The following is a 141,912-nucleotide window of genomic DNA, read 5'->3' as shown; positions in this document are numbered from 1 at the left end:
CTAATTTCCACACTGCTCTATGCATTAATGATTGGAGATCACGAAAGTGCAAGCGCGGTTGTTTGAGGGTTGATGTGGACATATATCCAGCTGGCAGATTAAATATTTTGCTCTTCTAAAGAAAATTGGCAAATCTTCATAATGGCATCACTTTTTGGACAGTGTAGATGTTCAGGACCTGCTGTGGACTATGCTGTTCTCCAGGGTGCCAAGACAATTATTTGATCTGACTATGATTCTCAAGGGAAATAAGATAGATATGATAATAGAGGAAAAACATATTCTGTATGAGATATTAAAAATCTATCTGTTTGAAGGCAGAAGGTATGCCCTCAGCCCTCAGCTGATGGTCTGTATGACAGCTTCACATGGTGCTTCAGGCAGATATTTCATCTTCTTTTTTTTAAGTAAAAAACAACAATTGGTTTTTATCTATTTAGGTCTACGGTGCTGATATGAATATATATTGCCCTTTCCAAATAATTGACTCCAGTTATTAATGTCATAAGTGGGGATTATCATTTATAATCAAACACTGTTTATTTATTTGAGACAGATGTACATTAAATCTTCCTTGTTAGATTTTTGAGAAAATGAGATAATCCACATTATTCTGAATACTCCACCCTTATCAGAAAGGATGTTTGGGAATACTTTTCTCCAGCAGGGACATGGAAGCTGGTGAGAGTCGATAGAAACTTAGATGGAGTTAAATTCAGTGCAGTTTCTGAGAAAACCTGTTTTAAAACTGGAAAATACTTGAGGTTCAGCTTTGGGTAGAACAGCAACATACAAGAGAAGAGAAGAAACTCAGACTGATTAGACTAAATAATATCTGTTAGTATGGACTTGTGGGAGTTTGAATCAAACTGAGAGTATGCGGCTAGACTTCGGATTATTGCTCACACGCCAGCCAATGCATGCACAAAACTGGTAGAGACATATCCTTGAAACACTTGCAGTTACAATCAGGCTCTACGAAGCGTTGACTCACTTTTCAGATGATTTTTTTAGTCAAATAAAATTCAAAACCTATTATTAATTTCTTTTCTTTCCACTTAGATGAGTCTGTGTTGATCTCATGGGATTTCAGGGAAACACATTGAGGTTGTAAAGTGACAAAATAGTGTATGATGATGAGCTTGCAATGCACTGGATGTGTATTTATCTGATTCAGCTTAACCACTGTAGCACATTTCACCCCGCCCTGGAGAAGTACTTATATAAGCTTAACTTGGACCCTGAGATTTCTCCTCCTCTTCCTCTCACTTTGCCCTTTGTTTCTCATCTCTTCTGTTTCATCTGCTCTGATGAAGTCAGCCCACATGCCGTCCACCCACCCTCTGAAAATAACCGAATTAAATAATGATAATGATTTATGCAAAGACAGATCGTGCTTAGCAGCTGAACAGCTACAGCTTTGAACAAATAAAATTGTTAGCAAGGGTGTATTTAAGTTCCAGAGCTAGTGATGGTAAAATTGTTTTTTTATCATTGTTGCAATAAATCTGGTTTTCAGTCTAGTAAAGGGAAGGTTGAAAAAAAAAAAAAAAACATACACAGGCCAAAGAAACGCAAAAATAAATCAAGTGGAGCCCCACACAGGGGAAATCAAAGTGTTTTCTTTTCTCTGGCTATGTGCAAACTAAAATGTTTTGTCTCTCCGTCGTTCCTCTCCTTATGCCCCGAAGCAAGGTATGGGAAGTGGAGAGGGGGGGTAACAAGGGTAGGTGAAACAAGGCTCTAGGCGAATCGCACTAGGGAGGACGATGAGAGAGGGGAGGGCGGGAATACTGGGATTCAGCACTGAAAGTAGAATTTTGCTATGACGAGGTGAGAAGAGAAAGTGGTGCAAGACAAAATGGAGAGATAACTGGAGAAAAACTGGGGGGGTCCTATTGTTTTTGTGGTTTAAGTGGATAAGTAGACATGTGCTCTGTCTGCCTATCCTCAGGCTTAATTGAAGGAGCCGAGACAAAAGGGGAAAGATAATTATTCGCTCTCTTTCTCTCAGCCTCTCATTTCTCGCAGTATATTAACACGTGGAGGGAATGCATCAGCACAATAGCTTGCGCAACAGCAGCCACAGCATCATTATCATGCAGACGTGCTCACTTAGGGACGAGTATGCAAACTGACACATCGAGAGAAGACAAAGAAAAGTTGGGAGAACACTTTAAAAAAAACACACACACAACTACATGTTTTGTTTCATTTTAAAGTTTTCATTTGACTTTTCCTCGCAGATTTTATCACCAGTAGCCAGGTGTTAAAAAGAGACAGAATAATAAAGAAGAAGCAGAGCATCGCACAGAGCAGGCAGGAGGTGTCAGAAAGCACCGCTGTGCCGGAGCCGTCAGGCTCTTATTGCCACAACATGATGGTTTCATTAAAGAATCATCAACACCTATACGCTTTCACATCTATCACACACCTGAGCACAGACACCCGGGCAAGCAGACTGTTACGCGCACAACGATGCGATGCAATGCAGTACGCACGCACGCACCTGCACAATCCAGGAAGAAATGTGAGCAGGTTCTTCACCTCACACGCATACACTCACTCTTTGGAAAAATGCCAAAAGCTTGTCAGAACAGTCACAGAGCAGGCACACCCTAAACTTCCCCCCCGACGCTCTTTTCATCTCTCCACCTGTCTCTCCCAGCTCCACCCTGACATGACACACATCTCAGCTCTGCAGACTCAGACAGCGTATGCTCGGATGCTCTACTGTACAACTGTGCATCAATGAGGATAAACAAAACTTGTGTTGTTGCGTTTATTATGAGGCTGTCATGGCACAGACTGCACCATGACGCATCTAATGTAATCAAACACTTGTTGTTTTTTCTATTATTACACAACACAGCCACAAAATCTTGTGTGTACTTGTTAACAAAATATTGTGTTAATATAAAAAAAATTCTTTGGCTTTGGCATAAAATTATGGCAAATCTAACCTGAGTCGGTGGTAAAATTCAGCCACTTTTCATAACAATTAGCCAAGTAATTTTTTTATAGTCTTAACCAAAGACACAACAACTAAAACAATTATGTTCACTGTGGCTCTTCACATTGTGAGGAAATTTTTAGCTATCATAGTAAAGACAAGCTATCTAAATTAGTGTTTTTGTTGTTGTTTTTGTTTTTTGGCTTCTAGCTATTAATTCTCAACTATTTACTGTCTTGCTTGCACTTTCAAGACATTACAAAGGTTTAAAACCAAGGCATCCAAATCACTCCAATGTTCCTTCCTACTGCTCTGACTTGTTAAAATATGACTAATGTTTAACCAAAATTAATAGAAAGATAAATCTGGCTGTTTGGAAATATTTTTTGGTAGCAGCAAATATTTAAATAATCATAAATTCCCATTTTTACTGAGGTAGAGTATTCAAATTACATTTGGCAAGCTAACCAGCCAACTGTTGTCTGGCTACCTGCCTGACTAATTAACTATTCAACATTAGTATGTTTGACTCCCAGTGTTATTTTATGAAATGCAAAGAAGAAAAAATAATATTCCATGCAATGAGAACATTTGCTTGGAAACCACTCAAATGTTGAACTTATGTTCTGAGGTCCACAATTAGTTGCATTTTAATCAAAAACTACACATCGTCAAAAGAAGCGATGTTCTCAATTGAAAAATCCTTTTTGCTGCTAATTATAAGACAAAAAGACATATGAGCTCAAAGATATGTGTTGTTTTTAATCTGTTATTCAGGTTATTCAAACATCAGAATAGTGCAACGTGCTATAATACTCATTCAGCTTTCAAGTGTTTCAGGAATCCCAGATCATTCATCTGACTTCTTTGAAAAAGTTCTTCTTTAGAAATATGAACAGTGGCCCCTGACATTAGCGCTGGGTATGTCTCTGCTTGCTGTAACATGCTTTGCATTGACATATTTTAGGTTTGAATAGCTTCTGTGATGACTCCTTTTTGCACAACTTGCACTCATCATTCCCAGTGTCCTATCAGGCAGCTTTTAGAAGAAAAAATTAACACCTAGTGGGTTTACGGATGTCACTTATGTGTCAGATTTACGGGCATACCAGAAATATGCAAACACAAAAGTACCAGCTAGAAATTTTGTATGTTTAAAAAAAGAGTAATTTATTGCATTAACATTTTTAACATGTTAAAATCTATGTAATTAATTAAGGAACTTTTTTTTTTTAATCATTTTCTTGATACTTTTGCCCTAACATTTTAAATCCCTCACACTGTCTGTAGTCTTCTTTCTACATAACCTTTCTAGATGGAGAAAACTAGGTTAAGTTAGCATAGTGCGGAATCAGATATGTGACAAAAAGTTCTATTTATCAAAGAATATTATTTCTTTATTTTCCTGAAGTCACCTGTACACACTCACAAGCCTGGAATAATGCACATTTTCTTTTGAATATAATGAGCACACTGTGAAAGGTGTGTAAATATAGAGGCGCTGGTACTCCAAATAAATAAAGAATAAATAAAAAGAATCAGAGACCTAACCATGAGCACCTGCCTTTATGTGTATACCTATGTACAGTGTGTGGGTGCATTGTTCATGTTTGTGGAGGAAATGCATTTATCTTGTGCACAGGCAGGGCTCTGAAAACATCCCATTGTAGACATGGGAGACAACGCTCCACTGCACTCCCACAGATCCTCTGAGAGAAAACTGTCTGAGACACAGAATTCCCTGGAAGACAGAGATTAGCTTCTTATTCATCCTTTTGGGATCTGACAAGGCACGCGCCACTACCCCCCACTCTTAGCTTCAACACACACACAGACGGAGAGACACATACAATGTGCCTTCCAGCACAAGTTTGAGCAGCTTCTTAAATCCAACCATTTGTTTAAACTGGTGAAAGATAAAGGATTATTTACTTCCCTAAAGAGCACGTTCTCTCTGAACCAAAACAAGAAAGTTAAGTGGATTGAGATGAGAAGATTTATCATATTTTTCTGGGACCTTTTCTTTACCATCGCCAAACAGAGACATGGTGATGAAGAGTTTGTTGAACAAAACACAAGTATTGCCAAAAAAAAAAAGTGAAAATTGAAGATTTAACACAGAATTAGATGGCTGTTAATGCTGCACATAATCTGCAACCCAAAAAGTACAAAAATCATTTTAGATTTTGGGTCAGTGTGCCAACTCGGGACAAAGTAAGTGAAGAAGAGATGCATTTGAATTAAACTGCCAGTCATTTTATTCCAGTTGGCTCCTCAAGTGTCAGTAACCTCATTAAAGCCTCTCGTTCGCCTCTCCAGCAGCTTACGTCGTACGCTTCTTACCTCAGAATCTAGCTGCGTTTTCTCTGCAGCTTGCTGCAGTCTGGGATTACCATATTTTAAAGAAGACGGCTCCTTCCACAAGCCTTTTATTGAGTGAAACGCCAGAGAGAGTCAATGAATGTATGTAGCTTTTAATGTTTAACTCAGTCACAGCTGCAGCAGAGCACGAGACGTCCCTGTGAGCATTCCGAGATCCGAAAACCCCTGAAGATGCTGAAGATGCATATTTTAACACCAGGATCTTACACACGACAAGGTCAAGGTCAAGATCAGGGAATGTCAGTCTCAACTAAATCTTTGTAGATCTGCATTATTGTACTACACCACCGGAAATCCATCAGCAGGCTGAATTGTAGATGCTAAAATAACATTTGTTGTTGTTAAATATTAATAAATCTCCTGCTTCAATCAACGAATAATTCCTGATGAAGCACTGATTGCACAGACGTTACAATCACCTCATAAGGCATCAAAATCAATCAACTGAATATGCATGTTGTGATTTTCCATTGCAAACATAGTAGTGGGAGATATATTGTGTATCCCTTGTAATTATTTCTATTATTTGTATTTATTTATTTATAGATACTTTAAAGTCGTTTTTTTACTTAACTTTTGAAAGCTTATGTGAAATTTATGATTTACTACATAGAGAAGTCACACTTTTTATGCATTGAGACCAAAAGTCTTTTTTAAGTATGATTAAATTGTTTCTGCAGTTCATTTTTAGGTTTGGAGACATTGCAATAGTAACATAATCCTACTTAACAGGCCTCAAGGGAACCCGAAGGCTAATTTTAATATCCAGCACCCCAAGTTAATGATCCAACCACTAACCGTTCAAAAGTGCTATGGTGGTAAAAAGAAAAAGTAGCTAACTTCATAATAACAAGGCAGTTATGTTGTTTTGGCATATCCATGTGATTTAGGCAAAAGATAAATCAATTTTACTTCACCTTGAAGTCCAATGCTGACACACACAGATGGGAATAGATGCTGCTAAAATGGCAGGTAATACTTCAGGCCGGGCCTGTGTGAACTGATGGGGGGGAGTGAAATAACAGGGCAGCTGAGTGGGTGAGTACGAGGGATGAGCGTGTTTGAGCCAAAGGTAGACAGAGGTGGGAGGCTGGAACTGGGGGATGGGATGACAGAGACAAGAGAGTCAAATCAACAGCGGACGGTGCTAAAAGGGGAACGAGAGGCTGCTAATTCAGTGGGCTGACGGTGGAGTCGAGTGACGGGCCACAGGTAGATGGATGACAGATGAGTGTTGAGGTGGAAGGAAACATGAGAGGTAAAGATGTGGAGTGGGGCTGATAGGTCCTGAGGGGCTGATAGAGATAGATGCTGTGTCAGTTCAAAGTAGGGCAGATATGAACAGGCTTGATTTGTTGTCAGAGACAGAGCGGCTGTAAGACTATCAGGGGAGAGCAGCTCAGGTTTGTAATGCCTGTGGTGGTACGTTTACCCTAAGGAGCGGTATGTGATGACAAAAATATCGATCTTGTTAACCACTGACAACAGAAGAGTCACAAAAATATAGTAGTGAAATTGTTGTAGGTTCATATAGTGACCTTTATATGGCTGGAGAGTAAAAACATTATACAGATGATTACTCTGAAGAAACTTCTAAGACAAACCTGAAGCAGGACTGTTCTCGATTTTGTACATTTTACACATGTATGATATACAAATAGTTGTCACCCTTGTAAAGCGAATTCATAAACAAAAATAAATGCACATTGTCAGCTCTAATCAGCAAATGCTTGTTCAAAAACCAGCAAAAAAGTCATCGGATCACTGTCCAATCAGTGAGCATGTCATACATTAACTCTACTGAGTCAATATAGTCAACATGGAAGCTGCTATGAAAGAAGATAACTTGTTTTTAGCTATGGTCAGCATCGATTAAGTGTTTACAATGACTTTAAACAAAGCAGATATGTGAAACAAAACTGTGAAGATATGCTTGCTGTTAATACCTGGCACAAGGGCAGGAGAACCACGTTGACTTTTAGCAGAACAGAGGAAGGCTAGTGAAGTAGACCTACAGCTCTGTTTTATCTGAACCTTAAGTGGTACAACCTTCTGAAAATTTCATAGTTGGGTTAAATATCTAAATTTTTAAGGGATTATACACACAGAGGCTGTTGTTTAAGTTATGCTAAATTGACAAAGGAACAAAAAGAAGCAACAAATTATGAGAGCAAAAAGTATAACACTCAACATTTCTCCATGCAATTGCAGTATAAATATGTCCTTGAAGGAGACCAAGAGGTGCTGTGTAAATAAAAATTAAATAACAAAGAAATCCCAGGGTGGCGCAGGGGTTAAGCGCAACCCACATATGGAGGCCTTGGTCCTTGACACGGCCGTCGCAGGTTTGATTCCCGGCCTGGCGACCTTTGCTGCACGTCTTCCCCATCTCTCATTGCCCACTTTCCTGTCGGTTAACTATCAAATAAAGGCCACTAGAGCCAATAAGACCTTTCAAAAAAAGAAATCCCATTTTTGAGAATTGTGAGAAAGAGTCATGACAGGGATAGGGAACCTATAATTCAAGAATCATGTCTGGACTTGTTTATGACGTTATTGGAAGCAGTTCCATGAGTGAAACAGCTACTGCACCACTACTGGTACAGTCACTCTTATGAAATGCTACACCTTTCTACTGAAATAATTGTGATTTATCTTATTTTTGTGGAAAGACAATTAGAGCTGCAGCATGCACTGAAATAATTCACACCTCTTTTTATGTAAATCATGTTTTCTCCATTAATCCAAATTCAAATAACCTATTAATAGCAACTCAAAACAAAACTCTGACAAAATTAGCAAAAATATTTGTATAAATCATGGTTCTGAAAATGTCCTATTAAAGGAATATCACCTTTGTCTGGCTTTTGCAATCACAGTGGACCAAAGGTAGTTTGATGAATTATTATAATGAACACTGCAATACTGCGATACATGATTAGAGTATTATTTTGAATGCACTCTCAAAGTCAAGCAATGGGAAGTAAATAATACATAAACCAGCACTTTCTTAATTAAGCTTACCACTGAGGCATGAAAATCCTTAATCATCAAGGGGCAAGTGAGAGGCTTTGTGGAAGGAAGAGAAAATGAAAGATTAAAAGTTACAGAGATAAACTAAGTCATTAGTGACTAAACCTGACAAAAGGTGCTGGTGAGGTTGTGAAACATGTTAACAGCAGAGAAATGGGCACAGAGCAGGTCTGGAGGGGAAGTGAGGGAGGGGAAGAGCGGGATAAGGAAGGGGGAAGTTGCATCCATGCAGCTGAGTCAACAACAGCAAGTGCAAACAGAGTGGCCCCCCTATAAAGAGAGACAAGACTATACCCCCCAGGGAGCGAGGGGAGAAAGAACGTGACAAATAAGCATCAGCTGTTTCTCTGTGCTTTACGCTCACAAATACATGACTAGACAATACAAGATGTTCTGGGCTTTCTAACAAGAAAAAACATCACAGCTACAGAGAGAAGAAACAGATGCCTCAATGTTTCAAGTGTGAAATAAAACAGATTTCACTCAGGGACAATTTGCATCACTTTTCACATGATTGTTTCACAGAAGAGACCCACCCTTTTTTTCTCACTTCATTTTTACATCGTACAGAAAAACAAAAAATGTCCGCATGAAGGTGTGACCAATTCAGAGAATGACCTACGCCCAGACTGCGAAACGGGTGTTCTTCAAAGGTTTTAAAAACATTAATCCACCTCAGTGATTATGTCACACAGTGCACGTCCAGAGCTTCACTACAGAATTGAACAACATGTTGAAATCCTGGCTGAAGTTTTAGAGTATTTCAACTTATCATCAGTCAGTAAACTACTCACTCTGTCCGACAACATTTATTTGCTGTATTGCTCTTGCACAAAATGCTTTTTATTTGCTTTTTGAGCATCAAAGAAGGACTCATAAATGGTTAAGAACCCTGTTATTAGTTAAGCTGTTAAAACTTTATAAATACAAAGCAGCAATATAGCAGATATTGCGGAATCAAACACTGTCGCAAAATTATTATTCAGCAAGATCCTCAACTTTAAAGATGCATTATGTAACTTTTATAAACAATGTGTTTTTTTTTACATATTTGTTATAACTCCCACTGTTTGGTGCAGTTTACGGTAAGATGAGGCAGATGATCCGTAAAAAAATCTCAAAGTGTCATACTGCAACAACATAGTCACAGTTTTAACAAATATGAAAGAAAGCATTGTTTATAAAAGATACATACTTCAGCTTTATGTAAAGTACTACAAATGCCTCATACTGGTAGATAAGATGTGGAAAGCTTATTATTAACTAGCTGTTTAGACAGTTATAAGTGGCACTTTATTGCAAAGCAGTTAAGAAAATCATGATTTTCCCATTTGGTTATATACCCAGATTTTTATAAAAAAAATAATCTTCCTAACTCATCTTTTTTTTCTTTTAATCAAAAGTGGAACATCTTTATTGAAATAAAACAAGCAAAAAGAAGAACATGACTGTACACTCTGTGTGCATTTCAAACCATATTACATGAAATACATTTTAAGAAATCAGATGGTTTCGTAAGGGACATACACACCCATTGAAACCATCACTGGGTGAACATAAAAGGGTCCTCACATTGCTGCCTATGGAGACTCCAGACAAGGATGTCAATATATGCCATTTATGTTGAGTCTCTTTAGTAGAAGTGGTTGGATCTAGGTCAATGGGTCCATTTCCTGGGAGTTGATCTCTCGAGTGGACTCAACCTGGGGGTTATTATTTGGACCCCAAGTTGTTGCAGTGAATAGAGCCTACCCTCTCAGTACATTAGTGACCTGCATGTGAGATCCACACGACTCTTTGACATGTAAGAGGAGGCTGGGACGACAAAGATTGCATGACCGCAGACGTGTACACGTAAACACATTCACATTGATCGCTTCTGCACTGCAGGACAATAACAAAGCCACACAGTCTAATAGAAATCATAAAACAGCACTCAACATGGGGGTTCTTTTACCTCCAAAGAGACAAAATCCAGAGAACAAAAGAATGCATGTGGTTTTGCCCGTAAGCCTTCAGCCACACATGCCTATTCACATGCATTTTTTGCACACAGTTACTTATACACATACAGCCTTTTCTCTCTGCATTACTTCCAGGTCAATAAGAAGGAGTGTGAAGTGACACGATGTGATGAGCACTAGATTTTCAGCCAAGTCTGCATACTTTCTGTAAGAGTAAAGGAGAAAAGGACAGACAAGGTCTAAATTGCCTATTTCCCCTGTCTTAATTACACAGCGGTTGATCCAAAAGACTCCAAAAGTCAGTATTGTAAGGGTTTGAAGCCAGACTAAATCAAAGAGAGTTCCAAAGAGTGCAATTTCTCCCCAGTGCAAACAAATCATAAACACAATCTTCAGAAGACACTCTTTACGCCTCTGCTCTAACTCCTCTCTTAAAAGCCTTCTCAACACCTCACACACAGATATATTTCCACTTTCTTGCTCTGAGGTCCTTCAGACCAGCTTCCCCTTCTGTTCACACATTTCTTCTCAAGGCATGTTTCCTTTTTCTGTCAGATCCAACTTTCACCCAGTTCATGTCATCAAACGGTACATCCTTCAGATGATATGTTACATATACATTGCTGGATGTGCTGAGGATTCATATGACTTCAGAATCCAATATGATCGCTGCCAAGGTTTGAGTCATTAACTTTGCACTTGTCTGGCAACCAAGTCACAGACTTAGAAAGAATTTACTCCAGTTATTTGTCGGTTTTATAATATCCCTTGTCTCTCATGCAAACAGTTTGAGTTGATCAAAAATGAGTAAAAAATATTTGGCAGAAAACTAAAACACAAAAACTGTTCTAAATGTAAACCTCACCTACTATCCAATAGAATACTGTCGTTATACCACTACATAACATAGAGTATGTTTTGGAATATACATATTTTTCCTGCTAAAGAGAAATGATACAATGCACATCCCTTATCTCTAGTAAACACTGCAGGTTGCTCAGTCAGTAAAAATAAAAAATAAAAACAGTGTTGCACATCTTTAATACTAGTTTCTTCTTTTCTGCTTTAAATGTAAATATCTATCCTTCTGTATACAACATTTCAAAAACATGAACTGGCAACCAGTGCTGATGTGTGGGCTTAAACGCAACACTGATCAGAGATAATACGCAAACATGACAAGGATGGTAAAGCTGTCACGCCAAAGGGGGGAGATAGCAAATATGAAGGAGTGACAGAGACGGGCAGATGAAAAGAAAAAGAGAGCATAAAAGAGAGTCTGAGGGTGGGAGCAGTGGAAGGAAGGAAGTAGAAAACTCCCAATTCATCACAGCAGAGGCGAAAGAACAGACAAAAGGAAGGAAATGAACGAGGACAGATGCCAGCTCATGTCAGTATCGAGACACCCATCCCCCTCAAATGGACCCTTTCCTAAATTACAGGCCTCCAGTCTTGCTCCTCTAACTTGTGGCCCGACCTAAGCCCCTTTCTTCTTCCTCATCAGGCGGAGAAGTCAAAGTTTCCAGCTCCCAACCCAGAGCATTCTTGTCCAACCAGATGAGTGACATTACAAACAGAGTAAATGTAAACCGGGACGTCAGCGCGATATAATGTTCTCACCGACTAATTTAGCAAGTCTCATCCTGCACGGTTTTCCAATGAAAGCCCACACCTAAACAGACATAAACTCGAACTGCATAGGTTTCCTACTAAGTAAAACAATTTTGCCTTGTGACACATTATAAGACACAGGGTTCCCATGTGGTTCTCAAACTGGTTCGAAAGTTTTAAACAAACCACTACAGAGGCTATCTTTAAGAATTCTTTTGCTAACAAACGAAATACATCAAACTTCATAAACTGTGATTTAAGGGATCTGCTTTCAATGTAGGATATTTGACAACTTCAGGAGTTACAGAATTTCAATGAGAGTCGATAGCCTAGATTCCAAAAGAGACAAAATGGTTCTATGCCGCACAACAAAAAATTGTAAGCCATTAGGAAAGCTAGAAACAGTGAAACACAATTATCAGGCAGGTTTAGTGTTAATGTTTTGTACTCAAATGTCCATGATGTGACAAAAAACTGAATGAAAAAAAAGCAAAAATATGAAATTGCCTAGGACCCCTACATACAGTAAGATTGCGAACTACTTAAACCTCATGAGAGAAGAACCTTATGACAGTCACAAAAATAAATCTTAGTCTTCCACCTTTTATAGCCCTTCAGAGAGTCTACAGTGCAGACAGATTCCCTCAGTTTTTTCACTGTGTTATGACAGAACCAGCACCCCCAGACACACTTCATAAAACCAGAAAAGAGAAACATTTTCTGTTTCCCTCCACCCTCAGCTGTCAGGTCTGTCATGGTCTTCCCAAAACAGACTTCAGCAATATTTGTCTACTGGACTGCCAGTGACAACAGCAGAGGAGTGAAAGAAAGGAACACACACACACTCACACAGAGGCACACATCCGGCAGGCACATTGCCAAACACAAACATTTAAAGTGCCCTATCGCATTGGGGATTCCATAAGCCCCATATTTGCTCAACAGCAGAAATTGTGCACCACTGAGGAAGAGGGATGAGGCATTAGTGAGGCAACTTTAAGAAAATGAAAGGGGCAGAGGAAGTCTTAAGAGACGGAGGAAGAAGAGATCATCGCTTTCGTGATAATTGCATCAACCTCTTTTCATCAGGCCTGCCACATCTGCATAAAAACATGTCTTATGTGTTATGCTTGCAGTTATCTTAGGCAGTTTCCACGAGGTGTGATAAGTAGTTTAGGCATTAAAGTGAATAATGAGGGAGAAGATTTTAGGTTGTTGTCAGCTGTGATGAAGATTGTTTAATTCATGGTGATCACTGTATAAACAAGCTTTACTTTAGGGATCTGTAGCAAAGGACACACTACAAAGGATGAAGAAGCAAACTGTGTTCAGTTAGTGCCGGTGTGCGTCTGTTTACTTCTGTTTACTTTAATGATAACGTGCAGACGACACTATTTCAGGAAGAAAATACTCCCTTCATTGAGTGGAACTTCTTCCAACTTTATTTGGTTTTTGATCATGGTTAGGGAGTGGACTGAATTTGGAAAAGCTAAACATTTTGATAACTCAGTGTTTCTCATAAAAACAATCCTCATTTGATAGTTTAAAAATACACGTTATGCAGGGTGCCTTAAAAAAGCTACTTACAACACTACTGTAACTGTACACACAACAAAAAATATGTCCTATTTTGTATTTAGTTGTAGGTTTGTTCTTTATTTCTGATTTGTACTGAATTGTGAAATTGATTTTAAAAAATTGTTTCAAATTTGAGCCAGTCTGAGGTAGAGGAAGTTGTGTTTGTTTGGTGAAAAATCACTAAAGGACATCAATAGTTTGTCCCAGCACACTGCAAATTTGTCACCTTTGTACTTCCATAAGGTATAAACAAACCATTTTTTGCCTATGAATTTGACCCATTTGGTACCAATTTAGTATTCTGATTTTTAAAAATGTCAAATTACTACAGTTGTTTAATTATTTAATATAATCTAATTAAATGTGGGGGGTTTCTGAAAACTTTGTCTCAGTCTCTGTTTCTGCTTGTTATGAACCTGCTATGTACTCTTTGATTACAAATTGTGACCCATGACGCCAACAAATTTTCAGAGATTTTGTAAATTTTCATTTTAATTTTTGAGTTGAAAAGAAAACTTCTCAAAGCCACTGGCTCTTAAAGATTGAAAGAAGCATTCCTTTGGTGGTACCAATTGACACATAACCAATATAACCTAGGACTAGCCCTGGCAGACATTATATCTAAATGATTTTTCAGCTTGAAATGTAGCAACCAGAATAGCAAAGGATATATCACCAGTGATCTTCCTGCGTGAAAGTCGTATTGAGAATGTAACATTTTACAGTTTGGAGTTATTTTAAAAGAATAAAAGTCCCCTCAGGTCTCAGTACATCTTGGTTCTAGCAAATGTGACTTAGACTACATGAAAACGCAGACTTATACATAGCAGGTAAGATATTGACTATAACCTTTTAACATAAACTCATCGAAGAAAATGTATATTTTTACTTTGGGAACTATAACAATATTAGCCGAGAATAAGACTAAAGTTTGATGGAAGATATAAAACGAGATCAGTCAGCAACATACAAAGACCCACAAGGCTGACTTGACAATGTCCCATTCATGCTCACACACACACTATACTACCTTACTGTACACACAGCACATGGTTACTTGGCTTCTTGCACACACCCACACACATAGGTATTTGCCCCAACAGACACCAAGTATACGAACGCTCACACACGTACAAACAAAAACCTGGATACGTATCGGTGGGAGAGATAAGACAGGCCTCCCCCTCTTTTCGCTGCCTCTGGCTTTCACAAAGTCTTTGTCAGTGGTGTAAAAATATCCCCCCCCCACACACACACACACACACATGCACGCACACACACACACACCAACTGGTTTTTATCTGCCACTATAAATCCTTTCACGGATCACTTGCTCCAAACACCCTGCCAATATTCAAGTTTCTTGTTGAAGCAACTGAAGCAGTGAATACCAGGAAGGAATGATAATGCTATATATATATATATATATAAGGAACCTTGACTTTGGGTGCTCTTCTTTCTTAAGGATTATCATATATATATATATATATATATATATATATATTACCTGGATTGTTGTAGGAAATGTGATGTAAATATGTGCCTAGAATGACATGAAGGTATGCTTGAATCCTAAATATTTGCTGGATAAGCATGCCAATGCTATTTTAAACCAGGCACCACACAAAATACGACAGGGAGTAAATAGTTTACATTCCAGCTCTGATCACAAGGTCTCTAAATGAAAGGAAAGCTGAAAGGTTTCTCCTTGAATCTCAGTCATATTCCCAAAAGTGTTACCGTTCAGCAATGTTGGCTTTTTCTTAAAAGAGCAAAGAAAATATGACACATCAATAAGTTTCTTCTCTTGTGAAGGAATACATTCAGCAAAGCTGTGACTCTGTATCCCTGTGTGTTTTATCTTAATTTTGCTATATTTACACTCTGTTTGCTGTAGTTGAGAGCAAAGTTTTCAGGAGTTGCAACTTTCCCATCAAGAGACTGAACAGTTCATAAGTCTCATTCAGAGCAGTCCACTTTTCTGATCTTTTTTCTTCCCAGTGTTAAAATTTCATTCCCATACAAACCCAAAGTAGGCTGAAGCATTCCTTAGATCTAAATCTGCCATCAATTTATCCCTTTCATCAACTTGCGATAAAACCTGCGAATTTGTGAACCGAAGTTTGAAAAATGTGTTCTATTTTAGATCAAGTAAAGCAAACTCTTTAAGAGCCACTTAATGGGCCACAATCGCTTTAAGCGGCAAATAGTTCTTTCTGACCTGGAGTTGGGAGAAATTTCTCTTTATCAGATGTAATTTCACATCAGTAGCTCCCACGAAAAGAGGCAAACAATCAGGTAGAGACACCGTTAAGGAATTCAGCAGGGTTTGCCCTTTGAGCTTTGTATTGGGATTGCCAGGTGCTGCCAGTCCAAAGAGGCTGTTAAGATATTTTGTTATCATTGACTGGGCTTGTATAAGAAACCAGGCAAGGTCTCCAGTGAGAGCATTAATGATTGATAAAGTCCTTTCGTCAACACACAGAAAAACACACAATGCCCCATACAAGATGGTAATCTGAATCCATATGCAGGGCAGATTTTTACAGAACAGCATGTAGATGACTAAAACTAACAAACTCTCACCTACGTGTGATAATGTATTGCATGTCAGGACCCCTACCTACTCATATCCATATCCACATGTGGATTCTTTTAAATAGCTCCATCTTTTCTTGTTTTTCCCCTCAAATATCAACATCTAATATATATATATAAATATTTATATATGTTTATAGAAGCAGCCTGAAGCAAGTTACCTTAAACCCCATCACAACTGTCTCTGTATGTGTTTCAGTTCTCAAAGCTCTCAGCACATCTTCAAAATAAGCAAAGTATCTCCTTACCTTCACTGAAGCTACCCGTGTTTCCTGTGAGCGTCCCGCTTAATTCCCTGTGGTTACTAAAGCGTAGCCAGCATGCGTCCTGCTCAGGAGGAAAAGAGGGAAATCCCTGCATCAGACAGACATCTCCCAGGCTCCGGCGTAGTGTTTCACTCTACACACACTGGAGCGCATTCTCCCACATGCTGCCACTTGCATGCCTAGACCAGACTGTGGGCTGAGCAGGAGGGTGTGTGTGCTCTGCCTGAGTCTAGGCCCGCCCTCTTTTCTCTGGTTTCCCCTGTTCTCTCACTCATGCTCTCACACAGTTGTCATCTTCTTCCTCCTTTCCTGGCTGTTCTTGCTCTCTCTCTCTCTCTATCTCGCTCGGTCACCTCCCCTGGCTTGGCAATTTGACTGTCAGCATGGGTGCTGGGTTTGTGCCTCTAAGCTTTTAGATGTCCCAGTCCTCTGTTTAATTACTGCCTCTCTGGCCTCAAGCTCTGCACACAAACAAAGACAAAAATTATACAACGGACAAGCCATAGCATGCAAGGAAACCATCTGCCAGCAAGCAACACTGTCTAATGTTGTAAGTCTGATTATTGCTTCTTTTCAGGACACAGATGATCTAATCAGCACAGTGTGAATAGTAAGTGGGTGGAAACTGTTTTTACTTATGTAACTTCAAAAAATTACTAGAAATAGAGAGATGGTTTGGGTTAATAAATGATAAAAAATGATTAATGAATAACTAGAAAGATGTTTCATTTTGAAAAATGCTTATTAATGTGCCGCTATGTGTATGATGCAGCTGCTTTTACTCTTTGCTTTCCGTTTGTTTCTTTATTATTAATACTCTGGATCTGCTACATGATCAGAGCAAGTTTATCTGTACTACTGGTCTAGTCAAAGTACAGACCTAAATGTCACTAAGAATCTTTAGCAAAACTTGAAAATTGCTGTTTACCTAATTTGAATGAGCTTGCGGTATTTTATGCAGGGACAATTAAGAGAAATATTCTGTTGAAGTAAAAAAAAAAAGCTGTGGTTCTACAAAGTAACTTTATACAGATCACAAGTATCTAAAGTTTTTGTGTAAAAAAATTGATTTGATAAGCAATTTAGAAACTTTTTCCACATACTTTGTGGCACTCATCCTGTGAATGCAAATATATATTTACTATATATATATTTACTAAAGTACCTGGTTACACAAATACAAATATCCTTTAACTGATGCTTTGTTTGAGCACCTGCTGATCCAGCATGCAGTCTTTTTGGGTTAACACCCACCACCCATTATAGTGAACCTGAAAAACCTGAAATAAAGTTAAAATGATTTGCTTAGAGGGTTTTTCTGACATCTTGCTCATTTAGCCAAAGCCATTTTTATTACAGAGGTACAGGATCTCATTGCAAAACTGAAATGGAAAAAAAAAAAAGAAATCTACAGCCTACAAAGCCTGCAATCTACAAAGTACAAACTCTGACACAGTAATGGGGCTCACCAATAAATGAAGGACAACAGGGACATTGCAAAACCTGGACATTTCTCAAAAGCTGATGAAACAAGGGAGGCAGACATGAGGCTGACAGCAGCACTGGAAGAGATGCAGGAATTTCCGACAAGTGCTGGTTATGTTCTACATTTTCCAGCCATCTACTGGATTCCCCACATCAGGACTAAGCAGTAAGGCTGCGAGATTGAATTTGTTATGATGAAACCGAACTTAAAACTTTGGGCAACATTGTAGCTCGGCAATCTTGAATTGTAGGTAGAAGTGATAAAAACATATACAATTTCAATTTCAAGTTTTAAAATAATGCATGAATAACAGCAAAAAATATAAAATAGCAAAATATGTTTCTGTTCTAGTTATTTGCTTCCCTAAAATGTTTGTCTTTTAGAACTGTCATCATACAGAAGAGAGCCGACGATCTCCGATTTAAATGTCTGCTTTATTCTACCGAAGCTGAAAAACGTTTTGGTGTTCAACATTTATGGAGGCAAACGTGTCAGGAGAAAGGGCAGAGAGTGTAACAGATCCACCCAACAAAAGCAGCCTGACAGCCTCCACAGGGGACGGAAGCGGGAGACAGTCACGAGCACAATGTTGCTATTGTACAGCACATGCATTCTGGTGCACAGACACAAACATATTTACAGCTTTCCACCTTCTGGCACAAGATGACATTTCAGCACCTTGTTCAGGCACAAAAAAAAAAGGCAGCAGGTAACCCTTTCCCATCTCAGAACTGTGTGTCTGCTTGCACACATGCTGCATGTCGTCTTTCACCTGTCAGCTCATCAGATCCCATTCTCTGCAAATCACTCTTCTGCTCTCTGTCCTTGATTTTGTTTCCGTTATCTAAGAAAGTGGTTATCAAACTCTTTTTATAAAAAGCATCAACTCAGTAAATATCACATTACGAAGCAGCGAAGGTAGTACTGGGTTGCATGTGTTGATGAATGTTGTGTAACTATCCACCCATTCATTATCTTACACTCTTAACCCTAGTGGGGTTGTGAGGGGTGCTGGTGCCTAACGACTAAGTTTAAAGTTGGCAGATGTTGGGAGAAATGTCCTTCCATTGTGAAATTTAACCTTAACTGTTGATAATGATAAATGAAACATACATCTTCATAAAACAACAAACCCCCTTTTGCTTTATTAGAAGACAAATATATAGTACAATTCAAGATTTCTTTTTGTTTTGTTTTTGTTTTGTTTATCACCACCAAGTAAGATGAGTAACACATCCTTTAAAACTCTTTAAAACTGTATCTGGCAATGGTTGTTATCAATGTAAACTTTGATACATTTACAGAATCGTGTAGCTTCATCAAATGTGTGATGGAATAATTTCCTGCGACGGTTATGTAAAATGTAAAATGCTGCTCTGTTTAGCTAACGCTGACTCACTATTTAACACTGTTTAGCTGAAATAAACACATAAGCTGATAAATTATTATTATGAATATGTGAAACAGCCAAATCTGGCTGTCAACAGAGATTGTAAACATACTGAGCATTTTAATGAGATTTTTTTGTGTCAGAATAAAAACAATAAATGTATTTTATTTTTAGTTAATATGTTGCCTTTGGAGAGTGCTTTTCTTGAGTGAGAGGTGGGCTACACCCTGGAAAGGTCATGAGTTTATCACCTTGCCCTTTTAATAACAAATAGCTAAATTAAGTCAGAATACCACTTAGGTGCAAATATCACAGTTTAAGAAGCACAGATCTATCAACAGACCCTGTGTTGTAATCTGAGCTGTATGGGAAACAAAGTCAGCAAGACAACAACACCTTGTTCCTACTCTTCTATCTAAACAAGGCATCACAGGCCTGTAATGTAATCACAGAAGGAGTGGGGAGAAAGTAGTTTATGGCAGATGTAACACCATGATTGTACAAACAGAAACACAGAAGGTAATAACAGCTTCAGTAGGAGGAGGTTATGTAACATTTTGTTTGCCCGTTTCACTCTGCTTTTTGTAATACGAAATGCTGCTTCTGTGAAATGAACCAACCAAACTCAGTGTTTGTTCTCAGATGTAGTCACCAGTTAGAACTGCATGCAGCAAACAAAAATCAAAGCCTGCCCACTACTTGAATTTATTTTTTATTTTTTTGCTCAAGTCTATGATGTTTTTTCGTTCTCTTGCAGTTCCGTCACACCTGAGCCGACCTTTTGCTGCAATAGACTCCACCTTTCAAACCTGATCATTCTTTATCACAGAACGTCTGTGTATTGGTGGGAATGGCACTAGGCAGATAAGATAAATTTAATATTTTATGCCTTCTGTCATTTTGGATGCAGAACATATTATATCGAAAGTCATGAGCATACTATGGTTGACAGAAAGGATACAGACAGTCAGGATCCTATTTTCCTTTATGGAAACAACACACATCATGCTCTATTTGATAAAATCATTACCAGCAGCCATGCGAGTCAAGCTGATGAATAATGTATGGGCTGCCAAGGTACAATAATACGTTTCCTCTGGCCTGCTACCTTTCTCTTAGTCACATTAGCAAGTGGCTGCACTATCCGGTGCTCACAGCCATATCAGCTAATACCTGTCTTGCACGATTACATTTTCCATTAGCGTACAGTGTCTTTATGCATGCACACGTTGCATTAGCATGTGCACACAATCCTATTGTGAGTCCAGAAAAACACAGATAGAAAAAGACATTGAATAGATATAGTGAATAATACAACTACTCTTGTTCACAGCTGCAACGCATGTGTGTGATCTGCCAAGTGGGACGAAGCAGACATCAGGTGTTAGACCTCAGCCCTCCATTATGAAAAAACAAGAAACTGGGCCATTTATCCGATATAACAAATACAATACAAGGTCTGGTGTGATGTGTAATTAGGGTAATTGATAAAGTGTAGCTTTTATGTCTCTGTGCACACTCAAGTAGACACAAAAAGGATTAACCAGTATGGACAATACCCTTAGTGCTCTTTATATATATATATANTATATACATGCTGAAATTGAGCGGGTAAAGAAATTGATTAGTCGGATTACTACTAACTTTAGAATATTGTTGCTCACATTTTTTTTTTCAAAGTTTGAAATTGCCCAACCAACGCAGCTGGTTGTAAACACGTCATTTCCTTAGTAAAGTGATTAACTGACTAAAGACTAGACAGTTTACACAGTTACACTAATCATTATTGATTAATCAGTCACGTATTGACAACATGATTAGCCAGTTGGACAGCCCAGTGACATTACAATCCACCATTCATATGGCACAGCATAAAATTTAGAAATTGTTTCCTGAAGACCCATTAAAATAATGAGTATTATACAACTATTCCTACGAGGATGTATAAGCAACATGCATCCTGGTGCCATCCAGCTTAGTGGGGTAAATGCATGTTGTAAACGCTCTTCAGTCATGATCCCTCTGAGTGTAAAGAGGGAGCAGCAATAATTAGGGTGCTGTGTTCAGTGATGATAATCTGGGCTGCCTGCACATTAAGGGAGGGGTGGGAACACACACATGTGTCTCTTTTGTTTTCATGAGAGCCTACCTCAGCTCTCTTATTCTCCAAATCCCGTTTTTAAAGACAGAGAACAATGGAAGGCAGCCGAAGAAATAAAACGTGTTCGATTGTGTGAGAGGTGGAACGGCGTAGGAAGAGGAAGAGAGGGAGACGGACAAGGATGTAGCGGCAAGCAGACAGCTGCACACGCCATGTAACCTCCCGACCCTGTCACAAACTCATGAGCACCGACTAGATGACCTATTTCACTGCTCGCAGAGCTGCAAACACACACACACACACACACACACACACGTACGCACACACAATTCTACTCATAAAGACTCATTTCTATAAGGGCACAGTCATCGACGTAAGAAGATTTTATTGTTTATCACAAATGTAAATGGATTTTGACACGTGCTGTAAAAAAGCTGTTGCCCTTAAGGTCTGATCCCACATGTGATATTAACAAGAACAGAATTGATTGTTTAATTTGTTTCTTACTTTTGTATTTCCGTGAACCTATCAAACCACGACGAGGAACACGATGAAATCCAGTCAGGATAAAACTGCACAAGCTTTTCATCTTCAGAAAACATGCAGACTCAAAACCTCCGTGCAGAAAATTACAGCAGCCCTCTCCACGACCACATGGCAAAAATAAACTTGCATCTAATAGCTGGGGGCTTAGATGCAAGGATTTTATTCAACTGGCCAGTGAAAGATCCTGGATTCTTTTTCAACGTTCAGTTTTTTGCAATTATTCTATAAATTGACAAGTTTGGGCATCAGCACAGCTTAGAAAAGATTAGCATTTCTTATATATACCGTGTCTCTCTTAAATCAAAAGGGCTTACTTCTGTCAGAGAACGCTGCCGATGCGGGTATGCTTAACATCATTGGATTCAAAACACACCAGTGAATAAGTGTGGCTACTGGATGTTTATGGGTTCTGAACAGTAGAAATTTGAGGTCATTGATTTCACTTTCTTCCCTAGTCTTTTAATACAAAGCGTAGACAGACAAATTCCACTCCTAATTTAGAAAGTCTTCATGTATGTGTTGTTTCTAGGTCAAGCAGCAGTGACAGAACTGGATCCTTGATTTGTCTGCTGGATTTTCCTGCTTCATCTGTGACCCACAGCCATCTCAGATCTACATCATCCAGTCCCATTAGGACAGCGCTTCAGGCGGTTGGCTTTAGAGACAGTAAAACTAAGCGCTAAAGTTAGTATTAGTCAAAATCTAACAAAAAAATATATCTCAAAATTCTATTATTTTTGTGATACTGTGTGGGGTTGTCTTCTTTGAGCTTTTTGCCTTCCAAAAGTTTTCATTTCATCATGTATTTTCTGCCCAACATTTTTCAGGTCTTTGTACTAATATTTGGATTTACTGTAGGGCTGGACCCTGAATGGGTCAATCTGCAGTGCACAATAGTATGCATTGATATATCATATTTATTCTAACTCTGGTAGTTTGTTTCAGACTCGTTAACTTCTTCTGGAAGGTGAATATCTTCCATTATTGTCTCTCCATCCCTTTTCCTTTAAACTCTGAGTGACTTCCTGTGTCTGCTGAAGAAAAGCATCACAAAAGCATAATGCTGCCACCACCACGTTTCCTTGTGGGAGTGATATGTTCAAGGCGATATTTTTTTTCTGAGACTGCATTTTTCACTTAGGCCAAACAGCTCAAACCCAGTCTCAGATGAAGGAAATTGGTTGCACTGGATCTTATTTAGATGTACCAGAGCTCTGCACTAACCCAAATGCACACTTTTTAGATTTTTAACCTCTGTTTCACAAACAAAACACTCCTTCATGTTGATATATCACATATCAAATCCCCTAAAAAAATACACTGATGTTTGTGGATGTTATGTGACAAGATGTAAAAAAAAGTTCAAGGGGTATGAATATGTCCTGAAGGCACTGCATAAGGAGCTGTTAGTTTCTCCCAAAAACCCCAACAGCAGCAGAGTCTTGACATCGAACTGCAACATTTAAGCTTTTCACACATCCTCCTCTGCATGTGCTGATTTCAGCCACTTCAGCTGAAAGTTGACAGCCGCAGCGAGAAGGGAGGGAAGGAGGAGAGAAAGGGGAGACGAGGTTAAGAGGTTGAGTGCGGCAAAAGGAGGGGGAGAGAGGAGAGGAAAGGATTAAAGCATCAGAAGGCATGGCATTCTGCTTAAAGATGACGGCCTGACGGCGGCTCCCACAGGAATGAGTGGAGAAGTAATCCCACCAAATGGAGGAGTTTAACTGTTACCACCCAGTGAAAGAGATGCATAGAAACAAAATCTCCACACACACATACACACACAAAAATCTGAAATTAGGTTTTTGTTTGAAGTCGGTAACATCCTACTCATACACAGATTTTAACCAATGTTGGCTCAAAAAGAAATGTACTCTAAAATATATATATATTAAAAAAAACACTCCAAATCTGCATGATGTTTTGCGATGAAGCTTCCTGAGAAAGTCAATCACCACTATGACTTACACAGAAATAAAATGTTTCTATTTTGCTTTTTTGAGTTGGACTGGTGTGACTCTGCTAACACATCAGTACCTTCGCGGCTTTCTGCTGAGCTGCCTGGCAAAGATCTGACAAAGGCAGCCAGAAGGAGCCAGACAACAGGAGGCAGAGAAGGATGAGATTTAGTCAGAATGAAATTTGCTGCCAAGCTAATGAATGCAGCCCATAAATCATCCGGCTATTTGACGTCGAGGAAAGGAAGACAAGACCTTCTTCTATTCAATATTGATGATTTTATGTTGAAAAAAACTGTCTTGATTTGACAGAATAACCAAAGTACCCGAAGTGATTTAAAAAAAACAAACAATGTCACATTTAATTCATTATTGGTGATAGAGATTTATTAACAGTCTGATGCAAAAATTTAGAAAAATGTAGGTGAATATTTTTAACCTCTTCTGGTTTTCCTAACTTCTCTGTCTAAATAAACACATAAGGCTTTTGAGGTCAGTATCATAACCAAAAAGGTATTTCTTTTTCTCTATTTTGTATTTTTATACCAGAAATGTTAAATGCCATCAGCCTTTAGAAGCAGATTTAGAAGCATGTCAGGCTCTTTTTTGAGATTCCATTTTGGTGTCCTAGCCACACAGGTTTGTTTTATGATATCACAATTGATAGCTGCACAAAAATATAAAAATATTTTCTGTCTCTCCACATTAAAATGCAAGATTTTCTCAAATAATCTTTGCAGTAATCTTTTCTTAAAAGTTCTTTACAAGCATAGCGCCACATCGAGATAAGTTTTTATCCACGCAAAACAATCTTACCCAAAATGTGGTAGCAATTACGTATGCAGCGATAAAACAGACTCAGTATAATAAACCACATCTGGCTTTCTTTAGATTGGGTGTTAGGTTAGAGGCAGGGATAAGATCTCAGCTTTTTCAAATAGCTGCATTAATTGAAAATCCCACAAAGAGAGTCAGCCAACAACGACGCGTGTCGAGGGCCAAATGGGCCAAAGCAAAAATAAATAAAACCATTAAGAAATTATTAAAATTTGGATTTACAGTAAGTGAAGATTTTAATTTAATTATAACAAATACATAAAAATTATTTTAAATATTTACAATAATGTGCATTTTAAAAGTTTTGGAATCACTTCAGCTGAATTACTGTGTTTGGCAGTATATGAAACCATCTATAAATGCAAGCGGTTACTTATAAACTTAAAAGTTAATTCTGCAGTAATTTAGCTCATTCTCATAATTGTAATTTATGTAATAAGTTGAAGGCAAACAACAGATTTTCAGCCAGTTAAAGAAGCCTTCATGCTAGTTTTCAAAGTTCCAACAAAGAATAAGAAATTTGAGTTTCTGTGATTTCAAAGTGGAAGATTTGGAAGTTATCAAAAATAACTATTCAGACAAAGGTCAAACAAATAAAAAAAACACAAACAGTAACAAAGATACAAATCTACTTGTTTCCTTTGTGGACATGGAAGAACAATACAAATGAAAAAAAATGCAACTCTAGCATCTTCATGTTAGAGTGTTGGAACAGAAAAAAAAAAACTTCTGGATAAAATATACACAGTAGCCTGTTGTTAATGTGAAAATGGCACCAAAAGGAAGCATGAAATTAAAATCACTAAGATGGATTACTTACCACCACTCTCAAGAGCGAGTGTTGAAATAAGAGCCTCTAAAGTTGAAATTAGCAATGAGCTAAGTTTCAGACCTTTTTTCATTGGTCTGAAAAAAGGTTCCTTTTCTGTTTGTTTTTTACTGAATCTGCTCATAATGTAGAAATATGCAGAGTAACAGAACCAAGGAATCTTGCTAAGAATTTTTAGCAATGGTAAAATGTTTAGCAATTTTACCATTGCAAAAATGAATTTCTGGAAGTGGACCTGCTTTTGCATGGTCAAGCCAGAAAACTCAAGAAAAGTGGCTTATTCAACAAAGTCTATATGTTTTTGTCAATGCCATTTGAGGGAGAAAAAAAACTACTTGGGTTAATCTGGACTCTAAAGTTTCTCTTCTATTTCAAAGATTGTTTGAGGAGAGATTCTTTCCTCTTCTCTCATGGTTTCTTCTTTACTTTTATCTGTTAAATCGTTCAACTTGGCTTAACAAACAGCGTTGGATGCTTTTATTTGTCTGTGAACCTCAGAACACTTAACACCTGTGCAGGACATTTTACACACACATATGAAAGTTTTTAAATGGAAACACGCCAACGTAAATAGTCCAACGTTTTTAGAAGAAAACTAGTTAAAGCAACAGCTACTGTTTAGTGTGTCTGTATCTGAAGGATCTTCAATGCCAGTAAGCATTTCAACTGTAATCAGGCCAACGAATCTGGAGACGGTATGTATTAATGAATAGTTGTGTAACTATAAGTGATCATTGTGAAGCCCTATTCCATCTGTCTGTCTCTCATCCCATCCATAAACAAGACAGACACCTTGACAAAACTCTTCTGCTTAAAAAAAAAAAGAGATGGACTCTCTGCTCAGAGGAATAAGTCCACTTTTTTTCCAGTCAAGGACCAGGGACTCAGACTCAAAGGACCTGCTTCCTATCCCTCCCAGCTGCTTCAACACTTCACTGTGAATACCTCCGGTTTATACATGATTTTCTTTTTTTCTGAATTCCAAATATAATGTCCAACTTTCATTGCTGTTGTTTAAATGTTTGTTAAATTTGAGTTTTTTTTTTTTTGTTGATGTGCTTTTCTTTCCATATTCCTAAAAAAATGGATTACAATATGAAATCCATATTTCATATTGTACAAAGATACAATATGAAATATACTGTATATTCGTGGCCTCATGAAAATACGGTGCTATATTCGTGAGGCCAAATATTGTCTCAGAAATTTTTTGGCCTGATCATCAAACAGTAGCATAACATCTTATCAACACTTGGAATCATGATCTGACTTACGTACTACAAAAGATCAGTAGTACCCAAGTCTGGGCTTGTTGACTTTCCACAGCTACTGATCCATTCCTTACACAGATAACTAAAAATAACTCTCTTGTTCTCTCAATAAACAGCAACCACTCAGAATAAATAATGGCATTTTTCCACTGTACATTTTTGTTTTGGCTCATTTAGATTAGCTTAAGACACAGTAACTATAAATTCAGAAATCTACCTTTTCAAAGAGTTCAGAAACAAGATTACGTCATAACTTACACTCCCTGGAAGGAACTAGAACAAGGAAGTAGAACAAGTCAAGTTCTACTTCCTCCCTAGTCGGTACAACTCCATTTCCACAGTTCCTCATTTTCTAAAATTAATGGATGCATCTCTCTTCCTCATCACCTTATATGAATTGTCTGCAAAAAAAAGAATAAGAAAACCTTGTATCAGTTTCTTTTCATTTTACCGTTATATGCTGCGGTTAAGCTATTTAGTTTGCTCATAACTAAAAAGTTAGATACACTAAAGTCAACATGAGAAAAGACACTGTCAAAATTAAAAGCACTTTGTGTTCACAGACTCCTCTTTAAAGATCTCAGGTGACACAGCTGAGGAGGTCAAAGGTGAGGTCAAAGGGAGCCTTCTAATTAGTCAGTCTACCAACCAACCATGTCCCATAGCATGTGTACCATTTATGGCATCTCACCCCTGACCTACAGATCTTTTTCTCTGCAGTGTTCCCACAGAAAGTACAGGTGGACAGCATACAGGAAAGTGAACTTTCACCTCAACAAAAAAAAAACAGGGCAAGACTTTTCCACGCACATTTTAAATGCAAATTTGAATGTGCTTCATTAGGATGTTCTGTGAAATAAGGAGGAGAGTAAGCAAGAAAATATACAAGTCTGAAGAGCACATTGAACTTTATCGTAACCTGGATGCCAACTTTTAAGAAGCATGGAGGATGTCTTTATTTTCATTTCAGAACACAGCTTACCTTTCAAGAAAAGAATGTCCTTAAAGAGCTGAAGAGGTGAGTGTGAAGAATTAGAAGACGTCTTCAGAAATGTGACCCCACTGGTTCTTCCCAGCACTGGAAGCCCAAAGCTGCATGCTTATGAATATAAAAATAAACCTGACATTTCCCCGCCAAAATGCATAACAACAATACACACATGCTGGTAAGAGACTCCGTCATCTGCTGATGTAACATGTAGGAATGATGCTGACCTGAGTCATGTTTATGTAAGATCAACACCTTCACTTTGAACTGATAACGGCCAATGAAATGTGGACTTTTGTATGGAACAGTTTTTATTTCTGTGTAGTTGTAGAAAAACTGTTTCAGCTGGATTTAAATGAGATGGCCGATGTTTGCCAAGCGGCAAGTTAAAAACTAACAATGAACCAAACATTCCTACATCTGTTTCCTTGCCACATTTTGCTCAGACATTGGCAACCTCAAGACTTTCAGCTTTCTAAGGACCGCCTTTCATTTAAGCTATGAGGAAGACGGCTAAATATTTTTCTCATAAAATGCATGTATAAAATACCAAAGTTAAAATGTGCATTTTAAAATAAAGGGTTCAGCAAACTCTTCCACCAATGGAAAGCTGGAGTTCCCATCCATTACTCGTTATATTCTACACATTTCTGTTATAACTCACCTTTATACTAGGTTTTGTTTGACTGCTGTCGTGATCCCTTTACTTCACTGTCAGCTGCACTTATAGTCTCTATTATTCATCACCTTCACTTCCAGGCTATTTTTACCTGCTTTTGCAGTCAGCCCATCTTTTTTCTTCGCTGGCTGCATCTGTCAACACAAATACACCCATTTCCCCTTAGTTTTGACCTGGTTTCAAGTTCCTGACTAAGGGCTCCATCACTGCAGGTACTTCACACAAATATAACCTTTCAGTGACAAGCATTATGTTCCTCTAAAGCAACATTTTGTAACCATTATTGAACATTAAGTAGACAAAAGCAAGTTCATTTCCATTCTTTAAGATTGTAAGTGTTGTGGATATTTTGTTTATAACCTGATCTAGGCACTTCTTAAATGTAAAATAGGATATATTGTATGTTCATACAAGATGTTTTTGGTGCCCCCAGTTTTTCTTCTGAAAAACCTAAAGGGTTCCCTCATCTTTAAATTTCCTTGAAGATCAGAGCCATATCAATTTACAGGCAGCCTCCACTCATGTGTAAAGAAGCATTCAGAGAAGGTGATTTCAGATGTCATCCACCAGCTATCTGAAAGAAGTGATGGGTGTGAAGTTTGTATACACAGATGCAAGCCACCTTGCATGTTTTGGTCCCAATGGGGTTCAGCTGCTCAATTTACAGGATGAATTTTAAAAATAAATCTGAACTTTCCAACTATACAGTGCGTCACAAAATGGCAGCATGGTCCAAGATTGTCTTGAAATCAAATGTGCAACAGTGATATTTTTTTTTAGTATAACACAAGTTGATGTAACATGTAACAATAAAATGCTACAAAAAAAATGTTAGTAAATGCTTTGCTGGAATGTAATTTTTTAAATCACAAATAATTACTAATGAGGAAATCAAAATACTCTTTATATACTCGATGGATATTGAATATCAGATTAGTGATATAGTTTCAATTCGGTTTAGCAACGCCCTCTAGAGGACAATCAAGTTTAATGCAATGTAGTTGCTGCAGATAGTCAGAATCCCTCCGACTCTCGCTAGCAGATAACAATGAATGCAACTTCCTCATATCTATAAAGTGACAATTGTACTATAAGCACTGAAAAAGCAAAAATAAGGCTTCTTTAATTTCTGAAGCGATAAGTTTCTTTACATGCCAACATCCCTCAGAGCTTTCTTTTGAGTTATATTTGATATATAACTCATAACTAAAATGTTACCTGCATTTTTATAACAACTGCAGGTAACAGTTAAATGACTGCTATAAAAATGGCACTTTGCCCCTGGAAAACACACACATTAGGTAATGGCATTAACTAAATTATGGCATTAAGTGAACTCACCCAAATGAGTGCTATTCAGAATCCTTTAAGGCCATACTGAAATGGATTCAAGAAACATGGTTGATCTCAAAGTTTAGCACTGACCAATATGAAGTGAAACGGCTGAATTGCTGTTGCACCATTAACCTACCCATAAAGAAATACCCTGCAGTAGTAACTGTTAAGGTAGTCACTGATTTTGAACCCAGGACCACATGACAATATAAAATCCACTTGGGTCAGAACCCAAACCAACTGAAATATTCTGCAGTATAACAGCAGCAACAAAATACGTGTTGGGCAGTATTTTTGTTGGGCAGTCGTTTACAGGGTTTGCAAAACAAGTTGTACGTGACAGAAAAAAAACTCACGTACATCACTTCTTCAATCATGAAGTCTGAATACTGAAAAACATGACGATTGCAAACATGAATCTGAAGAAATATTTATTATGCAATAGAATACATTTATAAATGACTTGTGCGTTACCAATTCTTCTGGGCCAAAGCTATTTGGCAGACAGACCCCATTCAGACAACTTCCAATAGGAACAGATAGGACAGAGTGGCTAAACTATCAAACAAGTCAAAAGCCCACACAGTTCTGAAGAGAACAAGGTTACATCTAATAGCTATGTTGGTCTCATTAAGTGCCTTGGGGAAATTTTAAGTGCTTCATTTTGAGAACTCGATTTACTGGGCGATGCCAATAACTCCACAGGCCAGGCGCCCGCCAGCGTTACCCGTCTTAAGGCTTTCTTCATTTCCTCCTTTTCCAAGATCATCAGCCTTCTCATGGATCTAACAGAATAAGCAGATTTACAGAGTCTGTGACATGGGGGGGTGGGGGGGGGGATCTAGGCATTAATGTAAAAAGAGATGAAAGTGACTTACCACCATAGTTCTGCCAATAATGGAGTCGGGCCCTGAGAGCTTGATCAAACTGTCTTTGATGTCAATCTTGGCTATATTGTCGGCTCCAGCAGTCACATTCCCCAAGTCTCCAACATGTCTAATTGGAGAAACGTAAAACTCCAGTTCTTAGCCCGGTGTAATCTCTCTCAAATTCATTTAAGGTATTTTATAAACATAAAAATAAGTACAAGTGTTTTAGTACCACCTGATAGCCATTGTGAAAAAAATGTGGCACAAAGCATTAATTCTTTGTGTATTTTTCTACAATTGTTGAAAACCACATCATAGCATCAGTATTTAAAGCCTCAGTTTCATTTAGGCTGGAAAAGCAGCAGGCAGCAACTTTTTCCTCACTGCTCAATACATCAATAACCTGACCAACTTGAATTAGATAGATATCCAATTAACAAAAACAGGTGGTCTAGATTTTTTTTTCCCTCCCATTTTAGCATGTATAAAAATTATCAATATCTATTCCATTACCAGGCAGGCACATCTCACTAAACACGTCTCTGCTCATTTTCCCTGGATTAACTTACCGTTCTGCATCAGTTGGACCACCATGGTTCTTTGAAAAGGGATTGTAGTGTGGCCCTGCACTGATGCACCCTGGAAACGAGAAAATACAATATTAAATCCTGTAGATCTCCAGTGGAAAGCACCTCTTTATTTAAGCAGAACTTAAAAAAAAAAAACAAAAAAAAAAACAAACAAAAAAAACACACACTCACCATTTGTGTTATCTCCAAAAGCATGGACATGGAAACCATGCTCACCAGGTGTGAGGCCACCGATTTCTCCAGTAACCTTCACAGGAGCCGACTCATTCTGGGGATTAAACAGCAACAATGTGCACAAAAGAGCTGTCAGAGGCAGGCAGCACTGATTAATTACCCACAAAGCAAATTTAACTGACTGTCTTGAAAACACACGTTCAAACCACAGTGAGAGGTTTTCCATTATCCATATTACAACAAGATCCTGTCTGCAACGCCTCCAGTCAAATAATCACAATATTACAAGACAGTCAAGTTTATGGTCAACTAGAGGTTCAAATACTATACCCAAATGTAATATTAACAAAACTACAAGTAAAAATGTGGAGTCATGTCATGCACAGCATCGATGCACATGTGTAAAGTGCACCATGACATTGCGCATTCAAAACTTTAGTCATATTTATGCGAGAAACTAGTAGAGAGAAACGCTTGGGGGACAAAAAGCGGGTACGAAGTGGTGACTCGATCCATGACGGGGTGAGGGAATGACTCGGCAGAAAAATCACAACGGACACTTTCATATCACCCAGCTGTGAGGCCCAAGCAGCAGCTTTTGAGTGTGGTTACGTAAAAATCAACGCACAATAGTTAAACACCGTTACGAATGACTGGGGCGTGATTAAGAAACAACCACTAGCAGTGAGCGACTAGCAGTGAGCTAATGTCCAACTTACGCAACAGGCGTCTACGCGGTAAATAATTACCACTCCCAGCCCGAAAATGTTCAAAGGTAGCAGCCTTTGATTTCAGCAATATTAGCTGGGTAATTAAGCGCTGCTGTGAATAAAGAGTGAAAAATAGCATACAGACAGACATGTGCACTTTGCGTTTGTTTTGCAGAACACACTCGAAAGCTAATTTGCATCGAGTTAAGTGTTGGGAAACTACGCAAATCTACGACAAACTTGATTAGCTCCGATTAAAAACTTAGATAAAGCATGGGGACGTGGTGGGCGACAACAAACAAGACGTATCTCCTTGAAACCGTAAGCATTAGCTAACCTGTGAATGAAAGTTAGCCTCCGTAGCATTACAAAGCTAAAGCACCCGACAAAAAAAAAACGTTAAATTTCTTTTTTTTCCTTTAAAGCTGACAACTTTCTAATTATTACACCTGCAGCACGTTTACCTCCTGCTCAAAATGAACCGTCCCAGTGGTCTCCCCAGCTCCTTTTAGGACACACACGGCTTTGAGCACCATTTCTGCAGCAATCAGGCCTCACCAGACTTACTATCACAAGGAGCAGACGGCCAACTGAATAAACGCTGCGTCAATGAACGTAATGGGCGGGCTTATATCGCAGATAACCAATAGATTAAGAAGGGATATTTTGATTGGTCGCAATCTTGTATGAAAAAAGTCTCCAGAAGCCAGGTTGATGAATGTGGTTTAAGTCTATAAAACTTATTTCTAGAAAGAATACATGTATTTTTTGCCTATGTTGGTACCACATGTCACAAAAAATTAATTTTTCATACTTGTTGAAAACTACAAACTTGGTAGTATTGCAAAATCTACCTTATTTTTCATTTTTAGCTTTACCTCATGTTACGTTATTCCCTCAAAACATTCTTGGCGTGTTGCTTTGATTCTTTCATGCATGTTTGAGAAATGGTTTAATCTCCTGTGGCAGCCATCCAAGTGTGCAAACGACTCGGTCTCACCAAACGACGCCTTTTCTATGCAGCTCCTGCAGTCTCCAAACCGAATTTCAGCCTCATGGAGCACTCCTCCCTCCGCAACTCTCCCACTCAGTTCCTCCAGACTAGCGCCAGCAGCAATGACCAAAACCATGGTGGAACTGCACATCTGCCATTTCATATGAACCTTCTCAGTGAAACACTGGTAAAGGTTTAACGGAGAAACATTGTGATGAAGAGAGCTGAAGACAAAGTGTAGGAAAGAACAGGAGAGTTTTAAAGAAACAGAACCCCAATTATTTCAAGGCATTAATTGGTGCTCCACAAGCCTGGTCCTAAAAACCCACTTGCCTGCATAGTTTTAAAGCTCCCTGCACAAATGATTCAAATCATTTGACTGTCTAGTTCTCCTGAGCCATCCACTTGAAGTCAGGTGTGCTTCAGGGAGACATTTAAAACATGCAGAGTGCCACAGGACAGGGCTGGGAACCGCTGATCCACGGCAGATACAGCCAAAATGTAAAGAGTGTGCTCTGCTCAGATGACGGCAAATCAACATTTTTTTTGCTTGCACACAAAATGACGTGCGACAGAAAAATTAACATCACCGCTCTGAACAAACCAACCCCTCTGTGAAACATGGAAGAATAATTTTGTTGGGGTGTTTTTGTTTAGCACGAGACAAGAGAACCTGTAAGAGTCGATAGAGATGGCTGGGGCCAAATACAGGTCCGTCCTGAAAGGGAAAAAACGTGGAGGGTGCAAATATTCTAAGACAGAGGCAGGCAGAGGTTCACTTTTGAACAAAATGAACCTAAATGTATTGTAATGGTTTAGATTGAAGCATGTTTATGTATTACAATGAAGCAGTCAAAAGATAAAATACATGGAAGTTATGAATACTTTCACAAGGTATAGTGCATAAATAAGTTGTCAAAAAAAAAACTTAAAAGAAATCTCTAATAGTTTATGTCATCCTTGATAGAGCAATTTAAATAACTCTGGAAAAGTTTTAAGCATTCTCAAATAGTGAAATATATAAATTTGATCAAATTATTGCAAGAATCTGAGAAAAAAAAACAATCAGAGGAGCTGAACATCCAATTAGCCTTTTATGATAAGACCTCACTTTTAATGAAGGATCATGTTATTATTTTTAACCACGAAGCTTAGTCCAAAAACTTGCACAGGCAGGTTACATATTTCACACTTGAGCATTTATCTGACAAAGCTGAACAAAAACAAATATATAATCAAGAGTTAGGCACAGGTTAAAAGAAGGAAAAAAAACATTTGGTACAAAAATAGTTTATTAAAAACAAGTTCCTATGGCTGAAATGTTGACGATTTCATGTCCATGTCTTCCATATTGAAAAGAAACCATAGAAACATCTGTCATTTTCCAAACCACTAGGAGTTAAAAACGTTAAAGCAACCTGTATCTGTGGTTCTTTTTGTGTCAATGTGTTTCAGATACGCAAATCACAGAATATTAACAACTATTACCATTAAACCTTAAAGTCATCAGTGGCAAAAGCATATTTACAGCAGTGTCCTAGGCAGCGGCCTTCATTTTTCAGCATTTCTGCTTTACACAACTCAGTGTAAAATTATCAGATTGTTGATTCTGGGCTTCAAAATAAAAGAAATTTGTAATGTTATATGGTGTGTTTTCAATTGGGAAACTAGGTTGTTTTTGAAAAATAGTTTTGAGTTTGACAGACAACTGTGCTGAAAGGGGACAAATCTGACAATCACCACTTGCTCAACAGTAAAAATCATAAAGCTTATAAAAAAGAAAATAAAGAAAATAAAGCAGGCAACAGAAAGGTGAGGTAATTCAACAATTTTCTTTAGTCTTCTTTTAACATTGATAGCATACATCTTTGTTTTAAATTTCTTACAAATCAAACTTGTCTCTTTTTTACAGATTGAAACCAAACCTGTGTTTTTAGCCATTTGTTTTAACAATTATAAAAATTTAAAATAGCAGCAGAAAATTTATAAACTTGGAGGGGAAAAATTAGGCATCCTTATGTTTCCTATGACATTTAACTTGCAAACATTTAATATTTGACCACCAAAATATCCAAAATGTATCAACATTTTTGACAAAATTTTGTCTTTTTGACAAATCAAACCGTTTTCTTTTTTCTGACGTTTTTTTTAATAGCTGTTGTTCATAGTTCCAGTTCTGGAAACTATTTTTAATGGAAATATCCTAGCTGAATCATGGCCAATGTTCATTTATGTAGCATTAGATTATATTCTTGAATATGTAAAAGATGGTAAAACTTCTTAATTTTTTACATCACGTGTATTTCTCTAATTAGTCATATTTTCCTTGTTTTTGCCTTAAAAGTAAACAAAATAAAAGAAACACTTGTGGTAATGCCGTCAAATAGAAATAAAATCCTTTGAGCTAGTTAATTCATAAAATCATTAGATTCCGTCTTTTGGTGGTAAAAATGCCATATGCAGTGATAAGGAAAAAAGATTGAAGCCACCATTACAATACATTCAATTTAGATCGTTTTCAGTGTTGCAGATTTTAAAAGTGAATCCATAACAGAACTTATTTGTTGTTGAGAAGCTCCTTCCTCAAGGTGATGACATGAGAGTATGAATAAAAGTGGAACAACAATAATTTCCCTCATCTGTGTACAAACTATTTTAATTAAAAAAAACAAGTAAATATCCAACTATTGATCAAAATGAAACCAAAATGCCAGGCCAGATTATACTCGTAACGTGATGTTTCAACAGATCTGGTTTCATTTGTTTGACAACGTGGTGGGAGATGTGTTACCGCCCAGGAACTGTCAACGATCATCTGACCAACAGTCACTAGTTAGAACTCAGACTATTACAGTGAACAAAACATTTTTCGGAGTTTCCCTCATTCACAGCAGTCACAGGTTGAAGGTCTAAGATGCTGCAGCATCTTTTTCTTCTTTTGTTGCTGTGGACACATTTTGAGCCGGCTCTTTAGACTTGGAGGATTGGGGATTATCAGCAGCTGGAATCAGTCCGGCGAGTAAATGTTCTGACTCTTCCTTCTTTTTAGTGGCTTCCCCATTTGGCTCTTTCCTGGTTTCCACCGTAACCAGAGGAGTCCCACCTGGTTGCTCCGTGCTGTTAGAGCTCCGAAATTTGTCCATGTTTTCCAGTTCGGCCAGTCGATCATCTTTATCCCACCGCGACGTCCTCTCTCGTCGCTCCGACCGTCTCGGTTTGTCTGCTTTGACTTCAGGCGCTCTGGTTTTGTCCCGGCTGCCTCCTTCTCCTCTGCTTCTTTCTCCTCCCTCCGCTCTGCCTCGATCTCTCTCCCCATCGTCACTGCGGCCTCGATCTCTGTCTCTATCGAGGCTGCCTCGCCTCTCTCTCCAGTCCCGTCTATCTCTGTCCCGATCTCGGTCTCTGTCTCTCTCCCATCCGCCCCCACGGGAATTTCCTACATCTTCCTGCCAACCTCCGAGCCTGTCCCGCCCATCCATTTTGTCACTACCCCCTCCTCTGCCTCCATCACCAAAACGTCTTCCCCCTCCAAACCCTCTGTCCCTCTCTCTGTCTCTGTCTCGATCCCAGTCTCTGTCCCTCTCCTGTTCTCGATCCCTGAATCCTGGCCTGTCACCCCTGAGCGGTCGGTCTTCCATTTCCTCCTGCCCTTCGAAGCTTCTAGGACCACCTGGTCTTGTAAACGGGGCAGGACCTTGAGGGGGCGGGACATGTCCTCGAGGGAAGGGACCTCTCATATTATGTGGAGGGGGCATCCCAAATCCTCCTTTAGGTTGTGGCGGCTCGTGGCGCATCATTTGAGGATGTGGCCCCCTGGGTATCAACTGTGGCGGGCCAGGGGGCACGTTGGGGTGAGGTGGTCTTTGCCCTTGGGGTGGAGGGAAACGTTGCATGTGTGACGGTGGTGGACCCTGGGGGCGCTGGAGTGGCATCATACCAGGTCGGGCACCTAGTAGACCCCCAAGAGGGGACTGGATGTTTCCAGGGTGTCCACCTGGACCTGGAGGTCCGACTTGGGGTCCCCCGGGATGTCCGACTTGGGGTCCGCTAGAATGTCCGACTTGGGGCCCGCCGGGATGTCCGGCTGGAGGACCGCCGGGATGTCCGGCTGGAGGACCGCCGGGATGTCCGACTGGGGGCCCGCCGGGATGTCCGGCTGGGGGACCGCCGGGATGTCCGACTGGGGGACCGCCGAGATGTCCGCCTGAGGGACCGGCGAGATGTCCGACCGGAGGACCGCCGAGATGTCCGGCTGAGGGACCACCAAGATGTCCGACCGGAGGACCGCCGGGATGTCCGACCGGAGGACCGCCGGGATGTCCTACAAGAAGACCAACGGGGTGACCACCAGTAGAATTAGTTAGAGGTCCACCTGGAAAACCTCCTGGAGGTCCTGTTGGGAAAACCACAAGTAGTTAAGATCGCTGTGTTTAAGTTACTAAATAGCTCAAACCCCATTATTTTTTTCTTTAGTCAACCGAAGGGAAACAAAATTACTAACCCATGTGCCCCATTTGGTGGTTAAATAAGTTTGGACCCTCCAGGACCTCATCATTTTTCTTGGCGCCCTGACCTGCTGGGTCTTGAGGCGGGTCATCAACTCCACCTTTGGAAGGAGGTATTGGACCGAGGGGCATAGGTCCCGAGGCAGGAAAACCTGGGGATATAGCAGCGAAACCCATTAAGATTCACTTTGACCAGAGTGAAAGACACGCATCCTAGTTTTTAAAACTACTGCAAATAGTAAAAGATTATTGGCAGCTACCTGGAGGCATTTGCAACGGGTTAAAGCCAGGTCTGATGAAAGGAGGAAGGGGAATGCCTGGAGCAAAGCCAGGTGGAGGCATCCCAATTGGGCCAGGAAAGACCGGAGGTTGCAGGGAACCCATAGCAACCATTGGCTGCTGCAATGAAGGGACCTGAGAAAATGAATACAGATAATTCGACCAGTGCCATGTAAACATTAGGTAACACTAAGCAAAATAAAACCCATTTTGTGAAGGACTATAGTAACTGACTGAAATATGGGTCTCTTACTTCAGCTGAACCATAATTTATAAAAAAAAAACATTTCAAATATAAAAAACTAATAATTTCAACTATAACTGTAAGCAGTTATAATATAACCCAACAGGTTTCAACCCCCAATGTGTTTCCCATCTTCCTCAGCGTTGTTAGCGATCTGCGTGTGTCGACCAAGACGGCAATTCAGCAGGACGGTTTTCTGTCCCGAAATGTTTCAAATGCAGGACAGTCCTGAAAATAATGTGCCTTCTAGTTTTGGAGTTATAATCTGAAACACATATTTCCTACCACAGCACCACTTACAGGTGAATGTGGCTGAATATTTGTATCTGAGTAGCGGTGTGGATAATGAACACGGATACCAAATACAAGTTGTAAAACGATTTGGAGGGTAGGTTGCAGTACAAGTTTTAGCAGAGAAACATAAGAAGAAGAATGGAAAAGTGAAGTAAAAACAACAGGGTTCACGTGACACGAGATGATCGCTGTCAAATGAAAAACGTTGCGTGATGCGTTGTGGGAGAACTCAAATAAAAACATTGTCCAAATGAAGCATTTCTCAGATTTTTTTTTTTTAAAGGAACCATGATCATATATTTAAGACCAATGCAGTGGAGGCATGTGTAAAGCTTGGTGAAAATAAGCAGTTTTTGCATGACAAATTTTGCAATTTTCCAGCGCCACCCAGAGGTGGACATTGGAAAGAAAACTAGCTAGCCATTGTCAATATTGTGTTTGTAGTTGAAGAAAGAAATTGGTGGATTTTTTTACAGTTTCAAAATTATGAACAATTTAGTTTTGTAGCAACGTGTGTAGTGATGTTTAATCAGCTATTACATCGTAATTGGGGAAAAAAATAAATAAAATTTCCACGATAACCTTCTTTTTGTTTCTTCCTTAGCACATAATGTGACATGTTTCTTTTTTCTCAGAATTGATGGTACGGGGCGAGATTGGTTTTGGCTAATGCAATTTTCTTGCTTCCCTGGTGAAAAATATTCCAGATCCACAATTTTTGACACAGCACAGTGGAACATCTGTTGGAGAATCTTTCTAAGAAACTTTGCCCACATCAATTTTGTAAACGTGACTTCTGGTTTCGGAGTTATAAGCTGAAACATGTATTTTCTACCATAGCGCCACCTACAGGCGAATGTGGCTAAATATTTGTATCCGAGTCCCGTTGTGGATACTGAACCTGGATACCAAATAAAGTTGTAATTTTTAGGGTGTAGGGTCCAGTGTGACTTCCAGTGGAAAAACATAAGAAGAATGGATAAACAGAGTAAAACCAATAGGGTTTCCTGCTCTGCTGTGAGCAGGCAAACAGCCATGCCTTGCATTGGCCGTCTGTGTTCCTTACTTGTACAGGATGAGAAGCTGCAACAGCCATCGGTAAGACTTGTGCCTCCTCGGACTGCTGTTGCTCAGAACGGCCATTGTGTGTGGGTTCCTCAAGGTGGTCGAAGGTCTTTCTCATGCTGCTCCAGTCTGCAAAGTCAGTCATGATAGTAATTACTAAGTAATAAAGCTAACTAAATTTAGTAAATGGTAAACTGTAAATCCGGATTGTTAAATTAGGAATAAAGATATGTGTGTGAATTTAGTTTTTTTTTTTTTTTTTTTTTTTTTTTTTTGACTGTCCAGTCACATTAGCTAAAACAAAATTAGTCTCAAGTCTCAAAATATATACTGAGGAGAAAATGTGTTGTTCTGGTTCAGTCATTTTGAACATAAATATTTATCCTACATTAGTTGTTTTTTTACCTGGTGATAAGGTATCCATATCCAGCATTCCTCCCTCCTTCAGCTCCTCTAACTGGTCCTCTCTGACTTTAGACCAGGGTACGTAGGTGACACCCAGCTCCACATCCCAGTACTGTTTAAAATCAGGCTTTATACCCTTGTTCAAAGCCCAAGCAATCTGGTAGGAAATAATTTGATTTAAATTTGGATTTGTTTCCAGAATTTTTTCTCAGTAGCATATGCAGAGACAAAATAAATAAGACCCACCTTAATTGCTTTCTGGTTAACTTTTGACGATCCTCTACTGAGTTTCTGCAATGCTCTGTAAGCATCTTGCCTGTGTATCATGACAATGTAAGCACAGCCTCTTGGAGGAATCATCTGAGAAATGACAGAGAAAAACAAAAAATGGTTAATAACTAAAGAAAGGTGTGCCGATCGATCGGCCACCGATCATAATCGGCCGATTTCCATGAAAACGTGTATGATCGGTGATCGCCGATCACGGTCTCTTGTTGCCGATCACACAAACCGATCACCTGCATCTCATTTCGCAGCCTGCCTGTGCAGCTGGTCTCCTCTTTCCTTCACACTGCGCAAACGCACAGCAACAAATCCTAAGCGATGTGGAACTATAASGCACTGAGTGAATGGGGAAGTTTGCGTGTTGCAGCGGAAAATTGAAGCACGTCTAAATGCATCAACACGACGAATCTAATATGGCATAAAAACAATGGCATACTTAAACAATGCCACTGTTTAAGTACAATGTAGTTTGGCTACATTGAGGCTCACTGCAGTAAAAAAGTCATATGGAGGATCAGATAGCAGATAAAGCAGCACACAGCTACAAACACTCACCCGGATTAGCATAACGGTCAGAAAGCTAAACAAATAACCCGCAAAATTATTTAAGTCTTCGAGCTGCGATGTAAGACGCTGGTTCTGCTCTCRMTGTTGAACCGCTGCTACGCGCTACAGGTAGTAACATTTCACAGACGGAGCGCCGCTTCTGCTCCACCTGGTAGTGACTCTCACACCAAACYTCTGTTTAAAGCTGCAGCATCTAACTTAAAAAAATACATTTTACATATGTAAAACTTTCGCTGTCCTAACAAATAATCTCTGAAAAAATAATCAATCTCCTCCCTGTTCTGCATAATTACTCCGCTCAGTCAGATACAGCCACTCAGAACTAGCAGTAATCAGCTAGCCGCCATGCTATCAGGAAGTTTTCATTCAGTAACTCAGTCAGGATTGTTTATTGTAATGGAACTTGTATTTGCCTTTGAATGTTAAGTTTTATACTTGAATCTTTTGGCAATGTTGAGAGGTTTTACTTTGACTCTTTGATAGGTATTTTCCTAGAACCTACATAAAAGAACCACAGACAACGTATATGAATTTTATGACAAACTTTGCAAAGGAGAACAAACTCTATCAATTGCTCCTCCGAGCTGTTCATAGAGCGTTCTGAAAATCTTTGGGTAAAGCTTGTCTTTTATTTTCAAACTTCAAAGAGGGAGGATAGGCAAGMTAGACAGCAGAGAAAAAACAGCAAAGGTCGTAAAACATTTTACCTAAACACAGCAAAGGTCGTAAAACAATTTACCTAAACAACTAGCAACCCAGTTCCAGATGCGATATCTGATTTACGGCCTGAGCCCGGTTCAAATCTTGGTCAAACTGTTTCACCTGAAGATGAACAGGCAGCTGTGACCCCCCAGGTCAGTTAATACACACACTAAAGAAGAGAACATTTTAATCTGCTCTAACATCAGACTGAATATGAACTAAAGTAACAACAAAATGATAATACCAAAAAATCTCTAACACTCTTTACATTATTTAGCCTCTTCAGAGCCTTCATATGTTTTCAGTCTGTTAAAGATAGTATTACTGATAGCAGTACAATTTGCAGAATGCCTGTTTTGTTTTGTTTTGTTTTTTTTTCTTGGAAAAAGCTATTTAAAAGCTTTTATCTAAATTAAGGTTAATTCATGGTTCCTTTTTCCACATAATGTAACCGTAGTGCTTATGATTAAAAAAATAATTATGTGATTGTTATCAGTGATCGGCCCTCATGGGTGATTGGAATCGGCAGGAAAAAACCTGATCGGCACATCTCTATTAATAACCATATGAGAACCAGTTTTTTCTGTCTGACAAATCAATTAACTGAGCAAGGACTGTCTAATGACAACAAAGGAACAATATTTCTTAAAGATAACAGTATAAAGGTAAAGTACCTAACAATACAAACATCATCTTTAAGCGCTACTGTCACAGGCACGGCATAATCAACATTTAACAGAGATGTGGTTTATGGGGAAGCTTCTTCAGGATTAATTCAATTTTGTACTGTTTTGCCCTCAGGTGAGGGCATAAAAAATCTAATTGGCCAATATTGACAAATGGGGTTTGAACACATAACAGCTTAATTATAACCTACCAAATAACGCATCCAAGTAGACTTTTATAACTGTGATATTGCACACATTGAAATTGCATTGACGACAGTTACAAGATGTATTGGACATGAAGTGTTTTACAGTTTAAAAACAAAGAAAAAAAGCAAACAACAATTAAATGCACTAGAAGATACTAAATAAGTAAAAATTTACGGCCCGGGGGATTATGACCTTGTAGGCAATTTTGTGATATATAATTTTTTTTAAAAGAAGAGTTATATTTTAATGATTTCTCAGCTACACTCCATCCAAGTGAGATTGTGAATTTCAGGGATCCTTCCTGTTTAAATAAAGTTACAAAAAAAAACTTTTAAATGAAAAATAAATAAAAAAATTATAAATCTGACTGCCAAGAGGCTTATGGAAGCAAAGTTGTTGTTAGAAAATGTTTTTAAAAGAAATGCAGCTTTATTCTGCTGACTGTCATTGGTTTTTATGAACAATCAAAATGAACCTGAAATTATAAAACTTCTTCTTTGATAGTAGCTTTTATACCTGTGGGCCTAACAGAAACCTCGATGTAGATCATTGCTAGTGTTTCTAGGGAAAAAAATGTGATATGAGCCAATTATTTGCTCTTTCTGGGCAAATAATCAAGATTAAGTGGGGAACCTTCTGATTACAGCTGCTGGTTGAATAATAAATCTTCTATAAACTTAAAATAAATACAAAGCAGGACTTATCAGTGTCCATTAAGTAACTAAGTTAAAAACATTGAAATTCTAAAGCACACAAATTACTGTTTTAAGATTAAATATATCTGATCCAAACAAATCAACTTACATTTATAGATTCAATCTGTCCAAACTCTTCAAGCAACGAGGCGACGTCTTGCTGTTGAGTTCTCTTGTCCAGCTGACCCACCCACAGTGTAGTACTACAAACTAAAGAGGAAAAATACATCAAGCAAGAAATTTGGCAATATTTCAAGTTAAAAGATTTAAACAAATTCTTTCGTTCGCAGGAGGGAAAAAAGGACAAATAAGTGCAGATTTCAATCATTCCTGTGATAAATAATCTCCTCCGTAACCTAGGTGATGACTCACTGCTCAGAGTCTCGTTCTTGGGAGGCGGAAGGCCTTTCTGCCGCCGCTCTCTTTCTCTCTCTCTCTCCCGGCGCTCCTGTGAGCGAGAGCGAGGTGAGTGGTGGCGACGATCTCTGGAGCGGGAGCGAGATCGCCTGTGCCTGGACCGTCGGGAGCGGGAACTGGACCGAGACCTTCTCCTCTTTGGAGATCTGTGTAGACAAAGGAAGCTTTGTTACCAGGAAACTTCTTTTTGGCAGATTGTCATAAAAATACTTAGCATCCATTTCAGACTTTACCTTGAGCCTGAGTGGGACCGTCGACCATGCCGGCCATCTCTCATTGATGAATGGTCCATATCCACTGAGGAGTCCTGGTGAAAAGATGAAAAAAAAAAAAATCAATGAATCAGAAGATGACCAAACCAGTTCTTGATTAATATTTAACGTTTATTAATTTATCTTAAAAGTCAAGGAATTAGATTTATGTTACTGAACTGTTTCTCAGTTTGAAGAAAAACATGAATCTAAAACTAAAACTTGTTCAAATCTATTTAAAAGAAAACAATGATTTTGAAGAACATCACTTCAGGCTGCAAGAGAGATAAAAGACTTTCAGCAGGTACCAAGAAGGCTGTAGGTTTGATTTTCTGGCTTATAAAGCTCACACTTGAAAATTGGAAATTTTGTCAGCCATTTGTAAGCCTTTGAATCTAGTTAAGCATCTACACAGAGTACACACAAAGATGGCGATTAGCATCTTCTATGTTAATCGCTAAAATAAGATTTTGAAGACTGTTTCTAATCTCTGTAATGATATTTGTCTCTTATTTAAATCAAGGGAAAAAGTGTTTCACTGCACCTAGATGACTCTTCCTCTGCTCCTGCTAGAATTAATGACCTCTGATGGCTGGAAACCTACCTGTTGTTGCTGGGCAGCGTTTTGAGGAGGGTATATCCCTGGGAAGCCTGGAAGCCCAGTTGAACCGGGAATGTGGTGCCCTGGAAGAGCGTGCCCCATTGATGGCATGGCAACAGGGTAGCCTTGTCCTGGCAGAACAACACCACCCTGCAGCTGACCATTAGGAGGCACCGAAACCTAAAGAAGAGATCTGTAATTAATATCCAATACCAATCCTTGCATCTTACATCAGAATTAGATTTGTTCAGATTTTATTCACTTTTGTCTTCTTAAAGGTATCTGTTAAATTGATGAGTAGTAACACCACCTCATATTAAACAAAAATATAAAATATTCCTGAGTGGCAGATCCTGACTAAAGAAATTCTCAAGATATTTTTGAGTGTTTACCTTAAACAAAATTTTAAATCAGTCAGACCTACTGTACAGTTATTTCTTTCAGTACATCAAAACATTTAATCCACTTGTTTGATAAAGAATGCAATTCTTTTCCATCTCCATTAACTGATGTTCACACCTTAAAACATCTGGTGTAAAAAATAAAATAAAAATGAACAATGAAAGTCCAGCGTTACTACCTGCTGTGTGATGTCTTGTGAGAGATTCATCATCTGTGTATTAAAGTGCTCCATGTGCTGAGGAAAGACTGGAGGTTGTTGCATACTGCGATAAGAAAAATGCATCATTATTAATCCCCCTTGATGTTATTTGTAAAGGCTATGCTACTCAGAATGAGGGTGGGGACTCACAAAGAGGGCTGGGAGGAGGCTTCATCCTTTTTAGTTTCCTCTCCAACTTCTGGTTCATCATCGTAGTCAAAACGATCCAGCAACTTCTGAAGGAAAGACAGAAAATCAAGCTGTAAATTCTAAATTACAGTTTTTTTAGTTTGGTTTTTACAAAAAAAATTAAAACAAATTCCAAACACTGGACTCTGAAGTCTTTTTTTGTAAACATGGCTTATAAAAGATTTTTTTTAAATCTGAAAAGTGTGCATTCAGAGTGTTGTTGGTTTGTTTATTTGTCACAAATTTAAAAGCCATGCATCCTCCACTACTTTGTGTCTATCAATAACATAAAACCCCAGCAAATTCCATTTAAATTAGCGGAAAACTGAAAAAGTTCAAGGCGTATAAATACTCTGCAAGGCAGTACGGGCTAGAATGCAAATATCTGTCACCATGTCAAAAGCGGTCTTTTGCTGGACCGACTGGGTGGAGTGGACGGGTGGAGGAGGCTGAGGCGAGGAGAGGTGAGGCGCAGCAGCAGCCGCAGCCAGGCCAGTAGGCGCGCTTTGAACTGGCATTTGAGCGGTCGGCAGAAGAGGCTGAGTGTTGGTTTCAGGCTTCACCGCCTGCTGCTGAAAGTTCTGGAGCATCTGCTGGAGCTAAGAAATACAAAGTAGAGTCAGAAGTTTCCATGACGACAACAGAAAGCAAATGAATGAAGCTATGTCAGGTTTCCATGGGTGTAAACACACCTGCTGGCCCTGCGAAGACTGGAAGAGCTGTGCAACGGCAGCAAAGGCGTCAGAGTTGTGTAGTGGAGGAGCGGCTGTTGGGGTGGAGTTGGCTGTTACTACGGTAACAGGCTCTTTGGCTGGAGATGGTGGTGAACCTAAATGATGAGACAGTTGGGAGTGTTTATAGGTGGCACAAACATGTTTTTAAAGGTGCAAATGCTCATTCAGTAAAAATACTTTAGAGATAAAACTGTTTCTATAACGTGGGATTTAAAAAGGACTTAAATTACAACTCACCTGGCTCTTCTGTGTGTGTGATGGAAGCAGCACCACTGCCAGAACCTGCAGCCATATCCAAGAGCGGCTGAATAACCTCAATCTTAAACACTCCGTTCTTCTGCCACAGGTTCAAAACCCGCACAATCTTACTCTACAAACAAAGAAAAGAAAAGAAATGAAGCATCATTCCAGAAAATTTTCCAGCCTTTCAGAAGATTTTTTTTTTCCACTCTTACCCGGTCCTCTATGGGACAGAGACAAAGGTTCTCGAAGGTTCCTGTGATATTTTTGGTGAACCTCGGACCAAACACGTCTTTGTCTGGTCCGAACTGGTGCCTGGACTGCCTCACAATGGAATCAACCACATACAAGCCAGCAACTTTATACTCTGGCTTACACTGGAGGAATCAAGACCAAGGAGACAAATACCTTTAAATTACTTATGTTTGTTGAGAGGAAAAAAAAAGTGCTTTTCAAATAACAAAACCAGACTTACCTTTTTGATAAATTTTTCCACAATCTGGACCACGTGTTTGTAGAGCTGAAAAAAAAGGGATCAAATGAGTGTTTTCAGCTTAATGGAGGCTAAAAGAAATGCAAACCTATTTTTAAAAGCAGAAAACATGAACACAAAAATATACAGCACATAAAAAACTGTTACTTACTTTCATAGCTTTTATGGCTGATTTGGTGATGGAGATCATCTTTGCTCGAGATATAGGAGGCTTGGAGTCCATCAAGGAGAATAACTGCAGAGTGGAAAAGATAATGAAAGGATGAGATGGAAAATCATGAAACAGTAGAATGGACAACACCAAATGGAGCGAAAATAAATGAGTTTCAGGTCAAATTCTTATTTTATTGAAGTACGTCCGTTTTTCACATGATACACTAAAATAAGGCTGTATTACTTTACAGGCAAATGTGTTGGACCTAAATGTAATTAAACTTTCTAAAATATAAATTTGTTTCCTCAAAAATCTCTTATCTGTTGCCATTATTGATTACTACGCACATTTTTTTATATCTCGTGTGGTGGTTTTATCAGGTTTTGTCAATAAACGGAGACAAATATTTACTTTTTTTTATTATGTGCTGCTTGAAATGTTTTAAAATGAAACTGAAAAAATATTCTGAATTTAATGTACTGTTAAACATGGCTCTTAAATAATAATCTGAGCTACCTGGGACTGAAACTATCTGTTCAGTTTAGTGGTTAAGATTTGTACTGATATTGTAATAACACAGTTAGCCAAGAGCCTGAATGAGTTTCTCACCATATAATATCAATGAGATAAAATATCATGGATTCCCCCCTACCAGATATCCTCAAAAATAATAATAATAATAATAATAATAATAATAATAATAATAATAATAATAATAATAATAAAACAGCAACAGATTAATGGGAGACATCAGTGGTGCTACTTTAGATTTCACACCAAAACCGTCCATGTTTCTCACAACCAGAGTTTTCAAACACATTTCTCTGTTTTGTAAGTGAGGGGAAAATGTAGTAGTTTCGCTTAGGCCTTGCCATGTGCAATAGGTGGGGGAGGGGCAGTGCTGCATTATTCTGCACTCCATGCAGCCTGAGAAAACTTAGGTGACACAAACCTTTTCTCCACCAACTCATTAACAGGACTTTGAACCTCTAGAAAGTCACCACTGAATGTTAGAAACTAACATTTTAAAATCTCAACATACCTTTAAATTGTCCCTATTCACAGTCTGCAAAATAAATGACCAGTATATATTGTCTTGTCTCACCATCTTTATATTTTTCTACTAACTTGATTCACCTTTAAAGAGATAAAACCCAAAGCAGGAGAGCAACTCTAAAACTGGCTACTGTAAACTGGACTGGCTAACCAGGTTTGTGCGTATACGCTTCATTCTGTTTTTAAAAAAGTTTTGGTTACAGATTAGAGTTTAACTCAGATATATAGAGAGCCCAAAGCAACCTACTTGTTGCTGAGCCCTGCCAGTCAGCTGGCTGAAAGAAGGCACCAATACTTTTTCCTTGTGTTCTTTTTGGAAATATAGTCAGAGATAAAAATAAAAAAACACACACACACAGTCATGGTGTTGAAATTTAAGGAGAGCCAACCAGTCAAAGTGTCCATCAAAATAGAAAAGTAAATAAATGTTATTCTGTATAGAAAATTACTCCAACTGTGATTATGTCATTATTTTATTGTTGATTTTCCTGGCTTAAATAATCAGAATTAAATAGCGTAATACATTTTGGTTTAATTACTGTGGCATCACAAAACAGTAATACTTCTACACGTTTCTGTGATATCGTGTGAATCTCAAAGTAACTGTAGCAAAGCAAATCCTGATTTTAGAGTAAAAGAAAATCATTATAGATTCATTTTTCATAATGAACGCCCCTAAAAGAGGAGATAATCTCATACATCATCTGAAAGCAAAATAGCCACTTATCTAAGGTAGAAGGAGATGCATAAAATCTGACACACAAACCCACACTTTCAGCATCACACGACAGAAAATAAAGTCTATGATTTGCCCTTTTAACCATACCCTAGTATTCTTACAGCTGTAATTTTGCTTCAGGTGAGACAACAAATACTGCAAAGATTGCAAAGATCGCAGGAATGGCAACAACTTCGAAGATAAATATCTTGCAAGAGGTCAATTTGAGCCTCAATAATAGATTAAGTATATAGGCTCCAGCTTTGATAACCGTGTTAAGGTAAAGCTTACTGAGTAACAGACATTGCAGGTTCTGACTGGGCTTCCAACAGCATGAACAGGCCTCAAAGAAACTTACCGTGTCTGCTCTTTGAGAAACACCTCGCATGTTTATTATTTCAAATTAGCAACAATAAAACCCCTGTAGGCCTGCAGTCCGTTTGCATCACTGTGTTAACTGGAGAGTATGTTTGCTAATCGTACTGTTACCAGCAGCAGTGTTTGGGACCAATTCACTCCCATTAGCATCACGGAGGATCATGGTACCAATGTTTACTCTGTTTTCTGAGATAACCGAGTGGCTTCTTATTGCACTAGAGTAAGGCATCCTGCTATTCAATGTCATACCACCCCAGTTGACGAAGCGCAACACTAACATTAACCCAATTACAAAAACACCAAGAAAGTCCAACGGCTAGCAGGCCCCCTCGTCCGACCTGCTCGGTTAGCTACACAGCATCACAGCACTGCTGTGACCACATCCACCAGCCACGGTGACTTCAGATTCTGAGCGAGCCCAACGTGCAGCTTACCTCCTGGTTAAAGGCGTTCACGGCCTCCATGATTGCCAGATGCACCTGGCTTCTCCCTTTACTCCAGAAATCCTGGTCAAAGCGATGTTTATTCCAGGAAAGGACGGAACAACATGTCCGCTCCCCGGTAGCTAACGCCAGTTAGCCTCGCGTTGGGTCGGCGGGCACAGCAAAGCATGATGGGATTCGGTGGTGTTGTTCTTGGGTTTGTCCACTAGGTGGCAGGGTACTTCCACTTCACTTACTGTGCTGCCTGAAAAAAGAATATGAATCGTTTTAATAGTTTAATTGTAAGTTCACTTAGCAAGTTTTTATTTGTCAAAAATGGTAGGGGTAAAAGTATGCATTTGCTTAAAACATTTAAACAATATAGTGTCTCCAGCTGAGAATTGAAGTCCTTCTTTGTGAAAATAGGTACAAGAAAACTGCACATTTTAGGAATCAAAAAATTAATTGATAGAAATATACCAAGAATGATACAAGTAAAGGTTTTAGTATTAAAGTATAAGTGCAAACCTTAGTATTAATGTACTTAGTCTAAGCCTTATCTATATACTTTTCAAGAAAAGCCAAGAATACTTCACTATACTGCTCTGACGTATGTAAGGTTTAGCTTAGAAAAAGTAAACTTCAAGTACACTGCCTCATTTTTATCATAAAATAATTATACTCATAGTGCATTAGAATAGACAGTTTAGCTATTATCACATGGTTGATCATCTAAACTTGGTAGGTAAAGCAAGAAGAGGAATAATCTGAGAAACAGCCAGTAATAGTCAGAGAAACACTCTTTAGTAATATGGGATAGATTCACAACTTAAGTGGAAAAATCTGCTTCACAACTTTTAGTAGAGAGTTTAAGAGAGCCAACCTCTATTTGAGGGTGGGTGAAAGAAAAGTCACTGCTAATCTGAAATGGCAGATTATACTAGATTGTATTTTAGAGCTATCAGAGTAAAGGCATTGAACAATTTTTCTTGCCACCTTTATTTCTAAAACATTACTTGAAAATCATGTTTACTATTTGTTTCACTTCACAATTTTGCATCAATTTGTCGTGATTCATCACAAAAAATTTCAAATCAATACATCAAGGTATGCAGTTACAACATGCAAGTTGTAAAATGAATTTTACAAGGCACAGTATCTGCTGTGAAGCCAAACAGTAACAGAAGAAATTACTCCATAAGCACTAGTGCCACAGTTCCCCACAGATATGAATGCAAACGATTTTGCGATCTCTGTTCCTGCAACACAAGGTCTTTCTTCGAGGACGCTCCTCACAGCTGTGACTCAAAAACAGAATTATTTTTAAAATCCACAAGGATGTTTTACCCATACAGTCTGAAATCCAACAATAATGGCTTTTACAGCAAGAACTTTGATTTATTCAGCAAATATCAGTATCTAACTCTCAACTCAGGAAGCATCTATTTTTTTTACTGTTCCTTCCATAAAATTTGCCTTCATCTACTTTTGAAAGTAGGTCTGCCTGTGTAATAGTCATCTTAGAGCAAGGTGTTTAAAAAGCTACAGACACAAAAGACGTGCAGAAAATTGTAACACATTTTACCCCGTGGGAAGATCAAATGCTTTGTTTTAAGGGCTAATGCAGGTCTAATCGATGAGATGCTTGAGGCCCTTGTGTCAAGACAATTACAAAACGGATATAGATTGAATTTCACCCAAGACGACTGCGCTGCATTTTATTGTAGTGCAAAAAGTCTCCAAAAGATGTCGTACTTGTACGCTCCATATCTTTATTATGTCTAGAGTGAATTATCAAGAAAGCATGGTCCAGCAGTCTTGGAAAAAGCAGCATGTGGTTTAGAATTGCTAAAGCCATTCTGTTTAGAGATCGAAACTGAAGCATAGCTACGCACAAAAAAATTCTAATAATATACAACATTTGAAAATAAAGTGAATAGATTTATTTATTCAATAAAAATGTAATTAAAGCAACTGTTCAAGTATTTGATACTGATTAGATTTTCTATAAAAAAACAAAATAATTTTTTTTGGCCGAAGATTGCGATGAGTGGCCCCTCCCTGTTCTCCTTTGGATGATTAAAAATGTTAATTAGGCCACCTTGTTTACTCATAAGTGAAATTATTCTCTGTTTGTCTGCTGGACTCAAGTAAACATCTAAAATAGATAGGATAAATTTAATTCAAGCTTAATATTGATTATAGCTACCTTGAAAAACAAAAATCTGTATTTATTTATTTATTTTTATTATTATTAAGAAAAGGGCGGATTCTTAACGCACAGAGAGATGCTTACAATAACTACAATGCCAACCCAAATACACGTTAGTATATATATTTTTACAAATCCTATGAGCTCAAATGTTGATTCTGTAACAAGTCACTTATCAGGGTTACAAATACATTCTTTGTTCCTGCACATGTACAATGTGAGCCCACACAGCGGAGCGGCGGGGCGGTGGTACCGGTAGACTTGTTGTTCCCCGTTGTCCGTACACACACTCCACCCACCCTGCGCTGATTGGATACAAAAGTACCCCCGCTTCTATCACGGTGTTTCTTTTTTTCACCCTTACACTGGGCAGGGGAACGCCCATCTACAGGACCGGGAAAGTCACTTCAAACTGAAAAACACGCTGCATGGCACACAGACCATACAGGAGACGCTCGTGTGAGAGGAGATGCGCACAGAGCCTAGAAGCCTGGCTCTGATCCTCGACCTGAAAACACTCTCTCGTAGCTAATAAGACACGTTGAGTCAGTTTTCCACGACAGATATTGGCTTTTTTTTTTTTTTTTTTTTTTAATGCCCCTTATGTCATAACAATCTAAGCGGATTCAGTTGTCTCGGAAAGTGCTGAGCGCACTGGCTGGATGCGTTTGGGGTGAACAGGTGGCGCAAGATCCAGCACTCCTAATTTGCCGGACGTTAAGCGTTTAATAGGATACCTGCTTTTAAGGTGCGTGAGAGTCGAGTGCGAAGTGTTTTTCTCCCTCCTCCAGACAAGGCAACAAAGATGCCCGTTTTGGACCACGACATGGGAACGGACAACAGGACGCACGACGGCGAGACCTCAGACAGCGCCGACGATGAGAGTACCTTTTCGGGCTCCCTCGGCAGTCCTGCCCCGGACGTCCTCAAGAACTTTTACCACACCAAGCGCGTCGGGACCTACCTGATCGGGAGGAAGCTGGGAGAAGGGTCTTTCGCAAAAGTTAGAGAAGGTCTCCACACTCTTACGGGAGAAAAGGTAAGGCATGGTGGTGGATGAAAATGACATCTCCCACATTACATTAGTTTCTAAACTGTGTACCTCAAGGGTAACATGACATTGCATGCATCTGTTGTCAGATATGTTTTCAGTTTATTTTGGCTTGTCAGTGCCATATATATATATATGTGTGTGTGTGTGTGTGTGATATCATTTTTGTCAAATTGGAAGTCTTGTATTGTTGGTGGTATATGGGCATTTAAAAGGGTCAAATCATAAATAATATTACAGAAATAAATTTAGCAGATAATTAATTACAGAAGACGATGTCGTCAGAGGGGTTAACCCAGTGGTACCACTGCTCAGCTCAGTTAATCAGTTGCACCTCAGAGAAAGTGGCCAGCTCTCCCTTTGTTAATGAGCTCATGTTGCATCGCCAGCTGTCGAGGTGCAGTGCATGCACAGTACCGAAGCTCCACCGACAATATTTACCTTGCGTGTTTGTGTGTGAGAGAACGGCTCAAACAGGGGAATGGAAAGCATCTGCTTTCCTGAGGCGTTGGATGGCACCTTGTGCGCTGCTTTGTCTGCTGCAGCTGGTGATCTCACCTTCTGCAGGCGCGCGTGGCTGTGATAGGGACGGAGAACAAAATTGTCTGGCCTATGAGGAAGCAAAGCTGCTACTTGCATATGAAATGACCTCGTTGATAAATGGGCTGCAGGGCTCATTGGGATTCTGCAAGCGCAGGGGTTTGAGATGGGCAACCATTGGCCGGTTGTTGCCTTTGTCTCCATCTCTTCAGATTTTTTTTTTTTTTTTTGGAGAACTGCCAGGAAAAAAAATTGCATCTAAGAAAAACAAGCTCCTCCTCTCTTTCCTGCATGTTTCAACCTGTAAAACCTGTTTGTACCACTGAACCCTAACATGATATTAAATTGTTGAAAATTCATGTAATTATCTTGACCCCCTGTTTGCCCGTTGGTGCTCGCTCTGTTGCTCAGAGGAGAAAAGACGCCTCTCCTCTCCCCTATTCCCCCCACTCTCTTTGTTTAGGATGATGCAAACAGTGGTAATCTCACAACCAAGCACAGCTCTTCATTTGAATAAAGGCATCCAACAGGAGCTGTTAGGGAGGGTGGGAGGGCAGGGCAGCAAGTTTGTCCAACCAAGAGGGTATGCTGGGGCAAAGGAAATGCATCAGGTCCTCCAGATTCCCTTTTTTAGCATCACTTGAAAGATGATATAGATTTAGGCATGAGAATGTAAAAGTGAAGAGAGGAAAACGATGGGGTCACCATGGTCAGGGAGGTAGGAGAGGTCACATGGGTGTGTTTTTGATATATGTAACCCACTTTTCCCTCCACATTCCCCTGCAAGACCCCTCCTTTCTGTCTGAGGGGTGCCTGATAAACAACTGAAACCCCCAAAAGCCCCCCGGCAGCATGCTCCCTTCCCCCTTGATATCCCACCCCGCCCTTCTCAAATGCACCACTGTAAATACATAGCCCCGATCCTAACCCGCCACATACATTTCCCCCAAGTGTAAACATGGGCCATCTTTAACTGTCAAGGGATGGCACGTGGTATGCGCAAAAAGTTTCTTCTGCAAGCCATGTTTAATTAGCAACTGTAAAAAGGTTCTTCAGAGGGGAATCAATTATTGGAGCGTAAAAATGAGCTGAAGGATGGTTGTAAAAATAAGCCAAAGGGCAGGAGAAAAGAGAGGACACTGTTGCACTGTGTCGCTAATGGATATGGTGATTTGTTCCACTTGCCATTCTGGTCCACGTCTGTGGACTCACTCTCCTTGAGATGATTTGTAATGTATGGTAACCATGTTCTTGAACTCAGTCTAGACAGGACACAAGGAGACGCTCAGGCAGAGAATGAAATATTTTTATTGAATGCAATTACCTACAAGGATCTGCCGTTGAACAGAGGACGCATCGTTTTCCATTTATGAGGACAACTTCAAGGATTTCTTAACAGTAACTCAAGCAGTCTTCCATTAAGACATTCTAAGAGGAGAAATGAAAGGCAAAGAGCAACACCTTTTACTACTGGTGTTGCTTCCATCATAACCTATCAAATGAGATTAACTGTAACGCAACGGGAAAGCAAATGGGGGGTAACTTTAACTGCCCATTTGGCTTTGGCACCTTCTCAGCACATAGGATAACGTTTGCTTTCCCTTTACTTTATTACGATTCTGTTACCTCTCTCACACTCACATGCCTCCCCTCTTTAGGGGATTGCATTACTCCACACCCTAAGAGCAGCTGCTTGGGAGAGGTCAGCGGCGAGTTATGTACCCAGCAGTAAAGATCAAGTAGCGTCGTCACCTGTTACCGTCCTTGAAATCTAACCCTAAGAGGCACACTAATATAGGAGTGTGCTTTTTGCTAACTACAACATATGGCACAGGGTTTAAGAGTCAACCTGCAGCTGCCAAGGCTTCAAGAAGAATCTCTCCTCATCCTCTTACCCTTTCCCTTGTTTTTCAGGTGGCGGTTAAGGTAATTGACAAGCGGAAGGCCAAGAAGGACTCATACGTCACAAAAAACCTGCGGAGGGAAGGCCTCATCCAGGAAATGATTCGGCATCCAAACATTGCACAGCTGTTGGACATCCTGGAGACAGAGAACAGCTACTACCTGGTGATGGAGCTGTGTCCTGGAGGGAACCTCATGAACCACATTTACGAGAAGAAGCACCTCGATGAGAGGGAGACTCAGAAATACATCCGGCAGCTGGTGCTGGCCGTCGAGCACCTTCACAGGGCTGGCGTGGTGCACAGGTAGGACAATGGACACAGAAACTGCCTGCTCTCCCAAGTCTGAAAGAATTGTATTGTTTTTTTTGTGCTAAAGATTGCTTTCAACATGGGGCTTAGGTCCATCCTGTGCACATGAATACACAAGATCACCCAGATCTATTGTACTTGTCGAGTTGTCATTCAAGGGTAACTAAGAACTTCTTTAAATAAACTAAAAGCACCGGATATTCAAACATCATGCAGTAATCCAAACAGTGTTTATCATTATTAATAACTTACATTTAAAAGATGTACAAATTCATAAATTCTCAGTTGCGCAAGAGATTGCATCACGTTGATCTTTCTAGTGGCTTCTAAAATAACAATGACTTCTATCATCTTTCATAAAAACTGACTGTGTGGGGTGCGGCGGTGGCGCAGTGGGTAGAGTGTACAACCCAAATACAGAGGCCTTAGTCCTTGACGTGACTGTTAGGGGTTTGAGTCCCGGCCTGGTGGCCTTTGCCGCATGTCTTCTCTCCTCTCTCATTCCCTATTACCTGTCAATATACTGCAAAAAAAGCCCATAAGATCCTTAAAAAAAAGAAAAAAAAACTGCAGGCAGTGACATCTCTTCTCTCCCTTTTTGTCTTGCAGAGATTTGAAGATAGAAAATCTCCTGTTGGATGAGCAGGACAACATAAAACTCATAGGTAAGGCACTATCACATTTTCCTTTCTTCCAAAAGCACAGCTTGTACTCGATAATGGATGAATTACATAGTAATCATGTAACTATTTGTTACTGATGCCTGGAGGGTCACTGTAAATTTTCTCACCCTGAGTGCAATCAGAGCCTTAACGAGGTAAAGGGTTAAGAACAGCTAAACCTCCTGTTAAAAGGCTTACAAGCTTTCGCTGAGGCGTTAATCTGGCTCTGTCTGTTTGTGCAAAGCTGAGATATATAAACAACAAAAAAATCCTAAGAATGACGCTTACCACACTCTCCCTCCCACTCCTTATTAGATTTTGGCCTCAGTAACTGCGCTGGCATCTTGGGATACTCTGACCCTTTCAGCACCCAGTGCGGCAGTCCAGCCTACGCTGCTCCCGAGCTGCTGTCCAGAAAGAAATACGGCCCAAAGGTGGATGTTTGGTCCATGTAAGTTCACATTCATTCTTTAGAGTACGAATTCACCTATTGTTGTTTACTGCAACCTAAAGTTTTAAATATGTACGTTTTGTTTTACAGTGGAGTCAATATGTATGCAATGCTGACCGGGTCGCTCCCTTTCACTGTGGAGCCCTTTAGCCTACGAGCTCTGCACCAGAAGATGGTGGACAAAGAAATGAACCCTCTACCTCCTACCCTGTCTACTGGTAACTGACATTTTCTAAAGACTGAATGCATCATAAATGCCAGTTGTAGGCACCTGCCTATCAAACCTTTGTTTTTGTTATTTGTTTTTTCTTGAACTTGTTTTTATCGGCCCTCTGTGCTTTCTTTGGAAAAAGAAAAAGAAAACGATACTCATCATTATCATTGGCTAGATGGAATTGCACACTCCCACTGTTGCCAGCAGAAAAAATATTTCCGAAGAATTTCCTGGCACAGCAACAGGTTATGCGGTTGCATTTCAAAAGAATTTCTCTAAGGTAGAAGAGGGTGGGGGTAAAGATAATACTAGAGGAACGAGTATCGAAACAAAGCCACTGGAAGCAATGTCGCTTGTCACTCTTTACGTGTCACGGCAGTGCTAATATTCAAATGAAGGATTGGCTCCACCACCTACTACTTATCGTGATTATTCAATCTTAGAAATACAACACGGTGAAAAGAAGGAGGAGATAGAGTGCTGACATTGTATTTGAATATAAGGAGAGTGTAAAACAAGTAAGAAAGGTTTTGGTTTTGACTTCCATGTAAAGTCAAACTGATTGTTACATGTAATGACATGTTTAACTGTCAGGAATCTTCACGGATTAGGACAGGCAGCGGTTGACAACACAGTATGATTTATTCCTTTTTCTCCTCTCAGCTGCCATCTGTCTGCTGAAGAAGCTTCTTGAGCCAGATCCTCACAGGCGTCCAAATATACATCAAGTGATGACTGATTCCTGGTTGCAGCTAGCCAACAGGAACACAGGGGCACCTTATCGCAGCAGGTACACATGGACATATGCAGTGCCTTGCAAGCCTTTTCACATTCTGTCACATAACCACTGTAGTGTGCTTCTTAGGGGGAGAGATGTGTTGTGATAAGCCAACACACAAATCAGTACATATTGTGAATAAACACTTATGCATTAAATGGTTTGTAGATTTAATAGTTTGTAGGACTAACTTTCCACTGCAAGTAGAGACTGACAGTTTCGCCCTTTCCTTTGTGCGACATAGATCAAGCTCAGTCAGACTGAACGAAAAGCATCACACAAAATTTCAAGTCTTTCCAAGAATTCTCATTTAGATTTAAGTAGAGGTTATTCTCACACATGACGAATGTTAGAAATTCTTTTCAGATCTGGCTGTATGTGCTGGTCTTACTGAAAGGTTAACTGCCTTCCCCAGTCTTCTGCAATCTTTCACAGGTTCTTTTGTAGAACTGCAAAAAAAAGGGAATAACCAGCACTCCAAAATATACAAAGGTTTTAATGTGAGCAATATGTGTACACATTAAAACCTTCATATATTTTGGGAGTGCTGGCAATTTGCAGTTCTTCAGAACTGGGTATCCATTTTCATTTTCCAGTTTTTATTTACACTGTAATTGTGTGCACTACGTTCTTCTTCACTAGAAGTGCTCTGAATTTAGCACCACACACCTTCAAACCCCGACAAACTTTCCTGTGCTCATAAAGAAAAGCCTCCCTGCAGCACGATCCTGTCACTGTAATTTTTCAGTGAGCACGTTGTGTTCACTGTGTTTTTTGTACGAAGTGATTTGCATATAATCCAAAACGTTACCTTTTGCTTGCTCTATAAACAAAACATACTGCTCCACATTTTTGCTATGTCACCTTCCTGATGGTAAACTAAAGCAAGAAGTTCTTTCACTTCCCTAAAGGCTAGATTTATGGAATACACAATTAATAGATTTTCTGTTTACACATTCTCCCACATGAACTGTGGATCTGTGCAGTTCTACCAGAGTTAGGATGGGCGTTTTGGCTGTTTCTCGGATGAATGCGCTACTTGAACAGAGCTTATTTGAGAATCGTTTTTCAACAAATTTGCAGATATTCTACTTCTTTTTGGCCAATCACAAAAAATCCCAATAAAGCAGACTGTAGTCCATAAAACTAAATTCACAAACTGAGTGGGGTTTTCATGAACTTGCAATGCCTTACACATTTAAAATGTTTACATGCTCAGAAAGTAACTGTGCAGACAGTAAGCATAGTGTTACAGGATAACACTAATCTGGCCTCTCTTTTTTTTCCAAGAATCCACATTGAGGAAATAAATCAAGCAGTTTTGCTTCACATGACGGAGAAGATGGGGTACAAGCACAGCGAAGTGCTGAGCGCTGTCCTCACCAACCGTGCCTGCCACACTCTGGCTGTCTACTTTCTTCTCAACAAGAAAATGAAGAGGCTCTCCAAAGAGTATCGGGTGAGTGTATCGTAGCTAACGCCTGAAACACGGAGAAGCAATCTAAACTCTTCTGCACTGTGCAGGGTTTTGTTTTTTTTTTAATTCTGAGACAGTTGAAAAACTTGCATGGCCAGATCTGAAAATCTTTTGCACCATTTCTGTGTGTAGGAGAAGCAGATGCAGGAAAAAAAGAAGTTAGAGAAACAACAAACACCATACTATCAAACACAGTGGAGGAAGCACGTCGATAAACTAACCATCCCTCCAAAACAGACGCCCGTCTATCTCGCTGTTAGCAAAGGACAGAACAAGGAAAAGAAACACAAAACAGGTAAGGATTTGCACTATTTAATGCAAAACATGTGCATGAATAAACTGAATTCACATAAAAATGAAAAAAGATATTTATTGCATGATTTTATTTCTATTTTTTTACATAGGGTAGGTTGACTGAGCATGCATCTTCATGTACAACCGCCTGTCTCACACAACCACACTTACCTCTTCAACCCACCCTTCATCCCTTCCTCCATCCTCTCACCCGTCCATCCATCCATCCATCTACCTGAAAATAACATCTTGGACAAACTTACAGCCATTTGTGTTGCAAATGCACAAGCACTTTATTTTACTCTAAACACTGTTCTGATGTCTGACATAATATGAATGAGAGACAGTGTAGCACTGGGGAATATAAATTTGTATAAAGCTGCACTGAAATTATATTTGGAACAAAAGTGTGACAAGTGAAGAGGCATGTGAGCACCTGGGGCAAAGCTAAAATTTAAGCTCCTTTTTACAACTTGTTTAACTTTGGGAAGCGCTGAGAAAGCCCATAGGGTGTTTGTGATCCCGGAAATAAGGGATAGGCTAGTACTGACGAAGTTAAAACTGAGTCAGGTAGTTCTTTACGTTGGCTCAGTGCATGCTGTGAAATAAATGAGATGACATACTACCTAGACACGCAGGTCATAAATCTAACATTATGTGTTGCTCCAGGTGTGTTATTTTTATTGTTCACCTGTCTCTACGGTACCTACAAAAAAAAAAAAAAAAGATTGTACAAGAAAATTCCAGCCATGGGAACTAAAGGTACACCTTTTCTTTCTTCAGGCATTCTGAGAGCGTTAGCGGTAGGACATCGTAAGTCACCTCTGGCACCTCCTGGCACAGTAGCATCATCATCCATGGAGTACCTTGAGATTCATCCCCTCTTCCCCAACACTCCGCAGCAGCGGAGGCGCTTGGCCACCCTCCCGCCGGTCAACACAAGTCCAGAACATAACATCCCTGCTCCACCAGCGCCATCACCAATCGGCATGCACTCTTTTGGTTCCCTTTCGAAGGCCGAACAAATTGAGGACACACCTTCCACACCCTGGTACAAGCTGACCAATGGGACTCTGTCACCACCTCGCCATGTCTCTGCCTTCCAGCCCGACTCCTCTTACTTGAAAAAGGCCACCATCCCCAGTCCCCCAGTCCTAATTTCCAACCCACAGCCCAAGAAGAATTTGTCATCGGATGGGTGTGGTTCCTCCGACACAAGTGGAAGCCCCTCTAGCAGTGTTGGAAGTCCGCCAGGAGGCTCAGCATTTATGCCACTGAAGTCTGCCTTTAGTCTAATTAACCCCAACTCGGCATTCAGTCCTCCATCCAACAGTGCGAGCAGCGATCCTGAGAGCCCAACACATCGCAGCAAGCTTCCCTCTGTGGCCAAAGGACTCAAGAAGAAAGTCCCACTGCAGCCTTTTACATTCCGACCGGAACAGTTCATTGAGGAAGTTGTTTCTCCACCTCCTTATCCAATGAAAACTCTGATGTGTGCTTCAGGTGCACTGAAGACCCTCTGCTGAGGGATTGGGAAAAAAATGAAAGGAACATTTGGGCCCCTCTCAACAGTTTATAAAAGTTGGAGAGGTCTTCCAGAGCTGCCTTTTGAACTGTGAACTGCCCTTTTATTCCAACTGAGCCACTTTTCACTTCAGTATGAAAACTAGACATGGGCCGGTATGAGATTCTCACTGTACGATAACCTTCAGTAGAGACACTACATTCTAGTCAAGGTGTTCATTATACAGACTGAAAGTTGCTTGTCAACTGCAGTTGTCAAACAGCAGTTGTTGACCTAATTACAGGTAACATCCTTTTTATTTTTTTATGTAACTTGGTAAGAGTTTTTATTTTTGTAACAGCAAATTCTTCCAAACTACAGAATTTGTATCTTCTTGAAAGTAAGGACATCTGTAGAGGCCTTCTTGTACTCAGCTGATCATCATTGTTCAGCAACAGGTTGGGGAGGAGGGAAAGACCAGAAAATTTCAGTCACTTTGGCACTTTCTCCAGCATCTAATTAAAAGGACTTTGAGCAGTAGGAAAAAATATGATGAAAAAATTCAAACCTTGTTAGTCATTGAATCTAGTGACCGGCCCATGCCTAATTTAAAAAAATATGGAAGAAAAGGGTGAAAACTTACCATTTTACCTCTTGAGTATTGTGTTATTACATAGCACGATACTCCTGCGTTATTACACAAACCTCATCTTGAGAATGTCAAGATGAGATTTGAAATGGATCCTCTCCATGTCCTAGACACACAGTGAACTTGGGACGTCTTGTAATACGGGCCTTGACGACTAATGCGCACACTCACACACACACGTACACACACATAAAACAAAACCCTGTAATATAGACAGTTTGAAGTACTTTGTTTTGTAATATTGCTTCATCTGGTTTGAGAGCAAGCCGCAGACTGATTCACACCAGCTAACACGACCCGACTCTTAACCCTAACCCTGACTTTACATGTGTAAATGTTGTTGTCTCTGTAGAAACTGTGTAATATAGCCACTGACTTCCAGCCAGCTCGCACTGTAGCCGGACTGCTGGGAGGGGAAAATAAAAGCTCTCTGCACTATTACTGAATACCAAAACCTGTAGGAAATAAATGTGCTGACTATCTTTTACCTCACTGCATTAATCGTGCATTTTTGCATACTGTAGTGACAGTCAGGTCTGACACACCTGTCTGTGTAGGATGTGTCTAAGTGCTGACTTTAGATTTAACACAATAAAACTACATAGGGACCAACGGTAGAATCATAAGCTCACTTTTTTATAAACTAGTTACCCATTAGTGATGAATTACACTTCATATCTTTTTATACACAAGTATTAACTCATCAACAGAGAAAGTCATACTTATGGATCATTTCACAGCTGAACACGCCAGTTTGTAGTCAGTAAAATAAAATAGAGCATCAGAAGCCTTATTAAACTTAACCACCTCACTGAAACACTGAGGGATTTAAAGTGGGAACAAGTGCTACTCGTGTCACCTAACAACCACAAAAGAAGTAACTCACCTCCCTTTGTCTTAATGCTGTAGTTTGTGCAATAGTCTTAAGTGTTTAACTGCAATGATGAGTTTTTGCCAAGAGCTCTTTGAGCGTGATGTGAACGTTGTTTTTTTTGTAAATAGCTGTCTTAAATGGCCCTGTTCCCTTCACGTTAGTAGTTGAGTATAGGAAGAATTTTTAAAAAATGTTTATGGAAATGACCTTTTTACAAAAAAAAAAAAAAAAAGATAAGGCTTCCACAGGCACAAGGGAATTTTTTGCCTCGCTCTTATTAAATACGCAAAAGTTGCATGAATTGAACTGTAATGTCACCATTTGAATTTATGTCTTTGTAACTGCTTTTTCTTTTTGAAATTGAGATTGTTACACATATGCGGGGGGTCTTTTGTAAGATTTTTTTAATGGATTGGTTTGAGTGTCAAGAGATTTCTATGCTGTATAAAGTATTTTAAATATATATACTGAACGCTTTGTGTCTGTCTGGTCTTTTGAAATGCACCAGTGAACTGCGTGGCGTGTCTGAGGTAATAACGTCTGACCTGAAATTATGGAAATCATATTCATTCAATTCAAAACCAAAAGAAAAATATGTTTACGTAACGCAGTCCAAAAGCTTTGAGAATTAGATCACAAATAACCCACTGTACGCAAAAGTATTCAAACTCAGTGAACTTTTTCACATTCTGTCACGTCACATTGACCACTATTTTATTGGAGGTTTGTCTTTAAAAGCTAACAAGGCAACAGTGTGATGCTGCCACCACCAGGCATCACAGCATTTTGTAAATAGGCTAGGAAAATGGAGAATGTTGTATAAAAAAAAATCAAGCAAGACACTATAAGTTTGTGATGTCTTTTAATTCTTGTAGGAAAAGTTCATGAGGCCTTGCTTCTCTGCTATGGAGGGAGCCATATTTCTTTCCAAACATGTACCATTTTTCTAACATTTCATGCACATTTCCCACGAGACAACTCAATAATGGGCAAAAAAAAAAAAAAGGTGGGGGGGGGGAACACTGAAGCAACAGCTGAAGGACCCTTACAAATGATACCCTCACATACCATGACCCCCCCCGCCCCCCTTTTTCAACGACACCAATACACACACACTACAGACGCTAATCTACTCAGCTGCGGCCACCTCTCCCTCCCCCTTCCTAATAATAAACATCTCTGGGTGACACTGCCATGTCGAGACAAAGAGGAGGACTGGGAGGGGGTTGGGGGGGACTCCAGCACTCTGAGACAAACACATTCACAGGACGACACAAACAGGGATGTCTGATTAAATCTGCGTGGCTAAGCTGATAGAAGCGGAGGGACAAGAGTGGCCCTAAAATGCATTAAAGCCAGAGCCCTTTGTTTATCACAGACAGGCGGACTGTTGGTCAAAATCCCCCAGAGGTCTGGTGTCACAAGCAGCCTGTGGGCATGAATACGCCAGCTTAAGAGGGATAACACAGGACATGGACAGAGAACCTGAAGTTCAGTGATGGTTTCGTCACACCTGTGTGGAACCATATGTTAACAAAGACATTTTTTTTTTACTTTGTGGATTATTAAATGAAAATAAAAGCTTATAATAACAGCTTTATTTTCCACCAACGTGCTTTGAAGTAATAAGGGTCCACTGTAGACAACGACACACCTCCTTCAGTTTCAGACGACATCTTCGTGGGATACTTTGGTTTTTGTTCTGGAGTTCATACACACATTTTACACCAAAACACATTCCTCTCCGGGACAAAGAGTTCTGAATTTTTCTGAATGAAATGATGGCTGGACATTACTAAGCTGTGTATACTTGCATTAAATGTCTGAAAACTGGCAGAAATTTGGACATTGCACTCAAGGGTGAATCCGACATGTGGAGGTCCACAATTATTTTCTTGATATCAAGTGACGCAAGAGAGCAATACTTTTGAGGTGCACTAAATACCATACAAGGCTATGAAATTATCTTTATTTTTTTTAGAAAGAAAGAAAGAAAGAAAGAAAGAAAGAAAGAAAGAAAGAAAGAAAGAAAGAAAGAAAGAAAGAAAGAAAGAAAGAAAGAAAGAAAGAAAGANAGAAAGAAAGAAAGAAAGAAAGAAAGAAAGAAAGAAAGAAAGAAAGAAAGAAAGAAAGAAAGAAAGAAAGAAAGAAAGAAAGAAAGAAAGAAAGAGAAAGATAATTGTACTTATTTAAGCCTCTGAATAGGAGGAAAGTAAAATAAGGTTCTCCCACTCATTCCTCTGGCATTTAGGAAAAAGCAATGTTGGAGATCCCAAGTGACAAAAATATGAAACATTTAATGTTATTAAGACAGTTGGAAAAAGAAAGGATATTTATCTCTTTTCATCAGTCCACCGCCAGTAATACATTCCAACAAATTCAAATATAAAATCTTTACAGAGCACAAAGCTGGAAAAAAAAACCTGGTGTTATTAGTTAGGTCTGTCATGATAACAGATCTTGTTGGATAATAAATTGCCTCAGTAAATATTGTTGTTTTGAGACTATTTGCAAGTTATATGTTGATTATGGCATAATAATGCAAGTTTGTCATCTCAAAGACCATTAAACTTTAATTTTGTAAAGAACACTTTCCAATGAAAGTGGAAGACATTTTAAATATCAAAAGTTAAACATGGCAACCAAAAGCATTTAATAAAACAGAAATAAAAAATGCATACAACTGAAACTGTAAATAAAATGAATTATGATGTCTCTAAAAAAGTGTCCCCTTCAAAAAACATCAGAATGAAAATTATTGAGCTAATTTTCACTTTAACATGTGATTAATTGATTAATTGCATATTGGGGCAGATTTGGGTGCTATAGCCCCCAAGTGTAATTTATCCCCCTGAAATCACTGGGAATAAATTTAAAATGCCTCCTGGAGGATTGAGCTGCCATGGCTGTAATGATTACCAGTCAGCTCAGTTTACTTTAATATCCATAAATCAATCTCACTGGTAATCAAAATCCCATCTTCACTCAGATTTTCAACAAGTCCCTGGAGTTGTGTGAGGTTTTTGTTTCAAACACTCCACCATCATCCAGGTTTCCAAGAACTGCACCCTCACAGGTGTAAATGACTACAGGCCTGTCACCGTATGACTAGGGTTTTGAAATTATTTGAGCAACAGCAGATTTAGCTCAGATTCTTTACAATTTAAAGGATAAAATGCTTTTCACCCGACCATTTTACACTATTTCAAGAATAGTTGCCTTGCTGCAAAACTGCTAAACGTGTAGCAAGTAAAGGTGCTAAGGACTCTTATTAAGGATACAAATACAAGTTTGCTGTCAATTTTATGTACCAAGATGTTTGAACATATTTTCTACTTCAACCAGCTCTCAATTGATTGTTAGACTGAATTAATTATTTATGATCTTAGTGAGTTTGTTTTGTCCTACTGACTAAAAGGCACTTTCACCAGCTCTCCTGTAGTACTAAGTGATCTCTTTCTGTTGTCTGCTTTACAGCAGTAGAGGTAAAAAAAAATCCCAAAAAGCCTTATATCATTCACATACTTAGATAGTTTATAGTTATAATTACCCATTCATATAAACAGAGAACCGTGGTGATAAGACCACTCTGTGGTCCACATAATAAACTCAATATTACCATGATTAACTTTTTCAGTGATAAATGTTATTGTACTTATTTTAATGTCTCTAAAACATATATTTTAATACAGCTAAATATACATGTAAAAATCTATAAACAGTTAAATGTAGATGTGTGGACACTGAGTGTAGACGCTGTTGTGCAAAACGTGTTTGCGGTTGTATCATACATTCCTCTTTGGTGCTTTCATGCACATAAGAAAGGGGTGCTTATATGCAAATTAGAAAGTGGTGTTTATAATATGCAAATTAGAAATAATCTGAAAAGGTTGACGCACATGTCACATGTACATCTGAAAACAGCACTAACAGAGAACATGTTTGATTATTTCAATGATTACAAATTGGCGAACAATGTCTGGATGGAAGAAAAGGGGCTAAAATAACCTAGTTAGAACTGGTAAGAACATGTATGTAAAATCAAGTTGAATACCTTTTTTTTCTTGTTTTGATCATAAAATGAGATAATTCATCAACTTTTATTTTAAATAACCTAAAGTGGCATTGTTAGGTGAGTATTAAAATATACTGCTCAAAAAAATAAAGGGAACACTTAAACAACACAATATAACTCCAAGTAGATCAAACTTCTGTGAAATCAAACTGTCCACTTAGGAWGCAACACTGATTGACCCGWCGARGGTCCCYGTTGTCAATCAGTGTTGCTTCCTAAGTGGACAGTTTGATTTCACAGAAGTTTGATTTACTTGGAGTTATATTGTGTTGTTTAAGTGTTCCCTTTATTTTTTTGAGCAGTGTATATATATTTTTAGAATTTTTAAATATTTCCTTAAGTGAAAACACAAACATGAAGAAAAGATTAGAGATTATGTCTTCAACAGTGAGTTGCTAATCCAAGTACATTCTCAGAAATCAGTAATCCACACTGATAAGATAAAGAAAAAATAATTTTCCTCCATGCAAAGATTATTTTAGAAATAATCTGCCAAGAACAGGTCATGTTGTAAGAGTAATCCAGCAGCAAACTAAGGAGAGTGAGCAGTAAGTTTGTAATCTGTGAAATGACATTTTGACTTGTCAAAGATGTGAAAAAGACAGGAACACATAAAAAAAAAATCCTGAAAAAAAATTCCCCAGTTAGAAAAAAGAAATTCCATTTTATTTTACCTTTAGACAATGTGAGGCATCTTCTGCCAGAAAAGGACAGTAATGACAGCGCCATTCACAAAGCGATACAACACCGCCACATGACGGGATGTTGTTCCTTTTTAACGTGTGTGTAAACTGTCCACTGCTGTCCAGCAGGACTTTATTTCTCTCAATCTGTTCAGGCTTAGATCCCAATGACACTAATCCTGTTTTCTGCCTCCTCCCTCGTCACACATCCACGCGCGCACCGGGGTGTCACTGGCAATGGGACGAGCCTTTGTGTCTGAGAAAAACATTAGATTAACCTGCTCCACGGCGACAGCAGCAGAGGATGCTCTCAGGCGGAGGAAACATGACCACACCGGGTCTTTAGAAGAGGGGCTGCGCTGTGTTCTTGCATGCAAGTTTAGGTTGAACAGGCGAGAGTGAGTGCACGGCGGGTTACCTGGCAGACACGACTGCACACAAAGATGTGGGAGGAAATAAACAAGCAGATGTTTTCTAATGAAGCAGGGGGCTTTGGGCACTCAGAGGGGATTTGGGTTATTCTGTCAGACTGACTGATGAAGGTGATTAATGAAACAAGAAGGCTGATGCACAGGCTTTACGGACTCATTGTTCAATAGACACAGAACAAAACTGGGCTAAGTTTCTCAAAGGTTAAAGATATAGCTACCCCTCTGATTAATTTGAGAAATCCAAGCACCATGTGAAGAACTTGACTGAGCTGCAACTAGTCGACTAATGACACCAGATCGTCTTAATCACTTCAGCTGCAAACACATGTTGAACAAGCCGCCGTGTTAAGGAAACACAAAGGGGATGATTCAAGTCAAAGGTTTAGCCAGTTTCCCCAATGATTTAGCTTTTTACCTGCATTTTACTTTAAAATATGTTAAAGTTTCCTGTACATTGGTTTGATTTTAAAAAATCAATGCTTTTCTAGGGTCCTCTATCCTTTTAACACACAGATTTTTAAAGTGTGAAGAAATGGCTTAATAGTTTTAGGCTTGTATTTTAAATAAAAATATAAGAACAGCTAAGTCCAATATTAAGTTAATGTTCTTTTTGGAAGTAATAATAGCATGTTGGAGTTGCTAAGCTGACTTGGATCTGATTGAAAATCTGTGGAGCTAGAAGAACATTAGTGTGACGGCAAGGAAGCCTTCCAGATTGACAGATTTGAAGTTGATCTTAAAAGTTAAACCATCAAAATGCCAAAAAAAAAAAACACAAAAAGCTGTTCAACAACTACCTGGTCTTGTGCCTGCAATATGGATACGTTTATCTTGAATACAAAGGGTAAAAATCACTTTAGATATACAAACTTTCAGTAAAATGTAATTAAAATGGTTTCCCCCAAAACGTGATATGTCATATGGAAATATCTTTGTTTTATTTTCAAATGAAGTATTAGTTAAATTAAGACATTTTTTAAACTAGACCTAAAATTAGGGGAAGGGAAGGAATGAAAGAATAACAGATGGAAGTAAATATGGAGAGACAGATAGGAGGATGAATGAATAGATAAACAGATGGAGGGATTGACAAACAAATAGGTGGATGGATGAATGGTTATTGGTAAAATGAACAAAAATGGGCGAAAAAAAGAGGAACTGGAAATACAGGTTTTCCTAGATTTTACTCAACCCCTTATCATCACCCTAATCTTTTTTTCACTCCACAAAATCTATTTACAATTGTTTGCAACTTATCCATCAAAAAAATTAAAACCAGATTCTATACATTTCAAAACAGTATAGAAAATCTGAGTAGAAGAAACTGATAAGGGTTCACAATCTTCTTGTAAAACCAGTGTGTATCTGTCTTCATTGCCAGGATTGGGCTGTTAGAGGGTACAGGAGTGGTATGGTTTACATCGACTGTGGCAAACCAACAGTTAACTCAGGAACAGGTCATAAATCAACCTGAGCCTGGTGAGCCACAGCACTTTATCAGAGGTAAATTTAAATATAAATCTGCCAGCCTGGGAGATAAAAACAGGCATTTTTGATATTATAAACAATGCTGACAAACCCCAAACATATACCCCTCAATTACTCTCCACCAGAGCACAAAACACCATTAGATTTATTTTGCAGATAAAATTTTTAAAAAAATTCTCCACACCCTGCAATAATTTTAAATGTGTATGAAAATTCTGCATATCCTAACTTGGCAACACACAGGTGGCACTCCTTGATATGTTTTTCCCCTCAAAAACAAGATCTGAAATTCAATCAAAGAGCAGCAGAGAGCCAATAGGATCTCAGTGTCTGTGGCAGCAGCAGCACCAGCCTGGGTTGGCCATTGGTCGGCCGTTTCACACAGGAAGGGATGTAATTGGTTCCCAGCGCACCAAGGCTTCATTGCCTCCATGGCAACATTGCTTCCTTATTGCTTAGGGAAGGTGAAAAGGAGGGAAAGAGGGGAGGCGACTTTCACTCAGACGGTACCTCTGCATTATTCATCCTTTGTCCCCGTGTGCTGGTAGAGTGTGTGTGAATGCACTGACTGACTGATGTGTGTGTTTCTATCTTGGTTTGGGTGGCAGTGATTGGTTGAGACGTCAGGGGGTGAATAAGGTGAAGCCAGTGCAATAATTGCACCCAACTGTGCAATGCATCCAGCAACACCATGTCTATATATAAAACAACTAAATGAGCTCTGGGGCCATTTAGGGAGCCATTCACCAAGATGCTGACCAACTTTAAAAAGCAGCGTTTGACTTTTTTGAGACTTATTATTCTGAATTTAAAAAATGGGGCACATGTAAAATTTTTTTTATTTACTTATTTGCTTTTATTAAAGGGGGGGTGGGGGGAGGTTCAGCACACATCTGGACTGCCGACTGTATTCCGACCGGCAGGAGCGCAGTCAGCGGACGCACACCTGGGCTCATCTTTACACCATCACCAGAAACAACAAAAACAACCACCACGCGGTTTGTTTGTTGTTGTTTTGATTCCTCCAACATCCCCTGCCCACCCCACAACAGTTGAGGGTGGGGAGAACTGGAGGGAGGGGAAGAAGAAAGAGACACGGGTGGAGTCAGAGCAGGAGAAAAACATCACACAAGGATTAGTGTTAGGTGGGTGGGGGGTCATTCAGGACTCCTCCCTCTTCATATGTGTTTTGTGCATGAACGGGGAGAAAAAAAAGGGAGGGGGAGCAGCAACGCCTATTGACAGGCGTGTTGGCCGGCGAGCTGGCTGGCTGCTCCTCCGGCAGCGGATGCGGTGACGAGATGGCAACAGACACCCAGCGTAGCACGTGCTCTCAGTTGCCATCGCAACCTGCCCTTGGATACAGCATGCTGGTTGGCCGTTTCTAGCTGTTGTTGTTGTGCGAGGCTGATGAAACCTCGTGGATGAGGGAGGGCGAAGCAGAGCCGCGTGGAGCCGCTTTCCTGCTCCGGGAGAAAGTGTTGCCAGGCACATTAGAGGTCAGCCAGTGAACAAACAGAGAGGCATTAATAAATTAATCATCCTAGCCACCAGCGACCCCTGAAGAAACTTGCCATTTAGCCCTCAACTCCAAGAGAAACAAAGCAGGATGAGCCCCCTGATCCTTTACAAACACTTGGGCAAAACAAGAGGAAGCAGTTGAAAAGATTATTTTAAGAAATCAAACTGGTTTGGTTTGTCACTTGAAGTTAGCAAAACTTTTATTACACAAGAACAGCTGGACAACCAAACAAGCTCAAGAACAACAATGAGACAATGCAACAAATGAAACAGGTGCTATACAAATGCTTTCATTATGATCACTTTCTGCTTTAATGACAAACAAAACATCCTGGGTAAATCTGCAAGCCTAAAAACGCTACACACTCGAGGAACAGAACAAAGAGGAAACGAAGAGTGTGTGGCCTCAAGTGGTCAGATCAATACCGCAATTGTGCTGAGTGCGCAGCCCGGCTGATGACATCCTGCACAAATAAACATTCTGCTCATGGCACGCATTTATTCTGCATCGGACCCACAGAGCAGACGCTGCGAGCCGCAAGGAGCCGAGGTGGCAAGATGATTGATTACAAGAGCAGGCAGTCTTTGTTTCACCGCTGGTTTTTAGGACAAAGCCCAGTAGACGGTGTGAGTATGTGTGTGCAGCTTTACGTTCCTGTGAACAAGGTGTAACTGGGACAAAATGTTCTCCTGGAGACAAAAAAAAAAAAAGAAAAAAAAAAACCATTTACGCATAAACAGGTGCACAAGTTGAGACAATAAAATCTGTAATTTGCAACACCTGGGAATAAACAGCATCACAGATGACTTGACGCCCATCGTCGTCAAGCCTCATCGCATTCCTCCTTAAGGCCGGCTTCGATCACCTCCAGCCGCTGTGCCATGGACACAACGAGCATTTTCATCTGGAAACATCGGGACCGGGTAACGGAGAAACAGAGACATTTTATGGTGTTTGCAATCTCAGGACGAACAGCAAGAGAGGGTGGTGAAACAAATTAAGAAAGGGAGGATGGAAGTAGTCACAGCGGGGCAACAAACGAAGAGGGAAACTGGACAGGTGGGGAAATGAAGAGAGCAGAGACAGAAGGGAGGAGAAGAAATAATTAGACAAAGGTGCCAGAGAAGAAGAGGAGGGGATGGGTGAGCAGGAGAAGGGTGGGGAAACAGGTCAGCGAGAACAGCAGTCGAAAAACTCATTTAACTGTCGACAGAAAAGATGGAGTACGACTACAGCAGAAGAGGCAGCAAATATCAGATACAGAACAGATCAAATCTGTGCTGATATTTACACTAGCTTAACGATTCAAGAACTTATCTATATTTTACTTAGAAAATAAACTGGGAGTATAACTTTTTGGTAATTTAAGGGCAAGAAACAGTCCAAAGTATTTCTGGCTCATAGATTGCCTATGTTTAGCAGTGTCTCTTCTTTGGTATAGAGAACCACTGATGGGGCTGAGCTGAAGTTACCCTGGAAACTACAATACTTGCCGTTTTCCATCCATTAGAAAGTATTCATGGGTCAGTGCTTCTCTGATAGTGCTCATCTCCTTTATAACCTTTTGCTTATGCTACTCAGTCTGATTCATCTCTATTCTTGCCACATGTTTGATCAGCATGAGGAATTCTTGCAAAGTCCCGGACTGCATGCAATCAGCCTTAGATGGGAAACTTTTTCATCAACTGGAAAACATATGACTAACTGACTGTGACTGGATTTTCATCAGAACTACAACTGAATCAAACTCTGTTATCAAAACAATACATGACAATCTCATTGGATTTTGTTGGAGTGAATTAGATTAATTTTGATTTGGACCAAATTGGACCTCATGTACCTGGGTATGAATTTGGCCCATTTCTCACAGAGAAGACATGTATTATGAACTGGCACTATAAAATTAGAAAGAATTTTTCAAACACTTGTGTAGCTTAAAAAAAGGCTAACAAGTGTCCCTTTTAAGTTTTAATTGTATTCTAAAATTTTTTAAATTGTACTTGAGTGAAGGACTGACAGATCATTTGGCAGATTAAAAGGTGAAATAAACGCATTACTTGCAACATACCCAAGTATTTAATCAAAGTTACACTGAAAAATCTAAACTCATCATTTTCCTGCATTAATTTTTGATTGTCTCCCCATGATATGACACCTTGAATGGAAATCTTACTACATAAAGCTAAAGTACAAAACTTCTTAACGTTTTGATTAAATGTGTAGATTCCAAATAATGCTACACATTCTCCATGCAAGACTTATTCCAGCATATATTTGAATGCATCAACAATTAATAATAATAAAAACAACTAATAAATAAAACTCTTCAAATAATGCAACCGCTTTGCACCCACAGTCAGAATCAACAGCCTATACAGATAAACATGTCAACAACAGGCTCAACTGTAGATTTAATCTAAATTTTAACCTCTCACGTTTCATTACGGTGTACTAAATGCACCCTTTGTCTGAATGGCAAAGATTTCATTGTGTGACATTAACTTTGCAATGTTTAATGTTCTTGTTTTGGCAAAAAACAAAATCTAATTAAAAGTGAGAACTGCTCAAGTAAAAGACAGAAAGTTGGCATGGTGTTTAATTATAGTCTCTGTGTGCACATAAAGACACATCTGTTGATCCAACAAATGCATTCGTCTTCAGGGCAGTGTGACCTGTTTTCAGCTCACGTGCATAAAAGATAAAATCTCACTGTACAATGAGCCGACTGCCAGGTTTGGGATGTTCAAAGGGGTGAGATAAGCGCAATAATGTCCCAGACATTCATTGCGTTGAAGCAACAAAGACGATCCATCATAAAAAACTGTGTCCCTTCAACAAAGATTCCTCAGCACGCTCTCCAGCTATTGTGTGCAGAGAGTGTGGGAGGGCTAGCAGGTGCTCCTGCACACTACCACCACCTACTGGGCAATTGATGTTTCTGCTGTTTTTTAGGAGGACATTTCCTAAACAAAGGGTGATTTGGATGAATTCAGAAAACCAACACACAATCAAAGAACGTGTGGAAGAAAATAAATTGCAAGCATGACAATAAAACACATAAGGTCTTTAGAGCTACAATACACAGACAACTTTAAACAGCAGTTATTTTTGGATGTTAAAATGAAGAAAAGATGCAGAACTTTGCTCCGTTTGAGCGAAGAAAATAACTTGGGAGGTAAAAAATGAAAGTGTTTTTTGGAAGGTGACACGGGTCGGCAGATGAGGTAATGTCTGATATCGGAGTCTGCCCACTATGGGGGAATGGGTTTACCGGAACAAAGCTGATGTCATCCTTATGCTGTAGTACAACCTGTGCATTTAGAAAGCCTCATCAGGAGAAGAATACAACTCCACATTGACGACTCCAGCTAAAACTGCTTTAACCTGCTGCTCAGATTTCTATTTTTCACTTCAATATCAGATAGATATTTATTTTCCATTTATCAGACAGCACAATAATTTTAAGACAAATAACAATGCAATCTAATACAAACGTATAGATGTTAATCTTGACAACAAGCTTTAAGGGAAGCTGGAGTGCTAATTTCACAATTTTTACATCCTGATAGTACTACGTGAAGGAAAGCAGACAAAGAGCAGCAGACGCAATAAATTACCTCTGTCAACTGTTGTTCAACATTGTGCCTGTACTCCAGTGTTACCAGCTGCTCTTTGGGGCCCTCTGCTGCCAACACCTGGCCTCCGGAGCCGAGCACATAGCTGAAAAACACACAGGGTGTGAAGTTATCTGGATTCATAACATCACTCACATGGCTGCAGTACAATGTAAAACTGACATCTGATCAATAACAATGAAGTTATTTTACAAAACTGGTTTTATTGTTTAAAATTTAAACAGAGTGTTAATGTGAGGATTCTTAGTCTAACAAATGCTGCACAACCAATATTAACATATTAGAAGTGAATAACGCCACACATTTGAGGTCACTGAAAACAGGGCTTCAGGTAAAAAAAAAAAAAAAACCCATCTTACTGAAAATATTAAACACCACAGCGTAATTTATTAGCATAAACTAGCAAGAATATGGCTGAACATACTGGTAATTAAAAACTGGTAATGATTAGAAAAAGTGTTTGTGCTCATCAGTCAAAATTGAAAAGCAAGATTAAGTGGTTATTGTCTTTGGGCTCAATGTGGCCTCATTTTACAATCAATTTTTACAATTTGTGTCAACACTGGCAAAGATGCAAAAATAGTTGAAGTAGCATAATTTCCCACCGAAAAATAAAATGCGACCTTTAATTTAAGAGCATTAATTCACAGAAAATAAATCATTTAAAAAGATCTTTTTTTGATGTTTATTTTTTCTATTCAGAGACCTCAAAGTTGATTGTTTAGTAATGTTTAATTAGTAAACAATTTTCTGTTAGCTTTGAATATAAATGACTTAATGGCCCATAATTGTTATGCAATCTTTGAAAAACAAGCGAACATGAAAATCAATTAAAGCATGTGTATTTTAATCATATTGTAAACATTATTCACTTCCTGAGTCATAAAAGTTTCCCTCTTAACCAATAGTAGCTGGAGTGGAGCATTTGTGTTTTCCATCATTGTTAGTCGTTAGATTTGCTTATGTTTATTGTGTTTATTTGTGTTAGTAAGTAAATCGCAGTTTGATTATTAATGAATACAATTTCTGATTACAGCAATTACGAGTTCCCACTGATTTTTCTTTTACTCAATAATTCAAGTGTTCACTTTAGTGTTGATCCTTTATAAATTATTATCTTGAGAAATATACAGAAATCTTCTTGCTTCATTTATTTGTAAATAGAGAGCATTAAAGAGAGAGGAAAATAAATCCCTCAGAGGTTTGAGAGTACGAGACTGATTAGTCTACAGTTTACGATAACCTAATCATGCACCAGGATCAGACCTTCATGTGTGTTTGGCTCAGTTTGAATGCATCAGATTTTTCAGGCTCTCTGTGTAGAACGCCGCTATATTTCAGACAGTAACAGTGAACTAGAAATAAAAGCACCTGTCGATGCTGGCTACGCTCAGACAGAAAGTGGACCTCTTGTGGTCCAGGTTCCGGGGCGTAGATGTGTAGACCATGCCAAGCAACGAGTAGCAGCTGCGACAGATGAGATCCACAACCAGGCTGTTGAGTGAAATAAAAGTAAAAGAACAAAGAAAAAAATCATAATTTGAATAAATGCAATTATACAGAAATGCAAAATATGCGTTCAGTTCATGAAATAAAAAACAATAGTAAAGCGTTAACAAATTCTTGCTATCCAGTCATGACTCAACCGTAATACTATAAATAGCTTGTAATAGTAGACCGTTATATTTTATTAGTAGCTTTAAGTATTAAATGTTAGCGCTTGAAACATAGCAGTAATTTTTTAAATGAGCAGATAAGTCTAATAATAGTAATACTGATAAATCTGTTTTTTTACTTAAAATTTAGTTTTAAACCAGAAGCCTAGAAAATGGTTACATTAGTAACTGCTAAAGTACAGAGTGTAACCCTTCTTACCAAGCTGATTGTTTGTTCAGTTCAAGGAAGTGAGTGTCCTTTCCAATGATAACGTTGTTGGTGACCCCTGTAATGGTAACAATAAACAGGTCAGCATGGTGCATCACATTCTCACAAAATAGCAAACTATTAGAGTGGCACCTTATGCTTTTCAGCATATATATTATATAATGGGGTGGGGGTTTCAATCACACAGCAGTTCGCTGGTCTGAATTTGAGAATAAAGTAACATAGTACTTTTGCAAAGCCAAGACACAAGCCTGCCAGCGGCCAGACCAGTCAGTTCAGGGTTTAAAGTCTATTTTTAATTTTTAATTTACAGTTCATTATTTATATCTGCCTGTTCTGGGATTTAATCCTAGAACCTGCAAAGACTGTAAGGAAGAAGATGATGGATGGACGGAGTTGGTTGATGCACAAAACCACATACCAATGGGTAGACATAATGGGGGAAGGATGCACACAGGAACAGGCCATACTCACGCTTTAGTTTTATTTGGTTCTGGTCGTCTTCACTTCCATCCCACGACATTGAATCTCCAATAGGCAGCCTGCACTTCCCGCAGATGAAAACCACGGGCCCGTCATCGTCTTCCTCTACTTCTTTATGCGCTCGGCCGAAGAGTTTTTCTTCCACTGCACTAGAGTCGATACTAGATACCTCAAACGTCTTGTTTATGTTTTTTTGAAGACGTCTAATAGACTTTTCTTTCGTTGCCATTACTGCAAACGCTGTGCGGCCGAACTGTGTTTTGAACTTAGGCGGTTGGTTCAAATATCCGGAAGCACTCGAGATGTTCACTACTGCGTACTTCCGCTTTCGTCTTTCTGCCTGAAAAAGTGGATTCAGTGCAAATACCTTATCATATCATATGGGCTGATTAAACAGACAAAAATGTCTAAACAGTAAAAAAACAAAAAAAACAGAAGTGATAAAAGAATTGCTAAAAAGAACAAAATAAAATAAGACAAAATTATTTTTGTTTCTACTTTGCTTTTGGAGTTTTATACTAGAAATACTTGCTACACGCTAGACCTACAGTTGTTTCAAAATGGCAGACTTTATGTATGCTAATCTTCAAATACAAATAATATTTGCTGATGATTACTAAAAAAATTTCACAAGGTCAAAATACCATGATACATCAAACAAGAATAACACTAAAACTAAACATTTTAGTGATTTTATTCTTGTGCAAGTGTAGTCCTATTTTTACTGAGAAACACTATTTTAATTTGTCATTGGTGAGGAGAACTGAACTCAAAGAACAAGGAGTATGAGTGTAAAATGAGTTGTTCAATAAGAAGAACAAAACAGCACAGAGAGAAAATATTATTGAAATAACTCGGAAACAATCAGACAAAATAACCAACACCAAGCTAAAAACTGTTTAATGTCAACGGAACAAAAATCCATAGTCTGGCAAAATAAAAAAATAACAATCATTTGGTATTTGGAAAAAACAAGCACACTGAAAATATCCACATATATAAATAGTAATTTAGTAATTTTTAGTAATTTAGTAATTTATTTCAGACAAACCTTTCACCGGCAGTGTAGAACAAACACAAAGTACATAATAAATTTCTTGAAGACACATCACATCAGTGATTATGAGTCTGAAAAGGGTATGAAGAAGTATAACTTATATAATCATACCCCTTTTCCAGCTGTAATTTATCACATTATTTTCAGTTTCCAATATCCTTCCTGACAATCAACAATTATCATATAAAAATAAAATTTTATATGATAATTAAATAACAAAAAAAACATAATTTGAAAATTAAGACAGACAAATAAAAACGCTGTCAAGATGACTACAAATAAAAAAATAGAATAAAATAACCTTGGAATTGCATTTGTAGGCGCTTATTTCGCTTCCGTTATCGACATGAGGACATGAGGCCTGTTTCAGAAAGCTGGGTTAACAAGCTCTCTGTAAAAGACAAATACTAAACCTACTCGTCTCCGCGAAACTCAGGATTTTCACTTATCCCGTTTTCTGAAACGGGATAAGTAAAGGAGTGAACTATCTTTACTTCACAACCATCTTTGGAATTTGAGAGAGAAAAAAAAGTGAAACAGAATTTTTTTTTCTTTTTTTGCTTGTACACTTTAAAAAACACACACATTTGATTACACTTAGGCATCATTTTCGTGTAAAAAATATGTTTTATGTAAAACTTTGCAACAAAGTTTATCTGTCTTCTCACTGGCTAAAAACCAGGAAGTTAATTTGAGGGGCGCGAAAACACACGGCTTTTATACTGAGAATCGATAAAGCGTCAAAACATTTCACATTTCTGTAGTGACTGTCTTAGGTTTTTCATACCTTTTCTGTGATCATGTGTGAAAAGCTGAGGAAGGTAACTCTTTGACTCCAGTAAACACACATTAATGCGCCAGCCGCATTTCTGAAATTGTCTTATTTTTCTGTCTTTTCCACAGGTGAACAGCTGGTTGGGGACGGTGTTTGGGGATCAGCCAGTGCCACCGTTTGAGGTGAACACCAGGACAGTGGACATACTGTATCAGATGGCTCAGTCCAGTGAAGCCCGCTGCAGTGATACTGCTCTCCTCACAGAAGACTACAAGCAGAAAACATCAGAGTATCAGGCTGACGGTGAGGCACACGCAGCAGGGAGAATAGACGATGCATAAAACATTTGGACCGGAATGGCTGAATTGGTCTAAAGTGTTTAGATTTGTCGAATGGCATTTTTTGCACACGTAGAAATTAATAGAAACCGAAGTAAATTATTTTTTTTATGGCTTAAGATTCAGGTGTGTTTTTATTTTTTATAGCTCTCCAAATTGTCTCCATATCAGTCCACTAAGCAGCACTAAAGACTACTATTGAAGCATTTAAGGTGAATATTTTGTGCTCAGATGTTCAAATTGTTATTAAATTGGAGGGAAAATAGAAATCTGAGTTTAGAAAATGCACGGAGTTTCAAAATAAAGAACACATAAGAACTCTTTGGTCTGTTTTTCAATGTTTTCCAAAACCTGTATTTCACTAATCCCATCTCTTTCTTTTTTCCCCTCCACCTAGCTGCTCACCTTGAGGATGTTCTTCTGCAAGGTGTCGGCCTGTCTGGGGCAAGCTTGTCAAAGCCGACTGCAGACTACCTGTCTGCTTTAGTGGACAATGCGATGGTGCTGGGAGTGAAAGACACGTCACTCACCAGGTAATTTCCGGTGGTCTTTGTCTTTCATTGATCAGAATGTATGATTGCTTCATTTCTGTTTGTTTGTAGCTTCATGCCAGCAATCAACAACCTCACCGGTGATCTTCTGGAAGTCGAGAAGTCAAACAGAAAACTCGAAAGGGAACTTAGGGCGCTCCAAAAAAGACTCGGTTCAACTCTGGTGCTGCGGGGAAACCTACAAGAGTAAGAATAAGGCGTGAAGCGAGCTGTTAAAAGTGTGTCAGTTAAGTTTGATTAGAAGGTTGGGCTTACACATGTACATGTTGGCGGTCTTCATTGCCAGGGATATCGACAAAACTACCAAATCTCAAGCAGTGGAGAGTGCGAAAGCAGAGGAGAGGCTGCTCAACATGGACTTTGTGACGGCCAAGGCTCAAGAGCTCAGTATCAGACAGCAGAGGTCAGAGGTATGTTGCAGCGTATTCCTTTTTATAATTTGGGATTACTGCATAGATGCTGAGGTGCTAAGTGGGATCATTTCTAGACCATTTTGTGATTTTAAACGGCAACCTGCTTTATCCACAGATAGGAATCAACTTTATGCTTGACAAAATATGATTCGCATCTCCACATTTAGACTCGGAAGAAAATGTTCAGATGCGTATACGTCAAGATAAGAAGCTGCTGCTCAGCTTTAGAAAGAAGCTTCATAAAAAAATTAAAAAAACATTTTTTCCCTTCTAAATGACCAAACAGTTTAAATTCTGTTTACATAGTTGCAATGTCGTCTGTCTCTTGTTTAAAACTTTAAGAGATACAGTGTTTAGTTTGTTAGGAGGGCCATGGTCTTCTGTTAGTCACTTTATTCTGCTCTGCCAATCCTGCAGGCTCAGCTTGTATCCAGGAACATGGACAAGTCCATCACCCACCAGGCCATTGTGCAGCTTTCTGAGGTATTTCAGCATTTTCACCACATTCATCGCCATGGGGATGGAAGCTTTACTTTGTCTGCATTCAGGGTTTGAAACATGTCATCTTATTTTTCTCTCTGCAGGAAGTCGGCGCACTGCAAAACGAAATAATCCCCCTGAAAAAGAAGCTGGAGCCGTACATGGACCTGAGCCCGGTGCGTTCGTTTTCTAGTTTTTCAGACTTCATTACTTCTCCAACCAAAGGGGCGATCACGTTTCCTGTTTTCTTCCTTTGAAAAGAAAACAAAAATCAGCTCCGTCTAATTTATTTAAGCATTAAGTTTGTGAATTTAATCTTGAAATGTGCTTTTTTTTTCATTCTAAACCTTCAGAGCCCATCTCTTGCACAAGTGAAGATAGAAGAAGCAAAAAGAGAACTAGTGAGTGTTTAAATATTTTGGTTTTATAACGTATAGGATGTCATTCTTTGCTCGTTTGTCATTTGAATTCCTCTTTCTTTCATTAATTTTTCAGGCTTCTCTCGACTCCAAACTTGAGACAAAGGTGGATTTTAAATGAAGTTGCCTGTTGCACAGTCCTTTCTTTAAAAATAAAGTATTTGCACGCTTTTTTTTTTCTTCTTTTCTACCTTTACGTGTCTTTATCATTAATGTTAAAAAGAAAAGTGATTTGAGGCATTTTGGGTCACCTAAAATACCTCAAACCTCTTCTTTGCCTCTCTCCTCCTTTGCCTTGGAACCTTACTTAAGTAGAGGTTAAATATTTTGGAGATTTTGGACACTAATAAAAAGCTCACACAGAATCCATATTAGTTCATATACCTTGAACATTTTTATATTTTACAATCTGTATAACTAGTTTATTTTGTCTTGTATGTTTACCAACAAAACATTGTTTGCATGCTCGTGTCTAGAAACGGGTACGATTTTCTGATAAGATTTTAGCTTTCTTATTTTGATCAAATACGAAAGGTAAAAATAAAACTCTAGTGCTAATGTGTAGCTGGATGTCTAGTCTGTCTCCACCCCTTCCTGTTTGTTTCAAACATCTGCAACACTAATGAAATGTTTTGCTTTTCCTCTCTGATCACAGCAATCTAATTGAGGGGTTGGTCTTAGAGTTATAAAAATAGCCTTGACAGATTATACCCAAACAAGTTTTAATCTGTGTGAACAACCTGATCAAATGCGAGTTCTTTTGTTTTTGTAAACGTATTTTTGTCCAGCTGCATATCGCTTCTCAGCCCTTCTGGGATCCAAATAAGTCTTCAGTACATCTTGGATCTTGTTCTCAAAACCTCAGTATTTTACCTCTAAATCCATTTGCTTTAATGTAATTCCTTCAACGTCTGGCCGACAAGTCTAAAGGTAAAGGAAACCCTTTGAGATTTACAATAAAATGTCACTGGCTTTGGAGGGATAATGTCAGATGGAGCTAACGGTGTAGCACTTTGTGCCTGAAGCAAAAGCAGACAGAATGGAATCGGCCTGTTCTGTCTGCATGTAAAACATCCCCTCACCGTTTCTCTGCCCCGTCGGTCTCCGTCCTCTGGAGCGGAGCAGAGCCTGGACACCTCGACTGTTTCAGTCAGCTTGACTGCTGTAGGACCTGATCTGCAGTCTGACGTGGAGACTGAGCCGTTACCATGGAGTGGGCCACAGATGCTTACTGGAGAGCAGTTTTCCCACTGGGGGCCCCCTGGTTTGGGTGAAAGGAACCATGTGGTTAGAGTACCAACAGTTTGTATTGGAGAAAAAAAAGAAGAAAAAAAAGGAACATAATCTGGCAATTTTTTCAAAGGTTACATTTTCTAAATGTGTCTTACTCCTGTGTGACTGTTCATCAAATACTTTTTGCAGTTATGTCTTCTATTGCTGGAGTTAACTTGACAAAGCTAAACAAACAGAACCCGAGATATAATGTGTGAAAAAGAACGCAACATATCTCATTTGTTTACATCTGTTTTCTAAGCAACCAGAATGTCTTCTCTCATTTAAATAAATTGCCATTTTTGATTTGATGTAGCCTCTTGGTTTGTACTTATTTTCACAAGATTGAGACTGTCGTATCAAAGATATGGGGGGGAAAAAAAGACAAATTAGAAGGATGAATTGTTGAATTTTATATTTATGCATTTGTGGTCAAAAAGTGGGACAAATAGGGGTTCTGGGAAAAAAAAAATCCAGGGTTTTTTCTTTCAATCCAATCATGTAATTTGTTTTGTCACATTACAATCACACAGTGCAGGATATAAGATATTTTATGTATCAAACACAAGGTAGTGAATGGTTGGGGAAAGGAATAAAAATGTTTTAAAAAATATTTTACAAATGCATTCCATACTTTAGTCAGTTGCCCAGACCTGACTACTGGGTTAACTTTAACCCAGATAGTATACAGTGTTGTGGTCATATAGATGCACAGATAATGAGCTTAAAAGTCCAAAGAACAACTAAGAAACCCAGTAAATCGCTGAAAACCATTTTAAACTATTGCAAGAGGCAAAGCATAAAGACATTGGAAGTTGTTGAAACTTGTGTACAGTACAAATTAGAAGCAAACATAAATATCAAACTGTGACTGTGTGTGTTTAAGTATCGGATACAGAGTGGGGAAGCCTAGGAAGTTTAAATGTTTCTTCTGGAGGGAGAAAGAAAAAAAAAAAAAAACATGCGTCATACTAGCGCGAGCTGCCCGTGTTCCCTTTAAAATAGTTTTATGTGCCACTCCCACTCCACGATTCCCACTCAGCTGTTACTGTAAATCGCTCCCAGTCTCCACATGGCGCTATCCATTCCCAGATCCCGCGCAGGAGGACTCGATTGTTGCCATGAATCGGACTGATGACCACCTCGTCCGTCACCTGTGAGCAGCTTGTTGCGCAGCTGCTATTTCCCACCTCCTCTGTGGTCCATCGCCGCAGCCAGACAGTCGCTATTTCACTACGACGAAACGCTGTAGCTGCTGATCTGAGTCTCAGCGCCTGGAGGTATTTTCTGTCTCTCAGGGAGGACAGCTGGATGACTTTCTGTGAGCGACCAACTTTTTTTTTTTTTTTTTTAAAGAGATGCAGCCGAACGCCGCGGCCTTGTGGGATCATCTCCCTCACCTTCCTGTTTGGGTTTTACATGAAGTACGACAAGTCTGAATTCAACGAGCCTCATTAATATGAGAAGAGGGGCAGGGGATGCGAGTCATGAGCTGGACGCGTCCTTTCCACGGACTGGACTGGAGCCATAGCCTATTCTATCTGACTTTACTACTGTGGACCAGGCGCATGAACGGACTGGCTGATTTTTCAAGTAAGATGATGATGATGATGATGATGATGCAATAAAAGGAGGGGACAGCTCACAGACAACAGAAACAAGTTGCTCACAAAAAATGTCAATGGTAGCTCTGAAGTTTTCTATTGGCTATAACTTGCATAAAATGGTGTAAAAATGACATACCAAAGAACACAAGATGAGTATTGGACCTCAGGAGTCCAAAACTTTAATAAATAATTTTGCTTGTCAAGGAGTTTGAGTGTGTAGCTCACAATAGCAAATAATTTTGTCAGTAGAACCCATGTGATTCATGTATTGCAAGTTTATAAGGGGTGCATTCCACAAGGTATCATTTTTGGCCCACTATTGTTTGTTTTTTTTTTCCCCCAATTCCCAAATAATTTATATTATTGCTAATTCTTTTCATTCAATCGCAAGGTTTTTATGACAGGAAATAAACTTATGAAAAATGGCATGTTGAAAATTATTATATCCTCTCAAAAAATATTTTTAAGGTATTAGCAGCCAGATTCATCCTATGGTTGATCACCAACATCTTGCATTTTTCTATAGGCATCTTCTTCTGGTGTTTTACTGTTAAATCAGACTTCAATGTTTTGTCAAGAAAATAATTTGATGTTACTCCTAAGTAAATCTTGTGATGTAAAGGAAACGAATGAAGGAATTATATTAATGATAATTTCCATATTCTACATTCAAGAAAACATTGATTAATATTTGCAATCTTACTGGACACAACAAGAGACGCATCCCGGAAATAAAGAGTCCAAACAGTCAGATCTACAAATAGTAAAGCATTATGTCTGATGCGTGGCTGCTAAAAAATGTTCAACAGATTACCTTTCAAGGATCATCACCAGCCAGTCTGCTCACGCCTGTGACGGGACACCACTGAGACTCCACTGTCCTCGCCACTCCACCATCTCCATCCAGTCGGCCTTCTACGGGAGTGGTGAGGTCCGGCTGTGCACGGAGGACCCCGCATCTGGACCCGGCAACCACAGCTGCTCAGCTTTAACCGCTCTACAGGTGCACATTCACGCATGACACGAGCCATGCAGCACTTTAAAGCCCAGCTGTACTAGATTTTGATAGTTTGGTCTTCACCAAATTTCAGTATGTGGTTTTCAGGTTGTGCAGAATCTTTTTATGCGTCCCTGTGGACTATATTGTTAAATCAACAGTGCTGGACCTTAGTGACCTTAGTGTCCTGGGGGATTATTTTGCAGAAGCTCCTGTCTGAGTGTCAGAACCTCAGAGGCTGCCAACTACCAGTCAGTCACCTGCTGTTTGGGAAGGACCCATGTCCTGGCAAGAACAAGTACCTCCATGTGAATTATAAGTGCAAACCCTGTGAGTTCTTCCCCTCTGAATCCCCTCGCACACTTAGCTGAGGATGAGTTTTAACATTCTTACTTTGACCCTCACTCAGCTGAACACAAAACACAGGTGGTGTGCGAAGGAGAGACCATGATCTTGCGCTGCAAGACCCCCAATGTGCTGATCATCTACGCAGCTGTCTACGGCCGAGGTCTGGGTCAGACTGACACCTGCCCCTCGCTCTCGGCAAGACCACCCCCATTTGGTGAGTCACTGTGAGCTACTAATAGAGAAACGTCACTGTAGTAAAGTAAAGTGAAAACACGCAGGGAGTGTTTGTGATCAGCGGCATCGGCTGGCCTCATGTAACTGACACAAACAGAGAAACGGAACCCTGAAACCACCACAGCTAAATGGAATGCAGCCACCATTGATTTCTTTTCTTTTTTTTTTTTGGTATTTATTTTGAGCACTGTTCTTTTCCCATGACGCTTATCTAAACGGCCCACGGCAGACTAGAGGGRGGGGGGGGGGGGCGATTCTTTGTTCTCGATGGAAATATCAGCTCTGTCTGTTGACTAAAAGAGTTGCATATTTCCTTTTAGAATGCAGAGCCCAGAGGATTTATGAGGAATGCGGGGTTTATTAAAAATGCAAAGAGATCACAAGCAGAAACGGTGCAGGTAGAAACAGGTGTATCTCATGACATCAGTTGTGGCTGCATTCCTTCTCACTTACTGGAGTACACCTGTGCTTTTCCCGGTATGTCAAGTCAAACTGTAGGATGGAAGACGAGCTGTGTGCGCGCTGTAATGTAACACCTCACTTTCACAGATGCTTAATTTGCTTTTAAGTAATCCAAGTGTCGCATTAGAAGCCGTTTATAGATATTATCAAACTCTATATTTACACAAGGAATTAACTATTTGCTCGGCTGGGTTAAATACCATCAGCCACAAAAACACAGTTGTACTCTTGCTAAACTGCAGTCGAGCTCCTGCAGAAAGCAATCAATAATTCAGCTATTGCAGCCCAGGAGCAAAAATCAAATCCGCATGTTCAGGGTGCAATAATGTGTGATGTGATCAAGTCTGCAGGATGCGAATGCTTCTGCCAGGTTCTGTCCTTGCTGTGATATTCCTCAAGTTTCTCCTAATTTTTCTGCTCCTTTCAGAGTGTCTGAACCACAACGCTGTGCAGGTCGTGTCCAAATCCTGCTACAGCAAACAGAAGTGCGCCGTTACCGTTGGCAACCAGACCTTCAGGAACCCCTGCTTTCCAGGAACCAGGAAGTACCTCAGCGTGCTTTATTCATGTGGTAGGACCCTCTCCTGCTTCCTCATTCACATAATAGACATAGAAGCCTTGTGATGCAGTAAATACCAGCTCGCATGATGTCATGTTATCGCAGCCTTGTTCATTATGCATCAGTTCCTTCAGTGAGCATTTGTTTCCTGCTTTGAGTTCTTATCTTTAGATTCCAGCTTTCAGTGGCTCTGTCCTAACTCCACCCTAAAAAAAACATCAAAATATAAAGAAGTGGGAAACAAGACTCCCAAGTTGTTTTTTTTTTGTTTTTTTTTTACACTTCCTGTGATTGACAGAAATGCCGGTGAGGACATCAACTCACACCATTCATATACCATAATTTGAAACCTAATGAGTAGTTCCTAGTACAATTGTTGGCTCTATTTATAGCACAACAATGCAGCGCAGGCATTAATACAGCATGCTGAGTATTTTAAGATTCTGTTCTCCACCCAGACTGGAAGCAGAAGACTCGGGCAACTATTTCACTGCTTTTCCACCAACATATTTACCACAGAGTCTTAAAAATGTGTTCATACCCGTTTTGCGCTGTAAAAATACATTTTCAAGTTTTGCCACAGATCCATAGTGGGATTTAGGTCTGAACCATGTTTCAACATTGATATTCAGAGTTTTACACAGTCCTTTACATGCAGCCCGAAAACATTACTTTTTGTCTCATCTGCCCAGAGGACCTTCTTAGTTGTTTGTTTCATAGCTTGTGGTGACTTGCTAAAATGAAACCTTGTGTGTTTCTTTCAACAATGGTTTTCTTCTTTCCACTCATCTATGCTGTGCCCTGCGAATAGCTGCTTGGTTGCTTCTCTTATTAATGCTCTCCTTGCTCCATCTATTAGTTTGGGTGGATGTTAATGCTTCTGTTTGTGGTTGTGTCACATTGCTCATATTTTTGGATTTGTTGTGATGTGGTAATCAAATATGGTATGAATGCTGTCACAACCCATTGTATATCAACTGGTTAGCAGCAAAGAAGAACTCTTCTTTTTTTTTTATAGTGCCAAAGTTTTTACTTAAAGAGGCAGACCCAAACATACTGAGCTCCACCTCACTTCCTACTACAGAAAAAGGTACCAGCATCTATCTATTTGCTGTTGTTCTATGTTTGTAAAGTTAGTTACTCATAGTTGTTTTGTGAACTTTACAAAAGTTCCTGCTGCAGATCTGGAGTCAAATAGGCCAAATAGTTCTGGAGCAATGATGAGCAACTCTCTCCTGACCTACGCCTTCATCAAAGGTAACTTTTTTCTTTTCCAACTTTCATACACATTTTTATGTAAACATAGACTTTTTCAGACTGAAGTCTCCATAAATCTCACCCTTTTAGTCATTTTAAAATATGCATTATTAAACATTGCCTTTATGCCACGTTTTCTACATTTGGTAGCCTTTAAATGCTACCCAACGGGCAAGCTGAAAAACATGACAAAATGAACAAGTAAGAAAGAAATCCCACAAAACGAGAAAAGGAGAGAGAAGACAAATGACAAAGGAAGGTAAAACGAAAGGACAGATCTACACAAGGAGGGATAGAAGCAAACATGTGAGAGAGGGAAGGAGGAGAAAAGGGTTTAGAAGTGTACAAAGTACCAGGAAGAAAATAAGACCAGAGGTTTAAAAAAAAAAAAAAACATATTTAAACGTAATGGGTAAAAATTAAAACAATTTGCCTATCCAGTGCTTAAAGACGGGTCACATTTCAGCCTTTTCCAGACCGTGTAGTGAACCTGCTCCTTTTCCTCTTTTCCCACACAGATCACCCAGAAATGGCAGCGCTGCTTTTCACCTCCAGTGTGTGTGTGGGCCTGCTCTTCACACTGCTGGGTCTATCTGTCCGAGTGACCTGCAGGGGGCGGCGGCGCAGAGATCCCACATTTGGAGCCAAGTCAATCGGCCTGTCTCCCAACTGTTCTAAGCAGGATGATGAGGAGGATGAAGCAGAAGATGATGACGACGACGAAGAAGAAACCGAGAGCTCTTTGCTCTCGACTGCAGAGAGGAAGGGGATAAAAGGCTGGGAGGAAGTGACTTATGTAAGCGAGGCGGCTGAGCTGGCGGAAAGGATCGAGCGCAGAGACATGATCATCCAGGAGATTTGGATGAACTCCTATCTGAATGGCAGCTCCTGCTGAATAAATTGTGTGGATATTTGTTCAGATTCCTCACACTTCACATTTCCAAAAAAAAACATTTTTATACCACAAGATGAAAAAGAAAAAAATCTGACACGCCATCTTTGCTACATAGTATTCTAATAATCTGCAACAGAGGGATCAGCAAAGTGTATGCTGCAAGAAGCTTGAGTGCTGCATATATTATTTATCAGCAAAGTGTTTTTTTGATTTTTTTACTGTTTAATAAAAACGTTAAATCACAAAATTTTAAACTCCGTTATCCATTCCTCATCTTTCAGCAGCTGTGTTGTTATGAACTAAAGGTTAGTGAAGTCTGTCATCTAAAATATGGAGATCAAGCAGCTATTCAAAAAGCCTAAAAACAGCATGACTGACAGCATCATTGCATCTTCTGATGTAATATCTTTTTCAGATCTGAACAGAATAATAATGAAATGCAACAATATGCTAAATTTAAATCTTGAGTTGCCATTTAGTTTTAGTACAAGTATCCAAATTTCCAGAGTTTTCAGCCTGTATTTAAAGTACACATAGAAAAGCTGATGTATTTATGGCTGAAGGGAAGATAAACCAATGGATGGACAAACACATGGATGGGTAGGCAGTCTGAACACTCTGATTCCAGACCTGGAAAATTCAAATGTCATAATTTCTCTAGAACCCTACAATGCTGCCCGCCTCTTTTCTGTGTTTTGTTTCCATTTTGAATAAGTCGGCTCTGTAATCGACCTCGCACAGTTCGCCCTCCGAGTTCCCTGGTCAGCACTGCTGAAATGATGACTGTGTTGCAACTTCCTGCCTCTGGGCTACAATGACCTAATGAAGTATGTGTTCCACTACTGTGAGACAAAGAGAGGAAAGGTGTAGCATCCTAGACCCTGCACTCTAAGAAAAAACTGAACATTTTCTGTTGCAAAACATCTTCACTGGAAACATTGGAAACAATTCTTTTATTTTTATTTTCACCAACATAACAATATTTTATCACAGATATATTAAACCTAGGTTAATCATGTCTGTTTTATCTGACGCTGTAAAGACATCTGGCTGCATACCCTTTTCAAAAACAAGCAAAGTCAAGTCGGAGGGAAACATCACCTGTATAAAATATCTCTGATAGAGCACAGGTAAGAAAAACAGGAAAACCTGCCTCAGGTTGCTATTAGGCAGTCTTGGCCAGTTGTATTAAGACAGGCAGAAATCGAGCCACTGGAATATCTGGAGGGCAAGTTGTCAGTCACCTCGGCCCCCATTTTATGTTAGTAAGGCCCTGAAATTGTCTTTTGAGCGCCTGCCTGTTCGACCACTCCGAGTCCAGGTAGCTATCATCGTCTGCTTCGTCCAGTTTCTGGAAGTGTTATAAGAACAAAGTTAGGTTGTACATACAGAATGGTTCCATGGAGCATGAAGGTTCATTTTACCCAACCTCACCTTAAGTTCTTCCTGTCTTTTGTAGCAATGCAGCATCATCTGTTTATGCTGTTCATCAGTGACCAAGGGCTCTCTCGCTGGCGCCCCCTGTCCTTTCTAAAGCGAATAAATAACCGGTTAAGTAGAAAGGCACTTTGAGAAAAACTAATATAAATATTACCCATGACAAATTACAGATTCTCACCTTTTGTAGTTTGACCACAAGCTTTGTCTTCTCATTTCTTCCGATGTAATCCTGAAGTTTTTTCCCTCTCTGCATCTCTTTACCAGCCCACCAAAGCTGGCATGCTTCTTCTGTGATCACCTGCAGAGATGCCTAAGGAACGACAGATGGAGAGGTCAGATGGAAAAGGATGGAGGGTCCAAAAAAAAAAAAAAAAAAGCAGGTTGAAACTGGATGTGGTAGATGACTCCTAAAGCTAGCTCTCAAACTGCTACATTCGATTACAAGGAACACACTTCTAAAAAACGAAATGTGTCTCAAGTGCGTAACCTGGGATTCTACTAAATCTTCATGTCAAAATTTAAAAATGTCTAGTTTTCAGCATTTCTTTCACAATTTGAAAATATGAAATGCAAAAGTTTACTCTGAATATTCAGCAGATGATGAATACACGAACAAACGATGGTTACAACATGTATCCTAAGAATTTCCTAGAGAGTCTAAGAAGACTGATTGGAGGCTCCTTCTATCAAAGCACCAAACATTGATTAAAACACTATCAGCAGGCTAACCTGTGTCCCTGACAGATCTTCCTGATCATCAAACTCCATTCTTATCGGGTCATGAGGAGGCAGCCCCATAGGGTACACAATCATCACGGCACCCCTTAGTTGATCCAGCGCTTCCTTTACCATTTCCATTGTGACACAAACATTAGCTTGAGCCTGTTTCTGCAAAATCAGAGCAACAGAGGTGATTGCTTGGCCAACGATGACAAAAGCAAGGAGGTAAAAACGCAGTTTTTGCAGTAAAACTCACTTTAGAGATGAGTGCTTTTGCCTCCTCAACTGTCCTCATCAACACTTTCTTCATTTTATCATTTGGGGCTGGTATGCAGAATAAAAAAATAGATACATCAGCAAACAGAAAGAATTGCAAAACTACTTTTTACCTCAACTTACGAATATTTAAAACGTCAGTCCACTTTTAGTTGTAGGATATAGCAATTTCAAGTGGAGTAAATTACAAGTGGCTTAATATCAAGCCATTTGACGTGTCAGTACCAAGCAAAATGGTTTCCCATGTCTAAAAGGACAACTTTGTTTACTTGAGAACAGCAAACTTGTTTGTTTTCTTCTTTACAAAAGGTTCCACCAAAGAGATAAGTTCTCACCATGTCCATTCCTCCTCCCGATCTCATCCTTCCTAAATATCTCCCCTCCACTTGGAATGCATTGTTCTTCCCATTCATCCTTCAGTTTCAGCTCCACAATTTGCTCATCTGTCAGTCCCTGCATGTTGGGTGGGAGTGTGACGCCATGATCGGCAAGCTCTGGGATCTCTGACAAAACACAGCAAAGAATAAAAAAAAAAGTATGTTGATACCATATAGAAAGATCACAAATTTAATTGCATCCTGACAAATTCTACATAATATTTAGAGCAATGTCCCAAAGAGTGTGGTGCTTTCAGACAAAAGGAAACATAAAATATGATTTGGAAGCCTTTTCTAAAAATGGACATCTCAAGTGTGGTGAGAATATATTTTAAACACTTCTTCCACCTGAGGTGTACATCTCTGTACTTTCATGATGCTGTTTGATCACTAATGTCCTCAAACAAACCTTTGCAGAACAGCTGGATTTATACCGAAATAGATTATGCAACCAAATTGATCGTACTGGATTTTATTTACGAGTTAAGTAACAGTCCTGAATAAGAACGCATGCCACACTTTTCAGTTTTTCCATTTGTAAAACATGTCGGTGACCATCAAACAATTCAATTTGTGTTGATACGTTACGTAAAATCCAAAGCAACTGTAAGACTGCTTTAACAGTTCACAGTAGCAGGGATGAGTAGGATGTGGATCTTTAACTGAAAGCACAGGCAGCAATGGAGTCAGAGGTTTACCTGAACATATCCTATCCACCTTGAGCCTGCCGTTGTAAATAGCAGTAACCTGCTGGATCACCGATTCCAGAGGAGAGTCCGTTGTGGTGTTGAACAGAAACTGGCTCTCATCTCCGCGCTTCACATGCAGCTGCACCATCCTTTACCAGATCTCCTCCTAACAGAGACGGTTATAGACGAAAGAAGAAAAAGGTTACTGCTAGTGCCGATGCCAAAAACCAAGGCGTCTTCAGGTCAACAGAGTAACCATGGTAACAGAGAAGCGCGGATGCTTCCAGAACAGCACGAGTAACCTCAGCTAGCTAGTTGATGTAGCTGTTAGCCACGGGCGGCGCTTGGTGTTTAACAATGACAATTATACACAGCTTTGGATCCTAGTGAAGCTTACCTGGCAAGTAAAATGACAAGTAGGTCTTCTTTGCAGCTGAGTGTGAACTTATAATTTGTTTTTAACTGCTGTTACCATTTCCGATTGTGGAGTTACTTCTTCTAATGGAGTTCTGGACTGCGGCTTCTAGAATATTGTCACTTACTGCCCTCTAACGGTAAGGAACATTATTATTCTAAAGCAGTTCTTCCAGATGAATTTAGTATGACTTCGACTGACTTTGTCCTTTTTTTTGTAGGATTTTAACATCTCTTACGCTACCAATCTTTAAAAAAAAAAAAAAAAAATACCGTCAAGCCAATTTAAGGGAACATTGATAACCAGAAAGGTTGTAGAGAATTATTGAAGTGAAAGATAGAATACATTTTTTTACAGAAAAACTGAAGTGTGCCATTTACTTGTATTCAGTTCTATTTATGTCAATAACTTGAAATAAATTACATTACAAATATTCTCCCTCAAAAAAAACCTAATTGATAGAGTCCACGTAAGAATAAATTACTCTCAGTCTCAGTGTAAATACAGCTTTCTTCTGAAGGCTTCATACGATTGTCATTATTCCAAACTTTCAACATCTCATGGGATTCTGCTCCATCATCTAAAAACAAAAAGTATACACTATGCCACAAATGCAAAAAGACCAAACTGAATGACTTGGCACCTTGGGAACAGTTAAAAATTAAATATCGCCAAGGGCGGCACAAATTCCAGATGGGAGAACCTATGAGGTAGACTTTGAACTGTTGTTTACAAGCCATGCAGGGTACATTGTAAATATATAGAAGGTGCTACATGCAAACTTTTTGTGGGATGCAAAATTAATATTGCACATCACCCTCACACCATGTTTGTTTTTTTTATGGATCATGTGGTCAGCTACCAGTGGCAAAATTACAAAAGGATAACACACACAGGCAAAAACTAAAAATATGCAAGACTACCATTACTTTCATGCATGTGGTGGCAAGGGAGAGTTAATATTCCTGCTCTATGCTGAGAATAGGGACATCATTTTATGAGCTTTATGAGCCACAATGCACTTGAAGCCCTATGTTCTTCTTCCATAAATAGGCAGACTAAACAGCCAAAGGCACAACGGCAACAAAGGCATAGAGTATGAAAAAGAGATAAAAAAAAAAAAAAACATTTCCACAGCACATGGGTGGCTAAAACAAGCTTTGTTTATGTTTCTAAGTCTGTCTGTACAAATGTCTATGCCCAGAGGTGTATCCCATAATTAGTTTTTGTGATTGAGAAACATTGGCCACATTAGCTGTGTCAGCCAACATTAAAGCGGAGAAACATTAACTTGATATCTGTGACAGTCATTTTAATTAAAAGCATTGTGTGTCTTTCATTTTGAAACACTGCCAAAGACTTAGTTTTAGCTGGTTTTCTCATACACCATTTCCAGATCACAGAGTTTGCAGGAATGTCTGTCACCTCATTTCCTAGAAATGATGAAATGTTTTTTTTTCAAAATCTACAGTAATATGATAGCACATTAGTAAGTGATGGCTTGAAATTGATTTACAGGTAGAGCTGTGAATTAATAACGTTCAGCCCCCTCGCCCCCAAAAACAAAATAAAACAAAAACATGTCAATGTACATTTATTTTAGCACACATACAACACAAACTGTTTCATACATTAATGTGCCATCTGCTTTGCACGTAAACTATGGAACAATGGATATTAACATGAATTACAGCTTCATGTACTCACTTTAATACATACAGAATATGTTTGTTTCACAACACGGACTCTTATTTACTATGGATTATAGCCATAAAAAGGGAAATTGACCTCACAAAGGGAGTAATTTGTTACCTAAAAGAAATCTTGAATCTGAACCGTGACATGATGTAAAGTACTGGCTAGTGATCGACTGTTGATACAGTATCTACTGCACACATTGAGATAACAACAGATATATTTCAGAGATGGCGTGTAAGCAATTGGTGCCTGATACTCTTGCTTACACAGATTTTAAATACAGAGAATGAGATTTACTTTGCGTATTTACATGTGACAAAAGCATAGAAGCAAAACCCAACAGACATGATCTTCAGTTTAAATTTTTTCTCTCAAAAATTCTTCTTAGACATGTATCTATTTATTTAATTTCTATGTGAAAAGGGGGACATGTTATATGTCTAGACAATATTTGGTGTGTCATGTTAAGATGACACACATTACTGATTCTTCAGCACCCATTTCTTCTCGTCATTGCCTGGCAAACAAGTATTTAATGAGTGAATCAGGAAGTACAAGACAAAATACTGAAACACACCTAAAAATGAATTAAAATTCTGTAAAACTATAAAACAAACAACCTCTCAACAACTGGAAGCAGTCATATTCAGACATTAAATGTGGAATATATTAAATACTTTGTGCAACTTGTAACTAGAGATGCAACAAAAAATGGGCCGATGATCAGAACCCAAAATTTTTCAGCTGAATGGAAACAAAAAAAACACAGATGGGCAAAGAGTATTTTTTCCACTTCAGTAAATGCAAAATACACAGGAGACAGGAGGTGGCACTGACAACACTCTTAGGTGTGCATACTGTTGCTAAGTGAAGAAGACTCCCAGATAGCCAGTTTTAGAATAAGTGAGGTGTTTAAAATAAAGTCAAAGGAAACAGAGATACAAGAAGCTGTTAAAAAGGAAACCTTTTTTGCAATGTCAACAAAAGTCTATAGAGAACAAGACTTTTGAGAATTAACAGGAAGGCTTGGCAGAGTACAGTGATGTTTATCTCTCTTGAGCTTTTCACTTTTGTCTGTTATAAATTATGCTGAATTCAGAAATGCTTGCATCTGCTTAGAAATTTCAGAGTTAAGGTACGGACTCACATTCTCTAGGAAACATGGACCAATATAGGATGCTATGGATGACCTAAAATTTTTCCTCCGAAATCATTTTATAGCAACTGCTGTCTCACACAAACAATGTGAGAGTCCCATTGCTACTAATTATAATAATTAATGACTGCTTACAGCCGGATAACTAAAATATATTCCATTTGAGCCACGGTCATCTGGAAATGTTCTCATCTGACCAAGAGAAAGTCCTATGTGAGAGTTTTTATTTGATTAAAAAAAAGTCCCTTACTTTAATTTACATTATTGCCTTTAATCAGCAACTGACAGGTTAAAGGAAAGATACAGTCGCAGGCATAGGTGAGTGAATATTGGCTTTAAGCTTCGAGTCTGTAACAAAATATGATGGTTCCCACTCTTCAATCTTTATACAAGCTCACATCCAACACAAACAAACCAAAAAAAAAAAAAAACACAACAGACGATATGCACCTCAAACACAGCACATCACTTCTCACCACGGTAACAATAATTATTTAGAGTAGCTGGTACTAGAAATGATAATTAATGACTCAAAGTAAACAAAAAAGTGCTGTCTGGTTATAACCCTTGCAGATCCAGAGAATGTTGTCATTGTACTTTAAATACAAGTACACACACTACCACGCAACATTGTTATAGTTTCTAATAGTATAGATTGATACCTTGGATAAAAGAAAAAAAAAAAAAAAAGAAGGAATCAAACTGAAATGCTCTCTTGTGTTAGAACCTGCAGGACCGGGAGAGTGCATTCAGCATCTCAGTGCATATTCGTATCATCAAGCAAAACCTCTGGCTTGATCCTTGCAAACACACTCACACATCCAGCATGTTCTTTTTAAAATCATACGTACATTTATACAAGATTTTGCGATGTAGAAGTTTGGATGCTGAACTAAACAAGACTTTTTGCAATGTATATAGTCTTAAAGATAAGGAATGCCAACGGAAAACTAAATAAGAAATTTTCAAGAGAATGTTGTGATATTATAGAATATCAGTCCTGCAGCAGTCCGGTAAAACTGACACAATGGCTTGTGCTCTTGCTTTTCCCCCACACCGTAGAGTCAACAAATTCAGTGCAAATAAAATTACATTCACAAATTAAAGCGACTAAATGTGAAGCTGTCAGTTCCAGGAAACAAAAACAAGGACCCAGAACCCTGCAGTGCTCATCCTGCAACCAGATGACAAAGAGACAGAGAGCGACCAGCTGTTGCTCTGAGAGCTCAGATTAGTCAAAATGGTGGTTGGGAACCGCAGAGTCATCTGCAAAGCCACACATATTTATATGAAACATCAGCGCAGCCACACAGGTATGCTTTGATATTGCACAGGTGTGTAAACGTATGACGTAAACGTATATAGATATACTTTATAGGACAACATAACAGGCACGTGTTCGCTGCTGTTAGTTAAAACATACATAGCAAGTAAGAGTAAATCAAATGTTAAAGGGGCAGTATTATGTGTTTTTCAGGCACAAAGTGCCATTTTAGAGCACAATGAAGTAAGTATGCTACATTCAGTTATAAAAATGCTGTATTTATCAAACATAACTTGACTTAACAATTTAATGTCTTGGAATTGGGTCTCTGTCTCTTTAGGAAGAAACACTCCACCTTCATCACAACAACTCAATTAAGTCTTTAACAACCTTTTTTTTCTTTTTAACCAGTGTTTCACTGAGAAACATCTCATATAATAAGCCAGCACATGCACCGATCCGCCAGGTGTTTGCTAATTGCTGCTGCCGCTAGTCAGAAGGAGCTGAGTGGCAAAGGTGTGGGAGATGGGTGCATTGTGAAGTGGAGGCTGGGCTTGAAGACTGCGTGGAAAAGACAACGCTGAGTGAGAGCAAGCGTGATGGACAGTTGAATGGTTGCCATGGGAGATTAATGGATTTCTCAAACATGCTTGAAAGGATCAAAGCAACAAGCCAGATATGTCTTTGATGAGAAAATAGCATTATAACATGATATAAAGCTCAAAAAAGTCAATTTTACATAATACTGTCTCTTTAATATCAGAGAAGCTTAAAAGTTAAAACACGCAGCTGGGCTCAAACATTTCTCATGATACTGCTTTGAGATATAAACTCTTTCCTGTAATTGAAGGGTTTGGTCTATAATTCTTAAATATTGTCTCTTCTTTTTACATAAACACATTTACTCATTTATCATAGATCTATACATATATGGATAAACCCCTTACATCTGAGGGGTGACATTACGTTTTTTTTTTTTTTTTTTTTTTTTTTTTACTGCTGACTACCTAGGAAAAAAGCCATTGTTGGTGGGACCCTGTGGGGGGTTCAGGTTACCGGTTACAGTTCTGTTTGGGACGTGAGTGGATAACCACTCAGGCTCGGAGTCAAACACAGAGCGGGTTGACTGAGTTTGACTCTGGGGCACAAGGGAACTTGACGAGAACACGGGGTTCTGTTGTGTTTTGGTTGTTGTGGAAAACTTCGAATCATCATCAAAAGTGACCCACTGCTTCTGTTGGTTCCCTCTTGAGGGAAGTGGCGGCAGGCTCTGAGGCGCGAGAGCGGGAGGGAGGGAAGAGGGCGGCACCAGCGGAAAAGTGAGGGCAGGAGATGGATCAAGAGGAAGCAGAGAAGCTCGAGTAGGAGTGGGGCTGGATAACGGACCGAACAAAGACATGGTCCCACTGTGCTGGGAGGACGGTGCGGCTGCAAGGGTGGGGATGAGTGGCTGAGAAAGAGCAGACGGGGTCCTCTGAAAGTCAGCCATTTGGGTTGGATGCTGGAGGCTGAAGTCTGGGGTGAGGGAACGACGCGGCAGCGGCTGCTGGACCAGGGGGCCTGTGAAGGGATTGGTGCTGCTGGGTCGGGCAGGGAGCGGCTCAGACTGGAAAAGGTTCGGGGAAGCACGCAGGATCTCCTGGGAGCGGCTGCGAGACGGGGTTGGGGGAGGCGGGAGCAGCAGGGTGGCTGACGGTGACGGGGTGGAGAATGAGGATGAGGAGGATGAGCTCAGGGATTGAAGGTCTGACAAAGCGGACGGCTGGAAGGACATGGACGAGGGGAGAGTGGAGGAGGAATATACAGATGGAGGAACAGAGGGCGGAGGGTGCAGAGAGGAGCCTCTGTTTAGGGACTGGGTGGTGTGCCAGGATGATGATGAAGAGGAGAACATGTTGGATGTAAGAGAGTCAAAGGGATCAGGCTTCCATTGTGCTTCTCTTTGGAATCCATTTAGTCCGTTGGTCTAAACAAGGGCAGAGCAGAGAAAATCTTTTTTAGGTGCAAAAACAGATCATGTTAAAAATATATAAAAACATGTCAACATCACTGAGGTGTTTACATACAAACTTATAATTTAATGAACCATACAGTGGTCTGCAGAAGAACTTTTTCACATTTTGTGTCCGATTGAAACCACACTTCCATTTATTTTATTGGGATTTTATGTGACAGGTGCAATTGTGAAGTGGAATAAAAGGATGTTTTAACCAGTAAAAGTTGGGAAAGAGAGACCACCTGATGAAATCCAGTGCAACAAACTATATACAATTTAGTCCACCTTAGTGAAGAAACAGCATCGTCCCTTAAGTAAGTTATTAGAAAGCATTCACTGAACAGGTCAGGTATAAAACCTCTCAAAGCAAAGTTGGGTCAGAAAACCATATCCCAAGATTTTAAGGGCGCAAACAGCATTGTTCAATTTATCATCCAGAATATAAAGATGACAACACAATAGCGAGTTACAAAGAACTTAGACAAGCAGCTAAGAGGTCAGTGGTAACTCTAACGCAGAGATCCGCAGTCTGAGGCAGAGGTTTACCTTTCGGGAGGATGTTGACACTAAACATACAGGCAGAGCTGCCATGTAGACCAGAGCTATGCATGTCTACATTGTGTTGACCTACTGCTCAAAATATCAACTTGCCACTTGTAAGGTAACAAAATGAGAAGAAAGTTAAATGGTTGTGAATTCTTTTGCACATCACTGTATGTTGGTGACAAAAACTTAAAGATACCCCTTTGAATGTTATTAAACAATTTTTTTTTTATAAATTAGATTTTGTTTAACGGAACAAATTGATTTGTCAAGTTTTATAAATGTCTACATCTGTTTTTCTTATATGTTATAAAGCGTACCATTCCCTTACAGGGTACCTTTAATATGAACAGACTAAAAATTAATAAGCAATACATGTATCACCATTAACATTCAGTCTCTGAATTTAACACATATGAATGGATTCTGAACAAATCAACATGCTAAAACAATTTATGCAGTCATTACACATGTGCCCACTCTATCCTTCAACAGCAGAGTGAGACCATATGAAGGACCAAATGAGGGGAAACAACTACCTTTATTCTATATAAAAAAAAAAAAAGAGAGTAAAAGCAAATTTTATGAGCCTAACATAAACGTCAATAAGCCCTGGCAGTTGGCTGACGCATTTAGACTACAAAGAATAAATAAATCAATTGCAACGGAAGACAAAAGGAATTACTGCATGTAACGTATGAGGAGTGATAACAGAGCAGAGGACTATCGTGTTTTGGAGGATGAGACAAAAAGGTGGTTTGATATAAAGTACCTTTCACCCTGATGACTTCTCCAGCTTGTGAGAAAGAGACAAATGCATCAGAGACAAAAGCAGGAAGAAAGACACACAACTAAGCTCAACTGAAGCGAGTAAAAGAAGCAGATTTCAATACATCAATCAATAATCTTAGTTATAAATCTATAGAACAGATTAGTAACATAATTGTAACTGTTCAGGTTCTGAAGCTAACTCAATCTAGCACCAACCTGTGCAGCTGGGGAAGAGTCAGCCTTGGCAGCATCAGGTGGCAAAGCATGAGAAGATCGGGAGCGTGGTGGAGGTTTAGGAGAGGATAGGCCCTGCTGAAGGCCAGGAGACGCTGCGGGTGGGGCTGCAGCAGGTGGAGTAGATGCAGCAGGCGGCGCTGCTTGTTGTGGTTGCAGAGGAGCAGGAAGTGAGGGCTGCATCGGTGGTGGCAGCTGCGACTGAGCAGACTGGGGAGCTGGCTGAGGCTGCATGGGTGACTGAGTCTGGGCTTTTGTTGTGGGCGGGGGTCCAGATGGTGGGGGACCTGAGTGAAGAAGTAAAACAGAGACAAAGCTCAAAATATCCACATTGTAAAGGTCGAACAGACATACTGAATGGGGAATTGTGGATTTCCTCTTCCTGAAATAATCTGCTGCAGCTTTAAAGCTTCAGCTACTTTTATAAAATAAAGTTGTTTACATATTTGTTAAAACTGTAACTGCGTTGTGACAGTTTAAAATGAGAGATAATCTGTAAAAAAAATATATATATATATCTATTGTATTTTCCGGACTATAGAGTGCACCTCACTATAATCCGCACCCACAAAGTAAAAAAAAACAAAAAAAAAAACTGGAACGTACATATATAAAAAAGTAGCAGCTTATAGTCCGAAAAATACATATATTTAAGCTCCATCTGCTGCCATCTCATTGTGGTTCTACAGTCATCTGCAGAAATTCAAAGCTCAGTCAGAAACGACCAATCAGAGGCAGAAGGAGGGTCTTGGTGCTGTCAATCATCCTTAGCATCAATGCTAAAGTACAATACAATGTACTCATTAGCAAGTGGAGAGCCACAAGCATGTTGAATACATGGACTTACTAAATTCAGAATGTTAAAATTAGTGTATAAACTAAAATCAGCCAAAATGCTAATGTTAGCCTAAATGCTGCCAGTAGCATGTGGGGTATAACTAGCATGTTGTCTTACATTGACTTCCTCCATTCAGTGTGCAATAAATAAACAAAATAGCTAAAAAGCTTATTTTAGGGAAAAGGCTACTGCTAATTTGGCCCGTAGCTACATTAGCAATGTTTGTGTTAATACAAAAATGTAAAAATCACATGTTTACTTTATGGAACTTGGTTACCAGAAAACGGGCTCATCTCTTAGCAACAGATTAACAACAAATATTGTTATTGTTCAAAAAAGATTTCATCTGCTCTTTTCAAATACTACTAATCTTATACTACATAACAAGAGTTGTGCAGTTGGTGAATTTTTCCAGAAAAGTGAAAATAATTTTGTTTTTTCTGTCGTTGGTGGTGAATATATTAAAAAACAGAGATTCAACACAGATTCATGGCAGTTCATTACCAGAAAAAAAACACTAATTTTGAACACCAAATTAATAAGTAATATTATTGTTTATAAAACATAAGTTCTTTTGAAAGAAACGTAGTATTTCAAAAAGAGCAGAAGACATCTTATGTTTTTGAACAATAACAATATTTGTTGTTAATCTGTTGCTAAGAGATGAGCATGTTTTCTGGTAACCACGGAGTAAATGTGCAGTGTGCGAATTTTTCAGGACAGTGAATGTGTTTTTTTTGTCATTGGTGGTAAATTTATTACAAAAGGGACTTTAAACACTAAAGTAAAAATCCGATTTATACTTCGTGACAGTTCGTTATGAGAAAAATGTACAACTCTTAGCACCAAATTAATAATAAGTAATATTGCTTATGACCCATCCCATAAACTCCTTTTAAAATACTGCCCATCTGTTTAGACACAAGAAGTAATTTTGCAAAAGTAAAAGTCAGATGTTTACTTCGTGGCACTTGGTTACCAGAAAATGCACTCATCTCTTAGCAGCAGATTAACAACAGTTATTGTTATTGTTCAAAAAACTAAAGGTTTCTTCTGCTCTTTTGAAATACTACTTATTTTTCACTACTTACTACTTAACAAGAATTGTGCAGTTGGTGAATTTGGCAGAAAAGTGAATTTTTTTTTTTGTCATTTGTGGTAAATATATTATAAAACATTTATACTTGACATCTAATGCAAAAGTAAAAGTCTGATTTATACTTCGTGGCATCTCTTAACACCAAATTAATAAGTAATATTATTGTTCATAAAACATAAGCTCTTTTGAAATACTCCCCATCTGCTTAGACATGAAAAATTTACAGTTGGTACATTTTGCAAAAGTAAAAATCAGATGTTTACTCCGTGGCACTTGGTTACCAGAAAACAAACTCATCTCTTAGCAACAGATTAACAACAAATATTGTTATTGTTCAAAAAGCATTTATTCTGCTGTTTTGAAATACTACTTATATTATATTACTTAAAAAGAATTGTGCATTTAGTTAATTTTTCAGAAAAGTGAAAATGTTTTTTTTTGTCTTTGGTGGTAAATATATTTTAAAACATTTATTCTTGTCTGTAGTAAATGTTCTGCCAAGGTGGCGTCTCTGTAGTTGTAACTGGAGGCTCTGCTCTCCTCTGTAGGAACTGAGTGTTCCACCATCTCTGTAGTTCTACATCTCTGCCCTCCTCAGTGTTCTGTTGCTATGGTAATCAATCCTCTCTGGAAAGTGTCATGTGTGAATGAAACACGCAGAGGGGGAGACAAAATTAGCTGTGTCCGAATTCAGGGTCTGCATCCTTCGAAGGACGGATTTGTAGGCCGATTACGTTATAGCGTGGCGACAAGGCAAGACTCCTTCAAATGAGTCCTTCTTTTCCCCAGATACGAAGGATGGGTGCGGTGTATCCTTCACGGCCCACGATATCCCATAATTCATTGCAGGTTCCAACTGGGCGTTCAGGCAGAGCGTCAATGGCGGTGAATAGTGACAAATGATTTAGCTACATAACACTTTAAATGACACGACGTGATTTGGTACAACGTTTTTAGGCGAGAATGTAAGTGTGTAAATCTGAAATATCTGCTCGGTTCATCAATACATCACCTAATTGCAATATTGCTCTGACGTTTTCGGACCTGTCTGCTACCGCTGCGTTAACAGCCAGCTCCMCTCGCCAGCTGTCAGCTGGCCGGGCGCTCCAGGTTCGGTACACCGAGAGAAAACGCCTAACTCCTGGCACATCGTTATAAACACTCCCGCTAGTTTTCCCCAATGAGTGGGAGTTAAACACCGATATTATTCAGACAGGTCTGGTTGAAAAATGTTTGGTTTATAAAGTATTTCAAAGCAGAACACATCAGTTTGATTAATTAAGAGTTAAGCCTTCAAACATAATAGGTTTATTTAACTGTAATGTCCTATCTGCAATGCGGAGAGTATTATATTTGTAAATGAATAATTTGCTTATATGTATTCCTTGTAGAAAAGTGCAGTACACATTTGAACATTTTAGAATCAAACTAAGAGATTTCCTTTTTACTATGGAACATCCTTTACTACAAAAGGTGAAAAATAATATAGAAATCAGTAAAACACGACTGAAAAACAAACTTGGCTCCGTTGTTTTATTTTTTCTTCTCTGCTTTCTGCTTCGCGCTGTCACGGTTGCTTGGCAACATGAGTTATGCTGAGGTGGGGACGGGGACTGTTGGTGAAGGCTAGACCTGTCCGAATCCACAGATACTTTTCTTCCGGTCTTAGTTTATTCCAGGCCTTCGAAGGACCCGTCCTACGTAGACCAGTCCTTCGAAGGATGCAGACCCTGAATTTGGACACAGCTATCATCTCTGTTTTGAGTCTAACTGACACAAAACAGTGTCAGTTAGAATTTGTTTTAATTTGAATTTAGCTTGTTTTTCACTAATTACATCGCCATGGTTACTCAAAATTCCAACAGAAGTAATAGCCCGCATGCCGAGATCCAGCTGCATGGATATTGTAAACTTTTAGTTGGACACATAACCTTAAAATAAAGTTCTTCAGAAAGTTTAGCTCCATAAAAACATATTTCTTTACCCAGGGGAAGGTCTGGTGGTTTAACTTGTGCACTGGGCACCGGCCGTGGGGCTCCGGGGTGAGTGTCCGGGATAGGCCGAGGGGCCCCGGGATGCACATCAGGAGTGGGCCTCGGCGCACCCGGGTGAGATGGAGGCTGCGGGCGAGACTGAGGGGGTATGCTGATCACTCCAGCTCGAGCAGGAATATTCTGTAAGATGAAAATTGAGAAGATAATTGAGAAGATGCTACAAGCTAAGTGGATGAACTGAAAAAGTTATTTCATAGCTGAAGAAGAAGCAGAGCAATATAAGAGTCAATAGAGGGAACAAAAGTTGTAATTTAGGATAAATTTCTTAACATGATGCAGACAATAATAATAATAATAAAAAAAAGTATTTTAGATCTAAATACTGGTCGAAAACTCACTGGTCTGGATGCTCCTCCAGGTGCTGGAGCTCCTGCCTGTCCTCGACCTGAGAACATTAAGACAGACAAAACAATAATTGTTAAGCACACATTTCAAGCAATAATATTTAGTTTTGGTCCTATTTTAGAGATCTGTACAGAAAACACATGCAATAACATATTTTATTACTTTGATATGAAGACTAATCAAATTAAAACAACAACAAATCACCATTTAAAGCAGTTTATCCAGCACAGGCTATTCAACGGATGACTTCGTTATCAAAAATGGCTCAGTCCTTCCACAGCTCCAGGAGGTCTGGCAGACACACGGGCCTTTTTCTTGTAACCCAACTGCTCACCACACTGTAAGGATTCTCCTCTTCTTTCACTATTCTCTTACCGAGACCCTCCTAAAGCCTTCAAACATTTTCCCACACCACTTAAATGTCTTCTTCTGTCCTGTCGAGTCACCAATCGTAAGTCAACCCTGCCAACCACACAGCCTCTTACTATGCAAAAGGGAATCGGTTAACCACAAACACCATACAAATGTCTCAGGTGAAGACAGGCAAAGTCGGCGATTGGCTAGACATCCAAACTTTATCCTCCACCTCAGGACAAACACATTGTGTGTCAGAACACAAGCACACAAAACAGGATTATAGCAGGGAGAGGGAGGTATAATCTCACCACATTATCACAAGTACAAATAAACGTCACACAAAGAGACGGTCATGGAACACAGGCAACCTTACATAATCACCAAATAAACCTTTATCCTCGCTGAATGCATTCATGCTAATGCAGCTACATCGTGCATAGCGACACTCACCTGCAGGAGCATCTGGCCGAGGAAGAGCAGGGCTCTTTGGTCCTTTGCAGCACAAAGCAAACCAAATTACACTAAAGTTACACACAAAGCAACTACCTAGTCACCAAATGCAGGTGTTCCAAAGGGAAAAAAATGGCTAGAAGCACTTAAAAAAAAAAAGCATGTGACGGAAATATTGTAGCAAAGCAGTGACGCTTGAGAAGATAAAAGCTGCATGATCTGTCTGAGGAGAACTTTTCCATTCCCCATCATGAAAAACAACCCACTTTATTCCTTCAAATACACATACACTGGTCTCTATGAAAAATATGCATCTAATTATAGATTTGTACACAAATTTTAATGAATTAAAATAGTAAATGTGTTAATTTTTTCCATAGTAGTTCAACACAAAATGTGAAACGCATGAGTTTATGTTCATTTTGATTATGTATTGTATCATTTTATGATATATTACATAATATTATATTTCAATCAAAATGTTTTTCATAAAATGTTACTTTTTGGTCATATTATATGCTATCATGGGCAAGACTGATGACAAAAGGTCATTGTGAAAGAGACCTGCTGTTCACAGAGTGCTGTATCCATGCATATTAATGGAAAGTTGAGTTGATGGAATAAGAGTGGGAGAACAAAGCAATAAGGATGACCACTGTCTTCAGAAGATTGTGAAGTCAAGCCCATTTAAGAATTTTCGGGAGATTAACAAGGAGAGGAGTGAAAGTGGAGTTGATGCTTCAAGCGCCAGCACACACAGATGTTTGGCCACGGGACGTGGGATGGGATACGACTGTTGTTCAGTGGTCCACAGTGTTTTTGTCAAATGAAAAAAAACAATTTGCATTTAGTTTGGAAATCAAGGTTTCAGAGTCTGGAGGAAGAATGGAGAAGCAGAAAATCCAGGATCCTCGAGGTTCAGAGTGACGCTTCTAGTGTCAGTGATTATTTGGGAACACTTATGTGTTGGAGTTGCTCCACTGTGTTTTTGAAGTCCAAATTCAGAGCAGCTCTCTACAAAGACAGTTTACCGCACTTCCCTCTGATGGCAAACATTGTGGAGATGCTAATTTTGTTTTCCAACAGGAGTTGTCACCTGCTCAAACTGCTAAAAGTACCAACAATAACTTTAATGACTGGGGTGTCCACTGTGCTGGACCTGATCTAATAGAGAACCTATGTTGTTTTAGATGGCAGAGAACAGAGGCAACAATGCAGACAAACTGAAGGCTGCTAATAGTAACGCCTAATAACTAGAGCTTTCTGAACACCTCAGCAGTGTCACAGGCTGATTGCGTCCATGCAGGCCTGCACTGATGCAGTAATTCAAAGAAAACACTGATTTTTAATGTTTTCTCTCACTGAAAGTTTTTAACAAAAACAAAATGAGTTTCAGTTTTTCACTTGAATTACATTTTTGAAAATATTGTAATTTATTAAGCTGCATTTGTAATGTTCACTGTAATTGTGACTGCAGTTCCATTAAAATGGATCTGCACTGCACAATTGCTGAGTATTAAAAACAGATGAGAATGAATTGTGCTTGAAGGAAAGAAGACAGGCTTCTTTCATTGATTTTGTTTCTGTGGTGGTTTACATTTCTTGTATTTAGTAACAGATTAATCACGTCTCAATCACACCTACAAACAAGACTAAAATGAACCACAATAAAGTAGGGGTGTAAACAATACATCAATACACATTGATACATCAATTAAAAGATTAGACTAATGATCCAATTACATCAAAGCACACAGAAAGATCAATCTACATCGTCATCTTTAAGATGATATGGGGTGAATGATCTGCATTTGAGATTGATCTCAAATTTTTAATACACTAAAAATAAATAGAAGTTTAAAATCTGCTTTCATCCATCTCAAAAGTGACTTTTTAAAACATTGATATGTGTTATGTTTGTTTTCTTTAAGACTGAAATGTCATCAGGGGCATTTAGGTTAAATAAGAAAAAAATGCATTTAAACATGAGAACTGTGAGACTATTCTGAACAAGTGATCAATTTATTTTTATCAAGAACAATGCTTTTTTTTTAATTGAAATCCTTGATGCCTGGAATCACTTCGAAATAAAGCGATCAAATCATATTAAATTGTTTTTGTAGGTTGCTAATTACGAAATGGTTGTGTTAGATGGGCATATATTGCATCATATTGAAATAATACAGACTTTGTGATATTGAGTAACATAGTACTGTCATCCAAACAAATTGATACATTATTGTATTGTGATAAACTTTTGATTTACACCCCTACAATAAAGCAGTGCAAGTTAACACAAACCATCAATGTCAAAATAGCCTCAGTGACATTGATGACTGGGTCTAAGACCGAAGGAATTAGGCAACATTCAAAAACTCCTGGCTCGTTACCTTCACTGCCTCTCCTACCGAGCAGTGGGCTTGGACATTTGCCACTGTCTTAAAGAGGAAAACAAATGTTTTTTTTTCTTTAAAACAAAGTAGAACAAAAGATATTAACAGATAAAAGTAAAGATTAGTCACAGTGTTCAGGTAAAACCTATATCCTAATTCCCAAATTCACTTACTGTCATGTAAAACTAAAGTACAAGATCATCTTTCACCTATAGGAAGGTTTTTAGGACCTACAAAAAAACCACACAAGTATGTTACTAACAAACTACACCAATTACAAGGGGAAGTAGTCAAACATTTAAAATACTAAGCTAATGCGTCACATCAGCAGTTGGATTCTACCTCTATTCAGACAAAAGATGCAAAACCTTCTTTACTCCTCAAAAACAGTGGGACAATTTGATCATTTATGACCAGTTTTTTTCTTGTACATTACACTGAATCAACACTTACTGACCATTGTGCATAGATCTAATGGAAAACACCAAGCACCAGCATAAAGTAAATCAGCCACAGAAGTACGTCAAGACATCATCCAGTAACTTTAACTTTACCTCCTGAGTCCTTTCTAACAGGCTGAGGGCTCATGCCACCTTCATGGGTTTGGCAAAGCAGTGGGATAAAAGTGACAGGTTACTATTTCCTCTGTAGATAACCATAATTAAAAGTGATTAAAAGTGAGGCAGGATTTTATTTTGTTGCCCCCACTTACGTTGGGCTAACTTGACTAAAGTAATAATTCTTTATGTCATTCTATTACAGAGAAGGCTGATGGGGTGGTACCTGAAGGTGGTGGTGGGCGTTGAGGTGGAGCTGGTCTGGCTGGAGGAGCGTTGGGCCGAGGTGGAGGAGGCCGCTTGGGCTCCAGGCCTGGACCTGTGGGAGCACCAGGCTGGAAGTCTACAGGAGGCCCTTGAAGGAAAAGGTGCAGAGTGGCTTGTTGTATTAAATATATTGTTGCAGTTTAACTTCTAAATTAATACGGCATATAGTCATGTCCATAACTGCTCAGTTTATTTGACATATTTCTTACAATTTTATGAAACACATCTGTGAAAACACACGCAGCTAAAAGCTCTACAACAACAACCTGTGTTCTCTTAAGACCCTTTGGAATCAAACTCACCCCACACTCCATAAGAACAAAACACTAACAAACGTTATATGTTCACTTGAAAAGATCAGTATGCCCTGTGCTCCGTGTCAAACAGAGGTCCTAGCTGGGAGCGCACGCTTCTCCAAATTGCATATACAATCTGGCTGCTGAAACCAGAAGAAGTTGTGAAGTTTTCATGCAGCAGTTTAAATGCAAACCATGTTCATAACTTTGAAAGAGCCGCCCTGGCATTGCATTTACCTTTGAGGACACAAGAAGACAACAAGGAGTAGAAGAAGTGAGGTAAAAGGAAAACGCCAATTCTTTAGGTTAATAAATACAATAAACAACCTTTCACACTGCAGATGAGCTGATCAAAGTATTGAGGGTGTTTGGTTCTCCAAAGTAAAGATTATAGGCCAGTCCTAATTCAGGGTAAAGGGGTCTTAAGCAGATATCATATAAAACATGACACAATCCTGAAACACCTTATAGAAACACCTTATGGTTTGTGTCCATTTTTTGCCCTATTGTTTACCATTCTGATTTGATCAAAGCAAAATGTACACAGCGTACATCAACATCACACAGCAAACTGTGCCTCAGAGGGAAACACTATTCTAAAACAAACAAGTGGAAACCAACACAGATTGCATTATCACTCATTTAATTACCTGCCGTTTCTCTCCTCTCTGACGTTGGGCTTAAATCTGCTTCCACTTATTACAAACACAACGAAATCACAGTTTACATTCCAGCCGATGGAGACTACTAGCTGTGCAGATGATTTGAGGAACATGACTGTAGTTCACTAATTTATTTATGCTGTGTGATGTCATTACCTTGTGATGGTCGAGGGGGTTGTTGTCCACGACTTGGTCTATTTGGAGCAGCGGGTTCTCCATGAGTAGGAGAGGGACAGGGACTACCGCGTGGGGACGGCAGAGGTGAGGATCCAAAAGAAGAGCCTGCTCCAGGCTGCAGGTGCTGGGGAAGGATGTCTTCCACCTCATCATCCACATCACCTGGAGCAGCAGACAAGAAAGAATGGTTAAACAATTTCTACAAACCTTAACATAAGTACAATTTGTTGACAACTCCTGACCTTCCATATCATAGTCTTCATCACCCACGTCCACGTCTTCAGCAAGCAAGGTCGAACTAGCTGAAGTGGGAATGCTGCCGCAGATCCTTTCCACACTCATTTCCTCCTCCAGACTCTTGATCCACCCTGGACTCCTCAGGCGGATGTCAATCACCTTGTCCAGAACCTGCAATACATACCAGCAAGGTGAGCAGAAAAAGGCTGAGGGGTTCATACAGACAAATTAGAATAGGAGCCAACTTACAGTTGAACCACTGAGAGAGAGCGCAGCCAGAGCAGAGTAACCTTCCAAGAAGGTTACCCACATTTTCTCCTCAACAAACCTGCATGGAAAAATTGCACAATTAATTGAGAATAAGAGGCTGAAGGTGGAACACAGTCAGATCTCTGTCCTTGCATGTTAGCCTCACCTGATGAGGATGACTTCTCCAAAATTAGCAAACTTATCAAGCAGCTCATCAATGAGTTCATCACTAAAATAGTCATCAGGCCCTGAGGAGCAGAGGGACACCAAGATGGTGCCATCTGGAGGCCCCTGCAGGGCAATAACGTCTTTGTAGACCTGGTGTCGTTCCTCAGGGTCCACCTCCAGGATGTCCACATCTATTATTGCTACCACAGGCCTAAAGAGAAATATCACAAAACATGGAAGAGACATGAATTACTGGTATTATTAAACTCTCATTAATCATCTTGGATTACAGAGATATCATGATGGTTACCTGTGATCTGAGGTCTTGAGCTCAGCCCTGCCGTAGTACTTTAAAGTCCCAGGGCTCCAGGCCTGTTCTGGACTATCCTCAGCATCTCCAGATGTAGAGGCTGCACCTACAACGTTCATCTCCTCAGCTATAAAATAACCACAGAGTAAAAAAAAAAAAAACAACAAAAAACAAATGACTAAATGCAATTCTTCAGAGCTTTACATATTTGTTTATAAATGCAAAAAAACAGTAAAGCATTACTGCATTGTTTTCTGGTCAAAAGGTTACAAGGATTAGGTTTAAGATGCCCTGCATCTCACCTGTTCTGTTAAAGTTCCACTTTCTCCTTTTCCAAAGTATGCGGTCAGTCCATGCTGGTGTGCGGCACTTCTCGCTTGTGTCATAATCTTCTGAGAAGAGGTCATACTTGTAGGTGGGGGCAAAATCCAGGTTCCCCTCAATGAAACTTCGGAAGATCTGCAAAAGATATATGAAGGTTTGCACTAGGGCTGTAATGATTAATCGGATTAATCGATTATTGGCGAAACTGTCAACAAATTCAGTAATCAATTAATCATTAACTGGCATATACAAAGTAAATTATTGATTACTAAGTAAGGTAACGTTACTGAACCAGTTTGGATAATCCAACAAAACTGCAATAGCTGGTCATAGTTATTTCAAAAAATTTGCTTGAGGGAAAAAAGGATAAACACTTTTAAACTCTTACAATACGGTGCAGAACTTGCATAGAAAATCTATTCTGAATCAGTCTTAATACACCATCATATTGTGACAAATGATACTAATGCAGTGAAGATGTGTTCTACAGATCATACCATTCCTGTGTTCTTCTGTTCCAACAACTGATCACCAGCTGTTAAAGCGTCCCAGTTCTGCTGCTTGATCAGCTCCTTCACTTCCTCGTTGGGCAGGTTGATTCGGTAGTTGAAGTCTCCGCACCAGAACACGTAATCGTGCGAATACAGCAGACGACCCTGCAGCAGAGCATAAATGTAATCTCAAGTGCGGTTGAATCCAAATACATTATTTGTGACCAGAACTGCCATTACCATTGGAAAACTGAGTCTGCGAGTGATCTCATTGTAGTCGTCATTCCTCTCTTTAACCTGAGACTGGCCGGCAGCGAAGTGGGAGCAGACGAAGCAGATGCTGGTGGTGTGGAACAGCAGGCGGATGGCGACACCTCCCTTATTACCGGTGGCCCCGCCCATTCCGGTTTTCACTGTATCTACAGCAACATCCCTGTAACAAAGAACGAAAAACTTGCAAGGGTTTTCTTAATACTCATTGTCACTAAGTGTTTCTGATCAGAATCTGCACCGTTTTTACCTAATGAAGGGTGCGTGCTGAGGACGGATGAAAACAAACAGGCACACTCCCACCAGCTGCTCAGAAGCAAGCAGCACATACTTGTGGTCCCTTGAAATGTTTTTCTGGAGCTCAGCAGCCCACAGTTTCTGGTTAGTAGTGCTGAGACAAAGAAGAGATGAAGAGCACCAACATTAAAATAAAATCAACTCAATATTACTGTTTATTAAGGTTAAATACCATTTAAACATAAGTAGTCTTAGCATCAAGTGTTTGTAGCCATTTTAAATTTTGTAATGTTTCAATTTCAGACAAGAAATGTGCTGTATTCTAAAGAGATGGTATGTGACAAATCACAAAGTAATTGCTGAGCTGTTACAGACACACCCCAAAAGACTTGGAGCTGAGGCTGCAGAAACGGTGATTCTACAAATAACTAAGAGAATAGAACCACCTGCTGCAGACACAGCTGCAAAATGTTTGAAGGTGTGTCTAACAGTCACATACTGAAATATACATTGTACATTTCAATACATTACAGTTGAAATGTATTGAGTCCATTATTAACTAATTGATTGGCAGAATCTTTAACGCATACCTGGCACTGACAATGTTCCCAGCATTCAATTCAACCATTTCTTCAAAGCCGATGGCAAAGATATCTATGGGGTTGGTTTTGTTGTCTGTCAAGAAACAAAAGTAAATGTTTGTCGTTCAGTGAATGCGTTTGTTTAAAACACAATCACTCAACCCCTTAACAGTTAAAGGGTAATGATCTAATAAATAAAGTTTGTGCTAAACACAACGGACATTTACTGAAAACAGATCAGCTGTAATTTCTGTCAATTTATTTCAATTTCATCAATTGTCTCTTTCTAATATAGTCATAGATTTATCTTAAACGTAACCATTTCTGTACTGACTTATAAACTAAAAAGGAGGGATTGATTGATTTGGTTACTGGATCACCAATGTCCACTTTCTGATTTAATATCTAGTGTACACACGTCTTTATTTAATAATAACATTTGAATATTTACAGCACCTACTTCAACCAAACAAATAGGATACATACTCAAGGGGCCATTACCAAGAAATGACTGTAGACACATTAATAGAAACATACCCTGGAACTCGGGATGTCCTGCCTTTTTTGGAGCATCCAGCAGCCAGTCGTTCAGTGTCTGGTTGCGAAATGCGATGCTGCGAAACTGCTTGCCCCCGTTGACGTTCCATGTGCCGACACAGACCCGGATTTGCTTGGGCTTTGTGTATTTATGGTGACTCTGACACATTCCTAGCAACACTCTTGGAGAGGCTGCAAAGGAAAGGAGGTGCGGATTAGATGCCAAAACATGGGAACGTGCACGTCAGAGAGGAGGTTTGGGTGGAAGATGAAACAAAGAAGGGGAAAATACTGATGAAGAAAGGGATTATATTCAAAACACAACAGAGGAAATTCACTAGAATGTTTAAAAACAAAGGTTATGGGAGGATGACTTTAGCTGTGATCACTTCACTGAAAACATTCACAAAGCAAACCTTGGTAGTGGTTTATAGCTGTCTGTAAGTACCTACTGAAAACTTATGTTGAAACATCACTGCAAAAAAATATCTAGTCCACTTTAGTTTAATCATTGCTGTAACTATCTAATAAAACAGACAGTGGAATAGACCACAACCAATAGAGAGAAAAAAAAAAAAGACAAAACAACTATATGACAGGGCAGGAAAACATATCTATCTGTTGCTTGCATTCCATCAGTTACTATACCTGATTGTAAGACAGGCTCAGTGACTAAGATTGTTTGCAAATGGGAGAGAAGGAAGAAAGTTGGAGGTTAGCATCCCTTCAACAGATAATGGCCGGTAAATATTCAGTCGAGTCAGGGCTCCCTTCAAAATTCACAAGGTTTCTTTAGTACTGCTGGGAAGCCTATGTCTCCATAGCAACCATTAAATATTGTCTTCATGACAACTAGTTGGTATGAAGAAAAATGAATCAGGTCAACAATGGTTTAAAATACATGACCCAAACAATGCAGAAATTACTCAGTGCCCAGAAAAACAACTGAGTTTAAAAAGAGGAATTGTGCAGAGAGGAATCTTTAAGACTCCTCGCCTCTAATCCAACCATCTGAATTGTTATAAGGCATGACTAAGTGTTGTGCTATTGGCAAAAGAGGTAGATTAAAAACATTAACAGCTGGGATGCCAATAAGTGTGGCAACCAGTGACAATGCCAGATTTTTTTCATCACTGAATCAATGTCCTCAAGTGAAAGTATTTGTGAGATTATTTAAGAGCAATAAAGACAGATTTATTTTAAGGCTTTTTATAAAGCTAGCCAGATGAGCCAACAAATGTGGAGGGTGGTGTAAGAAAACATTAAAAGAAGAGGATACTAATTACATTGTATTCTTTCTTTGCATTGTTTTTTGTGTCTAACATTGCTCAAAATGTTGTTTTTTTTATGTTACAAAGGTTTAAGCAAAGTGCAGCTCATTGTTTCCACAAATGTTCCACCAAATAATAAGGCACTTCCATCGTGTTGTAGAAAATTACCGTAAAGACTGGAAGTGGTGAGCAAGGCTCGCGCTTTGTCTGCTAAATCACTGTTAAGCGTGGATCCCAGCCTCAAGATGTCTATCGCCTCCTGCTTGGAGCTGTCGAAGAAGTTGTTCTGGATGGTCCGTGTCACAGAGCGAGCGCCATCTTTGAGCTTTCCAGCCTACAAGAAAAGAATATATTTTTAGCATCCAACCACTTAAAAAGGCACAGACAAGAAGTATTGGTTAAAAATGTACATTTTTCACCACTGCGGGATGGGGAAAAAAGGACAAGGAGGAAGATTCTAGAGAGATCTGTCAGATTTGAAGCTCTCAGTGGTGGATTTCAATTAATTTATGGACACGTTTAAGATTTAATTAATGACCACTAGGTGGCAATCTGGACAGATTTCTCTAAATTCAAAGAAAGACTTTGCATTTCAATGGAAGATATAAGTATAAGTGTAATTGCTACAAGTAAAAGAAATTAAAGTAGTTTTATCCCCTTTTTGTTTCTCTTATATTTGAATTGCTGCTCACAGTGAGAGGAAAGTTTAATGAGAGCGTATATTTTCAGAAGGAGAAGTAAACAAGATTTGTCACCTATCCCAAACTCCATTCTCATTTATATGAAACCATCAGACAATGATATACACAGGACACCAGAAATAGACCCATAGCTTAAAGACAACACCAACCATCCTAATAACTTACCACACAGGTGGAGAGGTCCACAGGTTAGCCAAAAGACATAATGCACATAATTAAAGAAAAGAAGGGTACAATTTCTACACAGAGGATTAAATATTCATGCAACTGTTATAATGCAATCATTACCTTGCATTCTTACAGAAAATTGCAGTTTATGAATTAGTGTCTAAGAGGTGATGGCTGAATATATTTAAAGCAATAAAGAAATTATTGATATCCTGATTGTGCTCATGCAAGACAGTCAATTCATTGTTTGGAATCTAAACTGGAGCCAGGTAAAGAGCCATGGGTTCAGCATAAAAGCCCTAATCTAGGAGGGTATAAAAGCTAAAAAAAATAAGATAAATTGATATTTTTTATACTTTTCATGTGTGTGCATTTATCAGATGTATTCAGACTTGAAAATGGTACAATAATTTTTTTAAATGCTTCTTCAGAATCTTTAAAATAGTGTTAAAGTCCTGGATAACATCATTTACAGTCACATATCATTAGCCTGCAAAAACTACTTGGGTAACACTACATCACACATTGGAGCAGAATCTGTGAAAGTGGATTACCTTTGGACTCCATAAAACGCAGTGTTGCTAACCTGCATTATAAAATACCTAAACAATTGAAAACTTCTCGTTATACCCAAGAATTAAATTGTTTCATTACATACCTTGGCCTTCCCATCCAGAGCTCCGGTTCCTGCATAAATCTTACTGACGGAGTCTCCGTTAGCAGACCACATGGTCCTGAAAACCTCCTGGAACCGGGCCACCAGCTGTGGTTTCTCTGTCAAACCCATTTGTTCTAACTGTCTGGGCAACATCTGAATGAAAGGAGCCAAAGGGAATTTGAATAAAAGACAAATCTATAAAGTCTTTCAACTTCAGGCATTAATGTACGCCAAGCTGGACACAAACCTCAAGTGCAAAGAAGGCTTGAACACTGTTGGTTCTATCCAAACAGTCCAGGCAGTTACTCCTGATGGTCCCTCCCTGAGTCCTGAAAAAATAAAAATAAAAATCTGATTTATACAACTGCAAAATGCAAATAATTTAACATTTGATGGAACCCGACTTATCATTTTTGTAGTTCCTTTCATTTTTTTTTTAACTTGCAAGTCATTAGAGAATAAATGTCTAATGCTATAGATTTAGACTTCTCTATTAAATGCCTCCCAATCAAACCTGTGATACTTAATTTCCCACTTTCATAACTGGAAAGACCTGAGGTACTTACAGAATGTCTGTATTTACACAAAGATTAAATTGAGCATAGGTGAAGTCTATACACTGATTAGGTGCTTTCTGATGGCAATTGTTCACTAAGCTGTATCAGAGTAAAGATGGCTAATAAAAAATTGACATTTTTCATTCCAAAATAAATTCAAAAAGTCAAGAAAATATGTATTATGTTCCTTCAGAGATATGCACCACTTTACTTTGTTCCATCAAATGAAGTTGGGCATTGTCTTTGTACTATGACTAGAAAGAGTTCAAGTACTTTTGGAAAGATCTGGAAAAAATTGTTTTTGACAGTTGCACTGAAGGCCCATGGAGATTATTGATCACTTGGATAAATGTTTCAGCTGCTGGATAACACAGCAATGACATCCATGGACCATGAGCTCAGAGGTGCCCTCTAATGGATGGTCTGCAAACAACTGGATAGAGTCAAGTAACTGTGTTGCCAACGAAGGATTAATTAGCAAATAGTATGTTCCAACAAGACAATGACTATGTCTATTAAATAATAGAAGTTGTAACAATTTGAGTCAAATTATTCAAAAGAAAGGGTGACTGGGCAAAGAGACATGAGGAGATATTATTCCAAAAAAGGGTGGACATAATCTTAAAGAGCAGATGTGACATGCAAGGCCAAGCGGTGCAACCTTTAAGAAACCCTGATAACAGAGTTTCAAAAGAAAGGTTTTGTAAACTCAGAGCTCCAAAGAGGGAAACCTACATTCTTTTAGATGCGATAGCGACAACTAACAAGATGAGGAATGTGTGAGCATGGTTGAAAAAAATACCTGTTATACTGGTACTTGAACTGTAAGAAACAGATCAGGAAAAGATATACAAATCTGTACAATAAGGAAAGACTTTTGCACCTTACAATGCCTTTTTCCCCAGAGTAGTAGAAGAACCCACACTCGTCTATGAATTTACTCAGTAGTGGTTTCAGAACACTGCTGAGTTTATCGGTCTTGCCACCCCGCACATTTTGATGATAGTCAAAGTTAACCATTCTCACTGCTGCGGCATGTTCTGAAGCCTTCAGGTGACTCTGAGGGAGAGAAAGGGGAAGATAATATATTTGTTAATATTTAAATATAATCCAAAGATGTATAATGTGCAGTTGTGTGGCCTGTAAACATACAGCAGTTTCCATTCATTATGCAAACTAAGTTTTTTTGATCCATAGGAAAGCTTTTACGGCAACGTGCTTATAAAAAAAGGGTCAAGCTCATTTCAAGCTTGTAATGCTGTCACATTTGCTTCTTAATTTGAAAATGTTGAAGATCTTAAAGTTTTTTTTTATTTTACTTTTCCTTTTGCTAACTGACTAGGCAAAAACCGAGCAGGAAGTGACACATTCTGTGTTGAGCAAAATCCTCCGCTCTGCAGAGGCAGGAACAGTTCAATATTTTGCAAGCTTACACAAAGCAATGTGCAGTAATAGGCCTCTTTCGACACATCTTCAACTGTTTCACTGAAATCCTGTGTTGTTGTCTGCATCAGATAGAAATCCTTTAGTAAAAACAAAAGACAGTTAAATCCCACCTGAAATGCTTTGCTGAGCATATGTTCCCCTTCTTTGCTTCCAAGCAAGTTGATGATCACCTGTTTCCCATACAACCTTCGCAGTGCAGTGAAGTGTCTGCAAAACAGATTCAGGCATATAGAGCATTTATAAAATACAAGTGGTTACAAAGTTGATAGCAATAATCATAATTATCTTTAAGTAAATGCGCTGTAGCTAGATTTTAGGTTAGTTTGAACATGACGCAACAACAAAACATTGAATAATACCAATAAATATAATTAGATTTAAAACTGCAAACAGTATAACTGTTCAAAGAGCTACCAGACCAAGACATTAACACTTTTCAGTGTGTGACTTGCTAGTCAAGGAAGCAGCTGTACTCTGCATCACTGAGGTGTTAAAAATGGCAGAGGGACCCAAAATGATGCAATAAGCAAATTAAAAGGAACAGAAAGAAAAGTTGGTTAACATCTGCAGAACAAAAACAGAAGATTGGAAGTTGGCCATATTCCTCATTGTTTAATCTATAATTAATGGCAGAATTATGTGCTAGCCTTGTACAATCAATTAAGTTCTGGAAAAACACAGTTACAAAAGTGGCTGCTGTGGATTGATAAGGAGGGTTCCAGTACTATTTGGGTGTGGTACAGATTTTAAACTGGTGTGAACCAGGAAGGCCTGGTTCACACCCCCAGTCACAAAACAACCGAAGTGTAAGTAATAAGTGCATTTATCACCATCAGATTTCTAAAGTATACTGGAAAAGGCAAGAATCCCTGGCCATTTAAAGCCAGAAAAGAAGTCAATTTTTTTTTTTTTATTGAATTTTTCCAAATTGACATACAAACATTAACATAACAGATCAGATTTCCACCCATCCCCCACCCGCACCAAATCGGCACATCAGAAAACACTTACATAGTCAAGACAATATGATGAATACACCACAAATTGATCCAAATAATTCAATAAGCATACAAAATAAAATTAAATAAATAAATACATAAAAATGACGGTTACACACGCTGCTAAACAATGTCATTAACAGTCTTTCATTGAAGGAATTTTAGTACAGGGCCCCATATTTTCTCAAACACACTGACTCTATCTTCATTGCAATATCTCAGTCTTTCCAGATGCAGAGTATTTGCTAGTCCCCCCAACCATAGATCAAATGTGGGCACAGAGTCCTTTTTCCAAAATCTCAAAATCAACCTTTTAACAATCACTGTACCAAATAAGACAGCAATTTTCTCATGTTTAGTGGCTGGAGATCCCGATGATGGCAATAAGTGGTTCTGGGTCCCATTGTTTTCCAAAAGCTGTCGAAAAAAAGTGAAAAATGTTCTCCCAAAGTGAGCGAAGCTGAACACATGACCAGAAGGAGTGTGTCAAGTTAGCAATAGCAGCCTGACAACGATTACAAATTGGAGACACGCTTGTAAAGAAAGTGCTCAGTTTCTCCCTCGAATAATGGAGTCTATGTATWGTTTTGAACTGTATGAGATTGTGTCTAGCATTGACTGAGCAGTCTTGTATACTTTTCAAACACTCCTCCCATACTTCATCAGATAACTGCTGCTCTAACTCATCCTCCCATGCTTTCTTTATCCTGGTTGTGTCTACAGGTAAGCTATTAAAGATCTTATAGAAGTATGACACTGCCCCTTGATTGATAGGATCAAATTTATTTATTTCCTCCAGGGTTTCATGTTTCTTTAAAGTTCCAAAATCCACTACATTTTTCCTAACGTAGTCCCGAACCTGCAGATAACGGAGGAGTCGATTTAAAAAAAAAAAAAAATTATGTAGAGATAATATTTCAAGCAAAAAGTTCTTTAAGTTGGATAAAATTGTTGAAGGTATTATAGATTCAAATAAAACACTGACAAATGATAATATAACTATGGTAAAACCGATGAGAAGCTAAGAGGGGCTGAAGCTGTCTTTAGAGCTTCTGCATGTTTCAGCTGGTTATATTTACAAATATTTAGATAACTTTTAAAATAACATTTCCTTTCAAAATTAAAGGCCTACATAAAAACTTCAGTAATTTCATTATTTAACCTAAGTTACTTAGATTAAACTATGCTTCTTTAATTTATCTTGGTCACTGTTGGCTTTGTTATGAGAGTTATTTGAGTTAGGAAGTTTCTTAACTTTGCCTTTTATACAGCAACATAATACAATAAGTACCTGAAATGTTATTGATATAAAGTTAAAGCCAACTACTGAAATCTGTTTCTCAAGACAAATTTAGTTAATGCCACACACTTCTAAAGGAGCTAGGAATGGTAAGGTAACAAATATGTTTTTATTTCAATTCACTTAGCTACAATAAACCCACAGATTTGTTTGTGAGGAAGGCTGAACATTAAGCAAGAGGCTCCTGCTCTGCATCTATTGTGGCATTGTAATTCCTAGGCCTGAAGTTCAACACACATTGCGTGATAGTTGTCAGCACTTGTCTCAAAACAAAAAAATCTAATTGTATGAAAAGGAATACATTTAGAAAAGTAATAAGGGTACTAATTTAAGACACAACTAAAGGACATTTTTTTTTAAATGTGATGGAAAACCCTGCAGGGTTTCTGCAAAGACGTGCAGAAACCATGTCTTTGACATTTCCACTGAGGGTTGGAAACGTGAAAAAATGTCTATTAGCTAAAAGATATAGTAGAAAATGAGGGGTATGGTATAACAACTGAGCTGTCCAAGTTGAAAAAAAAGTGTAACGATTGATGCCAAAAATCCTGGATCATAATTTGTTTCCAAATGTGATTTGCATCTTGGTGTTGCCTGGAAACGGAAGTGGAACTATGTAAATCCAGCAATTTTGGACCAATGGATTCAAACTGTTGAGGGGATTTATTTAATGAAGAAACTGAAAACAATTTCAGAAATGGAACTCTTCCAAATGCAAATGTTACTCTGTCACCTGAAGACAGAGTAGCATATATAGGGACAAATATTAGACAGAATCAAAAGCATCTCCCATGATGTTTGACAATGTCCATGTTAAATCAAAAATACTGTATATTTGGTAGGATATTGTTGATGAAGAGCTATTAATGTGTCCTTGATGTTCCCAGCAACAATATTAGTGTTTCAGTCTTAATCATCTCCTGTTCTCAAGCCTTAGCTACTCTTAACCAGGAGACAAAGAGATTTTCAGAAGGCTATCAATCAGCTGGAATCAAGTACAGCAGAAGAGAAGTGCAGCTGAAGTCACTCATAAAATATCCACTTTAATTACCTTTCAAAAGCTGGTGCATTTGCCTCAAATCCCCTTGAGAGTTTGACACGATGGGACCCCACCTGCAAAGACACAACCCACAGTGTCCTACTTTGGTAAAGTACAAAAAAGAAAACAGAAAAAAAAAAAAAAAAAGATAGGGTAAACATTGTGTGGATTCCCAGAAAACCTGAGAAAGTGAAACAGACATTTGTGCACTTGAAATAGACAGATGAGGCCTTGGTTCATTTTATACGGAGAGAGAATGGAGTGGGACAAGAGCAACACAGCGACAGAATGGAGGAAATTTGTTCACGCAGACAAAGACACTGAGCAACAGAGGAATCTCGTCATCTCTCCAACACCTTTCTTCCCCAGATTTCAGCCCGGTTGTTCCATCGAAAAATCTAATACATGCATTGACACAGAATCAGGGAAGTAAACTTGGATACGCATGATTACTCCCACTCAGGCTTAGTGAGAAATGAATAATTCTAACACTCTGGCCGCAACAAGGAAGTCTGTTCCTCATTGTCACGTTGCTGTTCCCTTTTAAAAATATTTGCCAACAGAAAAGCATTTCCTACTTTCACTTGACTTCTGTTTGTGATCAGCTTGTAGGGTGATGGCTAGAGAGAGTTTTTACTGTTTGCTCTGTTTATGATTTGCTTGCATAGATCTGTTTTTGACAGGGCCTGTATAAACTATACTGGGGGTAAACTGTACTGCGGCCATTGTGACTTCTTTTCTTTCTCCTCTGTCATGCAGGTCCAGCCTCTGCATTTTTTATAACTTCTTGAGATGACATCTGAAACTACTCAGGTTGCAGTGGAACAGCTTAGACTAAAACACAGTCAGTGTGTGCCAGAACACTGTGGTAGACTGGTCAAGAACAATAAAATCAACATTTTCAAGTACTAAATCTATACATGATCTAAAAACCTTTTGGTATCTAGATTTAAAAAAAGGATTGTCTGATTGTTATAGTCGAAGGATATATGCATCTTTCACAGTATGAGTCATTTCGCTTCAGAGAACAGATACAGGTGCAGCTCAGTAAATTACAAAATAATTGAAAATTTTCATTTCATAGTATGTAGAATTACTGCACAAAGGATGACAACTGAGGACCTTAAAAAATGAATATTCCATTTAAAGTATTTTCAAAAACTGGAAATGTTCTGTTATAGCCAACACAATCATGGGGAAGACTTTATAGTCTTCTCCTACCCTAACCCAAAGGCAAGTACCCTCTACATAGATGTCAAACTGCAAAATGTTAAAACCCTTTAACTGTTGTGAGGACAACAGAGTCGTCATTAACCCATTGACCTACCAGTAAGTGTTTTGGGGGTGACAGTTAAGGGGTTTTAAAGATGTTGATTGTTCACAAAGTGCAGTATCCATCCATATTAGTAGAAAGTTGAGTGGAAGGAAAAAGTGTTGTAGAAAAAGGGATTCCTGCAGCATTTAATTCTTTTTTGTACAGAAAAATAAGAAAGAACTTGGGTACTTCTAAATTTTGGTTGATTGACCAGCAAAACTGACCTAAACCAAACCACAATAAAGAATCTGTGGAGTATTATAAGATAAAAGACATGAGATATAACACTGCAGATGAACTGAAGGTCATTTTTAAAGGTGCTCGGGCTTTCTTAACAACTTAGCAGCACCACAAGCTGATTGTCTCCAACGCTATGTGGCACTGACGCAGTAATTCAAGCAACAGGAGCATTTCACTAAGCCACAACTGCTAGGTTAGAATCCAAGTTTCATAATCCATAAACCAGGACCTTCTAAAACTGAAATAAATGCTTAAATATACTTTTTGACAATGTCCTAATTTACTCAGATGCACCTGTAAATAGCTCTTTTCAAAATAAAACAATGAAAGACTTTCAACTTCTACCACTGACTATCTCTCTCAGCAGGTGTTCTTTGTATTGCACTTGTGCTAATTATATATAGGCTCATTTGCATTAGAAAAACTTCTCTTTTAAATGAAACTAACATAACACATCCTGCTCAGGAAGTACTTGAGCGTATGGAGAGGCGAGCCTACAAGCCACAACTGGTAGAAGGGGACTGAGAGCTAAGAAGGTGCGTCAAAGCAGGAGAACTACACTTGTGTCTGAAAACAACCCCAAGCCCACTAATCTGTGTTTTGAGAAAACTAAAGACCTACTGGCCTGAATAGATGGCTAATATGCTCTTGGCGTCATGTAGGTCTTTAGGAGATTATTGTTGTTAGAGGTTAACGTGTATCCAGCTGCTTTGGGAATATTAGAGTAAATCAAACAAAGTGGTTAGGGGATGTTTTCAGATCAGGCTCTCTCACCTGACCCAAGAAGTCTGGGAGCTGAGGAAAACAGAAAAAAGCCCTTTACCAACCACTATTACTATCATTAACCTCCCCCTCATCCTATCTAAATTACCAGTCTGTACAATGTCAGAACAGGAGCAGGCAAACTCAAGTGATGTTTCGCCAGCTGTGAGCACACAATGGGAATATCAGATGTAATCAAAATGGCATTTCCTGGACAGGTGCAGGGTAGACTTAAAAATTATAATGAAACTTCTTATTTTGTTTTACACCAATCAAGTCTGGCATTGCACAGAGGATTGATTTATCTGCAGTAATAAAGCAACAGCAACAGCAGCGGAGCTCCCAGCCCCCACCCACCACCCCAAAAATGAAAATAAATAGAGATGGGAGGGAAAAAAAACAAAACAAAAGGAAAAGGTTATACCAGGTGGGGGTTTTCATCCAGTCCATTAGGGTGTCGATTCTCATTGAGGTGCAACAAAACACCCTTAATGGACTTTTTCTGAATAAAGCGACAAAAAGGGGTTAAAACTGGTATGAAAAAATCTACTGTGAAAACAAGATGACTTTTTTTCCCTTTTATGTTGTAATAATAGACTGGCGCTTGTCGTTTTGCTCCCTTCACCATAAAATGAAGCTTTAGCTTTGGTTGCTTCATTACGGATTTCATTAGGTATGAAATGAAGCTTTGAGTTCATTCTTACCTGTCAGAGATGTTCTCTTCCAGCTTTAATAGCCCATAATTTGTTTTTTGAGTTCATTAAATAACCTCAACCAATAGAGAGTCACTCAATTATACTGGACTGATCTCAGTGTTATAATGTGTCAAACATCATAAGAGTGAAGAGGCCCAAACTGGGGTCAGAAGAGATTAGATGCAATAGAAAAGCTTTTTTAAAAATGAACAAAATTAAATTACACGTTTTCAAAATTTATTAAAAATATTTGACGACAAAGGACAATAAACTTTATGCAATTATTTAAGTCATAATTGCTATGAAAAGGTTAGATAACATATGAAGTGGAAGAAGAATGGTATGAAGTTGCAAAGAGGAGGTACGAAGAGGCCAACTAGTTAAAAACACAGCAAACATACACTGCCACAGTAAACAATCCTAACTGAGTCCTACCTATGACTTAAGCATCCAGAAAATCGAGAAAACTTCAACCATCCAAAATGTTTTATAATTTGAATAAATTCCTTACATTACATTAAAACTTCAGCATTTGATACCATTTGTACCTGGATTCCTGGCTGTTCCCAGAAAAGAGGAATGGACCCTCGGATCTGGATGAACGATGAGACTTTATCATCTAGGAAGATAACCTTTGAAGCAAAGAACGAGAGAAATCCTTAGATTTTTTATGAATGAATGCAATTACACAATTAAACCACTTAGAAAACGAATAAATATACATTTTTAAAAATGTTTTGAAACTGGAATGAATAGCAACATAACTTGGAAGACAATCTATAAGCTGACTTATTTATTTATTTACAAAATGGAATACCTGAATTTAATTTAGATTTAATGTTATCAATAATATTTATTGACTGACTCAGTAAGAGCTGTGCGCAAAGACTGCATTACTAGAGGCTTCACTCAGTTCGTCCAAAGTTTCAAATTTCAAAAAACAGCAGTGGTTGCAAAAAATAAACAAAACAAAACAAAAAACGCTTTTAACATAAACTAAAGGGTACAAAGTAAAACTGCTGACAAAAATAGATTTAAATCATACTGAAATTGTTAAATGTTTTGCCTTCCATCTGTGTGATAACTTGAGAAAAGAAGAAACTTGTAGACTGAAGCCGTGGCTAACCTGTTCAGTCTCCACAAAGTTGGCCACCTGTCCGTCATCGTTGGTTCCTCGCACATTAAATCTCGTGCCGGCTCGCTCCGAGCTGAGGCGAGAGAAGATGCAAGCCTTGGCCTGTTTGTGGCCGGCATAGATGGTCCTGATCTCTACGCCGCCACACATCAGCCTCAGCAGCCAGTCATCACAGTTTACTCCATAGTGTTTAAGGTGCAAGTGCAGAGACTGGTTCCTGTTTGGTTACAAAGAGGGAAAGATGACTAATTAAAAAGAAGCAAAAACGGATCACAATCTTTGAAAAAAAAAAAAAAAAAAATGCACGCCTAAATACTATTCTATAAACTTTAAACAGAGAAATGTTGACATCTCTACCAAAAGAAGCGGTTGTCTGTAGTGTCTTCTAGGATCCTGCGATGCGCATTGAGACTCAGATCCATGCTGATTCCAGTAGCAGACCAGGCAAAGTAGAAGTGTCCTGAGTTTAGGACCTTGCGCACCTCGGAAATCCGGTCCTCATCACCTGGATCGTTCTTCAGCGATATAAAGTCTGTCTGCGTGACCCTGAAGACCTCTGAATCCTGCACCTTCCCCACAGAGCTGCATCCTGTCACAACCACGAGACTGTGCAGCATGGCGTCCCCTGCAAAATTGAGGGATCAAAAGTACAAGAAATGGTTAACTGAACTTTGATGTCATTACTGCGTAACAGGAATTCAGCAGCCAGTCTGATCTCAGCCATCAAGAAGACTGAGCTTTAATCTTTCACGCTGCTGGTTCCTTGTTGTGATAACAACACCCTTCAAGGTCATATGAAGGATGGAAGAAAGCAGCTTATGACAAAGGAGCAACCATGCCACGAACCAGAGGAGAAGCATCATGGCTGCCTGGAACCATTTAGGGAACAATCATTTTCTGCTTTCCTACCCAGGTTTAGCCGGAGAACACCAAGGATTCCATACGCATCAAAGATCCTGGTATAAGTACTTTTAATGGCATCCTTTTCCGCCGCCGCTAAAAGAGACAAAACGGGTGAGAAGAAAACATTATTAGAGCCTGTTCAAATATATCATTTGTAAGTAGTTGACAGTGTTTCCAAAGCCAGATGTTCTAGGATGAATCGCTTGTGTCATACTTCCAAATGCCACTGCTTGAAAGAGAAGTCTAAAGATAGTGTCAATCATATCTCAATCAAAAACAGATGGCTTACACAAAACGGCAACAGCTCCTGATTCAAACATGAGGCATTCTTCCCTCGCCCTCGTTTCCACTATGACACTGTAAGGTGGTGGATCCAGCTTGTGGTAAATACGGTATCCTTTGCTGAAGGCCATAGCTGATCCAAGATGAAAAAAATCCTATGTTAGTACCTGGAAACAAAGGAAAGAAATAAGAATCGGTGATCACAAGACATAAAAATACATTTGCTTTAAGTTTTTTGTTGAATAACTTCAACAGTAGGATCTTTATTTACAGTAAAACAGAAAATACTTACTTTTTTTTAATCCTTATTTATACACCTAAGCATATGTACCTAACCTTTCTTAAATTTCTTACTAATTTAGAAAAGGTTAATCGTTAATTAATTTACTTACAAACTAAAGAGGATGGGAAGCACTTACTTTTGATGTATTTAATCAAAAGAAAAAAGCTACATTTTTCTGTCTTTTAGTGGTTGATTTTGATGTCAGTTCAGTTGAATGGTGCATCTCTAAACACATAAATATACCCACTGCCAGGCCTATCTAGTACCAAGCTGGACACACTTTGAGGTTCAAAACTGCCTTAATTCAGCAAGGTGTCAGAGACACATGGAGATTTTGGGTCATTTTGGCATGATAGCACTGCAGAATGCAGCAGATGTTTCAGCTGCACATCTGTGATGCAATTCCTCCATTACAAATGTTTCCTAAAGTTGGTCCACTGGATTGAGATCTGGCATCTGTGAAGGATTGTCATGTTCAGAGAACCAGCTGATTTGAGCTATTTGATTTAAGCTGTGTGACAGGGTGTGTTATTCTGCAAGAAGCGGCCATCAGAACGTAGATAGACTACTGTCAAAGGAACAGACAAGGTCAGGAACACTGAGAAAGACTGTGTGTATGATCAATTGTTTGACGTTTTAACGTTTACATTTAAGAAAATTGATGGATTTGTTCCAGATTGTGCCAATCGCTGCTCAGCTAGGCCATGGCACTGTGATCCAAGGCTAAAGGACATCAGATAGCCAAACTCATTTGAAACCGATAATGCCGCCTGCACAACATAAAGTCGGAGATTTGAATAATATCTTAGCAAATGGACCTCCGATCTTATCACAGTTTTTTTTACTCTGATTCTGAATAGGACAATAAATCTTTTAAAGATTGAGACAATGAAGGCCACTGCACATGGGTGAGCAGAGCAGCAGTCTTCCATCTCAAGAGTATGGCAAGCCTGAACAGAAGAAAACCAAAACACAACAAGGCATGCTTTACATAATACCATTATCTTGCTTATCCATTGTACCAAAGACAGCAGAAAGTTTTGGGTAAACTTACATTTTAATACCAACTTCTAGTTGTTTGCAGCTTGCTACAGGAAGGACCGATAAGCCCACCATTTATGTCTCAAAATCTAAGCCTACTGTGTAAACAATAAAACAGTGACAGTTTATTGTATTTCGAAACGTTTCCCTTAAACTGCAAATAAGGGAAACTTGCCAATTACAGCAACAAGAAGGAAAGTTAGGCTGCAAAGTCATCCGTATGGGGGGCGATCAGTGAGGACACTGGCCGACAGAGATGACAAACTAATATTTATTTTAACAGACTCGCTGCAGGGTAGCAGTGATAGAGGGAGGTGGTGAAAGTTAAAGGCCGAGGAAGTGGCAGATCATCTTCCCTGACTGATAGTCACGACTTCAAAACGCAGCAGCAGCATACGAAGCAACCGCTAACCTACCAGCTAGCACACAAATGCTACATTTTTATGCAATGCAAAGCCATCAAACGAAGCAGGTGAATTGCTCGTATGTGAAGAAAGTATTTGTTGTCCTTCACACGCCTAACGCTAGCTGGCAACGTTAGCCAACTTAGCCAGATTAAATCACAGAGACGGCTATGATTCGCTAGGTTTCATTATTTTTATGGTGGCACTACCTGCGCGTCCTGGGATGATTAACTACCAGCTACTATCGCATTTCTTATCTAGTCCCGCTCATGTAAAACACACACGCTTGCATATATTTCTAAATGTTGGTTTTATGTAGTAACTATCTGGTTTAATTAAAATATACAGAATAAATGTACTATATAGCCCGTCTTACCGTCTCCCCACCGGGTCGCTGTACCGCTGTCACAACAAAATCCTTCCCGGTGTGTTGGCGGAGTGGTACATTCGGACGTAAAGTAAAGCACGCCCTGCCCCACGTTACCGTAATACTGCTAAAACCATATATGACGGAAGTGCCTTTATTGCAACAAAACTTGAAGTACTTGCCTTTAACACAGTAAACGTTACTGATAGAAACTGTATACGCACACATGCAAACTTTAACTAAATACGGAGAAAGAAACTGGAAATATGAACTCGTCCGCCTTTAAACATAATAGACAGTTACAGTTACATCCAATTAGAGAATGTTTGCAGTTTTTTCTACCAATCAGATTAGACCAGAGGCGGGACAGCCGGCTTTCATAACCCTGCGCGCTGGCATATATAACAAGAGCTCCAGCCAATTCGTAAACACAACAGTGTTTGGAAGTGAATATCGAGCAATAACATGACTGAATTGGCTATTTAAGAAGGTAGGTATTGATACTGTACTATGAATTAATATGAATACTATACAATAAGGCTTTGCCATGTCGTGTGTTATCGTGTGTTATCGAACTAACCCCGTTCACCCCACAGCATCTGCTAATGTTTCCCTTTAGGTAAACTATCTTATGGTTATTAAATTATGTGTTATCTTTCTAACTGGCAGACAATGTTTGGTAATGATATATCTCTTAGATGATGGCATAACGATAGTAATACGAGCAGACAAAAGTTAATATTATGTTATATATGTATAAGCTGTGGGAATTTGTTTTGTTGATTTGCAGTTTTAAAGCAGCAAATTGCGGTTTTTCTCTCACCAAATCCATCAGTGAGAAAATTAGTTTGCTATTTGATGACTAACGGATCAGTATTATGTTTTAAAGCTATAGCCAGACTTTTATGTAGAATCAATAAAGCTCTTTGCAGTTTTGCACCAACAGAAGACATGAGGGTAAATTTTTAGACGTGTTTTACATTGTAGTTGTTATGTAATTGAGATAAAATCTACAAAAACAAGTTTTCCATGTTTTTGGTGACATCACAAAGTGCATAAAGCATGAACGTTATTTGGACGTTGTTAAATTTTGTAAATTAATTGTGTGTGGTTTTTTTTTTTTTTAATCAAATTATGGAACCCATAGATTTTAGGAAAATTTGGAAACATTCAAAGAAAGCAAAGAAAAAAGCCCCACAGTCACAATTTTTTTCTTAAACTAACAATGGACATTCCATTCTAATCAATTGAAAAGAAACCCTAAACATATTTGAAAACACATGAAGAAATTCAGATTTTTTTTCTGTTACCTCCATATGTAAAAAAAAAAAAAAAAATAGTTCAGTTCTAAATCATGTAATTTCAATTTCCTATGCCTCTTGTGATGTCCTTGACGCAAATACACTTGAAGATTAAATTCTGCTGGTTAGTTTCATTGCTGTCTTTTTATTGTGAGTGAATATGCTCATGAAAACAAACGAATAGTATTTTTAAAGACCAGTTTCGGCTCCCGGTTTATGTGTATGCATCTCCAAATATCTAATGTTCTTATCCTGCTTTTTTCAGAAACTTTAATTTATACCTCCTCAACATGAAGCGCCTTTACCTGGTGGAGCCGGTGGTGGCTCTGTATGCTTTTAGCAGTTTTCTCATCTACCCGCTGGTCCAGCAGTATGTGTACAGGAGGCTCTGGCAGCAGCTGACCAACACTCCCTATCCCGTCTCAGACAACACCTCCAGATGTGCTCCAAGTAACAGCAGCAGCAACCAGACTGACTTCCATAAGGTTCGTTCATAATGGAAGGATGCAGGGAAGGAGAGGATATGCTTATTGGTTATCTAATTTAAATTTTGATAATGTTCTGTTATTTTATGTAAATACATATCGGTCCCAAATATGATTCCCTCTAGCTCTCTGTACTGGTGTCTTTTAACATTTTTATGAAAACTATATATCATGAAAAATCAATATTATTCTGTAATTCTAGCTGGTTGTTATGCTGTTTATTAGTCCATAAAAACTGGTGAACCCTTAATGACCAAGGCATATGAGCTTTGCTGAAATCTTTTCATCCCTGGAACATTTTCACATTTCACACAAAGTTTTGGTCAGGTTTTTTTTTTTTTTTCCAATTTTTCTCACAGATGAAAATCTGCTAATGTGATGAGCATTTGTAGACCCCTTTTAATTTCATACCCTGCAATTAATTGGTTTGAGAAGTTGCATAATTTATAATTATGCTGAAGTTCACAGTTTTAATATTTCAAAGTTAAAGGGGTATATTGTTATTGTTGCACCTGAGCAACATTGTTTATTCATTACAGTAGCATTTTTTGTTGCGAAATACTTTAGAATGCTAATTTGGTGAATACATTTAATTGATATTCAGAGCAGATGTGACTCAAGCTTAACCTTCTGAACTTGACTTCAACACCCTAAACTAACAACATGATCTCAAATCATTTCCGATCCAATAGCAGCTTGCAGTGTTTAACGCACCAAAATAATTTGATTTTAAGCAGATTAAAAGAAGCATGCATTCATGGACTAGTACTGTCATGCTATCAAAAAATGTGAAAATAAAAGTAGGAAGTGAAACGCTCTCACACGAGAATAATCTGTTTTTATCTGAAGACACAGCTGCTAGAATGGTACCTGCGAAGCAGTAGAGCTTTGTTCCTCTTGCTTTTTCTCAAGAAAAACCTCACTTGTGCTCACAATCTCTGCCACCTTAATAACAGGTTTTACAGGTATCAGACAAAGGTTTTAAAAGTTTTTTTTCAAGATCTTTGGAGCATAGATAGATCGTTGCTCCACCTGTTTCTGCAAACTGCCAGAAGACCCTCGTTTACCAGAAAGCCAAATCGATCTGTTTAGAAACGTCTACCTGTCAAAAACATTGACTGTAGTGGTTTAAAACTAAAGGGATCTTTTTAGGTGTTAAAACCACAGTTTTAAAAAGCAGTATGCAGCATGTCTACTATGAAGGTGACTGTAGATTCTCTACAAGAGCAGATAGACCCACTAATTATTTGATCAATCAATCAATTTCTGGAGTACTTTTCAGTTAGGGTAAAGGAAACAAGTTCTTTATGTAAAAGAAAACAACAACCAGCAACAGTAAAATTGTTGTTTTGAAGGACCAATGAAAGTCTGCTGGGATAATTGGGGTAATGAGGCGACACTAGAACATTCAGTCTATGCATCTAAGCAGAAATTGATTTTATTCTAACCTAAATTCCCTGTGTCTGCTTTTCCAGGAGGTGCAGAAGCAGGCGTCTCTTTTCTCCCTTTACTCGGAGCTCCTCTCCACAATCCCATCTTTGATCGTTACTCTGGTTCTGGTGGCCTATAGCGACCGGGGCGGACGCAAGATCACCATCATTATGCCTCTGATCGGCATGCTGATTTATACCGGCGCCTTCCTGACTGTGTCCTTCTTTGAGCTCAACATCTACCTTCTCATCGGCTCTTCCTTCCTTAGCTCTCTGTTTGGGAGTATCAGCACTTTCCTGGGAGGCTGTTTTGCCTACATAGCGGACTTGTGCCAAGACGACCGGCAGAAGACGCTCCGAATGGCTGGAGTGGATATGATGATTGGACTGTTGTCTGGAGTGGCCGCGATATCTACAGGTTACTTCCTGAGAGCTGCAGGCTTTAACTGGCCTTTCTTAACTTCGGCCCTGTGCCAGTGTTTGATCCTAGTCTATGCAGTTTTTATCCTGGAGGAGACGGTAAGAAAGACTCCCGCTGATGGCAGTGATGTAGACGGGTCTCCCCAGCGCCCTGGGTTGAGACAGTTGATCTTTGGGCTCTGCCAGATCTTTGCAAGAGCAAGCTACAAGTGTAAATTAGTTTTAGCCCTCCTGGTGATCATCTTCACCAGCTTCACTTTCATCTACATTGGAGGCATCTCCTTGGTGACGCTATACGAGCTAAACGAGCCCCTGTGCTGGACTGAGATTCTGATTGGCTATGGCGCAGCACTGTCCACCACGGTGTTCCTGACCAGTTTCCTGGGAGTGTCGGCGTTCACATACTGTGGAGTCCCGCAGCTGCTGATCGTTGCGTTGGGGATCCTGTCTGTGCTGTCAGGACTGATCATGATGGCGTTTGCAAAGACCACAGTTCTGATGTTTTTAGGTGAGTTTAAGCTGCCGAGTCGTAATTAAAGTTATTAAACTTTGCACAGTCATTACTTGAACTAGACAAAAATGCAACCCCAAGAATTTGAAAAGTAATAAAAAAAATATGATGTAATTTATTTCAATAAGTGGAACATACATATTTCATAGATTAATTACACACATAATGATATATTTATGTTGTTGACTATGGCTTACAAACTTCATGTTTGAATGTATTTGATACAAACGATTTCTGATACAAACATTTTACAGTATAGATGACACAGTTATGAAGAAGACGACTGAGTTGACATTTGACCACCAGAAAGTCAGACACTTAACAAAATCAGACAGTAAACAACAAAAAGATAATTGGTAAAGAAGCTGACAGGTCAGAAGGCTTTATCCAAGCATTTGGAAGAAAATGATTCACAAGTAAATGACAATTCACTTTATACCCCAGTGACCTTACAAGGATAAAAGAGTAAAGATGGATGGATATATTTATTTATATGGATACAAGTAAATATCACTTGCCCTATAAATTATTTTCATTATAGATTTGAATTATTGTAATCTAATATTCTAAGAAACTGAATTCATTATCTGAAAGTATTAATTCTTGAAATTGACAGATATAAACACTTGAAATATACATCTCCGTCTGAGGAATGTAGCTATTATATGAATGAAACTTTTTAATTAAGCTGCAGAAATAAACTTTTTGATAATGTTTGAATTCATTAAAATGCACATGTACTTTAATTTTTGTCTTTTAGGCCATAAATGAAAGTATGTATATATTATTTAGGTGTATATTTTTATGTCCACTGTATGAACGCAGAGGGCAAATCCAGCAACCATACTTGTCACATTTCAGGCCTTGTAATTTATGATTTCTGTTTCATTTTATGACCAATTTATCTAAAATAGCTTTTAAATACTGAACAAGATATAAACAGCACTTTAAAAAATACGAATTCTTACCAAAAACACTACAGACTATTTTCTCTGGTTACAGATTGACAGTAAGTTTATTGGCCTGTAACGTGTTTAGAAGCTACTGATTTTGCAGGGTCTTTTATTAGATGACTGAATTATAAGCTTTCCTGTGTTTGCAATCATGACATCTTATTTCTGCCTTGCTTATTTTCTTATCTTTGCTTTGTTTGCTTTAGATATAGTACTGCCAGGGGGGTTATTATGGAAGACATGACCTCTGAAACTCGTTATAGCTCTGAAACATTAATTTCCGTCACTGATTGTGTGTGTTTGCAGTTGCACAAAAGCTTTCATAACATTTCTGATTTAATTTTCTTGCTTGTTTTCTTTTTATTGCAGTAAGGATCCCCATGCTGCTGTCCATAATGCCTTTCCCTGTTCTCCGCTCGGTAATGTCAAAGATCGTCTCCAAGTCTGAGCAAGGCAAGTGTGCTTTTGGACACACACCATGGATGCATGACTCTGTTTAAAGAGTCATAGTCCACTGGTGTGTGTCCTGTCCTTAACGTTACAGCATACACTTGGAAAACAAAGCACTTAAAAGTTTCTGTTTATCCTAGAAGTGAAAGGACTTGAAGGAACATAACATTGACTTTAGTTGTCACTGTTATACTTCACTGAATCCCTTTTTTTTGTTTTTTTTTTTCAGGAGCCCTTTTTGCTTATCTTTCCTTTCTGGAGAGTTTATTTAACAACGTTGGATCTGCGGTCTTCAACAGTATCTATGCTGCCACGGTGGGGTGGTACCCTGGTTTTGCCTTCCTCTTAGCTGCGGGACTCTGTGTCATTCCTTTATCTGCGATTGCGTAAGTTAATTTTCCTAGTGTCTACACCACAAGAGTAAACTGTCATATCAGGCTTTCGTTTGACTCTTACATGTAGCAAGTATTTATTTCCTAAATGAAAAAAAAATCATAAAATGGACACAAATAAAATCAAACTCCCAGTAAAATAAATCTAAAAAGAAGAGCAAAAATTGTTAGTTGACATGAGTAGTGTTTATACAAACACAATCCTATACAAAATTGTTCCCAACTCTGAGGATTTGATTTAAAAGTATTAAGTTGCTGATGAAAAGGCATCACCACATTATGAAATCACCATCCCCTAATTTCACATGTATGGTATGAGCTTGGTGATGTAGAGTATTAGTTTTCGTTCACAAATACTGATTTTCATGCAGGACAAAAAGTTACTTTTTATAATGTGCTCCACATATATTCTGTGTCTCCAACATACAGGGCTCCTTGTGGCTCTTTTCTTGCAATGGCTCACTTCATACAACCTTCCTATATAATGTTTTTATCAGAGACACATCCTGGGGAAAGAAGTTGTCTCTTCGCTGGCTGATTTGTTCAAACACAGATTGGTATTTGAAAGGAAAAAAGCTATACTCAAAGATGCACCCAACAGCAACATCAAAATGCATGATCTCAGCAATGTTGCTTAAGAGTTTTTGCTCCAACTTGTTATTGGCTGCTGGAGTCTGAGGAAGGATTTTGATTACAAAAACACTTTTCTGCTGGGTCATAATTGTCAAATGCACGTCATTTCTGTAGAAAAGAGAAATGTTCAGAATCTAAAAGTAGGAAGGCACAGTTCCTTATTTCAAGTATGACTTTCTAACCATTTCCTAAGAATTAAAAACCATAACCGACAACTGTAGCTCTTTAAGATGTGAAATCACTTTTAAACCTAGAAGATGTTGATTTGCATATCATACTACAGCTCAGGTGGGAGAAGTATTACTAAGGCATTCAACAAATCTTTCAATTCAAAGTGGGGGGAAAAGAAAGTAATTCTTCAAAGAAACCCATAAAATGTTCCTTTTAAGGTTTACTACAAGTCATGTGGGGAAAACACCAAAAATGTGGAAAAAGGAGGAAATGAGACCAACATTAAGCCTTTATACACAACACTGTGGTGGAGAATTAACATCGCACATTACCATAATGCTTCCATCCCATGTGAAACATGTTGGTGCCAGCATCATGCTGTGGGGATCCTGTTCTTCAGCAGATCCAGGGAAGATGGATAGAGATAAATGTTGGACAATCACAGAAACATCCAGTCACAGATTACATGAGACTAAGCGAAACATGTCTCCTTCCAGCACCATGCTTTGATCAAAGCATAGACATGTGTTAAAATAGTCCAGTTAAAAGTCCAGACCAAAATCCAATCGAAAATCTTTAGCAATACTTGAACATATGTTTGCAGGTTCTCTACATCCAGTCAGATAGATCTTCAGGTATGTTTTTATTGAGGAATAGGTAAGAATGTTTTTCTCTGGATGTAAGAACGGTTGCAGTTTGAATCTTCTGACAAAGGGAGCCTGAATGTATACGCACACCACAGTGTTCAGATTTTTATTAGTAGAAAAGCATTGGGAAATGCTATATCATCTTTCTTCCACTTCACAACCACTCACTTTTTTGTGTTTGTCTATCAGACAGAATCAAATACTTGTCAAAGTGTCGTAGGCTGTGCCATGAGCACTGAAGCTCTCTGTCCTGTTCAACTACAGGATATTTTGCTGACAGTTGTTAAACTGAGAAGACAAAGTGATACTGCTTAGTCAATGTGGGAGCTGTAGCGTGAAACATAACCCCCCTTACTGCCTACATGTCGATCACATGCTGTTTTTATCAGTTTTTAAAAAGCAAAGTCTTACCCAGATATTTTGTTGTTGCCCCGCGCTAGCTACAAGTGCACACAGGTTGTGAACTCTTTAATGAAATTGAAAATCATTTTAGATTAAAAATTAACTTATTGACAATGTGTCTGTAAACTCCCAAAACACGATTAATGGAAATCCATGACACAACAGATAAGCTTGTCTCCTGTTTTAGCTGGAATTGGTAATGTCTATTTCCTGTCCACATGTGTTCCCGTTTCTGAATACTTTAGTGCAGTGGCTTTCATCGGAGTGGATGTTTCCACTGAACCCATAAAGTCAGAAGACGGAACCTCCGAGGAGGACGGCCAGCCTGAGAAGGACGACGACGACACCAGTCCTCTTCTAAGCTCTCCTTCTGTTAACACCTGAGCTGTACATTGTTAACGTATTTATATTTTAAGTATGTCAGTCACTTTTTGATGCAGTGCTTCTTCTTTTTGCAGCAACTTTGTTGCTCGGCATCAGTTTTATTTTTCATGGTAAATCCCATTGAATTAGAAATGTCCATTAATGACATATGCTTAAGAAGGAGAACGTGAGCTTTTTCAGGGGAATATATGTGTGCTGCGTCATTTGATTAATTCATATACGGTGTATTTAAGTGTTTAATAATTCCACTTTTTAACTGTTAGCTATTTTTTGGACAATTTTCACCAAAGTTCTAAAGCTGCCTAATTTTCATACAGTTTGAAGTAACTGATTTGATTACATCCGTTGACTTTTTACAAATAACTTATCTTTCCCACGCTTTGAACCATGTGGCTTATAGCCTTGTGCGGCTTATACAAGTACGTTTCCAGTTTGTTGGGTTTTTTTTAAATGAACTTTGTGGGTACGGCTTATAGTGAGGTGCGCTCTATAGTCCGGAAAATACAGTACTCAAGACACAAACAATCTTGCCAAAAATCTTCCCTGTTAACTAATGCCAAAATGCTTTGTTGCAGAATCTATTAATCAGACAGTCTTGGGTTAAAATTGTGTGACTCATTGTTTTATTTAAACCAGAAAAGGACCAGACAGTGTAGTTTGACTGATTGTAGCTGTTTTTTATTTCATATTGTGCAAATGGACTGTACTTGTGTAGCACTTTATGTAGTCCAGTCCAGTGGACTCCAAAGCACTTTTTTATTACAAGCTACAATCCGACTGGTCAATCTGCACCACCATCTCCGACTACCACAAATAGGCAAGGCAGGAGAAGTGTCTTGCCCAAGGACAAAGTGAGTAATAGAGTGAGGTTCGAACCGATACCCTTGAGCCTCTGTCGCCCTTTGTGAAACATGTTAAAGTGTTTCTTTTCAAAAATGTGTTACTTTATCTTTTTGTTGTGTAAAATTATGAAAAATATCAAAGTAAGTAATATTTAAAAAATGACACTAGGGAAGAGGAATTAAAAGGGAAACAATCCCTCGAATTGTTAACATATATTTGTGTTGATAAACTAGCATGTATTGGGAAGTGAAAATTTAATGAGGCAGAAGATGCTTTTTATGTTTTTCTAAAGACAACTTGCTCATTAGGTGAGCATTTTACATCTTAATTAGCAGTGACAAAGATCATCACTGATTAAGATCAACTGACTGACAATAGGAACTAGCAAAATGTGTTTTTTTTCCCCCTGGGAGACAGTGACTTGAAATGGAAAACTGTTACTAGGGAGCTAAAATGTAGGTCAGTTGAGGTATGAGATATATTAGTAATGTGTGCTTTGTAATATTTTCAACATGGAATAAAATCTGTAGAAATAGGGTTAAGCTTACAGAGACAAATCCAGGTTCACAAGAAGAGAATCGATGCCACAGGACTGAACCTTTGATTTTAAATATTACCAAAAGGTAGACGTTCTAATTCCAGCTTTTTGTGAATCAGTTTCATTGATAAAATAGATTTTTTTTTTTTTTTTTATCGAAATGCACTTTATATTAGTTAAAGTGTCTTAATAAAATGAGCATACAATAAAAGTTGTTTATCTCTTTCAAAATGTCCAGAAGAACCAATCGGAGCTGAACTATTTTTTCAATGTTGTGTTTGTCTGTTTTCCTCTTTTTGGTAGGATCTCAGCTGTTGCCAGACACATTTTGAAGTCGAGTCTGTTCAAAACAAAGCTGGTTAAAAGAGCTTTAAGGAAGGTTTTCTTACAAGCTTTCTTGAAAGCTTTGAAGATACTGGCAATAGGCAACTTTCTTGAAAGTTTACAAAAAAGCTGCTTGAAAGAAAAACATATAAAAAATAAAGCCAGTTAAGCTACAGTTTAGGTCTTGTGCCCTGCTATGCAACTTTGCATTTTAACCCTTTAATTAAACTTTTTACATAGACCTTTGCTCATCTTGTTCTTTTCATTCTCATTCAGTTAACTTTTTCTGGGTGAGTTTTTATATGAGCCACTGGGTGTCAGTCTTTGTCCACCCATATAGCAATACTAGCTCTGTTGGTGGAAGTGCTTCTCATTTGAAAAATCTCTTTGTCACATGTTATCATGGCCTTCAAAGCTTGTGAGGCTTTTCTTCCATGACACAATGTAAGTATTAAAGTATGTGTGTTGTATGGATGATAAATGAGCAAAAGAAATGTTGTATTCAAACCATAAGGCTGTATAGCTACTTGTTTTCTGCTTGAGTTGGTTATTGTGGAAACCAATGGTGTGTAACCACAAAAGATGAATGATGTGGCCTGAATGCAATACAGCTCATTCACGTTAGTCAGCACTGGAGATGCCACATAAAGTCAGGTTTTAGCCACACATGATGCATCACAGGAATAATACTTAGCTTGGCTTTAAACTGGACCTGTTAATTTTTAATGCAGTTGTACGTATGAGTAGCAAACCACATCTAACTCTACTTAGATTTGTTAAAAGGTGGGACAGCTAGATCAATCTGAAAACATGTGCCACAAAGGGGGTGGGGGAATCTGCCAGTCCTGTGAATACTGTAAAAGTGAAACATCCCCTTGAAATTGAGTGCAATTTCCTGTTGGACATTCTGGCTCTAGCTCCAGTCATGGAAAGCTTAATGATGTCTGATTGTAATGTGGAGTTATTTTATTTCCATTCTCAGGTTTTGAGATGTGTGTCTAGATTGTGATTAGAAGTTAACACAGAGTTTGAATGAAGTTCACCACTTGAGGTTAACAACGGGACCTACTGAGGCACCGAACATATGGTCTCGACTTGAATCAGAGATGGAGGTGTGGTGAGTGGTGATGATCGTTTTCATGGGTTTTCCCAGGGGTAGGAATCTCTGGCGGAGACGGTCAGGGTGGCTTGTGTCAGTGTGGCGTGCAAAGGGGTCGACGGGGATTAAAGAGAGAGTTGACGGAATATGGTTTTAAGAGGAGGCTGGGGGATTGAGGGTCTTTTTGGTTTCTGGTTTCCAAACACAGCTGAATCAGCACTGCAATCATCTGTACCACACCACATCACCATTGGCCCTTTCTGTGATGTTAATCCAGAGAGTGGCTAACAGACCCCTCTCTTTATCTCGATTCTCTACATGTGAAGATAATTTGTAATTATATTGCACCAAATTTAAGTGGCTGATGTGACTGAAGTGAAGTTTAGAATGGAACAGCTTTTATATCTGGTTTGATGATCAGTTGAAGAATACAATCCATTGTATAGCAAATTTAAACCAAATAGACTATTGTTGATTTTAATAAGAGCCTATGTTGATGATGGTACACCAAGTAACCTTTCAGTATTTACTTGGAGCTGTTTGGAAGCAGACAGCTGCAATATCCAAACATTGATTTTGAAAAAGAGAAAAAAAATGTAAATCCCTTTTTTACGTGGAGATTTTTTAAACCTTGTTTTACTATAAATATAAACATTATATTTGACTTTTTGTGCTAGAAACCACAACCTTAAAGAAGTATTTTATATGAGCTATTCCAACATCTGTCCTTACTTGGTGTCAAATAAACATTGAATGGAAGTCAAAAACTTAATGACAAGGAAAGGGTAAGCATGGGCTACAATTTTTTTAATGATAATCTTTGACCTGGCACTTCTTTAGTCATCCTCAAGTTATCCTTTTCTTCACTGTAATCTTGACGTGGTTATTGCTGACGTTGTCTTCACCTGCTGGCACAGATTAGGTATTGCTGGACTTATGATCAAAACCTCACATGCTTCGTAAATTCAGATTTCTTTTCCCCAAAATTAATAGCAAACATCTGTTTAGTCATCGTATATCATTAGCTTGACATGAATGGAGGTGTCGTTACGCCAGGAAGCTGCTCCTAATTAACGTAATGCCATCATCAAATGGCATTAAGTTAATTTCTCCAGGATTTGTAGGGATTTTCAATCTCTTTCAACTGAGATTTAAAATCCAAAGTCTATTCTTTTAAACGATCTCCCTCAATTAACTATATTGAGGATCAAATGTGGGACTGGAGAATCTAAAAAGAATGAAAATTAAAACAGGCACATAAACTTTGTTGCTAGTGAAAGGCTCAACATGAGGTTTGAATCAGGTGGAAACGATGCCACAAGTGCAGCTTTGTGCCACATAGACAGTCCCAGAATAGAGTGAAGGCCAGGGACAATAAACCAGTAGTTGGAGGGCAGCCATTTTCTCTGTTTCTCCCTCCTTTTTTTGTTTTTTAACAGATAATGCTGCCGTATTAGTCTTGTCATGTTGACAGGCCTGGTATAGGCAATAGACATAATAAACTAATTGCCCTGATCAACCTTTACTCCCTGTGTGTTTTCATGCCTGTTTGAATGGTTTAGTTTTACAACCGACTCATGATTTTTTTAACTGGATCGATGTCAAGTTTTGTGAGCTAAACAGTCCTCACATTTTTTTGCGTTTGGTTTTCATCTTTCCCATAAGCTGCATTGCATGGCTTTTTGTCTTCTCTGATTTATCGATTTATATTATTGAGATAATCCTATTTGCCTACCCCTTTCCTTTCCCATCTGGATCCCATGGCTTCATGTGGTTGCCACTCCTTCTACAGATGTCTTTCCCCTGTCTTTACTGCCAATAATGTCTGTTTCTTTATTCCCCCACCGGTACTTCTAGCTATCTACTTCACATGCTCCTCATTTTCTTTCCTCGTCTCCACTGGAGAAGGATTGACTGTCTTCTTCGAACATTTCAAATGTAGATCTTCAACCTCCAGTACTAACACACAAACTGAAGATCCTCATTGTCTCTTTTCACTTTTCAATTACTTGTCATCTCACTAAAAATATTTCAAAATCTAAAAGTTTAGCTGCAAGGATGGGCCAGGAGTCCAAGATGGCCACAGACTGAAGCACGTTTTATTGTCTCAAAATGTCTCATCTCAAAAATATTTGTATCTGCAAGCACTACTTTATGAACCTTTAACTATTGTCATGTTTCTATAAGACAGTTATTTACACATAATCCAAGGATTATTTACAGGGGAAACAGAGATTATTGGCAGCAACATTTGCCTTCTCCATCCATTGTCCACATCTCCAAAAAGCATTAAGTGAACGATGGGGTTAAACCTGGACAGCTTGCCAATCCACGCAGGACAAACACACTCATTTCATTTATAAGGGTAATTTTCTGAGAGACTAATTATCCTAAAGGTTATGTTCTTGGACTGAAAGAAAACTTACGCACACACAGAGTGAAAGGCCCCTAGCTGATATTTGAGCTTGACTTCTTGCTGTGAGGAAACAGTGCTAACAGTTGTGCCGCGGTGCAGCATTGATTGACTTTTTTATTTATTCTTACTGAAAGACATTTTTTGTCCTTTATAGTGCTTTTTTGGAATCTGTGTTACTTACTTCAGACTATAGCCTGAAATGATTGTCCCTCTCAAGACTCACATGTTTACAATACTATACAATATGTGAATCTGCTCTTTTTGGTTAAAGACAATGCGATTTTCTTGTATTGCCAATATACGATAAAAATACGATATGTATTTTTTATCAACCGACACAAATGCATTTGTTTTCAAAAGAAGAGTTGGTGCTA

At 38.8% G+C, this 141,912-nt stretch overlaps 10 protein-coding genes and 1 long non-coding RNA gene across 17 annotated transcripts in view; 5 read left to right on the top strand and 6 right to left on the bottom strand.

Annotated features, from left to right (window-relative positions):
* The window catches only part of tiam1a (TIAM Rac1 associated GEF 1a), a 61,647-nt gene extending 44,766 nt beyond the window's left edge, over positions 1-16,881 (bottom strand). The window contains exon 1 of the mRNA XM_008427225.2: positions 16,368-16,881. The gene's annotated coding sequence lies outside the window, so the exon portion shown is untranslated. The remainder of the gene's footprint in view (positions 1-16,367) is intronic.
* Positions 16,882-30,219: 13,338 nt separating this feature from the next.
* Positions 30,220-32,748, bottom strand: sod1 (superoxide dismutase 1, soluble). The gene is made up of 5 exons (XM_008427227.1): positions 32,613-32,748; positions 31,436-31,532; positions 31,244-31,313; positions 30,684-30,801; positions 30,220-30,590 (listed from the first exon to the last, which is right to left on the bottom strand). Exons 1-5 carry the CDS (start codon positions 32,682-32,684, stop codon positions 30,483-30,485), a joined length of 465 nt encoding a protein of 154 aa, XP_008425449.1. The 5' UTR covers positions 32,685-32,748; the 3' UTR covers positions 30,220-30,482.
* A 1,475-nt stretch (positions 32,749-34,223) lies between these two features.
* scaf4a (SR-related CTD-associated factor 4a) lies at positions 34,224-49,513 on the bottom strand. 2 transcript variants are annotated; one of them, XM_008427228.2, is made up of 19 exons: positions 49,325-49,513; positions 46,736-46,819; positions 46,567-46,611; positions 46,307-46,468; positions 46,089-46,221; positions 45,810-45,946; positions 45,510-45,716; positions 45,079-45,164; positions 44,908-44,992; positions 44,331-44,507; positions 43,709-43,782; positions 43,431-43,621; positions 43,168-43,268; positions 40,181-40,294; positions 39,935-40,091; positions 39,531-39,658; positions 37,908-38,061; positions 37,644-37,799; positions 34,224-37,535 (listed from the first exon to the last, which is right to left on the bottom strand). In XM_008427228.2, exons 1-19 carry the CDS (start codon positions 49,352-49,354, stop codon positions 36,052-36,054), a joined length of 3,705 nt encoding a protein of 1,234 aa, XP_008425450.1. In that variant the 5' UTR covers positions 49,355-49,513; the 3' UTR covers positions 34,224-36,051. The 2 variants fall into 2 exon arrangements, with proteins under 2 accessions (XP_008425450.1, XP_008425451.1); XM_008427229.2 differs by having other exon boundaries at positions 45,079-45,161.
* Positions 49,514-51,898: 2,385 nt separating this feature from the next.
* Positions 51,899-62,708, top strand: hunk (hormonally up-regulated Neu-associated kinase). The gene is made up of 9 exons (XM_008427230.2): positions 51,899-52,563; positions 55,030-55,322; positions 55,938-55,993; positions 56,306-56,441; positions 56,532-56,659; positions 57,319-57,445; positions 58,724-58,892; positions 59,043-59,205; positions 59,988-62,708. The coding sequence occupies exons 1-9, from the start codon at positions 52,330-52,332 to the stop codon at positions 60,728-60,730; spliced, it is 2,049 nt and encodes a 682-aa protein (XP_008425452.1). The 5' UTR covers positions 51,899-52,329; the 3' UTR covers positions 60,731-62,708.
* Positions 62,709-70,611: 7,903 nt separating this feature from the next.
* mis18a (MIS18 kinetochore protein A) lies at positions 70,612-76,746 on the bottom strand. The gene is made up of 6 exons (XM_008427231.2): positions 76,424-76,746; positions 75,941-76,007; positions 75,437-75,559; positions 74,048-74,150; positions 71,211-71,334; positions 70,612-71,119 (listed from the first exon to the last, which is right to left on the bottom strand). The coding sequence occupies exons 1-5, from the start codon at positions 76,659-76,661 to the stop codon at positions 71,254-71,256; spliced, it is 612 nt and encodes a 203-aa protein (XP_008425453.1). The 5' UTR covers positions 76,662-76,746; the 3' UTR covers positions 70,612-71,119; positions 71,211-71,253.
* A 1,307-nt stretch (positions 76,747-78,053) lies between these two features.
* On the top strand, positions 78,054-81,029 carry haus1 (HAUS augmin-like complex, subunit 1). Its single transcript, XM_008427233.2, has 9 exons — positions 78,054-78,310; positions 78,393-78,567; positions 79,000-79,135; positions 79,205-79,339; positions 79,440-79,563; positions 79,984-80,049; positions 80,151-80,222; positions 80,400-80,447; positions 80,542-81,029. Exons 1-9 carry the CDS (start codon positions 78,290-78,292, stop codon positions 80,584-80,586), a joined length of 822 nt encoding a protein of 273 aa, XP_008425455.1. The 5' UTR covers positions 78,054-78,289; the 3' UTR covers positions 80,587-81,029.
* A 1,702-nt stretch (positions 81,030-82,731) lies between these two features.
* On the top strand, positions 82,732-88,152 carry eva1c (eva-1 homolog C (C. elegans)). Its single transcript, XM_008427232.2, has 8 exons — positions 82,732-83,330; positions 84,154-84,347; positions 84,548-84,671; positions 84,751-84,903; positions 85,813-85,956; positions 86,963-87,034; positions 87,115-87,201; positions 87,720-88,152. Exons 1-8 carry the CDS (start codon positions 83,216-83,218, stop codon positions 88,094-88,096), a joined length of 1,266 nt encoding a protein of 421 aa, XP_008425454.1. The 5' UTR covers positions 82,732-83,215; the 3' UTR covers positions 88,097-88,152.
* An 878-nt stretch (positions 88,153-89,030) lies between these two features.
* cfap298 (cilia and flagella associated protein 298) lies at positions 89,031-92,104 on the bottom strand. The gene is made up of 8 exons (XM_008427251.2): positions 91,996-92,104; positions 91,608-91,764; positions 90,868-91,035; positions 90,513-90,580; positions 90,266-90,424; positions 89,715-89,846; positions 89,531-89,626; positions 89,031-89,447 (listed from the first exon to the last, which is right to left on the bottom strand). Exons 2-8 carry the CDS (start codon positions 91,744-91,746, stop codon positions 89,337-89,339), a joined length of 873 nt encoding a protein of 290 aa, XP_008425473.1. The 5' UTR covers positions 91,747-91,764; positions 91,996-92,104; the 3' UTR covers positions 89,031-89,336.
* Positions 92,105-93,590: 1,486 nt separating this feature from the next.
* synj1 (synaptojanin 1) lies at positions 93,591-128,242 on the bottom strand. Of its 6 annotated transcripts, XM_017308603.1 has the most exons (33): positions 128,149-128,242; positions 126,052-126,211; positions 125,769-125,855; positions 125,217-125,484; positions 124,851-125,076; positions 124,273-124,356; positions 120,725-120,786; positions 117,486-117,582; positions 116,813-116,988; positions 115,620-115,701; positions 115,373-115,525; positions 114,014-114,179; positions 113,223-113,246; positions 112,575-112,766; positions 112,047-112,131; positions 111,470-111,610; positions 111,190-111,382; positions 110,956-111,114; positions 110,437-110,593; positions 110,135-110,261; positions 109,823-110,035; positions 109,657-109,735; positions 109,413-109,578; positions 109,150-109,332; positions 107,995-108,123; positions 107,766-107,804; positions 107,209-107,256; positions 104,819-104,860; positions 104,005-104,051; positions 103,597-103,786; positions 99,658-99,962; positions 99,443-99,466; positions 98,010-98,097 (listed from the first exon to the last, which is right to left on the bottom strand). In XM_017308603.1, exons 2-32 carry the CDS (start codon positions 126,173-126,175, stop codon positions 99,446-99,448), a joined length of 4,065 nt encoding a protein of 1,354 aa, XP_017164092.1. In that variant the 5' UTR covers positions 126,176-126,211; positions 128,149-128,242; the 3' UTR covers positions 98,010-98,097; positions 99,443-99,445. The 6 variants fall into 6 exon arrangements, with proteins under 6 accessions (XP_017164091.1, XP_008425462.1, XP_008425464.1 ...); XM_017308602.1 differs by lacking the exon at positions 99,443-99,466 and having other exon boundaries at positions 93,591-98,097; XM_008427240.1 differs by lacking the exon at positions 99,443-99,466 and having other exon boundaries at positions 93,591-98,097; positions 114,014-114,170.
* On the top strand, positions 109,538-121,618 carry LOC103475540 (uncharacterized). Its single transcript, XR_535341.1, has 2 exons — positions 109,538-109,598; positions 121,472-121,618. It is a non-coding gene; the product is annotated as an uncharacterized LOC103475540 (long non-coding RNA).
* A 277-nt stretch (positions 128,243-128,519) lies between the features above and the next one.
* Positions 128,520-140,641, top strand: LOC103475543 (solute carrier family 46 member 3). Its single transcript, XM_008427252.2, has 6 exons — positions 128,520-128,629; positions 129,706-129,925; positions 131,401-132,283; positions 133,609-133,692; positions 133,919-134,075; positions 136,180-140,641. Exons 2-6 carry the CDS (start codon positions 129,731-129,733, stop codon positions 136,316-136,318), a joined length of 1,458 nt encoding a protein of 485 aa, XP_008425474.1. The 5' UTR covers positions 128,520-128,629; positions 129,706-129,730; the 3' UTR covers positions 136,319-140,641.
* The last annotated feature ends 1,271 nt before the right edge of the window (positions 140,642-141,912 follow it).

This window comes from Poecilia reticulata, linkage group LG14 (assembly GCF_000633615.1).
Source record: "Poecilia reticulata strain Guanapo linkage group LG14, Guppy_female_1.0+MT, whole genome shotgun sequence".
NCBI classification, from domain to species: Eukaryota; Metazoa; Chordata; class Actinopteri; order Cyprinodontiformes; family Poeciliidae; genus Poecilia; species Poecilia reticulata.
The sequence above is the reverse complement of the archived record's forward strand: the minus strand, read 5'-3'. Positions and strand labels throughout refer to the sequence as shown.

Excerpts from the sequence above, each read along its gene's own strand:
- sod1 (XM_008427227.1), bottom strand. The coding sequence starts at position 32,684 with ATGGTGCTCAAAGCCGTGTGTGTCCTAAAAGGAGCTGGGGAGACCACT. Across the intron at positions 31,533-32,612 it reads CGGTTCATTTTGAGCAGGAG|AATGAGTCGGCTCCTGTGAA; the intron begins GTAAACGTGCTG and ends TTTAATCCCCAG. Across the intron at positions 30,591-30,683 it reads TTATTGGCAGAACTATGGTG|ATCCATGAGAAGGCTGATGA; the intron begins GTAAGTCACTTT and ends TTATTCTGTTAG.
- scaf4a (XM_008427228.2), bottom strand. The coding sequence starts at position 49,354 with ATGGAGGCCGTGAACGCCTTTAACCAGGAG. Across the intron at positions 46,820-49,324 it reads TGAACGCCTTTAACCAGGAG|TTATTCTCCTTGATGGACTC; the intron begins GTAAGCTGCACG and ends TCCACTCTGCAG. Across the intron at positions 46,469-46,566 it reads TGGAAAAATTTATCAAAAAG|TGTAAGCCAGAGTATAAAGT; the intron begins GTAAGTCTGGTT and ends TGATTCCTCCAG.
- hunk (XM_008427230.2), top strand. The coding sequence starts at position 52,330 with ATGCCCGTTTTGGACCACGACATGGGAACGGACAACAGGACGCACGAC. Across the intron at positions 55,323-55,937 it reads AGGGCTGGCGTGGTGCACAG|AGATTTGAAGATAGAAAATC; the intron begins GTAGGACAATGG and ends TTTGTCTTGCAG. Across the intron at positions 58,893-59,042 it reads GGCTCTCCAAAGAGTATCGG|GAGAAGCAGATGCAGGAAAA; the intron begins GTGAGTGTATCG and ends TTCTGTGTGTAG.
- mis18a (XM_008427231.2), bottom strand. The coding sequence starts at position 76,661 with ATGGCAACGAAAGAAAAGTCTATTAGACGTCTTCAAAAAAACATAAAC. Across the intron at positions 76,008-76,423 it reads GAACCAAATAAAACTAAAGC|GGGTCACCAACAACGTTATC; the intron begins GTGAGTATGGCC and ends TTACCATTACAG. Across the intron at positions 74,151-75,436 it reads AGCGTAGCCAGCATCGACAG|CTATGTGCTCGGCTCCGGAG; the intron begins GTGCTTTTATTT and ends TGTGTTTTTCAG.
- haus1 (XM_008427233.2), top strand. The coding sequence starts at position 78,290 with ATGTGTGAAAAGCTGAGGAAG. Across the intron at positions 78,568-78,999 it reads ATCAGAGTATCAGGCTGACG|CTGCTCACCTTGAGGATGTT; the intron begins GTGAGGCACACG and ends CCCTCCACCTAG. Across the intron at positions 79,340-79,439 it reads CTGCGGGGAAACCTACAAGA|GGATATCGACAAAACTACCA; the intron begins GTAAGAATAAGG and ends CTTCATTGCCAG.
- eva1c (XM_008427232.2), top strand. The coding sequence starts at position 83,216 with ATGCGAGTCATGAGCTGGACGCGTCCTTTCCACGGACTGGACTGGAGC. Across the intron at positions 85,957-86,962 it reads CAGCGTGCTTTATTCATGTG|TGCCAAAGTTTTTACTTAAA; the intron begins GTAGGACCCTCT and ends TTTTTTTTATAG. Across the intron at positions 87,035-87,114 it reads ACTTCCTACTACAGAAAAAG|TTCCTGCTGCAGATCTGGAG; the intron begins GTACCAGCATCT and ends ACTTTACAAAAG.
- cfap298 (XM_008427251.2), bottom strand. The coding sequence starts at position 91,746 with ATGGTGCAGCTGCATGTGAAGCGCGGAGATGAGAGCCAGTTTCTGTTC. Across the intron at positions 91,036-91,607 it reads GGTGGATAGGATATGTTCAG|AGATCCCAGAGCTTGCCGAT; the intron begins GTAAACCTCTGA and ends GTGTTTTGTCAG. Across the intron at positions 89,847-90,265 it reads AAGATCTGTCAGGGACACAG|GCATCTCTGCAGGTGATCAC; the intron begins GTTAGCCTGCTG and ends GTCGTTCCTTAG.
- synj1 (XM_017308602.1), bottom strand. The coding sequence starts at position 126,175 with ATGGCCTTCAGCAAAGGATACCGTATTTACCACAAGCTGGATCCACCA. Across the intron at positions 125,856-126,051 it reads AGGAGCTGTTGCCGTTTTGT|CGGCGGCGGAAAAGGATGCC; the intron begins GTAAGCCATCTG and ends TGTCTCTTTTAG. Across the intron at positions 116,989-117,485 it reads TGCTCAGCAAAGCATTTCAG|AGTCACCTGAAGGCTTCAGA; the intron begins GTGGGATTTAAC and ends TCTCTCCCTCAG.
- LOC103475543 (XM_008427252.2), top strand. The coding sequence starts at position 129,731 with ATGAAGCGCCTTTACCTGGTGGAGCCGGTGGTGGCTCTGTATGCTTTT. Across the intron at positions 133,693-133,918 it reads CGTCTCCAAGTCTGAGCAAG|GAGCCCTTTTTGCTTATCTT; the intron begins GCAAGTGTGCTT and ends TTTTTTTTTCAG. Across the intron at positions 134,076-136,179 it reads ATTCCTTTATCTGCGATTGC|TGCAGTGGCTTTCATCGGAG; the intron begins GTAAGTTAATTT and ends TGAATACTTTAG.